Raw genomic sequence first — 144,179 nt, 5'->3', positions numbered from 1 at the left:
TCAGAAAACTGCTTCCTAGTCTGGCCTGTGTTGTTTTCCATCCTTTCGGTACAATAATCATATGATAAACATGGCTTCATATTATTTTTTCATCTGCTAGGATCACTGATTGGCTTGCGATTCGCAATATGGCGGTACCGCGCTGCACGCATTGAATGATCTCGCGTCTTAGCAAATACAACATGTTATTTCTATTAGACCAGGATAAATTTGAAAAAAAAAGATACTGTCCTACCTTAAGACGTGGTAAGTTGGTAATAAATAGTGTTCGAGCGTCCCAGATATAGTCAGTCGACCACCCACTTATCGCTATAATGTCTTGCTTAACTTTTGCGAGCGCTACGTGTGGCTTTGGCGGACAACCATGGTTTATTTTACGCGAAAGGTGGTAGCACTCCACTAAATTTTTCTCCCTACGAGAGCATATAGTGCAGTAAATCTAGCAGATCGCTGCTTTCAGTGATACTCGTCGGCAGTTACAGGTGGCGAACATTTTGTAACCAGGTGCATCGCAGTGGAGAGAAGGCGCGTTTCTGGATCAACTTGCCGTAGCAATCACTTGATGGACGCTGTCTCTTCCTGGCTAGGAAATGGAGCCGCGCTCCACTCCGTGAGCTCAATGAATAGTTACTTTTATTGATCGCTACCGCATTCGCTTCTTCGAATTAACTGCGAAAGCATTCTACGCGCTTCCTTTAAGGCCTGTTCACATCAAAGTAGAGCGTATATATAGTAATTTTCTCAAACGACCGCAGCTAATCCACATACTTTAATCTTTGGCTCCAATGTGCCCAACACAAAGTATCTGTCGTGCTTAAATTTAGACTCGGTGCAGAACTTAGTTTTCTCTGGATAGCTAGGAAGATGTTTATAAAGCTTTTGAACAATTGTAGTGGCAGTGACTGCCTAGCTGTAATGTCATCTACGAGAATGGCTTGCTGGAAAGTAGTCACGTCTACGTCTCACTCTCCGACCGACATAGCTTGAGCACTTGTGGTTGCTTGACAGTCGGCTGCTTGCCACTGACAGCCAAGCTAGCTGCCATGTTACACTGGAGCGGTGTCTGGAAGGCAGAATCAGATTGTCATTGCTGGCTCACCCTGCACTGTCCTTTTGAGAGAGCCTCGCTCAGCGTTCCAGTAGCCGCTCCAGCGTCCTGCGCCCGGGAACGTACTTTGAACCAGAAGCTGAGCTGTCTGAGCCGTTTGCTTGGCAACGGACCTGAGAAAGAAGAAAAAATAAGATGTATATTCACCAAACGATAGACGAGAACAACGGCTCGGAAGACTACACTTAGTGAGATGATTCGGTTACCGAATACACAGCAATTTAGTGTCCTACTGAAGTATCAGCGACACATGCTAGCACGTGATGTCCAGATGATGGCGACAGGCCACATGACTGACTGACCTAGAAGCGTTCTCGCTACGTGGCATGAGCCAACCACATGCACGTGGTATCTTGACAATAATGATCGATCTCCATTGTTACCCCTATGAACGCAATTGTTTTTCTTCAAAACGATTGCAAACCTAAAAAAAATATTGGATGAATGGCTGTACCGCTACTTTGTTTGATTGGTGTATATTGGTTTAGGTAGCCTAACAACAAGGTTTACGAACTTGATTTTGACAGTATTTCGTTCAGGCACAGCAGTAAATTCTCTTATAAACTAAGCCAGCGGCCGATAACGCGAGGACTCTTGGGCGACAAAGAAGGATACGTGGTTGGTACAAACCAGCAACACGTCCGACAAACGACAGTGACAGATCGACCTCCACGAAGGACAAACTTGTCACTCGTCACGTGAAGACAACGTGTATGTCTTTTTAATATAACTCATCGCAAGTAGCCGCAATAGACACTTTGGTGCGCATATGGTGTGCTTTCAAGCACCACCTTTAAGCTGTATGACATATTTAGCAAGGCTGACGAACATTCTGAAAAACACTTAATCTATCGGCAGTATTGTGAACTATAGCTTGAAATGATGCACATAAATAGCAACCTTATCCAGACCACTGATTTCATTCGTACACCACAGAAGGTGCTGGTGTTCCGTTGATTTACGCTTTAAATACTTTGCAGAAGTTACGTTAGGCACGCCCCATACCAATTGGCGACGACAAATGGTGGACTGAAGTGACAATCTAGACTTATGATTGTGTCGGTCACGTGAAGCACGGTGTGTTAGCATGTCGTTACGTGTCGTTAAATTGCAGAAGACTCCCGTAAAACGAACGTGAGTGAGCCAAAAGAATCTGTTCGCGTGATCAAACGTACTGCTTAACAAATTTCGTCCAGAAAACTTAATATCTGCTATTCCTAACATAAGCTGAAAATGCGGGCCCGGTTTTTAACACTGCGTTAATCCTGACGGTTCTATAAAGTCTTTTTCAATTATTCGTTACCTCTTTGTGTTTCTTAATGAGTTTACACATGTTAGGCTGCGACGGAGAGAACGTCGCCACTGACGTCATTCTCGCAATCCACCGCTGTGACGCCATTTCCGCTTGCGATTCTTCAAAATTAGATCTGTCCGTCACGTAAGACAATGAATGGCTCATGCCCCAGGTAAACGCGGCCTCCCCATTACGATGACAGAAGAGAAGTGAAGTGGTACGCTGTAATGATACGCCGCAACGGCGCCAGCTGTGGAAGGAGACGATGACGACGACAACGAACGGGGGGGACGAGTGGCACGAGCGCGTTCGCGCAGTTGCGCCGAGAGGCGGCGCCCGCGAGCGAGTTGTGGAAGAAGATGACGACGCTCGAGCCGTTGCTTATGATGATAGTTTTCGGCGTACAGGTGACAGACGGACGAATCGGCTGGCCACATTCAGCTTCGCTGTAAAAAGCCTGCAAAGTATGCTCCCAACGCTATGAGATAGCAGCGCTGCTGTCCTGCAGGGGAAATGTTCTCGGATCGTTACTTTAGGCGATATCGCTTTCAGTGCGTTGATATTGGCTGGTTTAGCGAAGCCGCCTGAGCTGATTGACTGACTGAGCACTACGTCACGCGTAAGTGACAGCATCACCGAAAGTGATCGTCCGAGTACGTAATCTATACTTATCGAGTGCACATAACTGCGGTGGGACAACTTTTATCTGTGTTTATAGACAAATAAAATATAGTTTTACGCAAACAAAGTGTTAATATGGTCGTTTTTTCTGCGTAGATAACAATATCGCTGTACGCAAGTACCAGTTCTTTTTTTAATAAACAACGTAATTTGTAACAACGTAAAAGAAGGTAACCAATTTGTGATTGCCCCGTGTTGTTGAAAAATATGCATCTTACTAAGGGAGCGTGATATTTCGGCATCCTGTGATAACAGCACCCATCTTTGTGGATGGTAGTTTACGTCTTTACAATAATTATCCCGTTGATGAACTTCATTTGGACCTAAAATACCTTTTTTCCAATGTGTAACTTTTGCGGGTTTCCACGTCTTCGTCGTAGTTGGTGCAGGTGACTATGCCTGCAGAAATATCATTTACTTCCAATACTGCTAATCGAGACGTCTCTTAGAAATGTGCCAATATACGTGCCTCTCGCTTGACCGAATAGCCAACGTCATTGGCGGATGCGGAAGTTAGGCCTAACGTAACTAAGAGTTCGCGATAAACTGACAAACCGAATCTTTACGCCATTGTTCCTCGCACCCTGAAGATTCAGTTGAACCCAGTTCGTCTTAACGAAAGTCAACTTTATACCTTCAAGAAAATTCGCCGCTGTTCCCTCGAGTGCTCATCACAATCTTCAGCAGATCTTCACACATAACAAAGGTGGACGCTGGTGATGATTTCATTTGGTTTGTCTAATCTCGCTGTAATTTGTGTCAGCATCACACCTTCCCTTATTTCCAGCCTGTCACGACTACCTGTGAAAAGTTACAACGAATTTCGAACGCTTTGTTTTAGTCCTGCATTTACACATGAAAGCATAAAATCGCCGCACGCGTGGATATTCTTCCTTACCTGTAAGTTACTTTTGCCAACAGCGTTGCGTAGGCATTCCAGAGGTCGGAGTATCGGCTCATGGTGAGCATATGGGCGCTTGCGTTGCCATCACTGAAGCACCGGGGACGTTGAAGAACCTGTAGGGAGACGAAGGTTGTCAGCACTATAAGCGTATAGGAATAAAAAAGTCGTTTTTCTGGCGCGAAACCACTCATTGGTTTCATAATTTCTGAAACATTCAAGTACGACCCGCTACACTTTAAAAAGGGAAATGCGCGACGAGAAGAAAGGTTTATCAAAATTTTGACCACAGAGCATCTACATCGCTTGTATGCTACGACCATACTCTTGCAGGAAAGATATACGATATTGTCGGGACATGATCCTCGGCAGAACACACGAAATCAAATCTATTGCGGTCAGTACGTAATCGCCCATCAAAAAAATGTCCCAGTTTCGCCCTAAGGGCGAACAAATGAATGCGATAGCAACACAGCAATGTCATACGAAGGTGAGCGGCTTTGGTAGCAATATGAATTGTAGTAAACATGAGCTGATTAAGTAAGCAAGTGTGCTGGGGCGTAAGTAGACCGACATGAAGAGAGACTCGATGACCACGAGAAGGCGCGTGTGAAACGGTGGTGTTGATGAGAAGCGCTTCCCGTGGGCAGCGCGTGCGAAGGGACACACCTGTAGCGCTGCACTGCCGACCCGGGCAGCATTGCATGTGTAGCGTGCGTTGGAAAATGTGGCCCGACTATTACTAACTGATTGAACAAGCGTGGTGTGAGCGCGCACAAACAAACATGAATAGATCACACTGAATGACTGCAGACGACTGTCAAAACGCTGGCAGCAAGCGCATACGCCGCAGCAGCGGGCGAAGGTACGTGCGGTCTATCGCTTCAACGGAAACTGAGCGGCGAATGCACGGCGCATAAAGGTCAGAGCCGTGTGGAGCTAAGCGACGGTGCGCGGTTGTTGGCAGCGTAGAAGTGCGCCCCCCCCCCCCCCCCCCCCCGCTCCCTCCGGCGCTGGCTTCCCGCTTCCTTGCTTGCGTGTGGGAGATTGAGTGCGTTCGCTCTCCGTGATAGCGCGCGTCCCCGCACGCTTCCGCTCGGGCGTACGGCGCGCGGCGAAGATTTTATCCATAGGGAACCTCACGGCGACGACGACGGCGACGGCAGAAATCCGGTTGAAGTGTCCATATAATTGCTATCGCAATAAAAATTGTATGATTATTTGAATGAGCAAAGGCAGTGGCGGAGGTAATTGAACGCAATAATAAATTGAGTCCCATTATTACAGGAAACCGTGCTGACACTTCTAATCTTAACATACAAGTACAAACAGCACGACTAGTGGAGGCGAGTGCAAGCAAAAAAGAATCCCGTACAGCCATTTCGCTATTGAGACTAGCACATCTGGAAATAATTAAAAAAAACATTTGGCGGAGATGAATTACACAGCACTCAATCAAGTCACCCACACGGTCAAAATATAACATGCCCCTTCCCCTGCCGCAGCAAGCTAAGGACGTCGAGGTAGTGGAGGCCGCGATCAAATATTATTGCCCGCGTCGTCTTCCTGTGTTCGTCTTCATCAGATTCGCACTTTTCCAAGTTGCCCTTGGGCGCAAAAAGCGCTTACCGAGTACAAAATTTATTCAACTCTGTCATCGAATTCGGTTGAAGAAAAGAGGCGCTTCTGATTAGGTAGTGCGCCTCACGAATATTGTTGTACGTTTTCGAATGTGCGCGGTCACTATAGAAATTACTTTGGAATGTACTAACTAACCTAAATGCATAGCAGACAGATTCGACTGCTCGGGTTAGAGTCGCCGACCGATGAGTGTGCTCCCCACCGCCATTGTATTGGCCATTTAGGACACAAGTTCGCCAAATAAACAGTTAGGTTTTTCACCTCACACTCTCCGCTGTATTCTTGTTCTTCACAGTCACGGCAATGTGACAATATTTCATTCGAACGACACAAGAATACGTTAAATGTAGTTGAAGGATACGCGTAAATACACTAGTCCGGAATGCTGGCGCTATTTGCCGTGTACCTGGGAAAAGGTGGCGTCCGCGCAAATCACAGACTTGTGCAGACAGAGGTGGCCACGGTTTATGTGGAGTCAATACGATGTACCCGACACATCCGTCATATGTAACGGGGTTGATACACATGATCACAGAAACGAGCCAAGCAGTTCGAAATGTTGAACATTCGGAGTCACGCGCGAGCTCCGATACCGAGGCAAGCCGCAACGCAGAGTATCGCGTCTTCTTTATATTGAGAGCCAGGCGGCAACACGTATGTTCTGGCTCTGTCTCGGTTAACCAGACATGCTAAATAATATAGACATTTCTGAAAACTAGTTATCTCCATTTTGATCAGCGCATTCACGCGCAACCGGCAGTTGACTGTGGCGGCCTTGATGTTATTCGATTATCCGATCGTGGTGAGCGATCGCACTATTCGCGTCCTCACGGTGATTTACAATTATGGGGACTTCGACATTTGTGTTGCATGCATAAACACAAATGTTCACGAAATGTGAATGCCCTTTAGTGGTTTCAACGTTGGCCTCTCTCGAGCGCCACATGCGCAAATAATAGTGAAATATTTAGCGGATGCATTTTCCCTCGAGCTCTCGCAATATTTACGGTTGGTTTTATGACTTCTGATCAAATTACCACTGATTTGCATCAGTAGTGGTTCGCGCTGAGCAGGTTGCAGCCACGATTTTGGCATCGCCCGTGTCGATTATAGCTTATTTATTATTTACGTTGCTTCAGGTAGTAGCCCTCTGGGGGTACACCTTTTTTCTTCGCACCTGCCAGGACTCTGCGAGCCGGGCGTCGGTTATAAATCGTCATTGAGAAATGCCAGGAGCAGGAAGCGTCGGCGCTGCAATCATTCTAGCGTCCAAAGGGAGGTCACGCGAAACCGCTTCGCCGTGGGCAGAGCGCGCACGGCGATTTTCATGCCGCGGTTTAGGAATATCGAGCTTTCGAATGGCCGACACGGTAGTAACACGAAAGTGTTCGCGCCTACTCACTATCGTCCTGCTGAAGTCGACTGCGTGGGGAAAGTCCTTGGTTTCCAGGAGTACGTGAAAATTCCAAGCCCCCACCGGATCTGTCAGGTCGCATTGCTGAACAAAGGAAGGCTCCTTCAGATCCATCTGAAAATACGGCGGCGAAACATACATGGGCGAGAGGATGATACCACGGGTTCTCAGCTACAACGTCGCACAGTATCCCAATGTTTAGAAGAATACAAGTTGGCTTGCGGCACACGCCTTGGAGCGCCGCAGTAGTTTGAGTCTTTCCGTTGCCGACCCCGCATCCGCCCGCCACACTGGAAACAACAATCTTGAAGCATTTTGGAATGATCAGATTGCGAACATTACTGGCCTACGAAACAAGCAGCGCAAGAGATATATCGTATGTATATGTACGATGTAGGACGTACAATACTCTGTCTATAGCAACGAGCATAGGCGGCACGTTAAAGAACCTCATAGGGTTAAAATCAATCTGGAGTCCACAACTACGGTTCCGTTAATATATGATGGTGGTTGTGGCATGAAAAATTTGGGGCTTACATTTTTTGTTTTGTTTTACAAGTGGCCTGTAAAGATGAGATAAATGAAGAGTTCCTCAAAAAAGCGAAATTAAGCTCGAAAAATATTGGGTAAGTGTGCCAAATGAGATTGGCCGCCCTATGAAAAAGTTTATACCCCTAATTTGCTCTTTTACAGCCACTTGAAAGAAAAAAGAGTCAGACGATGAGCACTTGCGTAACATGGTTGACATTCATTTCGTTTGCACCTTGGTGCATTTTTGTTCAATGGTTTCCACCATAAGTAATGATTGGTAGACTGTGTCGCGTCCTATTTCCGTGTTTCTACTACCCTGTTGTGCACCAAGCGACCTGAGAAAACCTGCAGCTGTCGACAGAGGTCAGCGGCCCCGAAGCACAGCCGAGGAAGACCTGACGCGATAGTGGTGATCTTGTTATGCACTGCGCATTGTTGCTTTGGGCGAAAGCACCTGTAGGCACGCACCCACACCGAAAAAAGACAGGTTCGCATTTGTTTTAACTGTCAGGTGCCTCCGAGACTCCCACGTCTACTTCGCCAGCCGCCCGACAGATGGCAACACCTGTCTGGCATTCTCCCCTGCTTTCTCGCCTTTAGCTTGGAGAGCAGAGCTGAGGGAGAGTCTGCCCCGCTGCCATGGAGGACTGTTGTGTTAAGTCGCGCTGGCGCGCGTTAGCCCTTGTATTGTTCTGTATGCCTTGCCAACATTAATAAAGACGTCGACCTGCGTCGACGTTACTGCCTTCATGACCAGCCTCAAGCATCTCGCCTCAGCCCCGCCCTCACATTTGGCGCAGTCGACAAAGAATCTCGCCTCGCCGTTCGCTCACGCCGTGCCGCCGCTCCCGCCAAGTAGCCGCCATTGTCTGCCTCCTTGCTCCCGCCAAGTAAGCGCCATGCCGGGATTGAATTGGGCCGAAGTCGACGCTGCCACCGTCGCATGCTTCAGCACCGAGTTTCTGCAAACCGAGCTCATTCGCCGCGGAATCGACGCTACCGGGTCAAGAGACGATCTGATTCAACGTTTGACAGCGTGCCTGGAGGAAGATCGTGCAGCGATCCCGAAACAAGCACCGAGACCGGCCTCAGCGCCAGTTTCCTCGACCAGCGCGCAGTTCCCTGCCTCGCACCTTACTCCGACGGTTTATCAAGCAATTCCAGATGCAACCTCGCAAGTGTATGCGCCCGCCTCGTACGTCCCACCGCCACCGTTGTCCTACCCCACGCCGCCGCTCGTTTGCGACGCCGCAGCCGTGCCAACGCAAGTTTTTTCGCCGCCACAGGAACCGCAGCCTTTTGTAACTACACCCGGCTTTGTAACGGCTCCGCGGTACCCCCAGCCGCCATTTGGAGTGCCATTTTCGCCAATGTCTCCGCAGTACCAGGCCCCTTCCTTGCCACAGCTGCAAGTGACAACCATGCCGGACTTGTCGGCTACCCTGCCATTGTTCGAGGACTGCCACATGCAAAGTGCGCGTTTGTGGATTCAGGAGATTTAACGAACACAGCAACTCACTTCGTGGTCGCCAGAAACAACGCGCCTCATCGCCGCAAGCAAGTTGAGAGGCACTGCGAAAAACTGGCACCTGACTCTTGGCGCGCAGTTCCCGACTTGGGATACGTGGCGTAAAGCTTTCCTGGACGCATTCGCCGGCGAGCTGACTCTACTGCAATGGCAGCAGCAAATTATGTCCCAAGTACAGTCCAGCTCTCAGTCACTTCGCGACTATGCCTATGCAAAGCTTCGAGTAATCGAGAAATGTCCAGCGCCACTGACGGAGCCTCAGAAGGTGGAATATCTCCTGCACGGCATTCAGTGCGCGGGAACCGCAACAAGCATAGCAGCGCAACGCCCATCGTCAGTATCCAACTTCATTGATATATGCACTCAGCTTGACAGGGCTATGCAACATATGCAGATCGCTAGCAACCCGGCTGATCGTCCTGAGCAGACTCTTCGCAGTCAAAATAACGGGACTACGCCATCCAGACAAGTCTGTTCTGCGTCGTTAATGCCTTCAACGGCACCTCCAACAGTCAGCAGTTTCAAGAAAAGCCGTGTGCCCCCGTCTCGCCTAGCCAGTCCTCCACATAGCCGTCGCATAGCAGATCTACCGCCTGCTGAACAGGAAGCTCAGTACTCGGCTCTGTCACAGCGTTATGGTGTCCCTGCGTTTCGCCCAGGACAGTCATTGAGCGAAGCTGTTTGCTTCAAGTGTCACGAAAAGGGCCACCTAGCATCAAAGTGCCCAACAAAGCAAGACACTGTCACACAGCAGCCAGCCACAGCTTCAACATCACTTTATGCAGCAGCCCCTGCATTGCACACAAGCTCTTTGGACGACGTCCATGGCTCCCATCTGGAGTGTTCCTTCTTTACAGCTGACATTGCACTCTTGGGCTCCTACGATGCCTTCCCAGACACAGGGTCCAAGATAACTATAGTGACCAAGTCTGCAATCAAGAATCTTCCACTGATGCCCTGGACACGTGAGCCCTTAGCGGTTGTTGGTGGATCAAGTGTGCATCCCGAAGGCACGGTCTGCCTGAAAATTACAGTGGGCCCCATAACAGCTCTAGTGGAAGCCGCTGTGATCAGCAATAATGTCTTGCCAGTTATACTGGGTGAAGATTGGTTTCGTGCCAGCAATACAAGACTTGTGTTCGAGCCTCCAAATCCAGCCGAAATCCATCATCTGGCCTCTGGTACAGTCATACAGGCACACCAGAAGCTGTATCCACGTGCCTCATGTGCAGTAAGTCTTCGGCAGTCTTTCCTAGCTCAATGTACTGAAGTGCCATGTTCAGACGATCACCAGGAAGCACCTCTCCCAGGAATGGAGACCCTTTGGAAGCCTTTGTGCAAAAGCCAGCCAGAACAAGCCACTGTTGCACCAGAAGGTACAGTAGCCATAACAATTCATCCTGATCTTCCTCCCGCTTTTGTGGCAAAGGACTTATCAGAGATGCAGCAAGTAGCTCTATCTACGACCCTTTCAGATCATCTCACATTTGCTCGTGATGAGAATGACATGGGCCATTTCAAAGGTGTGGAACATTGCATAGACTTAGTGCCCGATGCCGTGCCGTACAGCCGAAGTCTGTGTCGACTTGCCTGTCTTTTTGCATTGCTAGTGCTGTACTTTTTCTTTTTCTTCTCTAGTTGTGTGAGCAGCAACGGCTCATTATTATCTGTCCTCCGCAAGGCCTCCCCAGAAAATCGGCCATCATGGGTAACTAAGTTAGAGGAAGCAGCATTCGCTGTAAGTACCACACTCAATGCAAGCACTGGCTTCAGTCCATTTGAGCTACTCTACGGGTACATCCCAAGGCTACCAGCGGAACGCTACCGGCCAGTGAGCAACTCCTCGCTCACAGAGCGTCTTCTGGATGTCCAAGCACATCGTACTGAGGCCATGGCTAACTGCGAAGACGCTCAAGATCGCAGGAAGCTCATCTATGACAGAATGCATCGTCCGCATACATTCAGTGTTGGTGATTTTGTGTGGGTCCGTCGCCAACAACGTGTGCTTCAAGGGCTTGAGAAACTGTCCCCTCGCTTCAGAGGCATCTACCGCCTAGCAGAACGTCTTACGCCTGCCACATTTAGGGCCATCCAGGTTTCAAGTCCGTCCACCAGGCACTCTGCTCAGCCAAGAACAGTGCACGTTTCACAACTGAAACGTTATGTGCCACCACTGCCTGTGAAGTGCCTGGAAGACACAGCGTCAACTTTGTCTTCGTCCTCTGAACAAGATTCGCCTTCGTGCCCTCAGCAGTGCGAACCGCCCAGCCTACAGCAATTAACCAGCAGTGTGTCACGTAGCTCAGAAACTGCAGCTGCTTTGCCGCTGAACGCTCAGCGCCCAGTCAGACAGCGCAGACCGCCCACCCATCTTCAGGACTATGAAGTGGACTTTTGAAAGTGCTGTGCTTGTGCCTGTTGCAATTTCTTTAGAGTTTGTCATCGCAATTTTGACTTTAATCCATGTAAAATATTTATTGCCTTGCCTCGTCTGTTGCTATTTGCCTGTCATATGTCTCTGTTTTACTGCCTCACCTATTCATGCCCAGTATTGCCATACATTGCCTGTTGTCCATGTCTCGCGTTTTCTCCCCTTTGCCAAGCCTTACTTCACAATTGTAATCAAAGAGGACTTTGATCATAAAAGTGGAGCCGGATGTGAGGTGCCTCCGAGACTCCCACGTCCACTTCGCCAGCCGCCCGACAGATGGCAACACCTGTCTGGCATTCTCCCCTGCTTTCCCGCCTTTAGCTTGGAGAGCAGAGCTGAGGGAGAGTCTGCCCCGCTGCCATGGAGGACTGTTGTGTTAAGTCGCGCTGGCGCGCGTTAGCCCTTGTATTTGTTCTGTATGCCTTGCCAACATTAATAAAGACGTCGACCTGCGTCGACGTTACTGCCTTCATGCCCAGCCTCAAGCATCTCGCCTCAGCCCCGCCCTCACATAACAACCATACTGCCTCGAAAGCCACACTCGTCTCGACGCTCCTTCAGCTATTCTGCACGCTTCCAGGACTACTGGCCTCCTTATTACTACCAAAAAAAAAAAAAACCACAAACTTCTGATATTCGCTACCATGCATGACATTTGAGGTACAGCATTTCTCAAACGCCTTGCCAACGATGGCCGCCTACTGAACTCCACAGCGGTTACAAAGAGTGCCGCAGATGCTATCGCTGCAGCTGATGTGTGGCAGGCATTACAGCCAAGGTTAAAGCCAATGACTTTCGCTTGTTATTATCGCCATTTGGATTTTCTTCTTGATTGTAACGCGCGCCTCATTTCTTTTGCACCTTCTGGGAAGAAAGTGCCGGGTTAGCATACATTAAAATCACTACACGGAAGACAGGAGTGTTAATGGTATGCCTGCCCATACATGCTGCTCGTTAGGATCACGCGTTCATTAGAAAACTCACTGTAGAAAGGCAGAAGCGGTGCTAGACTGAGTGCGCAGGCATAAGTTGGGTCCTCCGTAAAACACATCAAGTTGCGCCATGCTTTGGAGGTTGCATAGTCAATTCCCTTTATGTGTCGGCGTGAGCACGTGGGACAAAGTGACTAGTGTTTCAGTCTAATCATCACCGAAAAACTGAATACTAAACGCAGGCGCACTTGATCTTCTCACCAGGTCATCCACTCACTGCTTCGACTGCGCAGGTGCAGTAGTTTTCAACGCTCCACGCTGTGTTCAGGCACAAGGATTAGCTATTGAAGGAGGTACACGAACACGAAGCCTTCCGGATAAGGAAAAATAATAGTAGATGTCCCAGCCAGCCATCATTATTGTTTTATGGGAGAAATCTTTTTTTTTATCTTTAGAGAATGGCTAATTATGGACGTGTGCTTGAACGCTGAATTGACCTACTATGTTTTAGCCTATCTGACCGCGTTGTTTCTATTTTTTACCACCAAGTCGGTTTCTGGTGAAGTCTCCGTCAGACTTCCGTTGCGCGGATGCAGCGGTCCCTATTTCATTACTTGACATTGCCGTACTTGACCAGCCCGAGCTTGCACACTTCCGGCTTAATGGGACGCAGCTTCTAAGCCGCTTGCCCCCTTCACCAGACATTGGTGATGTAGATTTTTGATATGCTTCATATGACTTTGGCAGCACATTTCAGGAGGTATCTCGATGGTCTCCTAAATTTTGATTCACTATATGAATGCCCGAAGGCCTCACCTGCGGCCACATAAGCAGCTCGACATGTTATTGGAGGGAAATGGTAGCGAAATGGTAGCCGCAGTTGAAATGTTTCAACTGCGACTAAACACGGCAAAGCCCGTTGCGGAATTGCAGATGGCGCGAGCGTCCCTTTGCCGAGAAATATATGTTCTGTTCACGTCTGCATCCATCGTCGGACGCGTCACACGCGGTTTAAAAATACTTCGTGGCTCTTTAACGCGTGCTACATGCGCGAGCTTCTCGTGGGCGAACTTCATTTTATGCTTCAGTGCCATGCGTGACAACCCTGCATGCCTCCGTCAGAAGGGATGGCTGCATCAACAGCAAAAAATAAATAAATAAATAAATAAATAAATAAATAAATAAATAAATAAATAAATAAATAAATAAATAAATAAATAAATAAATAAATAAAAAAATGGCGATCGTTTAGCTTCTCCTGTAACCTACTTTGGTTCCAAATCGAAATAGTTTTAAATACATTGTGCATACTCATTGGTCTTCCAGATTTAGCACAATTGCACACATGTTCTCTAATTGATTAGTCATTTCTCATGCCACCGCGTCTCATTCTACCTTATCTCTTGTAAGCCGCGCTGAAAGCTCAATTGAAATCCGTACAAAGTAGCTCGATATCATGTACGCTTAACAGCAATGAGAATTTCTTGAATATCATACCATACTGCCGTAGGCGTAAAATTTATCCTACAGGTCCCGTACTCCAACCCGGCGACAGCGCTTCCTTGAGGAAATCGTTGTGTCCAATGAGATAACGAGAAGGCGAGCAGTGGCATGATACATGAAAAATGCGCTAGTGGTGCGCAATAACAATGTTTTATTACCAATCAAAAAAAGAGGTTCCAAATGTCGTATCCTTGAACATAGCTTTGTGCTACACTCAGGTGGTTGGTACTTTTTTTTTCCTCCCTTGAAACTGTCCCCATCATGCTGAAATGAATGCGGTAATCACTGCTGGTGAACAAACCGATCGTCTTTGCGTTGGCATCAGGGGCGCTGTAACGTAAAATGATTCCAAAATGTTTTGATTCCAAACTACTGACGTCAAGTTTACGTAACAACTGACGCAAGCATCGGGCGGTGACCCGCAGCGTTATCTGAAAAACCCAATGAAACACTGTCCTCGTTTATAGGAGGTCACCTTTGTTTCCTTTCAAAACCAATAACATTGTCTACACTCAGCGGTTTTTCGTATCTAATTGGCTGACAAGAGGCGAGGAGCACGCTCTAGTGGAGAGGGTTTCGATGGGGCCGAGCCAGCAAAGTGAAAATAGATAACCGCGTGAAGATGGTGGTGCCGGCTTCTCTGATTGGTCCACTTCGTCTTACTTAGCTTGCGGTGGCTGGTCGAAAATCGCGGCGGCATGAAACGGAAGGATAAGAATGCCGCTAAAACGGATCCTCAGCAAAGAAGAGTTGGCAGAGCGATGTCGTATGCATGCCGAAAGGGCTCGATTACGTTTTACTGCCACGCAAAAAGGTTCATCATGCGCAAATAAACACATGCTCACCGGCAAGTGCGAGTAGCGAGGGCCTAAGCGATCGGCGGGCCGCCATCTTCTATTCCTTTCGGAACGGGGCAGTCTGTGGCTATTCAGAAAAATTCTCAGTTTTGTTCGGCATAATATAGTATTTTTTTTTTCTCGTACACGTCACTTTGACGCAGTGAGGTTTCACGGTTTTGTGAGGTCGCGTGACAGACAGGCGAAGTGGGCGTTGCCAGAAAACATTGGACCAATAGCAGAGGACTAATGGTGTAGAGGCGTCGAATCAGGAATGATTATTTTTCTTTTTTTGCGGTTTAATCATGCATAATCAGTGTGTACCCGTTATATCAGATGGGGAGCTATCGCGGTTTTCGTGACGTCGCGTGATAGACAGGCGTAGTTGGGAGTGGCCCGAAAATGTTTTGACGAATCATAGAGGCTGATTGCTGAAATTAGAATCAAAGCAGTTTGGAATCATTTTACGTTATAGCGCCCCAGGTGACGTCCTTACGTAGGTCCGTTAGTGCCCCGACAGATGTAAAAGGCTCGTGAGGGCATTTCAAGTCTGTCGTGAAAGGCCCTAACGCCTTCCATATACTTAGCCCGCCAAACATTTATGAGGCTTTTTGAAAAGGAAACGTCACACCCACCAAACATTGGAGTCGCTGCGTTCCAGTTTCCCTTGGAAGGAAAGCTGCACTCAAATCTTGAACCTGCAAGGAATAGCACTCCACCATGATGCATTCATGTACAATGGCAGGTTAACATGAGTTTAACATGAATCTCTCTCGAATACAAATCTCAGAGATCGTGTTAGCGGCTAACGTACGTCACAGCAGTACACACAGAAAAATAGAAACGTGAACAAAAGTGAACAAAAGCGAGGTCCTAATGTTCAAAGATGGATGGCAGCAATGCATACAGCTGTGTCATTGTATGAATGATCCTTAAATCGTCTAAATGTTTTAAATTTTCTTTTTTTTAACTTCGGGCACATACTCTAAAAATATGAATGAATGAATATAAATTGATCATTCCAGATTATTCGTAGTCCAATTTAAGCATTCTAAATGGGGCAACCATGTCCTAGTAAATGCAAAGGAAATGATTGCGTTAAATAATTCTACTCTTAATTCCTTGCTCTCTGGGCTATAAATGCATGCCTGGAAGGTATTTTCTATGCTACCACGTTTTTTGTAGTTGCATCATACAATGAATTTTAAAGTTGATTACATTAGAAAATAATTCAGCACCACTAAAGCTAATTACATACTGGAAATCAGTGCAAGAAATACAGAGGGGCGTAATGTTTTATTGTTACAAATAAAATTGAAGACATTGACATCGATGCCATTTAGTTCCCATAAACACTGCTTTGAAACGAATTTGAGCGTGAAAAAAAGCAAAGCAGCCTTGAGCGAAGAACGCGAGCAGCTCATACAAGAAATCAGTTATTGTGACAAGGGCACGATAGAAATGTGGGCCACTGCACGTGTGCGCCGCGATAAGAATTCACTGCGAACTAGTCAGATTCAATAAATAAACACTGTAGACCATGGTGCGGGTTAGAGCACAAAATATTGACAAAGCAAGGACTCTAACGACGAGGTGTTTCTTGATTGCTCGCCTTGACACGTACGCCGCCATGGGTATAATTTTAAAGTTATCGAAGGGCTCAGACCAATGTCTGGGCTTACTTGCCATGCGATCAAATCGAACGATGGCTACGTGATCGCTTTGTAAAAAAAAAAAGATTTTTATTTTCGCTTGCGATTGCTCGTCATTCATACAATACCGCACACGTTTAAGAGGATTACCTTCAAGTACGTGATAAGACTACTGAAACGAGAGTACTTTACCGTTTGCTGTGCATTGTAAATATGTTAAACAAATATTAACTTTGCCGATTGATTTAGCACGATGTTTTCAGACTACACGGGATTTGGTCGAAGTTTTTTAACTCGGGTATTCGTACCATTTACCGCGTATGGCAGAGTGTCATCCCTGCAACTCGTGCACTTAGCAACAGGATTACTGCGTGTTCCACCGGTATCCTTTACACTATACCACTGTCATTTATACCACTGTCGATCGACAAGGTATTCCCCAAAAAGAGCCGCCCTCTTATGTGCATCTGCCTCACTGATAAATGGTAGAACCTTCGTACTTCGGAGGCATGCCCCAATAAAAACAATACGTGATAAGTACGCGCGCTTAGTTGCGCTTGATGCTGGCTTCTAAAATGAGCTCTAATTTCGTGATTGAGTCAAAACTTTCCAGCAGGAGCCCCAGCAAAGCTGCCCAACTTGCTTTTAAGGCTAAATCAGCGAGGTTTCACTGTGGTTGATGAGAGTGAGATGTTATTTTGTGTAACTGTTTGTCTCATAGCATTTTGTTTTTGTTGACCCTTCTTATCTTCAATTCATTGCCGAAGTTTATGCACAACACGAAGCGTGTTTTTAAGAAGGTAAGATTGTTATAAATTGCCTTAGTGTTTCAGGCAACACCATTACACACTGGGAAACATTTCTTGATGATAACTGTTAAGTGCTACATCAATTCGTTTCACAAGAGATTTTCTGAACGCACTGATCAAAACTTGCGCTAAAGGCTTGATTTCTACTAAATGAAGGCCATTAATTATCGGCTTCAATTCCGGAAGTCGTGACACGGATCATAAGGGTAATAATGGTTAAGGTAATATGCGTGGCCTTATTAATTAGTTCAAGCCACACTGCCCATTAATGAATAGTTGTTCTCTGCCTTTTCAAGTAAGTCGAATAGCCGAGAATTACAATATTTACCAATGGTAAGCGTTAAATAGCCGGTTTCGACAAAAAGATGAACTCACCTGCTATTATTCTGGTTCGACACAAGGAGTTTTTTTTTTTTGAGAGCGTACTTCCTCCTCGTTCTTCATGTATGTGTGCTTACGGTTTGGCGCTAAATTTCTTTCCTAATAATTTTCTGGCATCCGCACGTATCCCCCGAAGACGCCCTTTTCGCACCTGAACATTTAGGCTCTCTTCGCTGAGGATGCCTCCGTCGAGAATGTTTACAATAGTGTGGCTGATGCCACGCGTCAGAAGCTGGAAAGACGGTAGCGACGGAAAGCCCACGAGGCGCAGGTAACGCCTGAGCACCGACATTGGGTCGGAGCCCAAGAAGAAGAACACGTCGAGCAGGCCGCCTGTGGTCCGGAAGGTTGCGATCCTCCGTGGACTAAGCTTCAGTTCTGGGAAGCGGGAGCATGATGGGTAGCATATTATATTCAATTGATCAATAGAATCAATTTTATTCTGTAGTTTGCATGCTCGATGGTCATTTTGGGCTAAAAGCTACATACACAGCTTGACGTGCCCCGGAAGACAAGTCAGTAGTACAGCAAATAGTTTACAGCAAATAATTCCAGCGACAGCTGGAATTCCTCATGAACGAAGTAGCTATGAATGCAGAGACTGAAACATTATTTCCATCAAGGGGAGTTACCAGCATTGGAAGACGTTTTACCACAATGAACTTTACACAATACTACTATAGCAATACTAGCTATCCAAGACAATGTAACACCTGTTACACAACGTAATATGGGACTGAATCTGAGAAGATGAACATTTGCTAAGAAAACGAAACAGGCTGTACAGTATATACTCATAACGATACACAAAGGCTGAGTAATAATCACATAAGATTATTATGAGTATGAGCGCAGATCTTTCCTATGAAAATAATAAGTTCATTAGCGAGCTCCTGAAGCTAGACTCACGTAACAGACCAGATTCCGTCGATGAGGATGACGTGGCTCAGGTCCAGCTTAAGAGCTAGGTAGCAAATGCAGCGTAACTGCAATATCTGCCTACTAAATTGTAATGTTGCACTGGAACAATATAAGTACTGTATAGCCGTCTGTATGTACTGTCACTCGCCGTGGTTTGCTTAGTGGATTTGGTGTTGCGCTGCGAAGCACGAGGTCGCGGGATCGAATCCCGGCCACGGCGTTTACATTTCGATGAGGGCGAAATGCGACAAAAAAACGTGTACTTAGATTTAGGTACATGTTAAATAAACACCTAGATGGTCAAAATAAAACCACCACAGCGCACCTCACAATCAGATAGTCACACTGGTACGTAAAACGCCATAATTATTTTTTTTTTGCCTGTACCGTCAACACTGTCTTGGGAAGCCAGCAAAACAAGCAGACTCAACTCCAGTTGACGTCTTGGTAAAGCGAACCATTCTTGGTGTGAATGGCTCATGAACCATGTCTGTGTGTGTGTATAATGGCACGTGTACTTACTTAGTCTTTTTCCAGGGACTGCATTTCACCCGCTAATATCTTAACGTTATCGATCAGCGCAAGACGGGCTAGCATTTTTTGGGGAACTTACTCGAATGTTGTCGTCGATTCTGTCTGTTTTGTATGTTCTCGCCACGCCTTCTTTAATCAGATTGTACGCGTGACAGGAATTATGCAGCAATTTCTTGCACGCACGCGGAACCTTCGATGAGTCAAGTGTAAAAGCCGAAGCGCTTGATCCGCAGATCAGATTTTCGACAATGGCCGACGTCGCTGGCCCCTGTCGTTGTACTCGAGTGTGATTAGTTTTTCGGGGCACAAGTTTGCTCAACAAAGGGTTAAATTTGTAACTCACAGTTTGGCACTGCGTTGATCTTCACCGTCACTACGACGTGACTATATATATGAAGTGTGGTTACAACGTATTACTATTAAAGGGCAACGTGTTGTACGAAGAAACGATTTTATTTGAAGTGAATGGTATATATATTTAGCTTTAGTCCTCGCGGTTAATCATTGGAATCAACAACCAGAAGATATTGGCTCTGTGACAGACCATGACGAATTCACTCGCAAATTAAAGCTTCATCTTGGCGTCTGAATGACTTTGTATAATTGTCTCGGATTACTTATGTGCTTTTATTGTTTTGTTAAAAACACTATATAACATGAACAAATTCGTTCACTTGACTACTCTTTAACGATGTGAATACTAAGCCTTGTTAGCTTATTCCGTTATGCTTTCTTTATTGTAAGATTTGTGTTTACAGTAGTTTACGTTCATCTCTATTTATATAGAGATGAACTCTTTGTACTTGATTGTAGTTGATTTTGTACTTGATTGATGTATTAATTTTAGTTGTGTATACCATTCTCTCCCCCTCTATGTAATCTCATCGGGCCTTCAGGGTACATGAATAAAAAATGATAGAAAGGCTGGATATTTCAATATATATATATATATATATATATATATATATATATATATTATTTGATTAAATTTTCCATGGCCAACCACAGTGTCGTGTCGCAGTCATGGTGTTTCTGATGCGTCGGTTTGTTCTATAGAGTTTCATAACCTCTTCTAGTGCAACTGCGAATCGAAACGCGTTAACCATCTCAACACGCTGGCTTGCCTACGAGGAAGGGTGTTCTATGCTGCTTGTCGACGCATGCATCCGTCGTGTAATATTTTAATTATGCCAGAGGTACCATGTTCGAATTCATTTATTTTAAAATGTTAATTATTTATAACGCTGCACTTCGATGAAAATGAAGAGTTTGCAAAGTCACAAAGCCGTATGAAGCCAAAAGAACGAAGTTTAGGCAAATCCATGTACTATCATTGTCATGCTGGATGAATTTCCCCGGTTGCAGCTCCCGTAGGCATCAGCGCCACAGATCCGTCTAGTAAATATTTCACAAAACTATACGGCTCAAACTACAAACTGCTTCGCTGCGTCGTTCCTAGATGGCGCCACCATCCCGTTAAACGCATTGGGCGTTAGAGGCCAGATACGTAGGAAAAGGTGCCTCAAACTGGGTAGGAAAGCGTCACATAAAAAAAATTGTGCTCCAATCCACGCTGTGGTATCACCTGATCCGAGTGACCAATGTGAACTGCGTGTGAAAAGCCTTGAACTGGGTCCTGCCGAGCCTGAACATGACGTTGTTGTGCCTATACTGACGTTGCTGTAGCTTTCGTCGCTCGTCGTGCATATTCGCGCGGCTTTTCGGGAGCCCTGACTACGCGTGGCATTTCCACAGCGCTATAACAACGGGAATGAAATCAGCTGCTAGGCGGGTTTTTCTTTTACATATGAAGCGACGTCCCTCCGTACGTCGTATGCTACAGTTGCCGCTTCCCGACAACTGCAGCTCATGCGACCGGAATCTTTACCGGGAAGCGCTTGTGGCGTACGCTATGCACGAAGGCGAGCTTTCTGGTTGTTTTTGTCCTTTCCTCACACGGCCTGCGCCGCCGCTACCGCGGATGCATGGAGTCGAGCGCCATCTGGTAGTGCTGCATGGAACCCAGCGACGCACGCGGTGCGCCTTCCGCTGTGAATGGTTGATTTTCTAGCTACGGAAAGGAAATCCAGGGTTCCTAGTCATATACAGTTTCGCTCTAAGAAACGCATAAAAGGAAATATGGCCCTGCACCAACCATGCTATTTATTCATGAAGTCCTTTCATTTGGGAAATATCTGCTTTCAATGGCTCACGATAATAATAACTAATAATAGCTAAGAGAACACTCAACATAGTAAATTTTCAGAATCTTTTCTGAATATTAACTACGGCAACATGTAGAATACTCGGAGATCTGTTGCGTCACACAAATGTAGCGGCACTACCATACGAGCGAGACGTTCATGAGTGCAAGCTTAGTACTTTTTCACCAATTAACATATTTTTTCGCAACTAAATGGCGACCGAACCTGGAAGGTACACTTCCTAAGACGACGCTTAGCGCTGCTTAGTTTTTTGGGGGACAGGTCCTGTTCGATTGTTACTTCTACCACAGTTCTCGATCTAGCGTGATGAAAAGAAGAAGAAGGTAAGATATACGGCCGTAAAGTATTAAAAATAGTATCTTCAGGCAGTTTCCTAGCGTGAAGAAATGTGAACATCACGCATAAAATACGAAATGAAGTAGTTGCGTTATAGCTACAAATGCGGCCGTTTCACACGCAATGCACTTGAAAAGCTCTTCAAAAGGTACCACTTCCAAGCCAGAAGCAGACAGTCTAAGATACATCATCCACGACTACCCATGGTGCATGCGGTACCATACTCTCGGCAAGTCCAGACACTAGCGTGAGATTTCAACCTGGTAGTCGGGATACCAAATTATTAAGTTCTAGCAAGGCCATCGAGATTAGTAAGGCTGTGTGATGCGGATTGAATATGCCGGAGGTTATTGGGGAAGGAGACATGACTTGATATGTCTGTTGTGACCATAGAGCTTCAAACAAAAATCACATTTCTTTCACTATAAGGCGCGTTTTTTTCCCCGAAATTTTATTCGGGGAAAAAAACGATGGTGCGACTCCTATATGCGTAAAACAATGTACGCTTGCACGATCGATATGACCGTCTTTCTCGCGAGCCACCTTGCTGCAAAAGCAGTGCGAGCGACGGGCTTACAACGTCTATCAACTTTTCAGAGACAGAATGACGGGGGCTAAACGACGCGGCTTCAGGGCTGAAGCAGCTGAACTTTTCACTGCGCTCGAGGACGAATCTTTCGATGACTTCGAGTGAAGAGCAATCTATGCTGGTTTTCAGCGCTTAAGAGGAGCGCTGTTTGAATATACCAATGTTTTCGTCCAAAGTAGTGGTGCGACTTATTTAAAGGTGGGACCTATAGTCCGGAAAATACAGCACTTGAAGAAACTGTGTTGCTAGTGTCCATGGGCGCTGGTGTCATGAGGCTTCATTCACACAGCTGTCAAACCTTCCATGACGTCACCATCACGTCAAAAAATGAAAGTATACAGCAGGCGCGACGGAGCAGCGTATAGGAATATGCGACGGCAGTGGTGACGTCGGCAGAAGCACGGTTTTATACAGTGTTGACAAACCGGTCCCATGCTCTCCTAAACCAAGAAAAATATATTCTACATTGTTCAACGAATCTGTTATTTAAAATAATTTTATGTTGGTGTAATGTTTCCATAAACTATGAACAAATTGTTTACAACACTTTCGAAAACCATCCAAACGCGGTGACGGTGATATTGGCACCGCGTATTCCCTAGGTGCTGCTGTTCCCAGCTTCAGCTTTATAAAATGGCGGTGTTTAGCGACGGCTTCCTAATTTCTCATTGGTCCATTTTGTAAGGGCGGCGCTCCGTCACTGTGCTAGCGAGGGAAACGTAGAGCCTGGCTCTGCGTCGCTGGCGACCTCTTTTTGTGGAGAAAACGACACGGAAACGCTCTCCCCTGCCGAAAACCGGTGCCAAGACGCCGACTCGAAGGAACGTTTGACAGCTATGTAAATGAGGCTTGACGGTTCAGCTATACAGCTAGAGAATGACGGTTAGACTCTGGATTTGGCAAACGTTATCTTTTTTGGTTCAAACTGATTTGAAACTTTGCAAATTGATCATGTTGCGCAAAATGTTGCACTGTGAATGCAACAATGCACAAGGATTACGTGTGTGCTCAGTCTAATTGTATTCTGCGCTAAGAAAAAAAAATTGCGGCGGATTCAACATGCCCTGCTGAAATCGATATACATCGAAGCTTTCTGTAAATGCATAAGGATTGCCGAAACGCGTGTATGTTTTTATTCAATTTCAGTGCAAAGGGAAGCCCTTACGATGTATTCATGTTGGCGAACAATAGAGTGCACCTTTGAACGTCACCAGCGTTTTAGGGGCTGTAAGAGGCAAGCTAGCTTTCTGCGCCATTGCTTTTGGCTACCCGACCTCCCCTTGGAGGCGCCGATGCGACCGTCCGCGTGGTTGCGAGGCGGCGCAACACATGCGCAACGTGGGGCCCTCTCCGGCACCCTCTCTCCTGTCTCATCGCGGCTCTCTCGCCCTCTCCACCTGCGGTTAACGACCCGCATGCGCAGTCCGGCTTCCGCCCCGTACTTCCACTGCTGCGGGCGTAGTGTGAGCCATGGCTCCTAGATGGCGCCACCCTGTCGCAGCCGATGTGCATTATTCCGCGAGAACGCATGAGCAGCAGCAGCAGCAGGCAGCCGCGGTAAGCATGAGAGGCGCAGCGAAGTTCGTAAAGAAAGCTTCAGTTTAATGGTATAGCTTAGACCAGTAAAGGCAGATGAAGCGCAGTAAGTAAAGTCACACGAGAGTCGAAAAACCACAAGCCCGACGATACGACAACTACATGTACTAACTAACCATCATTCCCATGAGGGCTGAACGACCGCCGCCCCAGAGTTCCCTCTGATATTTTCAGTAGAATAATCTATGCCCGTGATTCCGTAATTTCACCCCATCTGTCGTTTAGGTTCCATGCCGTCGTGAAAACGTGCAGTCCAAATCAAAATTTGCTTGTCTGGCTCCAACGCGCATTAATTATGCACTAGGTTTTCTCATGGCAAATACGCTTACCTATGTTGTGTCCGGTCAGAACGAAAAGGCCAAGCGTAAACTTTTGGTCTTTAGTCGCAATCAAAAAGAAAGGATGCAGACCTTTGAAGACTCCCGCATTTTCCTGCGTAAAGAAAGAAATGCTATCGCAAATGAAAGCATCACTGGCACCAAACCTAACAAAGGTAGACGAGGAACAAGAGGCCGAAGTGTCAACACGTAACTTTCTACAAGAGGGCTGGTTTGGGCTTGCTGATTGAACCGACTGATTCAATAAAGAGCGCAGATTAAAAGAACTATTTGAAGATGACCACACATGCGCTGACTGTCAGTGGTGGTTTTATTCGAAGGAACGGAAACATATACAGGAAAGCGGCTGGTAGCAACGTAGATAGCCAACGTAAAAAAAAAGACACAACAAAGGTAGCGATTACCGGGCACCAAATGAGGCCAAAGTCGGCCGGCAACCATCACAAACTGCATCACGGCAGTAAACTGAAGGTACTTGTGAACAAAAAAAAAAAAAAAAACTAAAAATAAGAAAGACGTAAGCATAATAGAAAATACTTGTAAACAAATAATAACCAAAAATGACAACAAAACCAAGAGTAAAGGTGACAATGGTTCCGTCAACATACTCTTCGGTAAAAGGAACAACAGGCAGCAGCTTAGTCTTGCATTGCATCATATTTACGCCTACGAGTTTTAGAGGTCACGCAATATTGTTCCGAGTTCCATGACCGGCTACATGAACCAACAACTATTCAGTTATGAATGTTGCTTCGACGCAACAGGAATGAAAAAAAAAAAACTGTTCATTTTGGTCATATTACGAATCCTATCAATTCATTGGAAAACAAATGAAACCTTTCAAAAGCTCACTCACTCACTCACGCAACACACACACACGCACGCACACACACGAACAAAGTGAAGTGGATGTTGGACAACCTGAAAGATGCACCCACGTCCTTTGCACCCACGCCCTTCCTCATCCAGGCCTTATCGAACGCGAACTTAAGAACACAAATGCCTTACGCTGTCTTCGTAGTCATCAGCGTCATCGGACTGGTAGAAGGTGTGCCTCGACCAGCGGCCAGCACGTATGAACGGCGCGCCGTTCGGTCCACGCAGCCCGTAGTAGAACTGCGCGGAGCGTAGGCCGATCGCCAGTTGCTTCACGTTGTCGGCGTAGATCATTGACTCCAAGTGCACCTCGAATCTGTGGCCAGTGGGACAAGGTAGTTAGATTGAATGCCCCACCCATTAGGAGCACAATTTATTAAATAATATAAGTGCCACTGTTGTCATTGGTAGCTAGCTGTATCTCGGCTTGCTTTCTCAAGGAATCTGTAGCGATAGCTCGTTTGTACAGATGCTGAGAGACGCGCCACTTCGCGAAAGCCTAGCGGAGGGCTTGAATCTAGGATTAGAAGGATGTGAACAGTCTGATGTACAGATCCATTTAATCAGACTTGGTTATGCATACACCAAAATAATTTTGTCGTGAGTAATAAACCTGAAACGATTGCCATAGCGATAAGTGAGCGAGCAGTCTCTATGCATTGTAATATGGTACCACATGGTGTAAACACCACGTATGCGTGGTGAAGGGCACGTTTAAGTGCATCTGCCAAAAATGTGCAGCTTTATTTCTCTCGACTGCCCGAGCTACATCTGGCTTGCACACCACGCCTTTTGTTTTCCTGTGCACCCAAATTTGTTCCATGTTGCCATGAATGCTACCTTTTAAGGAAGCAAGCTCATTTCTACCTGCCCGTGGGCCTTCGGCCGCCTAACCAACCGACGTAACGGAGAAAAAAATAGGGTGTCCGCTTGTCCCCTCTCGAAAATTCTGAAGTTATGTCTTCCACAACCAACAACCTATATTCGACGCCTTGTACCGTCATTTCCGTGTTTTCAAAACGAATATCGTTCTTTGGCTTATTCGCCCGTCTTCTTCGCGGTCGAACTTTTAGGTTTGATACGCGTGCAACAGCACCACAGCGCTTGTAGAACTATTTTCACAGCACTTTTATGTAATGTACAACGGCTGGCGCCATGTTATACAAATTCGCGATGGTAGGACTTTTATGGCTGATACAACGCCATCAAAGTGCTTAGACAAGTACTTTCGGAGCGCCTTTGTGAACTCTATCGAGGCGGACAGCATATTCAAACCGTGCGCTACAGTCACGACATACCTGCAACCTTAATTAAGTTCCAGTCAGCCACACGTCCCCATACAGGCGTCTCAGACTGCATTTAACATCGTGACTATCTTAGATCAGACACATCAAAACAATTTTCTCAGAGACATTCCGCACAGTAGGATACTTGCATCACTACTAAATAAATTCGTCATAGAGAACAAAAAAAAAAACTTCCTTATCTACATTTGTTCGAGGAAAAATCCAATATACTTCACATCTGCCTGGCACCCTGCACAAGCAAAGCTCGCCTCCGATCTTCAAACAATCCGAAATCGCGCTACTAGATTTATCACCTCACACTTAAGGCTCAATCTAGCATTACTTATTTGAAAGTCACGCTCGGCTTACCACCACTTGAATGGTGTGGTTTCGTATCAAGCTTACGTCTACTTGACTCTTTGTGTTGTCATCAGCAATTGAAGCACGCACTGTTGAGATTATCCTTAAAAACGCCTGCTCATATTAGTCGCCGTCATACCCTATTCCGCGTTTTCCTTGACGCCTTTTTGCAATAGAGCAATTCCCACTTCCCCCACACAATAACAATATGGCTCTCCCTCCCAGACACTATTGTGTCGTGTACAGAGCGCTGGAAAATATGGTAAATAGTAACGCGACATTTCGCGTAAACAGTCATTACATCCGACAGTGTTCTGCGCACATGTGCCGAATACCGGGTAAATTGTTGTATGTCCTACTTCTGATCTTTAACACGAAAGTGTTTTATGCCGGGGTCCACCATCAATTTCCTGCAACGGATGTGACGTCGGTGCGAACGGGTAAATGTTGTGTATTTTGGCACTAGTACTGAAAAATTATTGCCACAGTGAAGCAAATTTTTCACTAGCAACGCATGACTACTGACAAACTGCATTGTTTCGTTTCTTATTGTTGGGTTTGTTATTCTTTCTATTTTCTTGTTTATTTTCCGAGCTAGTGCAAACGTGTCAATGGCTCCCCTATTATGATGCCTTCGGGGCTTTAAGGCGAATATAAATGACATGAAATTAAATATTAGGAAGAGTAGTATTGCTAATGCATTGATATTACTTCTGCCAAGTGTGATGAGCAACACGAGAGCAAGGTGAGAGCAGGAGGCCAACGTTTCGACACGTGGACTTGTCTTCTTCAAGGAAATCTTGAAGAGGACAAGTCCACTGGTCGAAACGTTGGCTCCGGCTCTCAGTGTGTTCTCGTGTTACTCGTCGTCTTGAATTTCTATCTCCCGCATTCCCCCTGTTTTCTCTGGCAAGTGTCTTATCCCACGAAAAATACGGCCACGCACATAAAAAATTATCACCGCCCCTTGCACTCCGTGAAGGCGGTCGAACAGCGAAGCTGTGTTAGTTACACCGAGTGTTACATGTGTTGCACGTGATGCAATTGCGTAAACACAAGTAAACACATATCTACAACAAGAAGTTATATTGAAACGTTGCAAGACGGAAGAGCTAGCGACTTTCGCTGCTAGTCGAGGAGTGTCCAGGGGCCGTATTCTGCAACGCTTCGGTTTTCGAAGGATTCGATTTGGCGGTGGCGTCACATTGGGGCGGTCCGTTGACGTAATGAAAACAAGTGGAAGGACAGAGGCCAATCAGCGCGAAGGTTATCTTTTGTGGCGGTGAACGTCACAAACCGAGTAAAGATATAGTAATTTACGAGCGCTTCTTGGTAAACAAAAAGAATTTGTTCATGGTATTGATGAGGTTTATATTTTTCATTATGAAACGTGTATGAGTTGTACTGGCGGTGAGTGATTTAACGAATTTTTTAACTTCGGTTGACCCATTTATGCCGCTAGGTGGGACGTCGTACGCTAACTTCGAGTTGCGGCCAAAATACACACTCAAGTTCCTCGCACAGTCAGAGCACTGTCTCTTTTGAGAATCTGAATTGTCGCCTGAATCCCTCGTCTGTCATCTGAAAGGTGTCTTGTCGACGTCGAGGTAGTCGCTGTCTATCACGGAGGCTCGCTAAAAGCACGATAACAGGCGCCACAGGCACCGCACACGCCGTCATTTTGCTCCGAGTGCCGCGATCTCGCCCGTGCACACGGCACGCACAGGCTCTGCACACGGCACACCGCGCTTCGGATCAGACCGAAGCAGCGCGCGCGGCTTCGCTTCGTAGCAGACGACAAATTCGGTTTCCGCGTGATTGACATGTGCCTGACGTCATCAAAAAATGCGTTCGCGCCCTGAGGCGATGGCGTCACCCAGGCGGCGACCACTCGCTACACGCAAACCGAATTCTTCGAAAACCGAAGCGTTACAGAATACAGCCCCAGTTCGGTGGTCGAAACCGGCCGAGCCACCGCCAGAGGCATCGGCTGCAGTCACGGACACCGCGTGCGTCCGGTGCAAATGCAGAGAAACGTGGACGGCGTCGGCAGCAGTTATACGCGTTGCGCGTTCTCCGAAAGGGCGCGCCGCACAAAAACACCTTCTGTTATCGCCTCTCCTCCTGACGCCCAGAGCGGCCTATGATTGGTCGCCTCCTCCCCCAGCACGCCTCTCCTCCTCTGCCGGTCACGTGACCTGCCCTCCTCTGGCGCGGCTCTCATCCTCTCCTGGTGGCATGCCGCACATTTCCAAGGGTGGTGCTTGCGGATACGACAAATTGCAACATCATAAAGCGTCGAGTATACTGTGCAGCATTTGGCCGCATTCTCTCTTTGCCGGGAGGACAATATCATTCTATTCCTCGCATGTATTCAATGAACGACATAAATTCTTTATTTCATGCCCTCTTTTACATAGAACATCTAAAATAAAGTTGCGTCCTAAAACCAAAGCACTGTTAGCGATAGCACTGTATTATACACCTGCACAAAGTGAGGCTCGCTGTTTTATTGGCCGTGTAAATTGCAGGTAACATTCACGTACTAAAAAATGATCAAGCATGGTGTCACGCGTGCACATGCTAACATGAACAGATCTCACTCAACTACCGCGAACGCTCACTGCCACTACGATGGCATGATTAGGAGCGCCCGCACGGGGGATCGAATGCTTCGTGCTGCCTCTCATTTCAACGCCGTCTCCTAAACTTGACATTTCGTGACCTACAACACTAGACCCGCGGGAAGAAAGTGCACATGTTGCCACCACACATCTCGGCCCTCTTTCTCCTTTCGCCCGCCGGAAATTACTTTGAAGGTACGGCGCGCGGGCCGTGTATGCTCTCAGCGAGCGGACAGCCGTGCGCTGCCACGCCCAGGCTAAAGGACGAGACGCACATTACTAGACTAGCTTCAGTTGTAAAGCTCTCCGCCCGTGCGCTTACCGCCGCTGTCGCCCCTCCTTCGGCGGCCGCCAGATGGCGGAGCCGTTCCATCGCGCTCCACTGCAGACGCCTCGCCGCAGCCTTGAGCTCATGCGGATGGGCAGCGTGCGCGTGTTTCACGCTCGCTGGCGTTCTCCCTATAGTCCGAATTAGTGGTAACATGCGAAATCGGTATCCACCTACAGCAATAAGGTATATCGGGCTAGTTGGTTCATACTGAAAGAACGGTAAACTGCGCGATAGGAAGAAACGCATAGGACGAAGCGCAGAAGCGGCGTTTTTAAGTGTCGTGTGTTTCTTCCTGCCGCCTTAACATTTCACGCAGTTTAATTTTCCCATACAGCAGCTTGGCGCGTTTTCTCGCTGCTTTTACTAGCTTAATTAACACTTTGGTCTGGGGCAGTTATACGCCAGCTAGCGAGACCAAATTTATTATCCACAAAAATAACAGCACAACTTTCTAGTAAGCCAATGAATGCTTTATTAAAGAAAACGAAGTAAAAAAAAACAATTGTATGCCCCTATATATAGCTGACTTAAACTGTCACAAGGGACATAATCTAGGCAAATGATTTGGGCCTACGTGGAAACAAACTCCACATACAGCAGCTTGGCACGTTTCCTCGCTGCCTTTACTTCTAGACTGGATCGCCGCCGCTGCTCCAGGAACCTTGCCTAAGAATGCATTTTTATGCAAGGTATGCGCGTAACTAAATAGAAATTAGCGTAGCTTGCACTAGTGGCGCAAAGCTAAAGAAACAGCGGAGCTGATCGGCACCTAGCTGGTCCTGGCCTTGTACGGGTTATGCTTTTCCGGAATTTATTGATTATTGATCGATTACCTATTGATTGGCTATCGCAAGGTATTGGCCACCTATTTGGGCTAGGCTATAATATAAGCACTACCAAGTAATCCCCAGCATTTTCCGAAATTTATTGATTATTGATCGATTATCGATTCGCTATTGATAGACTATCGCAAGGTATTCGCCACGTATTTGGGCTAGGCTAAGCACTACCAAGTAATCTGCAGCATTTCCCTGAATTTATTGATTATTTATCGATTATCGATTAGCTATTGATTGGCTATTGCAAGATGTTTGCCACGTATTTGGGCTAGACTAACCACTACCAAGTCATCCCTAGCATTTTCCGGAATTTATTGTTTATTGATCGATTATTGATTAGCTATTGATTGGCTATCGCAAGGTGATGCGAGGCACAGCTGTACGCAGTGACGTCATCAATAGGCGAGTTTTTGCGAGCACTACGCGGGGAAGCAAAAACCTTAAACAGCTCCGCTGTTAAAAACTTAATGATGCGTGTACTCAGTTCCTGAAAGCGCAAGGGGCACCCAACACGACTCAGCGTATTCTCTGACAGCTCTTCTAAGATGGCCCAGAACAGGTCACCAAACATCTCTCTTCGTTTGCGTTTTTTCCCCGGTTGGTTCGACAGATACGAGGGAAAGTTCGGGAACACTTTCGGCACCGCACCCTCGGCAAGTGTCCACTTGTGTCGTGGCACCTCAACCGTCTGTCCATTGATAATATGCACAAACACTTTAAGATGTCCTGCTCATGAAAGTGTAAATCACGCACCATTGGTTTCGCAGAGAGCTCCCGGTCGGCACGAGGAATCGCTCTGTTCAACGCCGAGCGAAGTGTCGCATTGCTGGGATCACACAAGAAGTGGCACGCCGAACTGTCGACATCGTTCGATAGCCGCTTGTTGCAGTCAGGAACGCAGCACGTCGGCATCGTCTGCTAATATCCTTAACAAACGCGGCGAAGGCTCCAGTTTCGCGGATGACATGCTTCCTGAAATCCGCCGTCAAGAACCAACCACAAAATACACCAACGCTGCACCGCGTGTTTCGTCCGACCAGTTCGCGTAGCGGGCTAGTGGGGAAGTGAAGCTGGGTGCGACGGCAGCGCCATGAAGGCGCGGGCAGGTGGCGGTTCCGCGCAACGCCGCCGAGTTTTACAACTGAAGCTAGTCTAGTAACATTGCGCCCAACTGGGCCCCTCGCACGCTTGATCACATTACCGCGCGCTTAACACCTCTCCTCCCCCCTTCTTGCTCGCGCTTGAACACGTGACCTCCATAATTGAGCGTGCTGGACGGCGATGCAAAACCAACCACCGACATTCTCGGCTCACCCCCGCAAGCTTTTCCTCGCGCCTAGTGTACCTAGAGTGTACTAGACAATGGTCGAGTGCGCCGAACGGCGCTCTGCCGCTGAGGCGCCGCGTGTGGAAAAATAGTGCAAGGGCGCTGCGAGCGAACTGGATTGGGGCGGAGACGCGCTCCGCGGCAAATTCAACGTACTTTCGCTGCGGGCGCCGAGGCCGATTGCGCATAATACGCTCTTAAAATAGCGCTTTATTTCAACTGCAAATTTATGTCTACACCATTTTGCCAAACATATATATTTGAGGCATAGATTATACAACGCGACGTCTTTAATTTTTGCTGTCGTTGTCAAGCGCGTCGTCTGCTAGCGCACGCGCGTTCGCTACGCGGACGCTGTCGGACGCCCAGTTTTTCTCGCAGAACCTCTGTGCAGTTCATTTTTTTAATGTTTTAGTTGCTTCGGTGCGCCCATGACTCTTGACGGCCGGTGCAAAATGTAGTTTTAGCCAGGCGAACTGTTGTTTTCACCACTGTCCTCTAAAACTGGTATATCCGCACCATGAAGGCTACGTAAGAAAATTTTATTATTGATATCGTCTCATTTTACACGCGCTTCTTTTGATGGATATTGATCAGGGACAATGATCGAAGAAAACAATATTAGAGTGAAATAAACCAGGTTTATTAACTGTGTGGCGCGAAGAATGACCAATGTATTTCTAGGTAATTAAATCGAAGTGTACATAGACATATGTGTGTGTGTGTGTGTGTGTGTGTGTGTGTGTGTGCGTGTGTAAGAGAAAAAATAACAAATATTCTAAATGCAATAATTGAAACAGCGAGAACTCCCCACCGGAATAAGCGCACCTGTTTGCAGTAACAAACACGCTTATTAGTGAATACTGGAAATAAAACTCTCATTCGCAGAAATAATATTCATAGCAGGCAAAACCATATGTGTGTGTGTGTGTGTGTGTGTGTGTGTGTGTGTGTGTGTGTGTGTGTGCGTGCGTGCGTGCGTGCGTGTGCGTGTGCGTGTGCGTGTGTGTGTGTGTGTGTGTGTGTGTGTGTGTAAGGGTTATTGATATACTGTACGACGCCGAATAGTCCTTTCCGTTCGAATGTAACGCATAACAGCACTATTGAAATCTCAAAGGTGAGTGTGTGCATGCAAGTGAGGACTGTTATTGCGAATGATTTTGCTGCCGGAGAGTCGTGGCTGTTGCGCAGAGGTGCAGTTCCTGAGAGAATTAACGTTGATAAGTCCTGCTTAACAATTTCCTAGCTCTCATTCAATATAAACGCCCTGTTTTGGGGCAGCCTGTAAATCGGCTAACTTGATTCAGACAAGAATTTTTGACAGTCTCACCATGTTTGCAACCCATTAAAACTGAGTGCCCTATGTGGTACCACATTCAACGAACGCAACAGATCTGCACATATCTCTACGTGTATGTGAGACATGCCGTTCCTTTAATTCTTTCATTATGGTCATTATGATAGTGCACCAGATAACTGAACGCAGCCGTTTATAATATACAAGCTGCTGAGTTGAGCGGTCATACATTTGGGAACGGCATTACATTTATGCATGAAATATAGGATAAGCCTAACATGTTTTTCTCAGAAATCAGACTCGAGAATAATTTATGTTGTTTACACCCCCAGAAATAAGCCGAAGAATGCAGCCACCTGCTTTTTTTTAATATAAGCAAATTCTTCGGTTTTACGTGACAAAACCACGTTATGATTATGAGGCACCCGGTTTAGTTTTTGCCACCTGGGGTTCTTTAACGCGCACCTAAATAGAAGTACACGAGTCTTTTTCCATTTCGTTCCCGTCTAATTTTGCGACCTCCAGTTTAGCAGCGCAACGCCGTATCCATGATATAGGCACTAATTAGGCTACCGCGCAGGCTTTCTTTCTTTTTTGAAGTATCGACTGAAAAAAAATCCCCACGTACGGCTTACGGCCAAAGATTAGCCTATAGAATGGCTAACTAAAACCGTTTTCGGCGATCGAGGTCCGACTGCAATAAATGACCCCGTACCAATTACTCCGCATTCTGTTACGCGAGAATGGCGGAAACTTGAATGGAATGTTGCACTGCAGTTTACTCTTTTTTTTATCTATACCAATGCTTCCCGTAAATCTAAGTACAAGGTGCCGGATGGGGCAGAGATGCTTTACTTGTTTGAAGGGGCAAGCAGGAAGGTTACATATGCTGCTTCGTCTGCGTTTCGCAAGACCTACTGATAGAAAACTATATGCGCATCAATACACACGAGAGATACATGCTGCTTGAGGAACGAGAAAAATATTTTTTCTCCAAAGGGAACCATAAAATAACAGTAGAATGAAAGCCGACACTGCGGCCGCAATGCACGCGCAATCACCGAGCGGCATTAGAAAATAATGAAAAATAAATAAAGAAGAGAAAGGAAAGGGATTTATTCTTAAGGCATAAATACACGTCATATGCAATTATGAACCTCATTTGATCGATCTGAAAGCAAATACCGGCGCGCAATGTAGTACGAATGACCCTGCCGAGCAGTATCGCCAGCAGTTTCCAACGGCGCGACCTTGATGCGGCCCAATCCACCTAAACCGCAGCGCCGCCCCAGTATTTTTCCACGTCGGGCGCCTCACTGCAAAGCATGCGCCGCCCCAGCCGCTCGTCCCACTCGACCATATTCTAGTACACTCTACTCGCGCCCTAGCATACAGCAGGCGCGGCGAGATCTCATAGCACTTGGACTTTATAAGTAACCTCACGTAAACAGCGACTGCAACGCCAAGGGCGGCAGCGACACTGGCGGTGACGACGGCGGTAAAAAAATCGCCTGAAGGGTTCGTATAACTGCTCTCGCAATAAAACAATATCACACATGGCGTAATTAAGAAAGGTAAGCTGTTCTTGAGGTCACAGGTTTCCGATGGTGCATAGGAACTTCGTTCTCGTTTTTATGCAACCTACTGGAATGAGCTTCGTTCGTTTATCTATATTGCTGAGATCTGTAGATATTTACTACACATGATGGATTTTAATTATCAATGCGCTTATGCCACGATTTACTTCTGGTTAGTTATTGATTGTTAGTCCTCTAGTTATTGTTTGCTAGTGCTCGAGCGTGAGCCCAGATGTAATGCCCCACCACGCTAAAGAACGCATGCTTAATTAAGCAGGGTGGACAATACATATGAAATACGGATTTGAATAAACATTATTGTTATTGTTTTATATTACTATTATTGTTAATATTTATTATGAATATCGGGGAGCAGAATACTCATGCTTATGATTTCTCGCAATTGCTTTTTGCATCGACAAAATGCAGTTACAAGCAGTGGTTAAGGCAACTTTTTGAAGAGGAATTGAAGGTTCTGAATTTTGAAGTGTGAGGCTAGTTGGAGACTCCTTGTATATGGGACTCACAATGCCTTCGATCCTCCGGTTGGCGCGATGACCAAGGTGCCACTGCTTTTCAATGCGACCGTGTAGCGCACGATACTGGTCTGCTGTTCGGGAGTGGGTTCAGGCATTGGTGGCTCGAACTCCTTTTTGGATGGGTCGAAGACCTGATGGATGAAAGACGCATATTGAAAGCAAACTACGAGGTAATTCATCATCTATGTTTTATCTTTTGATTTATTTCCTCCTAATTCTTAACCATCACCTGTTGAGGAACTGCTGACGTATAAGTAGCCATTGCTTCATAATCTTGAGGTATGCTTCTATAGAACGGACAATTCGCTTATCGGAGAATATGCCGTTATCTCTTCTAAAAACAATATCGCCGAGCCTGTGAAGGTACTGCCAGTTCTTGTTAATCTTAAAGGACCTCAGTAAACAGTCGATCCGGGTACGCATAATATATGGCAAGCGAATGCCATTGGAATATTTTGTTGAACAGCACAGGAAAATTGGGCATGCATACGCCGATTTCTAGTTTCGAACACTGCTTCTAAGTGTGTCCAAATAATTGTTTTTCAAGTTTAAAATAAAAAAAGAATATTGAAGCGAGATTGTGGGACAGCTATTACCTGAACTCACATTATGTAAGTGCGGCCTGTGATTAGCTATTATTGCAGCGATGCTTCTTTGTCACGTCAATCGCTGTCGATCGCAATTTTGAATTGCAAGTACCCGAGCGTCTGCCAATGTGGGTGCGGTTCCCATTAATAGCGATTTTTTCAAGCGAGCCTTGTATTGGCTCACAAGTTTCGGTGGCGTTGTCGTGGTCACACAAAAAAACTCGGCTGTTCCTACAGTTGAGCAACTATTCCAGCTGCGCCGGCACCTGATCACGTGCCGTGCGCGGTAAATCAGGGTCGTTTGCTATGTCGCGGAGAGGGAAAGAGAAGGAAAGGGGGTTGACGCCAGCTCCGCCGGGCTTCCCTTGCCTCAGATCAGTCTCGGCGGCCGGTTGGGAAGGCATCGCGTGGTGCGTTCCGCCGAGGAGCAGGCTGCGTTTGAGCAATGGCGCCGCGAACTCGCTCAGGAAAGGGCTCATCGCCGACGTGGCGCTGCTAGCGTGAGGGCTGCCGAAGCGCAGGGGAAACGTCAGGGAATAGCCGCGGATCCCGAGTCGCGGGAGTTCGATGTTGAGGCCAAACGTCAACGTCGCCTTGCCCTCTAGGAACCCGACAACGGTGGTGCACACCTCGGAAACGCTAGCGCCAACTTGCCCGGTGCGATGTCCACGTTTCAACGTGAAGTTCGGAGCCAGCTGCAGTGCCTGTTACCGGTTGTGGTTCGAGCACAACGTGGTACTCGTCAGTGCTATTCGTTCCGAGGAACACAGATGAAACACACGACAAGTTTCGCTTGCCCCCCTTTTCCGGTAGGGTAAGGGTTGGCCTTTTTCTTGAAAATACAGACCAAGATCATTTTAAAAGCGCATCCGCATGTTTAGTTCCCAACAAACTGGACTCAGTCAAGCGTCGGGGTTGCATCATGAAAGCATTTTTTAAGGCAATATTCTTTTACTGCGATTCTTACAAAATATTTTGCATTCGTACCACTCAACATTATAAAACAGCAAGTCTCTAGCCGTGCCCTGGCACATGTGCCTTATTGTTTATCTCCATAAGAGCCATGCCACTATAGGTACACTGAAATGTCAAGGTAGCGGTGGATTCTTCGAGAAGGAACGGTAATAACTGCAGAATGAACTTGCGGAAGTTTCAACGTAGCTCTTTATTCTAGTTAACCAAAGAACTGTGGCAGAATTCACAAAGCTTTTATTTCGTAAGTTTTCTTTCCCATTGGTCGATCCACTGGCTTCGGTAATAATATGTGCCGCATCAGAATTGGATGAATTTTTTTCTTACGAACAATTCTTGCGTAAGAACGCTTTGTGAATACGGCCCCAGGGGTAAAATTTATTAACCGAACTTACAAATTTTGATGTAAAGGAAATCTTAGGAAAAAAATTACTCCATCTCCCGCTAAAGGGAACCACGTGTGGATGGAAGCGGCGGGGAGATGGTTAGCTTGAGCGGGAGATGTAATTTTATTGAGAGGACTAATGAGAATACTATATAAGAGCGTTGCTGCGCCGCCTCGGGATCCACCGCTCGACGCTGACGTTTCGATTCGGCTTCCCGAGCCCGGAGTTCAGGGTCCGCTCGCCGCCGTTCACGTTTCCTTTCGGCTTCGCGAGCCGAAAGTTCGGGATCGCCTCGCCGCCGCTCCAGTTTCGCGGCAGCGGCCCGAGCGCTCATCGCGGCGCTGCACAGGAGAGAGAATGAGGCGCGCACGCTCCGTCATTTTCATACCGCGGAACTACCGTGGCGCCCCCAACGGAGTATGCAGCTGTCGCACCACCTGTCGTGCGCGCCGCTCCGTAGAGTAGAGGATCCCTAGAGGATAAAAAAAAGGGGGGGGAGCGTAGGAGAGCAGAGGGGGGGGGGGCGCATGCGCTGTGGTGGTGTGGGACGCCGCGGGACGGAAGCAGAGACGGACAAATGCCCCGCCATAAGCTGTTTCGCATCTAATAAAGCGTATGCAGAAAGGTAAACCCGCTCGCAAGATCAGCAGGCTTGCGATGTCCGCCGCTGCAAAGACAAGCGCTGTAGTCGACAAAGGCGCTAATGCTGCACAGGTGCGAACTAGCCCTGAATAGTAGCGTCAGTTGATTCACAAAACTTGCAAATTTTGTTCACATCGCGCGCTGCACAGGAGAGAGAAGAGCGCGCACGCTCCTCATTTTTCATACCGCGGAATACCGTGGCGCCCCCAACGGAGTATGCACTGTCGCACCACCTGTCGTGCGCGCCGCGCCGTAGAGTGAGGATCCCAGAGGATAGAAAAAGGGGGGGGAGCGTAGGGATGAGAGGGAGGGGGGTCGCATGCGCTGTGTGGTGTGGGACGCCGCGGACGGAAGCAGAGACGGACAATGCCCCGCCATAAGCTGTTTCGCATCTAATAAAGCGTATGCAGAAGGTAACCCGTTCGCAAGATCAGCAGGCTTGCGATGTCCGCCGCTGCAAAGACAAGCGCTGTAGTCGACTAAAGGCGCTAATGCAATGGTAGCACAGGTGCGAACTTCAGCACCTGCGCCAATAGTAAGCGTCAGTTGATTCACAAAACTTGAAAAAGCCGTCACAGCTGCCTACGTAAGCAGGAATTTCTCCGATAAGGGGGTAGCATTCTTTCGAACATAATTGTTCCTACCTGCGTCCCTTTAGCTGAAGGAGGTAAGCGCTGGAACATGATGTTGCGGCCAAATGTCCAGAGGCCACAATTGATAGCCGTGGATGGTGCGTGCTTTAATCTTTGCGGTGCGCTCCGATTTGTCATCTCAATGTACCTTGATCAATTTAAGTGCATAATTTTATTGGGTGTACGCTGCTGTGGAAGGCAGTAGCAATATTCTGGAGGCGAATTTCAGTTTAATGTCTATTAATTAGGCTGTGTTTCTCTATGCGCGCCATTCCCTGACGTTACCTGCTCGTCCTGACATCCTATTGGATCGTAAGTATGGTGTCCGTCCCTGACAATCGTCGATTATCACACAGGCGTTTTGAGCACTTCATTTTTTTTAGGTTCAGCTTTCTCTCGCTCACAGAGCTGTCGTTGATTATTTTGCCAAACGCCTTCTGAGGCTATACTTCTCCATGCGAAATGAAACAAAAAAAAAACTACTACACTTTTCTAGGTAGCGAAATTAATTGGGGTTGGCCAATTCGCTGTCGTCTAGTGGCCCTTGTGGCCTGGTATCGCGAAGGGAATAAGGTGAAGCGTACACGACGCTGAGCGTGGTCACCGAAACGCTTCGTATCAGCTAGGTCAGCGTTTGTGTCGATCGAATTATGCTGTCTTGTGCCTCTGCCGGCGGCGCATTGTTCGATCACCTAATTCAGTGCCTTAGGACGAGGCTACGACACTTGTGTGCATTTCAAGGTGTAAGTGCATATTGTATGAATTGTACTGAAGGACTGAATGAAGTTCACATCAAGGCCGCGGTGTTTGCAGCATGTGCTGACCACTGAAAAACTGTTTTGTTTATGTGGAGCTGCCGTATTTACGTTCTACCACAGCGCCCGTATCCGCAACTCCTCAAACTCGGTTCGAGTCTGCCTTAGTGATAGTTCTGGCTTGACAAGTTTTATTTCGCGCCAAGGAAAATAGAAAAAAATATCTGTCATGAAAGAGGTCAGCCCAGGAGACACAGTATCTCCAAGGCATGCTTAGAAGACTTAGGAGTGACCATCAACAGCAAATATATCAGAAACCTTCAGCGTGCAGATGATATTGTCCTCATCAGTTGCATTTCAAGAACTTATTGAATGACTCAACCGAGGAAGGGCAAAAGTAGGGTTGATTATCAATATGCAGACGACAAATGTAACGTTGTGTAGAGCAACCAAAATAGCCCTTAGAGCAAACACAATTTCAAGATCGGCAGTCAGGCTCTAGAATCTGCGCATGTGTACGTTTATTTAGATGAGTTACTCACACGGCACCCTAATAATGAGAAGGAATACAAAACAGTGAAAATAGGTTGGAGCAGGTATGGCAGGCGTTACGAAATCATGAACGGGAGTTTATGCCGTGGCTCTTAGTGACGCTGGTAAACCGTTTATTTCAAATAAATATTATACACTCATTGAATTCTACCAGTACAAAGATATGAGGCGGAAACTTGAAGGTTAAGAAAAGAAGTTTGGGAATATGTGAAGGACCGCGCAAGGAGTGATATAAAGAAAAGTGCTAGGCGTAACGTAAATTGACAGGAAGAGAGCTGTGCGGATCAAAGAGCAAATGGAGGTAGCCGATATTCTAAATGACATTAGGAGGAATAAGTTGAGCTGCGCAGGCCACGTAATTAGTAGGGCAGGTAATCGGTGGGCCATTAGAGTTAGAGTGGCTGCTAAGGGAAAGGAAGCGCTGTCTAGGATGATGAAAACTTAGGTGGGGTAATGAAACTAGTAAACTTGTAGGCCCAAATTGGAATTAGCTATCGCCGGTCAGGGGTAACTGGAGATCACTGGCAGAGGTCTTCGTCTTGCAGTGAACATAGAAATAGGCTGATGACGTTTTACGACATGCAAAGTTCGTCCGGAATTTTAACGCACTGTTGCCCTTGAGCAGCAGTATTCGTACTGTGATGCCGCATTCACATGTCTATAGAACGGCATCTGCCGCCGCTTGGATACCACCAACCCTCACCGTAGCCTCGTACTGCATATATGCAGAGACGGCATTCACAAGTGCGTCAGTGTAGGAAGATCCAATACTTAAACCAATCTGATACAAAAGCAGCTCGAACGTTGAACAGTTATGTGCCTTGCGCAGGGCGTTACGCAGTATTCTGATGTGCATTCTAACGTTGTTCTTATGAAGCTGTTAATCTTATGAAAACGTTGGCGCTGTTTATTGTCGTGATGGTGAATGATTAGCCTTGACCCCTATGAGGTGCTACTTGGGCTATGACCGACACCGTGGTTAGGGACTGTGATGTATTACTATAACATATGGTATATTTGCGGGCTCCAAAATCGCCGTGCACACTGCTCTGTGCATTTCGCATCTGCCTGAATGCGGCCACCGGATCCTTCAAAAACTAACTTTTGACTTGGCGTGAGGCGTCATCGTGTTTTATCAGCTGAGGAAAAGCCAAGGGGAAGCGATGAACGCTGACGCGACATCAACGTGTGTTAGCCAGCGAAACTTGGTCAGACAGATGTTACGTGGCGAAGTTTCCTGTCACAAATTTGACTGAGTCGATAGCCACGGCTTTTTCTGCATTTGTCTTTCATGGCAACTTTCATAGCTCTCCGTGCCCTGGCCAGGGGTCCTATGAAAAGGGAGCACGCGTTTCGTCATTGGTAGGGGCTCGACGACCTGCGCCTATACGTACGGTACCGGCTTTTGATGGAGGCAGCCTATGAGCGGCGTCCTGCAACCGTGTGCAGTGCGATCGCATATACCATGCTGCTGTCTTCGCCTTGAGACCATATGGACTGTTTATCATGAAGTTTTTTTTTTTTTGCTCTCCCTAATTAGTCAATTTGCGTTATGGTGGTGGTGATTATGTTGGTACTGTTGGGGTTAGCCTGGCAGGCCTTGCGGACAATTTCTCCACCTGAGCGTCTCTTTCTGCGCCAAACGTGTCACTATCATTCTCGTGCCTAGCATAAATGTAAACAGAATGCGTGACCCTGCCACTCCCAATTGTTTTATGGCGGTGTGGGGAACGGGCGGTTGCGCTTGACCGCCCTGTAGCAGACGCGCGGAAAAGGAAGCTGTTGAAAAGAGGTGTGAAGTAATTTGCAGTGATAATATAGGCTCAACTACAGATGCGTGATGTGCGATCATGATAACAGTTGACCGGGCTTCTTTGTTTCCTTGTCGTTTAATAAGAGCTTTGTTTCTGTCTCGCTCTCATACAGCGCCGTAAGTTAAGTGAGTTGCCACTTTGGCTTGCACCCTTGTATTAGCGGAAGAAAGTTTTTGGCTATGTGAATTAGTACGAACAGCGGAGCTTAGTGCACTCCACGTTTGATTTTTATAGTCCAGAGAAGAGCTGAGGCACACGCCAGCATAATGGCTAGGTATGTTCAGGCCAATAACATCGCAGAAACTGAAGTGTGTTGAAAAAAATGTAATTCTATAAGTGCAAAATTATTTCATTCTTCTCTTTTGCCATTGTTCTCGATATTTGTGAGTTCACACTAGAAACGAAACTTCTGCTCCTAGTACAATAAAACACACCGCGAGGCAGTGTATAAGGGATCGACGAAGACCTCGCTGTCTGCCCACTACCTTCAGGAATTTTAGTTATATCGCGAAAGTTTGCGGACTCACGGCGCACACGGCAAACTTTATGGTATGACTATTTCTGATTGATTGATTCTTGTAGCAAGTGTAATGCTAGAAACGAAAATCTGACATGGACAAAAACTAATCTTGAAAACCTGAGTGCCGGCAAGCAGGCAAGCATAAGTATACAATGTATCGACTTAGCTCAAACGATGATGCTTCTTGAAATGAGCAAGTGACCGCGTGTTGCACCGTGCTAGATACAAGGCTGTGCACCGAATATTTAAGTCGTGCCTCTTGAGTCTTGTTAAGGATACCTTGTTGGGTACTGAAGTACTTCTAAGTAACTTGTGGCTATTCCGCACGTAGTTAACATAGCTTACTAAAATCACATCTTCTCTGCAGTCTGGTTAAGTTATGAGAATTCATGAATAAATGGGTCGATACAGAGCGTCAAATTCCACTGAAATATTAGAGTTTCTTTTGAACACCAGAACTACGTCGGCGGGCGTTAACTTTTGATATTCGCGTGTGCTATTGAACGCGAAACTTGCACAACATAAGGTTTGTAGTCAAGAATAGTTGGTCTCGACCACAGTCCAGAAATGTCTTGGCTCCTCGATGAAGTGCAAGAACTTACCCGCAGACGTGCCGCGTCGTAGGCGAACCGCGTTACGTCTAGCGTGAGCCGCTTCGACTCGTTCCGGAGCTCAGACCAAAATTCTCGCAGCTGCAAATGCAACCGGTGTCCGCTACCAGTCGACGTCCGGTTGGTGACGGCATACCGCGCTCTTCGTGATGGCATCACACAGAGTGGCATTACTGCGTAGTTTATAGAAAGCAGTGAATTTTAGGCTTCGATTTGCTGAAAGTTGTCACCAGACAAAAAAAAAAAAATGGCAGTTTCGCCTGAAAGCAAAGCACGCAACGCAATAGCAAATTTTAGCGTGGAGCTAAAGAAGTTTGTTATTGTGTAGCGTGGAGCTAAAGTTTGCTCCTCAAGCGCCAGGTTATAACGATGTATAAGGAAAAAAATTGTGTGTGTTTTACTAACTATCGCTATCTTTTGCTGTACCAAGCTTATTTCCCGTACAATGCTTGCGCTATCTACTGTTTAATTTCTGGTAGAATGTTCACGCCACTGTTGAACTGTGCATGGGTGGTAGGGCCATTATCAGGCAGTCTCTTCTGCCTTTAGCCTTACCTTCCCCTGACCTGTATTGTGTCGCAAACATTATATGAAATAAATTAGAGGCTTCTCAGAACCCTGATTTATGAGGAATGTCGCCAGCGGCGCTGCAGGCATGGCATGCACCTCGATGCTGAACTAGATGAGGCTCACGGAAAACCATCGGCGTTCGCCAGCCTGCCAAGCAAAACTGCGATGTACAGTCTGTTTCACACTTAGGGGAAATCTCGGAGCGCATTGCATCGCGGTGCGGCGAGCGCTGGAGTCGGGTGCCGGAAGCAGCTCGCGCAGGCGCAGACGCTCGAGGCGCGTTATCTTGCGTCGAGCTGTCGACGCGGTTGGCGGCCAGCCGCGTCGAGCAGTCGACGCGGTTCAAGATAACGCGGGTCGAGCGTCTGCGCCTCGCACACCTGGAGAGCGCAGGTGTGCGCTCTCCTCCTCCCCTCTCCCCCTCTCCGCCCCTGGTGTGGCGCAGCAAATTGTTGCATATAACTCTCACTCTCTCTCACTCTATCTCTAAGGGTACGCCAGTAGGCGGCGCAAGTGTCGCGGCGCTGTATAAAGCGCGCGTTCGCTGTATCCGTAATTCTCTCTCTGTGCAACGATTTGCGAAACGCCAAGAACTGCGTCAACGTCGGTGCTAGTTGCAGCGGCAGCGCCACCGCTGCGGAGCAGAGGAAGGCTCGGGAAACCGAACGTAAACGTCAGCGTCGGCAAGCGGACCCCGAACTTCGGGATCGTCTTCAAGATACCCCGCTCACCGACGCTAGGAATCACGTACGATCTCTAAATAAAGACGCAACAACCCCGCACAAACGTCTCCTCTCTTCTCAATACATTCTCTCACTCTAACTTTCATTGGGTTGTGTTGCCAAGTGAAACGAGACGGAAACTCGATGCGCACCCCCCGCGATGCCTTCGCATCCCACCATGGTTGCCCGTAGGGTGAGATGATGTGATTTTTGTTTTTATTTCTCTTTTTCCTTTGTACATTTCTTCTTTATGCCGACCTGCGCCGTCATCTTCATCAGCCGAGACGCACGTGGCTCGCTTGTCACTCATGACAAGCGCAATAAGGAATGAAGGACATTGTTAGGGCCTATGATAGTGGGACTCCGTTCGCTACGCTCCACAACTGCAATGTCGTGCAAGGGGCATAGGAGTAGGAAGCGACTGTGGCCGTTTATATTGCCTAGACCTATTACTTTGTAGGCTGAGTTAGAAGATAAGACACATGTTAAGGAGTCGCAGATGAGACCAAGTTGAAGAGCGAAAAAGGATTTATTTGTTACAAAATTTCAGCTTGCATATGAAGTGGGGATATGCACGGCTTACATATGCGTAATTCATTTCCTGCTCAAAACCAGATATATACTGATTGACACGACTATTGATGAAGATTTGACCATTCTGTATGTATACTTTTCGAACCTAATCATCAGGTCAAAGCACCAACTCGATTGAGAATAAATTTTGCTAGACTTAGTGGCGACGTTCAATATGCAACATCCATAACGCATAGAAGTGGTTTCACTTTTGATTTTATTTCATTGTGTATTAGCATTTACATTCAGCAGTAGACATTGGTGTTACACTCAGAGTTCAACAGCTCGAAAAAGAGCTGCGGTTTCGCTCGGACACACGCTGTCAAAACGCTGGCGTCAGGAAACGGGGCAGTAGCATCAAGCGAAGTGACCTTCGTGCTGTGTATCATCGCTTAAACCCAAAATTAGCGACAAGAACACCGCACGCATAAAGATATGAGCCGCCTCAAGGTGCCTCCTGATTTATTTCAAGACAAGGTGCACGCGACCGCGCGCGGCCGTGAAAAATACGCAGTTGGTGCCGGAGTCAAACCCCGCCCCCTATCTCCCGCGATTCCTCCCTCCCTGCGCGCGCGAGATTGAGCGCGATCGGCGTTTCCCCATTCGCGCGGTCGCGAAATGCGCAGTTGCTGTCGGAGAACAACGCCGCCGCCCTCCCTCCCTCCCTTCCCCCCACGGCGTTTCGCACGACGGAAGACAGCGCGTTTTCTGTCGGGTCCCCTTGCGCGCACCAAATTCGCGAGCTTTCACTTGCACGTACAGCATACGGCGCGCGGCGAAGGTGTTATGGCCCTTGGGCTTTCTGCGGAACATCACGGCAACCCGCCGTGGTTGCTCAGTGGCTATGGTGTTGGGCTGATGAGCGCGAGGTCGCGGGATTGAATCCCGGCCACGGCGGCCGCATTTCGATGGGAGGGAAATGTGAAAACACCCGTGTACTTAGATTTAGGTGCACGTTAAAGAACCCCAGGTGGCCGAAATTATTCCGGAGTCCCCCACTACGGCGTGTCTCATAATCAGATCGTGGTTTTGCCACGTAAAACCCCATTATGTAGGGAACATCACGGCGACGACGGCGGTGACGGCGTTGGCAGAAATGCGCTCGGAGTGTCATCATTGCTATAGCAATAAAACCTTATGCTTGCACAGCTGCGAAGCACAATTTAGAGCCTAGGTTGGGTGCCTTAAGGTTAGTGCAAGCTTCTGCGCACTTTAAGTACATTTTAGGCTAGGTATTTCTGTATACATACTGCAACTCCGTCATACTACGCAACGGTAACTTACCATTTGTTGTCCGAGGAGTCTTCCAGCAGCAACGTCGCCGAGAACAGGACTCGGGAACAGCTTTAGCATCTGGATGACAGTCGATCCAGTTAGCCTGCTGCACTTTGAGGCATCGCAATGGCCCCATTGCACTCTGGCCAATTCTTGCGGCTATAAGGTCTTCGTCGACATCGTTTGATATCTCGTAGTCCTAGTTAAGTGATAGGAAAGGCAGTGGAGCAAAAAAGGTTGCCGTTTCGCCCGAAAGGCGAAGCATCGATTGCGATAGCAAACTTGTGGACAGCTATACAAACTAAGGATGACCGTATAAACTTGTAAACATAGGCACACTAACTAAATGAACAAGCATGGAGTCACGCGCGCGCAAGCAAACATGAACGCACCTTACTCGATGACCACGGAAAGTCGCTGTCAAAACGCTGGAGTGAGCGCAGCACCAGCAGCGAGCGAATTGAGCTTCCTGGTGGCGCTCGCATCAACGAGATCTTAGCCGCGAAAACATGGGCAAGGCGGACTCTGCGCGCCGCACATGGCTTTCGAGATAGAGTCACGCGGGTGGGCGCTCACGGCGCAGAATCCACCCCCCCCCCCTCCCCCTACCCTGCAGAGCAAGGCGAAATCGCCTATCCACAGCAAACTATCAGCAGCATTGATCGCCTTATTCCGCAACAGTCTCGCTGGCTCGCGCTCGTGCCATTACTGCTCCCGCGTTTTTCGTCGTCTGCTTCCACAGCTGGATGGGTTGCCGCTAATCATTCCAGCGCAGAATTTCACTTCTGTCGTCGTTTACGGGGGTATGAGCCATTGCTTAAGGGGGTATGAGCTATTCGTTGTCTCATGTAACGGACAGTTTAATTTTGATGCAATTTATATTCGAAGAATCGCGAGCGGCAATGGCGGGCGAATGCTTCTAACCACGCCGCCGAGCAAACCCGAGACATCGAACGCAAGCGACAACGGAGGACTGCGGGCATACCATCGCAACCGAACGTGTGTGTAACCTCGAAATTAATAAATACTTCGTGAGCCGTCGGGATTAACCCAGTGACAAACACCGGGGCCGCATGTTTCAGCTTCGCTGGCTAACCATCTTCACGGAGTGGAAGGGCCGACGAATTTCTTTCTACACTATTTTATACAATTGCACTCAAATGCATCAGTAGCTGTTAGTATGTGAATTACTCATTCTTGTGAAGGTATTACTATTTCCAAATATACAGGGTGGTTCATTGTAGCTGCACCAAATTTTTAACAATTGCCTGTGGCAGATAGCAGAATTATAATCCTTGACCTAAACTACTCAATGAGGCGGCCATTACTTCCACGAGTAATGGCCGCCTAGTTGAATAATTACCATAATTAGGCTAATTAACCTTTTAATTAAGTATTTTACGGCGCATCTTGCAATCTACGAAATATAGCCACTGAGTTCGCAAGGCGTATCCATTTGGAACGAATTCCCAGTTCGAGGTATTAATTTTCAAAATGTACGACGAAATGCCTGGGCGTTGCAGTTAACTTTTTGAGGAAAACGCTACTTTATGCATTGAAGCACAAAAGTACCTAGAACACCAATGCATTTCGCTGCCTGACAGTAGCGCTTTCAAAGCAGGCTTCAAGCAATTCTATTCCATGGGTAGAGTTGTCAGCCACACACACACACAAATGACAAGGCGATGGTGTGGCTGTTGGCTACTGCAATGACTGAATAGCCGCGTGATGCTGTAGCTACAGCGGGAGGCACCGGCTTCATGTTTATATTTGCGGTACGACTGAAGCTAAGCAACAAAAAGGATTTTAAATTTCTTGTGGCGGCTACAGCTCCGCCTTGCCACTGTTACGTGAGCATCAAGTTGGCCATTGGTTAGTGTTAGTTCTTTCAATGCCCCTTTCAAGAGCGGTACAGTTATCGCAGTTTGCGGAACAACTTTGAAAGGTGGAGAATATATCTATGGAGCATCTAGCGTGCTGGGAACTGTTGAATATAGCATTTCTTTACATGCCATGGAGATAGCAGAGGCTATAGGTGTATCTGCTCGCCATACCAGCACCTAAAGCAAAAGTGAACAAGTTGGGACACTCCTAAGGAAAGCCTATACAGCGCTGGGTCTGCAAAAAAAAAACAAAAAAAACGGCAGCCACAAAGCAAAACAAATACCTATGACGAACACAGGAAGGCGCTGCTTGCCTCTTTCGTGAGCGCGTTCGCTCCGATTATGCACAAGCACAGTCACATTTACTCCATCGTAAAGTAGGAGAAATCTCCGAAATGTATTTGTTAAAAATGGCCCAGCAAGGAATGTCTCATGCTAAAGGGTCAGTTTTGACAATGCCCGATAACGGGTTTATAAAGACGAGCGCCATTTCAGTGAGACAGGGCAGCTTTCTTTGTAGGGCAACACACAAGGCCTTCGAACAAGACATGCATCAACTGGCCTTCAGCTACATTTTATGTCTGGTGCGCATGCTGCGTTGCACGCATGCTAGTCTCATCTTTCTCGTCCTCTCCTTTGCCTGCCGCTCCATGTAGTACACTACGCTATTATAAGCTGACCGTTGCAACAGGAGTATCACAGGCTGAAATGAATTCACCGAGTCCACCCGTCAAACATGGCTTGTTACGCAAAGTCCTCTCACAGTTAAAAGCCGAATTATCGATAAGAATACTTATCGTCTTAAGCCACTGACAATGACAGGTCACTTGTCTATAAGTTGGGTCGAGCCTGTGACATCTGTTGTTTCGGCGCTGTTAAACACTTCGTGAGCCCATTTTTCGGAAAGCGGCTGCGTTGTTGGAAAATGACGTTAGTTATTGGGCCCGTGTTTGCTCCCGCAAAAGTATTAGGCAGCGCTTTCCACCGTCACGTTTAGTATTTACAGCACCGGAAAAATGTCTAGAAATCAACAGGAAAATATCGGGACCTACATTATAGATGCTTACTTTGGAGGCATGCCTATGGTCGTCTTCATGCTTTTCTTTCCGGTCTTCGGTAATGGAGTCAGCCCGAAGCCGGCTGAAGTTGGCAAGCAGTCTTGGAGTTTTCAGCGAATAGCGGCTGTTTGAAAGCAAATGCGAAGGGAAAATCAAATTGGTGGTAGTTACATGAACTGATTAATATATATCAAGTTGTCTGGTATGACCCTTTAGGATGAGTAAAATTGTTTTAGCACTCAGAGGCGCTGACACATGAGGCGGCGAAGGATACATGAATCACTGCTATCAAATCAATTAAAGATTATGCAATAATGTGTCCTTATTTTGTCCTGTATTTAAGAGCATGCTTTTTTCGAAATTGTGTGTGACCCTTCTTGTGAACGTGTTCTAGTGCTATAATACAAATTCAGTATGAATCACCCACTCGGCCACGCTGGCTGTAGCATGATGCTACGCAGAAATATCAATCTCATATTCATTCCGCAGTGCAACGGCGTGCAAAATGTCCTCGTCTTGACGTTCTTGTGCTAAACTCCAGTTCATGAAAGGTGAGGCATTTTGATTAGCGGCTCCGTTGAGAGTATTACAATACACCTCTAAAACAACCATGTTGTTGCAGCGATATTAAGTGGGGGTTATTTTTGGTTACACAGACAACTAACAATATCGCAGTTCAGGAAAGGATGCCCGACAGTACCAGTGTGATACTGGCTGTTGCGATGACCAATGGGGCCCATCGGAACCCATGTTTTCGAGCGTGATTGACACTAGTAACAACTTGATGAGGGCTAGTTGGTTCATAGTTGAGCGAAGGTATGAAGTAACAGCGCGTAATGAACAACGACGAGAAAGGAACGAAGACCACAGGACAAGCGCTGACCACAGGACAAGCGCTGAATTGACACATTCCTTATGACACAGGGTAGCAGTTGCGAAGTCAAACAGGCTTTAAAATTAAAACTTATTTCTGGGGGATTCCGAGCCAAATAATCATCTAATTATGACGAACGATGTAGTGAGAGAGTCCGGCTTCATTTTGACCTCCTGGGATTTTTTTAACACGCACCATAACCGAGCGTTCTCGCATTTAGCCCCATTGAATGGCGGCCACCATGGCCGGGAAATGATCCCGCGACCTCGTGCTTAGCAGCTCAACGCCATAACCACTAAGCAACACTACGGTCGGTCTTGGCAATGGAATGAGCCGGGTATACGTTGAGCTTAAAATATGTTACCTCAATAAATTTCTAAACTACCCCTGCAACGTGTAATAAGAATAGTAAAGCAAGTTTCTGTGTTTCGCTATAATTTTGAGATGCATTGGCGAAGACCTGGGATAGTAGGCACTTTTGGCCAGTTTATTCACGCGGGAGATCTAATTAAATATCATGTCCCACACGACTCTTTAGACTGAAATATTTTTACCACAGTCAAATACCGAACAAGTTCATGTTTTCTGCCACGAAGGCTTAATTCAGCAGCGCAAGATCGTCATCCGTTTTCTAGCTTTGGACGTCGTAGAACGACCACGATTAGTAACATACTACCGCAGGCTCGGTAGCACTCATTGTGCGCCAACTGGTTTTACTCGGAAGCTAACTTTATAGGTTTGCAATATCCCCTTGTCCTGCGGAAGAGTATAAATAAGGCAGACGGGGCGCTGTTTTAATAAAAGGGCCCAATAGCTTAGCTTGGTTGTGTGCAGTAAAACTGGTGGCCACCTTGATATTCATTGTAGGCGTTGTGGGTGCACGCCGATGTTTGAAAGCACAATATTCCTGTCCAGATCAAGGGACAGACTGCAAAGCGAGGTCATAGAAGCTTATTTTATTGCTAAGAATCTTGACAATTGCGTAAGCATGCTTTCTGTGAATTTGCTTGCAAAGGAGCGGCATTTTTAGATGACTTTGCTTAATGGACCCCACAGTGTTCCGTTGTATCACTGCATCATGTTTTTATCAGCCTACGCGATAGATTTGTCTACGTACTGGCGCATAGCAGTAATGCGATTCAGTCGATATGCAAGCTTACTATGTGGTGTGTGTCTCTGATAGGGATAATAAGGACGCGCCTTAAGTCTTCATCAAAGTTTATTGATGTTAACCGGATAGGTACTCATATAGGCTGGCTTTAATGTTCTGAAATATAATTGAAAGTTTCCGCCCGTCCTGTGCACGTACGTTTCTTCATCCTTGTGTTTTCGCGCTGCCCTGTTATGCGTTCAAGATTCCACCAACTAGCCCAAAGAATAGCTTTATTGATAGGAAACACTACCTCTGCACTACAGCACGTATGCTGCGCTTAATACGATAGATGTGAGGATGTAACACAGCTGGCACTTGCTGCCAACATTTGCAATCCGTGAAAGGGGGAAATTGTCATCCGCCCCAACGAAGCACGAGGCAAAAAGGAAACCCCTACGGGGGTTTCCTTCGCAGGTGAGTAAAAATTCGTCCTGGTACCGAAAAATTCGTCCCGTACCAGAAAGAATTTTTCCTCAACTGCGAAGTGTTCTTTCTAAGAAAACAGTATGGGTTTCCTTTTTAGCTTTGTGCTACATTCGAGCGGATGACAATTTCTCCCTGTCATTATACTTCCTCTACCTTGCGCCATTCCGCAGGACTAATTTGCCATTTGCAATCCGCTTGGGATGCGTCGGGTTGTGCTCGTACGTTTTTAGCTGTTTCTCTTGGTTTTGTTCACGATCGGCACATTAACACTTGCACTGGTCCTAGGATTATTTAGGTTACTAACGCTTCGTGTTAGACCTGCTAACGTCCCACTTTTGAGTTTTCAAGACAGAGTGGCGCCGACGACACACATTAAATGCTAGAAAAAAAAAAGGAGCGTGATCGCTACACTGGCGTAAATGTTTTTACGTGACTAGCGCCCTCTTTACAAATGTTGTTACGCTATAACCTTTAAAGAGAGTAGAAGACATCAAATCGTGACGTTGGTCGTGTCGGGAACCGAGGGGTCGCACCGGAGCGCCAGAACAAGAGGACCAGCTCAGCAGGCTTCCAGAACCGACTAGCACGGGTCGTGCTTGGGCAGCTAGCACGCGACGTCCAACTTTATTCTCGTCATCATTCGCAGCCGGCCCCAAGGTGCCGACCGAAAGCGCCGACCTTAGCGTCTCCGCTTAGCAGCGTCGGTGGGTGCTACAGGGCCCCCCGCCTAGATGGAACAGCGAAATGCACTAGTCGACGAGGTAGAGATGAGGCTGTCTTAGTGACATGCAGATTAATTAATTATTTAAATTATGGGGATTTACGTGTCAAAACCACGATATGATTATGAGGCACGCCGTAGTGGGGGACTCCAGAAATTTGGACCACCTGGGGTTCTTTGATGGATGCCCCGGCGACATCCGCGGGAAGCTACTTGGGAGGCGTCTCAAAGCAGGCCGGTTTGAGGCGGTCTAACGAAACGACCTCTTCGCGAGCATTGAGTAGGATGGTGGCGGACTTCGGCGTCGCCTGGAGGACACGGTACTGCCCATCGTAGGATGGTGTAAAAGGTGCCTTTACAGCGTCTCGTCTGAGGAGAACGTGGGTGGAAGACGCAAGGACCGGATGCACAAAGATAATGTGGTCCGATGATCGAGGCGGGACGGGGCGTATTTGCTAAATGCAGTCCTGTAGGCGTTGGGGATACTGCAATGACTGGGGCGAAGGATCCGAAAGACCGAACAAGTCTCCAGGAAGCTGCAGGGGGGCTCAATAGACGAGTTTCGCCTCTGAAATACCAAGGTCGCGACGAAAGACCGAGAAGCACCATAGGAAGGTGGTCGACCCAGTGCTCTCGATCCAGGCACGCAATGATGGCAGCCTTGAGCTGACGACGGAGCCACTCAACCATGCCGTTGGTAGAGCGATGATATGTATACTGGTACGGCAGTGGTCAGTGCCAAGCAAGCGGTTGAGGGAAAGGAAGACGAATGTACAGTCAAAGTGCCGGCCGCTATCAGTTGTCACAATGCTGAGGCAGCCGAAGCGCGAAACCCATGCTGAATTGAAGGCTTTGGTGTCCGTTTGCACAGTGATGTCCGGAATGGGTTCGGCTTCGGGCCATCGGGTGAAGTGGTCAGTCATTGTTAGAATGTACCGGCAGTCGTGAGAGGTAGGAAGTGGTTCAACCAAATAAAGATGAAGTGATTAGAACACCGCAGGACGAAAGGCTGCTGGGATGGAGGGGCGAGGTGGAGCCACTGACATGTCGCACCAGAGTGAGCCTAGTAAAAACGGTTGAGGAACAAGTTGCAGACGGAGGGAAAAGGGATAGTCACGAAGCACTCGCAGCTCAGTCTCTTTCATCTGCAACCGCTAGACGGTCCCAGTCCACAGTTGATGTAGAAGTGCCGAGGGAGGTGATGCGTTAAAGTGCATCAGCTGTCTCGCTGTCGGTGAATTTCATGTATGTATGTATGCTTTATTTCCACAAGAAAGTAAATACAGCCTTGCGGGGGTAAAGTGGGGAAAAAAATGTGGTTGATCCCTCTTATATAGGAATCGGTATAGAACACGAAAGTGAAACGTGTCTTCACAGAAGTAGTGTAATGTTTATTGCACATTGATATATAATGTCTATTGGTGTTTTGTGGCTAAAGCGCCCTTAGGCATTGATGCACCCACGCTGACGCCTGGTGGCACGTCTCCTCCATCACGACTACCAACGTCGATGACCATGAGCAACCGTCGTGCATACGGAAGCTGCACTACGCTGCACACGCTAGCACAACGCGAAAGACGAAGCACGTAACTGACACACTAATACAACGCGCAAGACAAAGCACGTAACTGAATCGTCACCGAGTCAAATCAGCGCGTACAGCGCGTCGTAATTGCAGCCTCCGCGATCAACTTCAGAAACATTTTCAGAGCTAATTGCGGAGGCCACGCTCCGCTGTGCTGAGTACGGTGAACGCCACCTAGGTGGCGTTGGTAGTGCTTCTTGATGCCAGCGTCCCTTCGAATGCTGGAATCGAGGCGTCGTAGTGCTGAGACCACCGAAGCGTTCACTGTCGGTGCGCGTTAGTGTCATAATGCAGTACTTCTCTTTTCTGCTCGTAGGCGGCGGCACCACCCCGAGCAAGAGCGCGGGTACACGGAGGAGTGTTAGATATATAAGGCGCGTCTGTGTAGCTCTCTGCAAATGCGTTTGTGGCGCAATGGGTTAAACGCTCGGCGATCTATCGTCGCGGACCGAGAGGTCGTGGGTTCGATTTCCAAATTTTGCATGTTTGTGGAACTTTTTCTTCTGGTTTCTTTCTTTGTATTATGTTCGTGTACATTGTAAGCTGACGTATTTCCGTGACGGAAATACGTCAGTGAAGTCTTGGTGGACCCCGGCATAAAACACTTTCGTGTTAAAAAGCTGCTCGTAGCAGCTTGACCAGCCCCAAAAACCTGTAAAACAATAAGGAGCAGCAGAGCGGAAATACAGTTTTCTCAAGTACTTACAATTGAAGCACTACAACATATCATGCATACGAGATCGCAAACCGGGCGAGAAAAAACAAAAACAAAAAGAAAACAGAAACAAAAGTAAGAGATTTTGTGCAAAACCTCACAAAATCTCACTGCACTTGATAAGCATATAGGCAATGTACAACTCACATATGAGAGAAAAAGTCAAGAATATTGGGAAGATAACAAGACACAATATCAATTTTGTTAACAATAAGATCATTTAGTAAGCGAGGTAGCCTGGAGCGCAGCATTTGTGATCCATATTTAGTGCGCGATTGTGGTACGTGCCAATACTCTGGCTTTCTTGTACTGTATGGGGTTTCGTGTAGCTTCAAGTTAGCCATAAAAGTAATGTGGTTTATGTTTCTTTTCTGTTAATTTTTATACGCAAGCACTAGACGATACTTTAAAAGGGCCTGTACTTTCGGTGTCTTAAGTTTATGAAATAAATAAGCTGAAGAGAAATCATATGGTTTTTTACAAATAGCGCGAAGAGCCTTCTTTTGCAGTATGTACAACCTGTTGATATTTGTTTCCGAAGTGGTAGCCCAGACAAGACAACAATAATTTAAATGGCTGAGAAAAAGTGAATTATATATCATGCATTTAATAGAGTAGGGAAGATCGTTCAAGGAATAAAAAATTCCAGTGATTTGTGAAAGCTTACTAGCAAGAAAATCTATATGGCTATGCCAGGTCATAGTATGGTCAAAAAATACACCTAGCGATTTCACCGAATTAACAAGTTCAATTGTAGAATTGTTCATTAGCAAATCTTCCTCGAGAGTGATTTGCGTGTTCTTGGCGCGAAATAACACCGCCTTAGTTTTTTGCGAATTTATAGTCAAACCGTTATCAAGTGACCATGCGTACAGTTTATTCAAAACTGCATTAGCTCTTGTAATCAATTCGGCAGCGCGGTTAGATGAAAAGAATAACGTGGCATCATCAGCATAAATTACGTAACGTGTATCAACATCAATGTTTACTAAATCGTTAATAAATATATTAAATAGAAGAGGCCCTAAAATACTGCCCTGGGGTACACCTACCTTGACCGAGCGAACTTCAGATTTAAAGCTATTTACTTGTACAAACTGCTGTCTGTGACCAAGATATGACCTAATCAAGTCAAGTGCAATGCCGCGTATACCATAGTGATTTAACTTACTAAGCAAGAGATCATGATTTATAGAATCGAAGGCCTTTGAAAAGTCGACAAATACTCCCAATGTTAACAAACGTTCCTCAAAATTATTTAGAATTAGTTCTTTCTGTTCAAGCAAAGCTAGCTGCGTTGACATATTTTTCCGGAAAGCATACTGATGCTTAGTTATCAAATTGTGCTTGTCCAGAAAGTCTGATATTCTGCAAAAAATAATTTTTTCTAAACACTTAGAAAATATAGGGAGAATAGACACAGGTCTATAATTAGATAGGGCAGTTTTGTCGCCTTTCTTGAACAGTGCAACTACTTTTGCCATCTGCATTTTATACGGGAATACACCGGTAGAAAGGCAGATATTATAAATATGTGCTTGTACTGGAGCGATTATGTCTATTACAAATTTCACAGGCTTGATTTTAATGTTATCAGCATCGCAGGAGTTGCTATTATTTAGTGCGGAAAACAGTAAATTTACTTCTGAAGTGGTTGTGGGACGCAAAAAAATTGAATGCACACAGTTCGTTCTAATGAAACGGCATGCGTTGTCATTCACATTGCATTCAGGTAAATTAGAAAAATAATCATTAAAACAGTCGGCCAACTTCGCGTCAGGTATTTCCTTTCCATCAGAAATTATACGCAACCCTGCCGCTGAATTGGGCACTCTAATTAGCAAAGAATTAAGCCAGTGCCATGTGCCGGGTATCGCTTGTGGACTCCGATATATAGGACAATTGACGAAGTTCGCGTGGGACGTACTTGGAAGAGTTTGCATGGAAGACATACACCAGAGGCTTATGTTCCCTCAGAACATAGAATGGCTGGCCCGCCAAGAAGTGTCGGAAGTGCTGCATCGTGGAGTAGATGGCGAGCAGCTCGCGACCAAAAACGCCTCAGCGAGTCTCGGCATGTTGGAGCTTCCGAGAGAAGAAGCCAAGTCGGTGCGATTCGGAGTCGGTTTTCTGCTGGAGAACAGCGCCGATGACCACACTGGAAGCATCCACCATAATGCGAGTAGGCACGTTAGTCCTCGGGTAGGTGAGAAGTACCGCACCGGAGACGGCTTGTTTAGCAGCCCTGAAAGCAGCTTCAGCTTAGGAACACCAGGAAATTGCGGATGAGGATCCCTTGGTCATGCGAAGAAGGTCAGTCAGTGGGTGCAGAAGCTCAGCGCAGTGCGGAATAAAGCGCCGGGAGAAATTCACTAGGTCCAGAAACTCACGAAGCTGGCGCAGGGTAGGCGTGTCTGGGAAGTTTTTCACGGTCAGGACTAGAGGGCAACGCACGAATTCCCGGCGACGAGATGTGGTGGCCCCAATACTCGAGCTCGGAAAACCCAAAGACGTATTCTGAGGGTCGACAACGAGGCCAAATTGTTGAAGGCGTTTAAAGAGTTCCCGGAGGTGACGCTCACAATCTTGTGTATTGGCACTCGCGATGACGATGTCGTGGATGTAGGCAAATACAGCCGGGAGGCCGCGCGTTACCTCGGCAGTGAATCTTTGGAACGTTGAGCTGCGTTGCTTAGCGCAAAAGGCATAATCACATACTCAAGCAGGCGGAAGGATGTAGTAATGGCTGTCCTCGGGATATCGGCTGGCTCGACCGGGATTTGGTCATAGGCTTTGACAAGACCAACTTTACTAATAATCTTGCGTCCTTCCATGTGGCCTGTGAAATCTTGAATGTGTGGAATGGGATAACTATTGTGGACCGTGGGATCATTGAGCGGTCGGTAGTCGCCGCACGGGCGCCAGTCACTTGATTCTTTCTTGGGCGCCAGATGGACTGGGGAAGCCCAACTGCTGGACGAAGGGCAAATAATACCCAGCTGGAGCATGTGCTCGAATTCCCGTTGGGGCTAGAATTCCCGTAGGACCGTAGACCATACGTGGCGATGGAGGTAGAGTTTGCCGCACGGAGCCTAGGTCCAGGTTACTTAGAAGCACACTCACGCTTGGAGGACGGCATTACGCTGACCTCGGCACCCATGTCTACAAGGAAGTGCCGGCCGGAAATGTGATCTATGACGATGGAAAGGCGGCCGAGTTGGAGGGCCAGCTGCATGCTACCATCAGTGATCTCACGGTGCGACCACTGGCATGGTGACTTTCACTGGCGATCGCGGTGCTGGAAAGTGCGATGGTACCAGGAAATTGGCGAGCTTCGAGGACTGCGCGAGCGGGGACTGCTCGGGGAAGAAGGGACGGCGGCTGGGACGTGAGGAGGAGCCGTGCTGGTCATGAGAGGACATCCCAAGGGCGTCGATTGAGACCGCGAGCTGGTCGCTCCGGGACTCTAAGTGGACCATGATAGAAGACTCTGGTGTTGAAGAGAAGCCGGGTACTGAAGGAGAAGCCACGTCGTGGACTCGATCAGCGAGCTGGGCGACGTGGTCGAGGGTCAAGTTTCCTGCAGCAGCCAAGTCATGTCGAGTGGACTGGGGCAAGCGCTGCAGGAAGAGATCTCCCTCAACTGCACACCGTTCGCGTGGACATTGCTTGAGCCAAGGAGCCATGACAGCTGAGAAGGGCGAAAATCTCTAAGCTTTTCGGAGGTGAGCTTATGCTGGAGGCGCGCGCTCTCAGACGCCGTGGTCCGGTCTAAAATACTCTGCTTCAGTTTCTGGCACGGGACATCCCCCAAAAGTGCAACAGTGATGTGCGTCACCTCGTGGACAACTTCAGGAGGCAGGTTGCAAAGTAAGTGGCGGTAACGAGAAGTCTCCGAGGTGATGCGGTGCAGATCGAAGGTGGCTTCGACCTGGGAGAACCAAGCCTGTGTGGTCCTTGTGCCAGAACGTGGGCAGGCGGAGCTGTAGAGCTGCGACGACCTGTGAGCGCGAAGTAGCGTCAGGCAGAAGTTTGCCTGAGGGCTGTAGGTTGCGGAGGTTGGTCGTCTCTTAGTCCGCAGTCACTATGGTCGGGAACCGAGGGGTCGCAGCGGAGCACCAGAACAAGACGACCAGCTCAGCAGGCTTTCAAAAACGACTAGCGCGTACGGTGCTTGCGCCGCTTGCAAGCGCCGTCGAACTTTATTCTCGTTGTGATTTGCAGCCGGCGCCGCCGACCTTAGCGTCCCCGTTTAGCAGGGTCGGTGGGCGCTACAGACATATTTGCAAATGAAACCCCGGCATTGGCAATGGCAAATCAAGTTTGTAAATTCGGCCTCAGGTGTGTAAACATGACCGTCTTTTCAAAAGTGGCTTTAATTTTTGCAATATAGCCCACATGGTATACATGTTTATTTTCTTAAACGTTTATTAGTTGACATTTCATATCTCTTGTAAAGTAACCACATTTCTCAGTATTGAATAAAGTTTAACGTTACACGGAGTATTCAACGGGAAGAACTATGCGTCAATAAAGTGTTTATGAAGTTAGGAGTGTAATGTCCACTTTGGTGAAATTTATTACTTTATTTATTATAAATTAAAGGTATTATATAAATAAATTCGTGAGTAAGTAAAGAATAATATAATTATTGCACAAATTATTCAATAAATGCACAGACGCTCGAAACAAAGAGAGGTCTCACTATGCCGGGATGTTCAAACCGAGCTGAATAATATAGTGAAAGTAATGAATAAATTTATTATTTTGCAGTATACTAAATAACCGCTAGTAAACTTATTAGTATGGATTATCATAAAAGCTCTTGGATTTCACTACACGACAATTATTTCTGTGTTTACTATCTGGATACTGGTTGCAGAATGTCATCTCGTAAAGTACCCTTATTTTAAGTTCTAAATTATCCTTTCTGACAATACGATTGATGCGGATTGTAGTCTACAGAGTGCAGTAAATTGAAAAGACTGTTCTTCCTGGGGGTGGCCAGGCAAGCAGTGTCAAGAAGTGTCAAATATATGGCCACCTATGGCAATATATTTTACATGCGCCCCACTTGGATCCACAACATTGCATATCGCCACGTCGAGACGTAACGGTAGTGCTGTCTTTACGTTCAATTCAGAAAAAAAAAAGAATTATTGTCCGCATATGAATGATCTAGGAAAGTTGCATTACAAGGACTGCTCACTTTTTAAAAGATTTTCTTGGAAATAATTGCTGTTTGAATCGCCGAGAGAAACGAAGATCATTTTCAACGTCGTCGTCTTGTTTTTTGTCTGACTCTTTGTTTAGAAATATAGACAAACAAGCCATATGTGACAAAGAGAAAACGAAAGGCTACGTACTTGTACAAGGTCAGCATGGCAAGAAAGGCCAAGGATAAGGCGAGGAGCCTGAGCAGTCGACCAGCCTGGCCCCTGCCAATCAGCATGCGCTGCAGCGAAGCCATCCTGGCAGCAACCCCGTACGCGTAAACCTGCAGTAAGTTTCAAGAGATAGAAAGCGCAGTCCATGAGGGCTGAAAATTAAGTGCAATGAAAAAAAACAGAAATTTGCAGGCGGAAGTAGCAGTGAGCTAGCGCAAGACAGGGGTAATTGGAGATCGCTGAGAGACGCATTATTCCTGCAGTCGATACGAAAATAGGCGGCTACTGCTGGTCATGATGATGACCGCTGAATGGCGGTGGCGGAACATGAAAAGTGCAGCGTAATCGGCCGGCATCGTAGACTCTCGAGCAACGCCAGGCTTGCTTGTACCGCCATGGGTAAGCTCAGACTAAACAAATCTGCATTATATCACAATCGGTAAGTGGATTGAGCCGCAACAGAAGCACCTTAGTTAGCAAAGGTATGCCGGAAACAGTTCAAGGAGATGTTCCTCACTCAACGAAGTCTTTGAGAGTTGATAAGCGCAGGGAAACTCCTCATAAGGCATTAGCACTTAAGCACATCACAGCATTCGCAAGGTATATGTCTTCGTTCGCAAGTGTACTCACCATGTCGTGGCGCAAGGATCCCACCGCGAGCGGCCCTACGGGAACAGAACGGCTACGACGAACACACCGATGATAATGGTGATGATGATAATAAGCCTTCCAGATATGGCCCGTACCTACAGCGAGGATTTGGCCAAGATGATGATGATGGTGTTCCTCTTGGCTGTCGCGTGCGCGCTAGGGGGATAGGCCAAGAATCAGAAGTAGGTTTTGAAGAGCAGAATCGCGTTTCGTTTCATTTCGTTTTCCTTGACGGAGGGCGAATACCCACTGCGGCAGATTGGGCAAGATTCTGGTGCCATTAGGAAAGAAACACGCCATAGTGGCTTAGGGGCTATGGCATTGCGCTGCTAAGCATGATGTCGTGGGATAGAATGCCGGCCGTATGTATCTGCCCCACTTCGATGGGGGCGAAATGCACAAAAGCCCACGTAACGTTCAATGGGTACACGTTACAGAATCCCAGATGGTCTATATAAATCCTGAGTCCACCACTATGGCGTGCCTTATAATGAGATCGTGCTTCTGGCACGTGAAATCGCATAATATACTTTCCTTTTTTCAATAAAAAAGAACGTTAGTTGTTACTAAAATCAACATAACTGTTCTGGATGGATGGATGGATGCAAAACTTGATGAAAGTGCTGAGGTACGCGACTCAGCGCGCTGCGGGCAGCTCCCACGTTGGTACAATCAGGCCATGCTAGACCACCGCATCGTGGGCCCTCTGGACAGCCCATAGTTGCGCCCCGGCATCGGGGCTCTTGATAGTGGAGAGCCACTTGTCCTCGTTGATTTGTTCCGTGCCTCGCAACGAGGGGCAACGCCAGAGCATGTGGTATAGGCTAGCGAAGTCATTGCAGTGCCTGCAAGAACTACTAGCATAAGTGTCGGGATAAAGCTTGTGACATAAAGCCGGGCTGGGATAGAAGCCTGTTTGCAATAATCTGAGGGTCGATCTCCGTGCTCTATTCAACTGCTTGTGGGGAAGGGGAAAGTCTCTCCTGCCGAGGTAAAAGTGCTGCGTAATTTCGTTGCATGTGGTCGGTTGATCTCTGTTCTCCACCACTGCGGGCACAACTTAGTGGTAAACCTGGAGACTTCCTACACATCATATCATGCTCCACCTTCCCTCATCCTGCATCACCGACAGTGACGGAGTCTTATTGGCAGACTCTTTTGACCTGCACTTCCACTCAAGACGAGTGCTGGATCTTCTCCAGTGCTATGAGCAGGATTGCGCTCCAAGGGCTCTCCTTCGCTTTGTTAGGGAGCCTCCTCAAAATAAGGGAGCACCCAAGTGGCATGTAGGGGTCATCGCCCCCACCATTCATATTATTGGCAATAAATTTTCTACCACCCCCAACACAAAGTAGAATGGCACTAAATTTTTGTCCTTTATTTAATTACGCCACGGACAGACGCACCGACAAGCGCTGTAGGACACCCTTATGCATTTTCCGCGGGCAAGCCAGCTGCGTTGAGACGCTATAGGGGCGCTTTCGATTTGGGCATCTATAAAGGCTGAACTGCTGTAATTAGAAGCGATTATGCGTGTTCGCGCAGAGCTTTCTCCATTACAAAAGTATAGATTCCTTTGAAATTTAGGACAGCGAAGGCAAAAAAAAGCGTAATAAAAGTTGAAAAGGCTCCCTGAGCATGTTCTTATCAGATGAGAACGCGAAGGTGCTTCTTTCTGGGAGGTTGTTCTCACGGAGGTGTGCTGCAAAGTGGTGTTGCCGAGTGTTTTGTTGCCGAGAATGACGCAATGTTGGAGTCCAAATTGTGTTTATTTACATGATTTGGTACATCAAACTGGTGTCGACCCCACTTTACATGCCCTATTCCATTTCTTCGTCCAGGCAGTATGCATCCCAGGTCACGATATCGAAGTAGTAAGACCACCACTGCGTTGCGGGTGGTGTCATTTAACAGTATCCGGTGTCGTCATCCTTTTGTAGTCCCGGTGATGGCGTACTTGCATCGGGGTACATAGATATGATGATGGCCTTGCGATTCGAGTGCTTGGTGGGAACATACATCACATCTCGCACCATGTATGGGACGTTGGTGAACGCGAGATCGATGCATGTGCATCTCGACGTGGTGATGGCCTCAATGGGCGTCTTCGATGTCAGACTGAACTCGGCACGAATGACGGTGAGGAATGATGGGCTAGCCGGAGCGTTCTGCTTGAAGTCCTCTACCCCTAAGGCTTTACGCCCACAGGCTGAATGTTCTTTCTGATGAAACCCACCGCTTTCTTCTGCGACTTGCCGGGCGCCACGCACACGCACACCACCACCACACCGGTGTCATCGAACTCACCGTCCATCTCACCATGCGCCCTGAAGCCGTCCCCACCATCAACAGGTTTGAGCTGCACATCGTCCCTGGCGTAAATAGCCTTCTCGTTGCGCAGCACACACGAACTTGTATCCCTCGAATTCGCGCTTGTCATCGCAGCTGCAGGTGGTTGCTGCGGTGGCTCCACGCCACCGCAGCAACCACCGCAGCAACAGCGCCGGTGTCAGTTCCGGTGCAACAAGTGACGTGCTTCCCGGACACAGCTTTTGCGGACGCCTTTTGCGGACGGCAGCTGGGTGCGCGATTTCGCCAACCTAGCCAAGAAACGCTTTCGCGTTAAAACACAGCCACACTAACGTATGAAAACACGAACCCGAAGATGAAAATAATCCATGTAGTAATAACCATTATCCCCGTGGTCGCTGAACGATAGCAACTCCCGAGTTCCCTCTAGTATTTGTAGCAGCAAACTCTATGCCAAAGCCCAAGCTTGTTCAGGACGATCCTCTCATCACGCGACCGGCGCAATCGATATCGGGGGGCGAAACGCAGCCCTTGCGGAGGCGCAGCTAGAACGCAAGCGAACGATTCCGGGGGCAAGGGACGCGCGGAAAACGCAAGCAGCGAAAGAATTCCGTCAGCAGCGACAGAGAGAAGCTTCTGAAGAGGATGAGTCGGAACGCAGGTGAGAGTGTGGGTCGGCCAATTTTGCGAGAAAATATATGCTGAACCCCACGGCGACGCCGAGGGCTACGGCAAAAAAATCGCTTGCGGTGTCCATATAATTGCTGTCGCAATCAAAAGCCCTACAGCCACGGGGACACCTATGCTGGAGGGGAGGTGGTTACAGCGCGCGGCGCTGAAGTGGCTTATCGCCTAAAATACGGCAGCCTTGGTTTAAAGGGTACATATAAGCTCCAATTCCGATTCCAAAGTATGCTGCGCATTATATGGCAAATTCCTAGTGGGGCGTTTCTACCCCAGTTTTCTTTTTATCCAGCAGTCGCGTTTTTTTTTATATACTGAGGCTCTACTTGTGCTGTCCCCACTGACGACGGAAGCACGGTTCGCCTGGGGACGTTTCAATGGTGTTCAGAGCCGCGATATGTATTTGGCTGGAAAAACAACGAAGCAAAGTGGACTGACTCATCGTGAACACTACTACCGATAGCCTCTATAGTGGAGCAAGGGCAGTGTTCTGCTTTCCGCTGCTTCATGAGCAGTGTGCACAGGCCTATTATACAAGCCGACTAGCGTACCTGATGAGCTGCGGTGTTTATGCTCATGTCTGAGCGGTAAATGGCGAGCTAACGTTATCTAATTTCTGTAATATTTCACTCGGCGCTGGTGAACAACAATGAATGACGTCAGCGTTTTAAGACGCCTGCATGGTAGCTGTCATGGCGGTGTTCCTATTTCCCAGCAGGAGTTTCCTTCCGTGCCGCGTTGTTCAAACATTCTGTAGCAACGTAGAGTTAGAACGCTGTCACGAGAGTTCAAGTGCAGTTCTGAGCACTGCCGTCACTGCCAATGCTTCGCCCTTCGTTAAAATCTGACACTTTTTCTGCCTCAACTAGAAAGGGGCCGTGTCCCAGTGAATTATTTGACTTTCCCGGAAAATAAACTTAGGACACTTTTTGTGTCTTTCTTTAACGAAACTACCATGTTAATCTGAATGAAATTTAGGGAATATTTGCGTTAAACATCTGGAATAACCGCAATAGAATGAGCAGCCGGCAGTTTGAAAAACAATGGTAGTTTTCACCCGAAAGCGAATGTGATTGCAATAACAAGGTTTGGGGTTCCGCAGAACGCGGCACAGAAGGGTACGCGATTAAAGAAGCGACACCTGCAGGAGTGCAGGAGTCGCACCTGAATGGTTCCCGAGCTGCGACCATAGTGCCTAGAATATAAGAACTACTGTGCCGACCGCCGGGCGTCTCCAACAGGGGACGGTGGCACCGCCTATGATGCTTGAAAACCGCACGGTTTGCAGGATGATGATGATGATGATGATGATGATGATGATGATGATGATGATGATGATGATGATGATGATGATGATGATTTAATGACCTCCCCTTTGAAACGGAGCGGTGACAAATAGTCATCTAGCCTGCGTGATTTAATCACGTATGCTGTGCATGTTTTTTATCCAGCATTTTTGTATACATTTCATTACTCTTTTTTTTTCCTCCATATCTACCTTGTACCTATACCTATGACTAAGAGATCAAATCAGGTCGTATCAATCTCTTCTCTGCTTTTTTCCCACTAATACTCTAAACGTCTCTTGCTTATCTCGACTGCTGACCAGGTTATGCGTCCGTCCACTTTAAACCCAAGTGCTTTTGTAAGGTGTACGTTACCTAGTATTCTCAATGGGTGAAATCCTTCACATTCCATTAGTATGTGTTGAGTGGTCTCCAGATCTTTGCTGCAGCATACACATACCTCATCTAGTTCCCAATATTTCCTCCGGTATGCTTTGGTCCTTAGCAAACCGACTCGAGCCTCAAATAGCAAGGCACTGCCTTTTGTGTTATCGCACAGATTTTCCCTTCTAATTTCTTTCTTATCATTCTTGTAAATCTCCATGCCCTTTTTGTATTCATTCTTTGCATCCAATTATTTGTCTCTCTTTCTCTCACTTTCTTTCTGATGAATCCCCGTTTTCTATTTACAGTTTGCATTACCAGTACTTGGTTGCCAACTTTCTTGACCTATTACTCCATTCTGTGTCCACGCTTTTCAGATACAGATACTTGTACACTTTATCCACCCATTTATTTTCAATCATGTTCCTGAAACTAATTTTGCTCTGTGCTTCTCTGACTTCAAATACGGGCCAACCCATTTCACCTCGCAATGCCTTATTTGTGGTTTTACCGTGGGCTCCCAAAGCCAACCAGCCTACTGATCTTTGGTTAACTTCCAACCCCGACAAGATATCCGATTTTAAGCATACAACGGCATTTGCGAAAGTTAGCACTGGCACCATTACTCCATTCCAGATTCCACGCACCCTCATACTTATTGTGGCCCCACAGTCCTCTGTGTTTTATTAATGCTGCATTCCGCATCCCCTTTATTTTCAAATTATGTTAGTGGGTGCTTGAGCCTTTTCCTCGTGTATGTATACGCTGAGGAACTTGTATTGCTTCACTATGGGTATGACTTGTTCAATTGACACCAAGTAATTGCGCGTCTTTTCCTTAAAAATTGTAATATTTGATTTCTCTGTGCTAATCTAAGGCCTATATTTGTTGCTGCGTTGCCACAGATATTCACAAGTGTCTGTAAATCTCTTATACTGTCCGCTAGTAGTACTATGTCATCCGCATACATCAGTCCAAATACCTTCTGTTGCACCATTTCTTCCATTACGCATGTAGGATCAATCAAATCCTAATCCAAACACTAAACCCCACGGCTAACGCCGTCTGGAGGCTGCAACGGTACCGTGACATCGAAACCGCGATTGTTCCCTGGTACCAACAAGACGTCGTTTATTAATAAGGCAAAAGCTTTAGATGGCTCACGGGTCGAAATATCCGATGTCCGGCGTTATGGAACCAAAATTCCCCCATAAGTTTGCCCCACACGTTCAGGTTTTTTTCCCCTGAAAACAGTGCCACAAAGACCAATCTGCGCGGAGAAAATAGTTGTTTTCAACATGCAAAAATGCGTGACGTAAGGCAAATAAGCGAACCTAATTGGCTGGCGTATTTTTGCAAATTGTGTTCGAGTTGGACAGTTTACATATAACCTTGTAATTCTTAGGTTGTCACAGGCTATAGGGACTTTATAACCTTCTTTGCGTGGGTCCCCGCAGGCACGTCGATACGGGAAAAACGCGAAGGTGGCATCGAAGGCACGAGCCCAGCTCGATAGTCCGTATAATTGCGTTCGCAATGATAAGAAATGCAAGGAAATAAAAAGAGGTTTTTGGTGACAGTTATACGACGACAAATAAAGAAAACGAAATCATTAGTTTTAATTCCGGGCTCCATCTGCACAAGTCTGGTAGCGCATGTGTAATATACATATTAAAATTCTTTTGACAACTGAAAACTCTACCACGTTTGGTTTTGTGAAAAAAGGTACGTTCCTGGAAATAATCGTACCTAAATATGTGATTATTAAGATCCGTAGTTATAGCATCACACGAATTATGGCGGATGCCATATACATATTTTTGGAATTCCGATCCTGTTTATGACTTCTTTAATTGCGATTCTCACGTACCACTTTTTAATGTTTCACCCCAACTTATGCTTGCGGAATGTGAAGTCACAAACGTCGTTCATGTCAGCTCAGAAGAGAAAAGGATATTTGTAAATGAAATTCAGGAAATTGTGGAAATGCGACTGTTTATATTCATTGAAAAAGTCTACTTCAGTGCACCTTGAGCAAGGCCTCTCTGGGGTTAAAATCCCAAAGAGTATTGTACGTGAGAATTGTTTGCCATTTGCTCGCGGTGCATTCGCCAGTAATATTCTAAACATTTGGCCTGTAGGGTGCCTGTTCTAACCACACTTGCAGCAAAATGCCTTTTCTTTGACAAAAGGCCTTTCTTACAGACTACTGAAAGAGATTCACACGGGGTAAAAAAAAATTTCCCTGCAGAAGAACGAACCACAACAGAAAATCTTCTAGCATGAATGGAAAATTTACAACTTTATTCAACTACACAAGGTACGGAGTGCTAAGCTTTAATGCATGCTGTACCGCTGTATATTTTGGAGAGGTTGTTGGCTATTTGGTTAAAACACTTAGTTGCTGATGCTTGTGAAGAATCGCCACGTTCTAGCTATTCCTTGCTTATTCGTATTGTATACGCTCGAAATATTTCTTTATGGTAATAAACCTCGCGAAAAAACGTAAGAAAAATATTTCAGGAAACCGCTTCTGGAAGCATCCCTTCCCACTAAAGAAACGTTTGAAACATAAATCGCATTCACCCATCGAAGTAATGGTCTAGACACGCGGCAGTTCATTCATTCCATCCTGTACTGACAAGCTATAAATGCGTGCACCATTGTGGGAACTGCTATTAGTATTGGCACGTAAGCAGCCAAACTTGAAAATCCTTTGGCTTAAATGCCAAAGGAGACTTCGCCGAGATATAGCCCGCATATTGCCTATAACTCATCGCAATTTTCGGCAGTGTACAGCACCGTAGGCATGAAAAACTGCCAACATTTATAACGTGCGCGAGCTTCAGTCGTACAGCACGTCCGTTAACTGGCGCCGTCTATAGGTTCCTTCGCACTGCTCTGTTCTAGCGTGGGCTTGAAGTTCCCGGATATTCGTCACTTGCAGGAAGCGCATCTGGAAAGATCCACACCTATATTTATTCTTGTCACTCGAACGGCTAGCGAAAATCGTATTCAAGCGCAAGAACACAGGCTGTGATTAACGGTGAACCCTACGGGCGCCTAGTCAATCTTCTTCCTACAGCTGAATGCAAGTCGTGCGGTAGTGGAGGCGATAGAAGAACCTTTAGAAAGACCACATGAATGCAATTTATTGGAGCATTGGCACCCGGAACAGATGGTTCTGGAATATGTGCAATTGTGCAAGTGGTTGCTTAGGGAACAAAAAGAGTAATTCGCAGAAATCTATACGAAATATTTAGTTAATTTTTAAACATATCAAGATAACGCACATGATGACTTCAACTAAGGTCAATTTTAAACCAATAAGATGAACAGGAGATATCAATTATACTGCAAGCAAATTCGGACGCACAATAAATAGTAATAATAATATTGTTGCAATAAAAACCGTTCGGCAATATCAATTTTAGCGTCCCCTTAAGAGCACTGACGCGTCTGAATGCTGGCGCATGATTACTGTGAATAAACGAATTACAAGATAAAGTGGAAAGGGCAAAATATAAGTAGTGAGAATGACCCCACATTATACGAGTGAACAAACACAATATATATAAATCCAACAAAGAAAAGTATATTAACTGTACACCACAACGCAACAAAATTGTAATGGAATAAAGAGGAGAATATTGCCCTAAACGAAGTGTGAAAGGAGCTACAAAACAACGAGCGCGCTCGGAAAAAAAAAGCTATGACTAACGTAAAATATTGATATAAAATATTGTATGGTATAAAGTCGTTGTATTCGGCGTACTATTGAATGTTCTATGGCAGGCAGGAATACGGAAAAGTCAATGTTCCCTGGTGATCTTACGTGGAGTTCTCAACCCGATATAAATGTGAAACTTGGGGAAGTCAAAATACCATAAAAACGTTTGAATGTAAACAGAATGTCTGCACGATTACGTCAATAACGAAGGCATGGTCATTTAAAGGGCACTAGAGTGCTAGAACAAGACCCATTGGCAATGCTACAAAAGCAGTGATGGCATATGCGTGTAAACGCTTTGTGGACGAGTCCTAATAAATGACTCTAGAAGTGCTCTAACAGTGCTTTAGAATGTAGTGGTGCCGTTCCTGAGCTCCGGTACTCTATTCAAGCTAATGGAAAAAGATTTCAGTGCACAACCCATGGGAAGGTGCTGGAGGATTCGATTATCCTTACAGTCTCCAAACAAAGCCGACAGCGCGCTGACCCTGTGATGCAATGTCTGTGTTGCTAGCAGAATAGGTTTAATTTTGCATAAGAAAATACACACAAATCATTAATCTGATAGACCTTACGAAATGGTAGAAATTGTAGACTATCAGAAAATGGAGTACTTGCTGTTTTACTAGGTAAATTCTAGGTAGGTACTAGGGGAGCGAGCAGAGAGAAATCCATGCTGATTCGGAACAAATGAAATCTTCATTCCCACTGAAAGACAATATGTTGGGAAAAGCAAGGTAGAAAAATTTAAGGTGCGGCAAAGAAAAGAGAAATCGGGTGGTATCTTGAGACATCGGTTTTACAGCGAGGCAATAACGTAGAAAAACACGAGCAGGACTCTACATGCGAGGGAGACTGGAAGTATTCAACCAGGTATTAAATATGGATATAGGTGTGTTGTTTGGTTAACTTCGCGTTTTCCGTGTTTTAGCTTTGCGTTATTAAATTGAAGTACGACACAGACACAGATAATGCTGGTTAATTCTTGGTGTAAACGATGTAAAGTACACTGCCACTACACTACACTACACTGCACTCAGCCCAGCGTCTTCGTCGTCGGACACTCGACAGGTACATAACACTTCGTCCAGCGTGCTCGTTGTCTACTTCCATGGCGAACGGAACGGGCGGGAATCCGAACTCGGGGGAGCGAGCGAAGACAAGCTGGCGGGAAACCACAGCGCACATGGAACCAAAACCCTGATGCGGCGGGTATCAAAACGGTACGGTTGTGTACTTTGGTGTACGGCAATCAGTTATTTTCCTAATTGTTTCTAATTATTTCTTACAGTTATTTGGCATCTTTATTGTACTGAAAATCTGCTCTCATGTCATATCTATCTCCAACCATAAGTAGAACCATCGATATCTACCTGTCTTTATTTTTTATGATTTATTTCATTGCGATAGAAATTATATGGACACGCCAAAGCGGATTTCTGCCGTCGGCGTCGCCGTCGCCCTCGCCGTGAGGTTCCGTATGACTTCAACGGCGATGAAATCGTCGCCGTGCTCCGGACGCTGTATGTAGCGAGTGAAAGGGACGCGATCGGACGCGCGCTTTCATGGGGAGCGAACGCACGTCGGAGAGCAAATGCGCGTTCTGCGCCGTGCTCCTTGAAGGGCTGCAGAATTAAAGGTCTCTTTGCTCCTTTACAATCACCGTATATAGAGAGAGCAAACGCGACTTCTTCCGTCGCGCGAAAGGCCGTGGGGGGACGGGAGAGACGGAGGGGAGGCGACGTTTAGCTGCGGCACCAAATGCGTATTTATATAAAAACGCGACGAGGCGAGAAGGTGGGTAAGATTTCCGACCTGCTCGACGAGTGTCCCATTTTATCTCGTCGAAAACCTCCGAGCCGCCCCCACAGGCACCCGCAGCAGTCACCAACGCCACGCGCGTTCGGCGCGAACGCGGGCAAAACGCCGACGGCGTCGAGAACAGTTTTGCGCGTTGCTGGTGCTGCTGCATGTCCAAGTTTATAAAGCTGATAAAACTACTATCCTTACTCCGTATAGGTCTCCACTAATTTGCTATCGCAATTGATGCTTCGCATGATCTGAAGTGAAGGCGCGAAAACGACGACGGACGAAATGTCTCTTTCGGGTGAACCTGCGACAGAGTTTTTTTTTTTCATTTCTTCCCATCTCTGTGACAAACCGGAAGTCGGTGCCTAACCGGAAGTTGCTGCGCAATAAAAAAGAGTGTCACTCGGTGCTTGTGCCACTAAAAGAAGAAATTACAATGGATAAAAAAATCACGCTTTTTTATCCGAGGACCATGAATGCCTGAGGAAAATATGCCTAAAATAAGCACAATAACCTTGAACTTCGGGCGGTATCTCAAAACCATGAAGCCTATTTTCTTGTATTACCCCATGAAGCGGGCTTCACAGGAAGCCGATTGACCCCACTTACGGATTGTTGAGGCGCTTAAGGGCTTGATCATCGATGGGTATAAGCAAAAATGAATACGACAGATATATCGCTTTAAGTCGCAGGCAGAACGGACGATATTCATATAAATGCTCCACTAGGTGGGCGAAGTTGTTACTTGGCTCAACTTACAAAAGAAAATGTCCTTAAGTCGTTGCGGCCACAACTATAATAGCAATATTATAATTAGTCACAATATTAGTAACAATATCAAGGCCATTTGTATGGACACCCTTTCGACGTCGTCACTGACCAGCACGCTCTTTGTTGGACGTCCACCCTTAAGGACCCACGTGTACTTGCTCACTGGGCCCTTAAGCTACAGGAGTACGACATCGGCGTTCTTTCGATTCCGACCGCAAGCACACGGATGCTGACGCCCTTTCTCGCTCACCGGTGCATGTCAGCTGACAGCGCATGCCTATCTGCCACTGAACCCGCCCTTACATCTCATGCTGTGCGAACATGCAAGGATCCATGGATTAGTGCTCTTACCTCCATCCTTTCTGATCCATCCACATCTTCACCATCTCGAGCTCTGCATTCGCGATGGCCTTCTTCATCATCGTAACTACCTTTCTTACGGTCGCAAGTGGTTTCTTGTGATACCCCGCCATCTGCGTGTCTCTATATGCGACAGTTTCACGCAGACCCACAGTGTGCGCGTGCCTACCTCTTCAAGACCTACGCTCCACTACGCCTCCGATTTTACTGGCGCGGTACTACCTGCCAAAGTTCATTCGCTCCTGTGCTCCGTGCCAACGTCGCAAATTACCTCCTGGACAAGCCTACCCATCACAACCCCTTCCCTGCCCTCGTCGACCGTTTGATCTTGTTGGTATTAACATATACGGACCGTTAACATGCACTCCAGAAGGGAACCGCCGGATTATTGTTGCGGTGGATCACTTGGGTAAAGCTGGTCTTGAAGACAAACCACGTCGGTGGGTCAGCTTCATGGTTCAGAAACCATAGTTTCGCAACGTCCCAGAGATAAAATGCTACGTTTGTCCAACTTGATATCATCATCCGACTTGTTATGGGCTCTCACTCGTTAGTATGAGGAGACCCAATATTAACGTCTCTGTGATCTGGGCGGGAGAAGATAGGGGGATCTCGCTGATGCAACACACCGGCACAAACCAGGGTGGGTTGCGCCGTTGGAGGATTACCGCTTGCGATGCCGGGTATATTGGGGGGTAAAGTGTGACTCCAAAGTTCCAGGGCGGTCGAAACCCAGCACCTCCACAACCTGCTAAGAGGTTTGTTAGCAGCGGATGCTGGCGAACGGGCAGCAGTAACAAGCGTTAGGCCAAGGACAGAAACCACGAGCTCATGCCGGTGGCGATGCTACTGAGGTGCCAGGCCACTCTTGTCCATTACAAATACTTACTATTGCTTTATTTTTGGTTATTAGGTAGCTGTGTAATCAATTTCTTTTCTTTCTTTCTTTATGATAATTTTATCCTATTACGTATGGCTGTTGGAATCCTTTTTTTTTCTCATATTTACCTGTTTTGTTTTTGCTTTTCTGTGTATCAGCACCCAAACCTCAATATGGTTCTGGGTACTTTGCATAAATATTTGATTTATTGATTTATTTATGATTACTATAATGGTGTTTTAATGAAATCTATCTTATTATTGAATAAATATTTAAATTGTATTATTACAATGATCTCTACGAGCTACAGAAAAATAAGTCGAATGAAGTAAATCGCTTGTCCTCGAGCGCATTCAGGGTTCGACATGTTATTCAGCCCCATAATTGACAGTAAAGATATGTCTCCATGCCTGGAGGAAATTTCCAGGGAGTGAGAAGCAACCATACGCTTACAGCCTGAGCCAAGTGCCAGCATGTGGGGGGGGGGGGGGGGGGGATAGTATTCGATTGGCGCGACCCTTTGGTGAACACAGCTGGGTCGGTCCCATGATCATTTTCTGTATTTCAGTGAGTAATTACGATGACCGTTAGCAGCATTGTTGTTTGACAAATAATAAAATCTATGCGCAGTTTTAGTCTTCTGGGCAGATTTTCATTGATTTTTTACGTACAACAACAGCAGCAAATGTAGCGAACCCATAAATTGCGTAAACATTCGAGACATGACCAATTCAGGCATATGAAGTCCGCAACACACACACGACACATCACATAGAGTTCTGGCAGAATATACTGCCATGATTCTGTGTGCCTCTAAATGGCCTGGGTTAGCAGCTTTCCCGTTTTCAAGGTTGCGACTAATGTGCTCGTGCATATGGGATCTGCTTCGCGAATTTTAACGCAATGTGGCATTTAATAAAAAGCTGGTATTTCAGAATCGTAAGGGGACAGTGTTAAATACGTTGCGGTGCGACTATCGATTCCAGAGACGGCAAAGAAGACATCGCAAGTGCAGGGAGCGCTGGAAAAAGAACACGCTAGCAGGCTCCGTCTGAGCGGCCACGGCATCTGCCGCTACTGAGATCCCGCGGCACCATGGGCGGTCGGTTTAAATGAACCGTGCCCACGGCGGCTACGTCTTCGCGCCGCCTCCTACAAATGGTCACCCTGACGAACGTGCCCAGCCATGCGAGCATCAATGCACGGACTCTACCAAGGCGAGAGTGACGTGGCCTCACGCAGTCCAGCGAATTCCCCGCGGTATAGTAGGGTGTCCTGGAGTTCTACACCGAGATGCCGGGCATCTGGTTCACCCAGCTGGACAGCCAGTTTCATGTCTTCAATGTTAATGGCTCCAGCTGCGTTCCTGGCCCCGGCTGTCACCCTCCGGCCCGACGAACGTGCGAGCTGAGGCAAACACGCGTTCACGTTGTTTCGCTGAGGGATGGCAATGCTCAACGCAGAAACGAGCACCTATAAGATGCGCTCTAAAAATTACAAGGGAAAATCTCTACAATAACACTAAGGGTTGTGCCTTTCTACTTGACGCTCGATCTGGACGCCCAAGGAAGTTTCTCGGACAATGTAGCTATATATATATATATATATATATATATATATATATATATATAGCAATATTGTCCGAGAAACTTTACTTCCTGAAAACCAAAGTGCCATTTTTCAGGCTTGATTGCGAAATTAGCCTTGCGGATAGCATTAACAACGCTCTTCCGCCGTGCCAAATGTTCATCAAACGTGCTTGAAAACACAACGACGTCGTCCAAGTAGACCAGGCACGTCTGCCACTTTAGTTCAGCGAGTACAGTGTCCATCATTTGTTGGAATGTGGCGGGAGCGGAAGACAGGCCGAATGGGCGGACTTTGAATTTGCGTAGTGCGTGAGGAGTCACAAATGCAGTTTTCTCGCGGTCGCGCTAGTCGACTTTCATCACGGTCGCGCTAGTCAGGGTCGACTTCGCGGTAGCGCTAGTCGACCCTGACTTAAGATCTAACCAGGTAATGAACTGGGCATGGCGTAGACGATCGAAGGCGTCATCGATCCTTGGCAGGGGGTAAACATCCCGTTTGGTGACTTTGTTAGGCCGGCTGTAGTCGACAAAAAAACGTAGTGTATTGTCCTTCTTTTTTAGCAGAACGGCAGGAGAAGCCCACGGGCTTGTCGAAGGCTAAATCACATCACCATTCAGAATTTATTTAACCTGGGGTTTAATCGCCTCTTTTTACATTAGTGACACGCAGTATGGATGCCGAAGAAATGGCCGCGCCGACTCATCTGTTAAACTACGGTGTTTCGAAACGGAGGGGCGCTGAACTTTAGATTCCGTGGAGAAGCAGCCGGAGAATTAGCTCACGAGGTCTAATACGTATTCGCTGCTTCTGTAGATCCGACAAGCCGGCATTAATGTGAATGCGGCTGCTCAGGGTGGTAGCATTTCTCACGTCCGGTGACGTCACCTCTAATGTATCGATGTCGGAGAAGTCCGCTATTTCGTTGTGAAAGGCAACAGCCGTGCCTTGAGGGACGGGCTGAAACTCGTTGCTGAAGTTCGTCAGAAGAACTAGTGAACGTTTGTTCTGCAACTGAACAATGCCCCGAGCTTATGCAGATATAACGTTCGAGCAGCAGCGGAATGTTTGCCTCGACAATGCACTCAGAGTCGTCCAATGCATCGCAGGTTGCAGGGGCTAATACGCTACAACTTGACGGCAACGTGGCATTGTCTTTAGCGATGCGCAACGCGTTGTCATGACTGTCGTACTTGCTGCTTGCTATGACGTGCGCCGTCGAAAAGGTTACCCGCGACTCTTGCAAATTTATTATGGCTCCATTAGCCAGCAGGAAGTCCATTCCAAGAATCAGGTCTCTCTAACAACTCGGCAGAATAATGAAATCTCCGACGTACTTAAAGCCGCGAATATTCACTCGTGCTGTACACCGCCCTACAGGATTTAATAGGTGACCTCCGGCAGTACAGACCTGCTACCCGGTCCACTGCGAGTAAACTTTTTAACACGAAAGTGTTTTATGCCGGGGTCCACCAAGACTTCACTGACGTATTTCCGTCACGGAAATACGTCATAGAACATAATACAAAGAAAGAAACCAGAAGGAAAAAGTTCCACAAACATGCAAAATTTGGAAATAGAACCCACGACCTCTCGGTCCGCGACGATAGATCGCCGAGCGTTTAACCCATTGCGCCACAAACGCATTTGCAGAGAGCTACCCAGACGCGCCTTATATATCTAACACTCCTCCGTGTACCCGCGCTCTTGCTCGGGGCGGTGCCGCCGCCTACGAGCAGAAAAGAGAAGTACTGCATTATGACACTAACGCGCACCGACAGTGAACGCTTCGGTGGTCTCAGCACTAAGACGCCTCGATGCCAGCATTCGAAGGGACGCTGGCATCAAGAAGCACTACCAACGCCACCTAGGTGGCGTTCACCGTACTCAGCACAGCGGAGCGTGGCCTCCGCAATTAGCTCTGAAAATGTTTCTGAAGTTGATCGCGGAGGCTGCAATTACGACGCGCTGTACGCGCTGATTTGACTCGGTGACGATTCAGTTACGTGCTTTGTCTTGCGCGTTGTATTAGTGTGTCAGTTACGTGCTTCGTCTTTCGCGTTGTGCTAGCGTGTGCAGCGTAGTGCAGCTTCCATATGCACGACGGTTGCTCATGGTCATCGACGTTGGTAGTCGTGATGGAGGAGACGTGCCACCAGGCGTCAGCGTGGGTGCATCAACGCCTAAGGGCGCTTTAGCCACAAAACACCAATAGACATTATATATCAATGTGCAATAAATATTACACTACTTCTGTGAAGACACGTTTCACTTTCGTGTTCTATACCGATTCCTATATAAGAGGGATCAACCACATTTTTTTAACACGAAAGTGTTTTATGCCGGGGTCCACCAAGACTTCACTGACGTATTTCCGTCACGGAAATACGTCATAGAACATAATACAAAGAAAGAAACGAGAAGAAAAAGTTCCACAAACATGCAAAATTTGGAAATAGAACCCACGACCTCTCGGTCCGCGACGATAGATCGCCGAGCGTTTAACCCATTGCGCCACAAACGCATTTGCAGAGAGCTACACAGACGCGCCTTATATATCTAACACTCCTCCGTGTACCCGCGCTCTTGCTCGGGGCGGTGCCGCCGCCTACGAGCAGAAAAGAGAAGTACTGCATTATGACACTAACGCGCACCGACAGTGAACGCTTCGGTGGTCTCAGCACTACGACGCCTCGATGCCAGCATTCGAAGGGACGCTGGCATCAAGAAGCACTACCAACGCTAGGTGGCGTTCACCGTACTCAGCACAGCGGAGCGTGGCCTCCGCAATTAGCTCTGAAAATGTTTCTGAAGTTGATCGCGGAGGCTGCAATTACGACGCGCTGTACGCGCTGATTTGACTCGGTGACGATTCAGTTACGTGCTTTGTCTTGCGCGTTGTATTAGTGTGTCAGTTACGTGCTTCGTCTTTCGCGTTGTGCTAGCGTGTGCAGCGTAGTGCAGCTTCCATATGCACGACGGTTGCTCATGGTCATCGACGTTGGTAGTCGTGATGGAGGAGACGTGCCACCAGGCGTCAGCGTGGGTGCATCAACGCCTAAGGGCGCTTTAGCCACAAAACACCAATAGACATTATATATCAATGTGCAATAAACATTACACTACTTCTGTGAAGACACGTTTCACTTTCGTGTTCTATACCGATTCCTATATAAGAGGGATCAACCACATTTTTTTAACACGAAAGTGTTTTATGCCGGGGTCCACCAAGACTTCACTGACGTATTTCCGTCACGGAAATACGTCATAGAACATAATACAAAGAAAGAAACCAGAATGAAAAGTTCCACAAACATGCAAAATTTGGAAATAGAACCCACGACCTCTCGGTCCGCGACGATAGATCGCCGAGCGTTTAACCCATTGCGCCACAAACGCATTTGCAGAGAGCTACCCAGACGCGCCTTATATATCTAACACTCCTCCGTGTACCCGCGCTCTTGCTCGGGGCGGTGCCGCCGCCTACGAGCAGAAAAGAGAAGTACTGCATTATGACACTAACGCGCACCGACAGTGAACGCTTCGGTGGTCTCAGCACTACGACGCCTCGATGCCAGCATTCGAAGGGACGCTGGCATCAAGAAGCACTACCAACGCCACCTAGGTGGCGTTCACCGTACTCAGCACAGCGGAGCGTGGCCTCCGCAATTAGCTCTGAAAATGTTTCTGAAGTTGATCGCGGAGGCTGCAATTACGACGCGCTGTACGCGCTGATTTGACTCGGTGACGATTCAGTTACGTGCTTTGTCTTGCGCGTTGTATTAGTGTGTCAGTTACGTGCTTCGTCTTTCGCGTTGTGCTAGCGTGTGCAGCGTAGTGCAGCTTCCATATGCACGACGGTTGCTCATGGTCATCGACGTTGGTAGTCGTGATGGAGGAGACGTGCCACCAGGCGTCAGCGTGGGTGCATCAACGCCTAAGGGCGCTTTAGCCACAAAACACCAATAGACATTATATATCAATGTGCAATAAACATTACACTACTTCTGTGAAGACACGTTTCACTTTCGTGTTCTATACCGATTCCTATATAAGAGGGATCAACCACATTTTTTTTCAGCTTAGCGGCTAGTTCTCTGCTCATGACCGAGGTGTTGTTGCCTCGGTGTCCGCGCCAGTGGCGGCTAAAGCTCTGACTTCTTCGTCGTCTATGCTTACTGTTATATCCGATGTTACTGCGTTCCTTGGAACAACTGAATATGCTTGAACGGCGGTCTGGTGTCGTCGCTGTCATCGCTTTCGTCGCAATGGAAGATATTGGGTGCACTCGGCGCAGAGGCCTCACCTCCCGATGTCGCTGAACACAGTTTTCACCATTTGCAGGGCTGGGTGAACGGCGCCTAGGGGTGTCTCGAGGGAAGACAGGACTTGGCGACCGGTACCGTGACGGTGACGAAGCAGGTGATGACGAGCAAGGCTCGTGCCATTGCTGTTCGAAGAAATCGTGACGACTGGTGAGGAAGCTCTCGATCTCCAGCGGGCACTCACCGGGTCGTGCACGAGGCGCATTCGGGGAGAAACTACAGAGACCCACGCTGCGTTAGGGACACGTCCTGTAGATATGGCCGGCTTCGCCGCAATGAAAACAGAGGGCGCTGTGGTCAAGAGCACGCCAGAAATCACTCTTTCTAGGCCTGGACTCGTTGATGAACGCTGGATTCTGGCGCCTGAACCCTACTTCCGTGTCTTCCGCGGTGCTCACGACGTTTGAGGTGTTATGCAGTGATGGACGTCATACAGCTTACGCATTAGTCATCATCACTTACTCCTGCTGCTGTGGTGCCCCGAAGCGTTCAGCAACTTGGATGTCTTGCCTGATCTCGTCTCGCGCCATCTGTGCCACCGAAACTCGTGCGACGAAGGGATCGACCGCCTGGATTTTCTGACGCTCTTCTCTTATGGCAGTTCTTATCAATTATCTCAGATCACTGACGTCGCTTCCCAGTGTCATGTTAAGGATGTTACTCGAAAGTGAGGTCACGTTTCGATTGTACTGGCTGGCGCGCTGTTGTAGTGCCCTCCCATTGCAGTCGCTTCAGCAAGAATTCGGCAAGCGTAGCCGGTGGGTTGCGGATAATGCCGGCAAAGATTTCCTGCTTTACACCTCGCTGTCGGTCATTTTTGTCTGCAGGCGTTAAGGCGTTTACGCGCCTGAAAAGCCAAGCCATGTCTCCAGTGTACATGGTGACGCTCTCAATGTGAGCTTGAATTCTCGCCTGGATCGCCAACTCCGCTCTCTCCTCTCTGTCTGCGCTGGTGTGTGCGGTGATTAACTGTCGACGAAATTCGTCCCACGACGTCAATGCAGTCTCGTGGTTCTCGAACCACGTCCTTGCAGAATCCTCGAGAGCGAAGTACACATTACGCAGCTTGCGCTCTTGAGGCCAACCGTTGAATTCGGCGACCTTATCGAAGTGCTCAAGCCAGTCTTAGACTTCTTCAAGACTACATCTGCGGAACACATTAGGATGTCTTCGGCTGATGCAAAAGTATCTGCGTCAGCGCGGCAATCGTAGGAGTAGAAGGTTGGTGCATCGTCCTGGTAGGTTCAGGTAGCAGACCATGCTGTGGCTGGAGCCCCTGAACACCACGGCTGGTGTGTAAGTGCACAGGGACGAGCTCTGTCGCACTACTCACTGGCGTCGAGGCCGGAGTACGCTGCATCTCAGGCGATCGTATCATTTACCCAGCACCTCCATCAAAAAAATCTCACGAAGATAACAAGCGAGGTCTTGGCAAAAGTAGTGTTCATTTAATAATGCGTGATATAAGCTAAATATAAACAATATATTTAAAGTATCTGTCAACATATATTTGTTTGAAAAACAAAGGAATAGTGCTATAACAGGAGGGAAGGTGAAGCGTGGTAAGGGCTAATTGCAGGTTTATATTCCGAAGCATTTTGAATTATTACGAATTTTTCCATGTGGATTCGCTTACCTACGACAGGGGCTATTCAAGCTTGTATTTTTTAAGCGCGACACCATGTGGGATTACGTAAACAATCTTCAGAGTTCATGTGTTCACTGATGATTGGGTTATCCTATAGAGAAATAAAACAAGGAACCCGAAGATATCAGTGGAGTCCTCTCTGACCTTGACGCCGTACCCAAATGGTGTAACAAATGGCGCGCGGAAATGAGCGCTAACCAATGTGAAATTATACACTGTTCACCGAATACGTGAACTTTATTCATTATTCTTTATTCATGCACGACCCACAGGGACAATAAGGCATTATTGCGGAGGGTGGTAAAACACATCAACATTACTGTGGTTCACCACATCCGCACGTAGTGAATTACAAGCGACGATGGCTCTTGGAAAAAAAAAGAATATTTAGAAAGATTAGTCCTGCAAATGTACAGCCTAACTTTACGTGGATGCTCTTAACGCGAGAAAATACAATGCGGGGACTCTGTTGAGCAGAATTCCGTATAATCAATAAATAAACAGCTGCTTCGTCATTCAAACAAAGAGAACTGATCAAGGCTCTTTTTTTATTGCTGTTACACTTAGAAAGCAGTCGTATCTCCCAAGGACGAACCATGCCGCGACGGATTGAATTTTCTGTAATGCATTATTATGCACACCATAAATTGAATCCCACACAGGGCAAGCATACTCAAAAATTGATAAAACATATCTTCCTTGTGCTGCTTCTCTTACGTCAGTGCCTACGTGTTTTAAACCTCTTTACAAGAAAGCAAGAGCATGCTCTGGACTTCTGTGTATTAAAATGTTCTGACCAACAGCTATCCTTCCACAGCATAACACTTAATGTTTAACTGATGGGCACTTTTTTTATTCCGCGGCAACTTAACGAATGCTTATATTAATTTTTTTTATCTTTGTAGTAAAGCTGGCTTGTTTCGGGACATCCCATTAGTGACACACCATTTTCTATGACCTTCAAGTCGGCCGCCAATGGAAAGTCATCTCTATCGTCAGATACCCTTGCCTACAATACGCAATAAACCACGAACAATCGTATGTGGGTTTCAATACCACCTCAAATAGTATTATACAAAAAAGGTGAGACGGCCCCAACAGGGATTCTTGTGGCACACCAGACCTAAGAGCAACATTTTCCAAGCAACTCCTATTGAAAACAACTCTTCTTCGATGTACTTAACACCACAACGTTCGATCCGGTATATTCATATTGTTTTTTACGCCTTCATATTACCACTAATCTCATATTGTCAAGCTATATCAATAATACTAACAATCCGAATCGAGCTTTGGGTTATCTGCTCCGCCACGGTTATAATGCACCATGAAGTGGCTATTATAGAGCACTCAACGATAAACCAAATAGAGTATGCATCCGCCGTATGAGATTCCATTAACCATAATACCTAAATAGACCGTGTCAAAGTTACTCCAATGGTTTTATAAGTTGAACTTATGCTCGAATCGCTACTATAACCTCAACAAAAACTAAGCATGAGTTTTCCCTTCTTAACTGATACCTCTATCGCAGCATGTATCACTTCGTATTGATCACTACTTTAAAGAACTTTTTAGGCCCTTTCTTGTCTCGCACAAACCTTGAATGGAATCACCTTCATAGAGAAATCCTAAAGAACCCTAATATTCGCAAGTTTCATGAAAAATTTGCTGCCATACGTTGCGTAACCGGAATTTGTTAATTACTGCCTACGTTGCTTTTTATTCTTTGCAGTGTCAGGTAACATTGTATATCTGTAGAGCTGCCTATCTTGTGCGTACTGACGTTCTTTTCACATTTACCATCTGCGATAAATGTATATTTAAAAAGTTACTTTTTACTGATTGAGTAATTTATCTTGCTCAACCGACTCGCTTTTGTGATGCCTTCCAGTCTAGATGGAGTAAATAAATAAAGAATAATTTAAATCAAGTTTAGAAATCATTTCTTAAATGAGGGGCGGTCACCTCCGGCGCTGTACAGAAGATGTGAACGCTTTATAACTACATAGTTAAACAATACATAGGTTATCTCAAAGTTTTCCCATGCAATTTCAAAATTCAGCTTCTTTGATTTGTATAAAAAGGTACATTTCTGAAAAAACGATATACTAAGGGTGTAACTAAGTCTTTATAGATGTTTGGCTTTAGAAACGCACCAGTTATCCCAGATTCCATATAGATTATTCAAAAACCCCAAACACTTTCTTGACCCCTGTGAGTGCAATCATAGGCCGCCACATTTAATGTATCGCATTATGTCACGTGACAGGCGCACGATGAACAGCTCGTGCAAAGCACGTTTTCTGTGTATTCAGGGGCCACCCTTCTTAGGACTACCCAAATAAATTTACATCTGGTAACATTCATTTCTCTGCAAAATAAACGATGACAGTTTTTACAAAATCGCGGTAAGGACGAAAACGAAAGAAGCATATACGACAGAACGGGCGCTGACTGTCCGTCCGCACACTGACTGTCCGAGGCAGTGCCCGTCCTGTCATATGTGTTCCTGTCGTCTTCGTCTTTAGTGCAATTTTACAAAAACAGCCAAGACGATCCAACTCGCTCAAAACTGAAAGCATTGTTGCAATAAAGGATGAATCATAAAGCGCAATGTTATGTTTTTTTTTGAAAAAGAGAAGGTGCATTTCATGGAAGTACACATGGTAAGATGTGCTGCGTTTTCGGGTGTACGATATCTCTGTACATTTTAGACACTTTGTTGGTCGTGTCCTTAAAACATTTTATTGCTGAAGCTTGCAAAAAAGTGAAAACGTTATCACTCTTCGTTTCTTGGTCACATTGCTGGTGCTAGAAATATTTATAGATTTTAATCTGAAAGCTCCTTTTTCCTAAAACAAAAAAAAAGAAACGTATAATAGCGCAAGCCGCTTCTGGAAGCTTCCATTCTGTCTCGTAACAGCGCTCGAAACATAAATCGCATTCATGCAGTGACGAGAATGGTCTAGGCAGCCCGGGCATCACTCTCGTCCTGTAGGGAGCAAAAACTAAATGCACGCACCACTGCGGGAGCTACTGTTAGCGTCGACAAACAAGCAGCAAAAGTCTCGAAGCCGTTCTCGTGAAACGTGACGTCAGCCCGATTAGTTTTGCGTTCTTGCTGTACTAAATTACGATTGTCAGTAGTTCATGGCACCGAAGACATGAGCTAATTGGCCGTTTTTATCACACGTAGCCCGCTTTGTCCATTGAGCACCCCCATACTCTGGTACCTCTTGCGACATGCTGCACTGTTCTAGAAGAGGCCAGCGTCGCTTGGAGTAGGCGGGAAGTGACGTCGCCTGCCGGAAGCAATAACTAGTTCTCGAATCTTCCACGCGTCTATTTATTCACGTTCCTCGAGCGGCTGACCACATTCGCTTTTCAACAGCGACGGCCAAATTTTGTGTAGTGTGCAAGAACGCTCTTCGTCCGATTTTTCACTACTCGCTCGGCCGGGTTTCGTGCAAGGTCCCGCGGCAACTCAAGTTTTTCGTCCGCGGAAAGCGGAGTGCTTTAGTTGACAAACTTGGTAAGCGGAGCTTAGTTCAGGCGGACGATAATGGCTTTTTACACTCAACCGATAATCACGGACACCAAAATACTGGCACTCATATCCGAAGTAAGAAAGGAGAAAGGGGTTCATGCCTATCTAGACGTAAGTATTGTTCTGCCGCCGAATGGCGTCCCGCAATTTTCGATGTGTTTGATCCAGAGCTATGAAGACGTTGAGTCAGCCAGCCTTTATATAGCCCAATATAGTAGTCTATTTATGGAAACAAGTGCGGCGACATCTGCTCGGACAAAGCTTCTCATACCCATATTTCCAATAGCTCGCAGCAGCTCCACCTTGCATCTGCATCAAATGTACCGGTTCTTTTACATGAATGAGTGAAACCTACCACATGTTTTTTTTTAATTTTTGAAGTATGAGACAGAACATCATTTTCATTAAAAAATTATGTCTAATGCTGCGATTTCCTTTCTCAATTGGCTTTATTTTAGCGTGATGTGTCAATCTTGCTTCTTATTCAGCATGAGGCATTATGAAGTGCGGTTTTTATAGGTCGAATTGTCATTCAATGAATAACATTATGAGCAAAGGCATGCGAGTTGATCGAGTCGTGTTCATTTTGAACAAATTCTGGGACCACAGTCATTTTCAAGATATTGGTCCCAAAGAGCGCTGCAATCTTCACTGCCCTTCTATGCAGCTTGTCCCGCATTGTTTAATACCTGCCACGCCGCGGAGCGTAAAATTCGTAGAAATACCACGGACATAAAATGGGGGAGGGAATAGCAAGTATTTCATTAATGTTTGCCCTCAGAAATATCGGGTAACATATTCTCAAGGGGTACATTTACACTTTAATAAGGATAATTACCATTTAGAATGACAAGCCACCTGTTATTGTCATATCAATGGTTTTTTCAGCGACTTCGCTGTTTTTGATTTCACTTGCATGAGGAACTTTGGCATAAACTTACTTGAATCAAGCACTCCTTACAGCGCTGCCACACAAGAGCGAAAATATGCTATCACAACTCCTTTTTTTGTATGTTTTTTTTTGTCACTGCCACCGTTCCTTGAATGGAAACAGGCAGGCAGACCTTAACAAACTCAATGTCATGATCAGGAAACTTGTTAAAATAGCCCTAGGGATACCGAGTACCTCTGTAACTGACAAGCTCATGAGTCTAGGAGTCCACAACACAATAGAAGAAATCGCTGAGGCCCAACAGCTAGCGCAACACGAAATATTGAAAAAAAAAAAAAAACACGAGCTGGCAGAAAGATATTACAGACAATGGGTGTAGAACCTAATAAATCAAGGAGCCCAATAGAGGCTGAAGTGGAATTAAATACTGAAGTTAGGGATAGGATCAGAACCAATCCAGAGAGGGAGATTAGGAAGGAATGTGGTGATTGTAATGGCATCATTGAAATCAAATATATGCCCGCGGGGTGCCCTGCAACTCTTGCCAGCCCCCTGGAAGAATGGACTCGATGGGAAAAAAGAATACAAAGCCCATTGCTTCAAGACCAACTAAGGGCTGTCCAGAGGGCCCATGATGTCGCTGAAGGGCTAGGCCTGATAGTGCCAACGTGGGAGTGGCCCGCCTCGGCTTAAGTGGAGCCTCCGGACCTCTTTAAAAAAAGTTTTCACACACACCGTCCCTTCGACACTTTAAACTTTTTTGCGTACTGAAGCTGTTTTTTTTTTTTTGTAAAATGTGGCGCAACATTAGTAATACTGTAAAACGAGCTAAAACTTGTGATATTCAGGAAAAATATTCGGGAGAACTAGCAGGTACTTTTTCAGGAAGCGATTGGAAAGAAGATGGCACATGGTGTAGTCTGGTTTTCTACAAAGCCTTCGGTGCTCGTTGGAAGCTGAAGTTGCGATGGCCAACACCGGACCCCTTATGTTGCACGGTCTTGTTTCGGAGGCACACAGTAAACCGGAAAACGCGCCAAGAAACCCTTTACCAGCGAAACAACGTTTGGTTTAATTAAGCGGTCTTGCTGCTGGGCGATGGTTTAGGAGGGCTGAGAAGTTTTCAAGATGTTTGCCTGGGTGACACGGCGAAAAAGCGCATCCAACTACAATTAAGTCGGGCAAGGACATTTGCCATTCACATATCCGGCAGCCGATTCTCTCGGCGTTTGGAAACATTGTTCTCATGACACACGAGTGAAATAAAGTCCATTGGAGTAAATACATTTTTCTAGCGCCTAATGACCCATGAGAAAATTAGTTTCATCGCTGACACTCAGCGCGGCGCCGTCTCTCTTGTATGTTTTCATTAAATGAAGCTGAAAGACATCACGCTCTTTATTCAAGCGGGAACAGACAAACCTTATCAAGAAAGTTTTGTATCGAGCGGCTGCTAAGAGACTATTAGCATCATTGCTGAGTATTAAATCGTTTGTGGAAGTAATAAAATTATTTCAATCGCACCACTGCGTTTTATAAAGTTTCCAGTTGTCCAAGGTCTGCGCACGAGGTTACAACTATAGGGGCCTACAGGAAGGAGCCCGCCTTCCTCTTTTTACGTCAGGAACCCTCGACAAAAGGGTCATACTGCTTCGTAGCTCCACCTCGCAAGAACTTTTCGATGTAGGTCGCCTTTTCCAAAGACATTTGGAATGCTCGTGTGTCAGACCTATTATGCATCCAAATTGACCAGTTTCGTCATAAGAAAATTTCGTTGTAGTTTGCCTTTAGATGCATTAGTGAGAAGACCAAACTTTTGAGGATGCTGCAAAGTGTAATGTATAGTTTTCCAGTGGAACCGGAAGGGTGCTCCAAAAATTTAAAAAAAAAACGCGAAAAATAACCTCACTGACACCACATTCGATAGGCAATGGCATGAACAAAGCAGCTCCAATTCAAAGCATCTCTTCGCATGACCTACGAACACGTTGCAGGACCGGAAAAAAGGCCATCGTTACCGCTCGCCTGTAGTGTCGCATGATCCAAATCGTTCCCGATGAGCAAAGCTCCCGGCTTAATCCCCTCGATTCGGTGGTGCTAACAGCTGCCCTTAACGCGCTAGAAAATCTCGATGGTGAGGTGCTGGATGCGCGTCGCACTCACTCACGACCAGGTGCACGCATTTTCTGGCCAGATGCTATACCTAAGCAGCTAGATAAAAAAAACACAACCACTTCGGCGTACTGGTGCACACACCGGTTAAAGGGTGGTTAGTTGGAGGGGGGAGGGGGGGGCGATGAAGAAGTCATAAAAGAACTTGCGTTTTAATATAAAAATAAAGACAGCAATATTTATATAAATTTGAAACACAACGACAATTGTGCAGTCGTACAGAAAAATAGTGGGAATTAGATAAGTTGCGATTTTTTCTTCTTTGTGATTTACGCGACTTCCTTGTGACATATGTTGTGGAATTGGAACTACATTCATGGACACTTTAGAGTCCCCCCTGTCTAAGTAGGCTATGTTTAAAATCAGCTGCATAGTTTGATAGAACCTTTATTTCATAGTTCTGTGGGCAAAATGTTATGTAGTTCGTATTTCGTGGCGGTTCTGCATGTTTTATGGTTGCGTATATGTGATTCGAATAACCTCCGTGCATCATGTTTATATCTGTTAGTTTTGTACACGACAATGACATTTCTTTGTTTCTAACGTTCAGTAGGGCAACATCTGAGCACACACCTCTGCGACGCCACAGACGCGTGGACATTTGAGATGACCTTCAAATTTAAATTCCCATTCAACGATTTTAATGCGAAAGCATTACTTGCCCCATGAAGAGGAAATTCCGGCGAGCGTCTGGCGTTGACATCCAATGGTACAAACACATACGTGAGCAAGTGATGACGTCACGTTCCCGGCGCAGGCCCTGCTGTGGCTCGTACTGTGAAATTCCACGGTGAACAGCCCTGGCGTCGAAGGGACGCTGCAGCCCACACCCAAGTATAATTGGCTTTGCCCAACTCGAAAATTCAGTTTACCCACGTTCAAAACCGACGTGACCAACTGGCGAAATTGGCTTTGCCCACCCTCAAAATTTCGGCGTCCACCCCCGAAATTCACAATGCCCAATTCGAAAATTGAGTCTATTCATGTTCATAACGGAACTGGTCCATTTCCAAAATTTATTTGGCCCACGCCCAAAATTGACATCGCCCAATTCTTAAACTGAGTTGACCAATGCTCAAAACCGACCTGGCCCCAATATTTACTTGGCCCACCCCCACAATTTGGGCGGCTCATCCTAAAACTTACTTTCCCCTATTGAAAAAGTATCAATAGGGGATAGTATCGCGTGGAAGAGTCAGAATGCTTTCGCTTTCAATGTACATAAAGGGACTTAAGTGCCTCTGTAACATTCTTCAGTTGATTTTACAGCGAAGCTGTCTCTGGCTAGGGTCCCATGCATTTTTCGTGTCCGTCAACAGATATGCGCGTGGAAAAACTCAGACACTGATTCATTCTATGCAGAAGCTTTTACGTCTCATCACTTGCATAAGCATTTTCCTGAGATTAGTTATAAATAAGCACCCATTTGAAGATCAGTAGACTCTGAGGTAGATAATGAGGGTTTCTCAATTATATGCCAGTGTGCAGCCCGCGTCAGCCATGCGTACGCTTGCAACGCCCTCTTTTTGTCGTCGTTCCGAGCGCTTGTGGGGCTTGCTTGCTTAGTTTCCTTCCGCTTTCCTGGGATGGGGGTCCCGTCGCGTGTGCCTAGTTTCCTCCGGCTCCCCGAGGTGGCGGTAGTCTTCCACGCGAATGTGTATAAAACCGTTCTTCATTTTGAATTTGACTTCTCTTCTGTTTTCGTAATGCCGATGCCGGGTATACCCCGGTATCTCGAGGAGCAACGCACCTACGAAGATCTATGGCAGGAATAGAGATAAGAATGCAATCGTCACCGGCGGCCTGCAGACCATATGATGGGGAAGCCGCGTACAGTCGCGACTCCCGAAGGGAGGGCAACGCACCTACGAAAAGCAGCGGCGCGAGTGGCAACGAGACTGCCAGCGGCTGCGCCAGGCGGCAAACACCACCAATGAAGATGGTTCGCGAGAATCCGCCCGCAAGCAGCAAGTCCGACATGACGATGTAAGCAACGGGACGGAGATCGCTGCAAAAAGACGAAGGTAGCCCGCTGTTACGTTCTATTTCGTGTGATCAATTGCTTCGCTGGTAATCTATCTTAACAGCAGCTGCATCCCGCATAATTTGTCCTAAATTATTACTTAAACAGCAGGTGAACAGGCACTTGATGTGTTAAACGCTTCATGCTATTAAGGTTAGATGACTCGTTTCAAAAGTCGCGCCTTGGACCTTCAAACACTCTGACACCAAAATTGCTAACAGAAATCACGTCACCAGGGAAGAGAAGCAGTGGCGTTTTTGACGCTCTTTCTGTCTCCTCCTATTAACATTTGAGCTGCTCTAAGTCAACCTTTCGCCGTATGTCTGTCCGGTGGTGTCACGCACCCACCACTAGAGCATCCGCTAGGCCCGCTTTGATGGGAGACCCGGCAGTCCCGCAGCGACCAATCAGAGGCCGCGCGGGCTGAGGAGCGGACCAATCAGAGCGCGCGCCGGGGGAGGAGAGAGCAGGTGTTTTGTCGGCGCGCGCCCTTTCGCACGATGGACTTTGCTCAGCGACAGCGGGAGATCGCCATAGAGCGGCAGCGCCAACGTCACGCAAATCCCGAGCTTCGAAGCGGGAAGCCCAAGCTAAGCATTAGCAGAGAGAAGCCGCTAACCTCGAGGATCGAGAGCGAGAAGCGCAAGCCAACGCCAGTGGAGGCTAGTTAACTCCGAGTTTCAGGAGGAGGCAATCCAAGCCAAGCGCCAGCAGAGGCAAGCTGACCCTGAACTTCGACAGTAGGAGGCCGAGCAGAGACGCCGACGCAGAGAGATCCACCCCCCCCCCCCCCCCCCCCCGACGGTGCCGATGGACGGTTCAAGAGCGAATTCCTCGACCGTGAGTTCGGCCACAGCTGCAACGTGTGTTATAGACTGCGGTTTGATCACAACCTCGTGCAACTAAAGAATGTGCGCAATCCACAGAGAAACACAGGACGACCACAGCTCCAGTGTTCCAGCAGATTTCACTTCGTGGAAGTGGGCGAGGTTATTTTTCTTCCGTTAATTTTAACCTTGCAGCACATCTTCCTTAAAATATTCACCAACAAGCACAACATAGTATCCCACGTCAGAAATTTCATGGATTTCATTTACCCTGTATATCTGCAATAGCACTACTTAGACCACTTGGCGCCCTTGAAAACTGTGAGCCAGCGCCTAAACTACGTGGCGTTGTCGCGGCAGCGTCTATGTTGGCATTGACGTTGTCGGTGCTTTGGATTTTGCTTTCAGCCAACTACCTTATTCTCGGCGCATCTTCTATTGTGCGTATCTCTTTTTGCCCGCTGACGTTGTTTTCACGAGTGTGACAACGAAGAATAGCACATAAAAACACCACCATTTGGTGAAAAACAATTTCAACGCAATGCCCCACAAATTCCCATCCTCGTCAGCCCCAGTATTGCTCGTTCTGATTTCCTAAATACATGCACAGGTGCCCCTCATCTCGGGTTCTGTGAGTGACGCGTAACGTTGCACTAATTGTAAAGATTTGTTGTTGTGCGATATCTGTGTAGTGAGCACGCCCTACTCCCAAATCCACATTTGCTTCATTGGCATGAGTTCTAATCCAAGTGGAGGTGGTTGAGGTGAAGTTATCTTCACGCCGTCGCTGGGGATTACGAGGTGGCCTGACAATGACGAAGGAAAATAATGGCTGTGTGTCGTCAGTGACCACAGTGATTGTCGTAAGCGTCACAGATTGGACGGATGGACAGGGTAAACCCAGTTATCCAGCACTTACCTGCTGTCGCAGTAAACGTGTAATATTAGAACATTCCCAGCCCGTCTATGGTGAAGGGTGTGTTTTTGCTTTGATACAGGTCCTGGCGGCGCACCCCATACTGTTCTCATTTGGTCGCTTCGAAAGCGGGCAACTTCATCCCCCAAGTGGCATTTCGAAGTATTTGGGGACACTGGTGAAATGGTCGGTCTCTGGCACGCGAGATGTACACATTAGGAACATCTCCTGCTGAAGTTCACGGGCTCCCACTTGCCCGGATCTTCGCCCGGCAACGTCGGCATGAATAAAAACATACGGTGCAGGCATACTGGCTGGCTTTGCGTGAGGCCAAGGAAAATGTCAGGCGCGAGTGTAGTTGCTCATACTCTTCTGCGCTCTCTGCTTGACGACACTCGTAAATCACAAGAGTAGCACCTTCCAGTCATTTAAGAGTGCTTTCATAGGTTAATCTCCGTTACAACAGTAGCTCACGATTTCTATCATAAAGGTACGGCCGCACTAAAGGAAAAAAAAAAAGAAACGCTGGCGTGAAACCGGTCGCGGCAAAATGCGCCAGTGCTGGCTCTGTACCAACAATCGGCGTCTGCCCTGCTGCGCCAGTCACGTGACAGTCTCGCTCTTCACTCGAATCATTACTGGGTTTGTGAATGCCATTCCCTGCGGCAAACGTCGGTGATCATACCTGAAGCAGACACGACAAGGCGGCGGGCTCTCGCTCAACTAGTGCGTGTGAAGGAATCTTCCGATTGCTCACCTTGGTCGACGGTGCCCGCACGCCGCAAGAGAGAGCTCCCAGACCGGTGATTTTCGCCGCATGAGAATTCTGCGAAAGCCAGATCTCGCCGGGCTCGTTTTGCCGTCAGCAGGGTGCCGCACGCTTTTTCCCGTGAGTGTGGCCTTTCCTTTGTTGTGTCCAGCTAAAAATTTTAGTCACGTTCAATTTTCGGATGCTGCCTTCATTCTGAAACTTTGAAGCCATTTCATAAAGAATAAATCGGGATTATAGACCATTTCTCGCCTTTTTTAGCGGCCTGCGAGAAGACTAAGTTCGGTAAATATTGTTCATCGATCCATGAGTATATTTATTCTTTCGATCAGTAAACAAGGTATTTGTCAAGTTGTAATGATACATTTATTGTGGCCCGTTAATATCCGTGTTGTGAACTAGAGCAGTAAAGTTGTCAAAATAAAGTTTCCTTGCGACGAATGCGGGGCTCATACCGTACCGATACCCCAACCATGGGGACTTTGCTTCGAACCCAATTAATTAGAGACTTATGTTCCTAATTTATTTCCACTGCCAAGGCGTTACATCGTTATGTTACAGGGCTATCTCAATTCTAAGCTACTGCTTGTACTGCTGGTACTGTGAAGTTAAAGCCCAGGCAAAACATTCTACAGCTTGAGATCATCGATGCAGTCTTTTACAGCAAAGCATTTAGGAGCTAGGTTCCAGGAGATCGCGTCCGTGTACACCAGGAGTAGGCAACAATCGTTTGTGGTGGCTCGTTCACTTGGTATATACCAAAATTGGCATGAAAGGGTACGAATGTATGACTAACACGACTGATAAGTGATGACATCAATAACGTCACATGCTCGTCAGTTACGTCACGATTAACGGCAATAAAATCACGTGCGGCGCATACCCGCATTACATATGCGGGTTTGAGCCAGGGGCAAGAAAGAAACAAAGGAAGGAAGGAACATAAAGAAATAAATAAAAGGAGAAAGAAACAATGAAGGTAAGATAGACATCACGTGTGGCTCATACCTGCGTTGGATATGTGGGTGTGAGCCACCTAGAACAGGAGCGGGAGAGATCTCGTCGGCGTCGCGCCAACGCCTACTTGGCCATCGCGCCAGGCTGAAAACAAGACGCCGATGTTTTTGCTCTTTCACGAACATGCCTGAGACGCTCAATATAGTGAATAATGATAATATATAAATTCACTATAGCAATATTTACTACGGCAGACGCACCATAGTCACAGCTTCGCTGGCTTCCACCTTCACAGTAGTGGGCGGGCTCTGAAATTTTTTTGATAGCCTTGTTGCAGCTTTTTGTCATTCTAGCCAGCTCTGCAGAAGTAGCATGTATCATGTCATGACTGAACTTCGCCTATTCCTCCACCAAGTGCATGCAATTTTTTCCGACGTTGATTGAACAAACGTAAACAAATGAATGAATGGTGTCTGTATCTTACTTTGGCTTATATTCCTCAGGTACCACACAACGAAGGACAGAAAGCCTGGGATATTCAAACTACAATCAGCGACTTGATGAAAGCCGCTTCCAGTACACTGAAATACACCGTGCTGGTTCGGGTACTCGCAGACGACTTCGGGTACGTACAGATAGATAAATGTGATGTCATTATTGATAACTAGTCTCCCATTTGTCTATTGCTACGAAGCTTGTTAATTTTTACGAGAGTAAAGGAGAGCACCGGGGCGCTCAAAATGCGGAGGCGGGTATCATATTCATACGTGCCAACCTGTGAACAATATACGCGTAAATTTGCCAAAATCCAGCATTCATGGCAAAGGAAAGGGAGGTCGGTGGAAAAGGGCAGTACCTATGCTTTAATAAAACTTTGCCCTGCGAACAAAGTTTTTGAGGGACACATGCGCCCCTTTACGCGAAAGAAGCAAAGCAGAAGGAAACTTGGGCAGCAGAGACTGATTGGCAACACCATGTTTTTCGATTACAATGACTTTCCTTAATTGCTGTTGCAGATTTGACCTGCATCAGGAATCTCTCTGAATAAATTTGCTTGAGACGGGTAGCCCTCTTGTTTATGGCGTCGTGCACAGCCACAACAGGTCGGCACAGTTGCAATCACAACTTGTAAGCTGTATGCATTTCTCGCCAAATCGCGCCGTACCACCTTTCGACATCTTTAAAGATTATCGCGAACGGAATTTCAATTTCGGGAAACAAGACGCAAGAGTCGTCGAAGTGTGGAAGGAGCACAACATCGTAAGCTACGAAAAAAAAAATGTGGAAGACTTGAATTGTGCACATTTCAATGCAATGCTTTCTCGGCTTATCTATAGTTCACCGGAGCTCGTACACACCGTCTCGTTCAAGTCAATAGACCGATCCTGGCGATTGATTATTCAGAGACGATTACTTGATTCGTCGATGCTGACACGAGTGCATAATAAGGGCCCTCTCAAAAGGCTTTCTAGTTGTTTGTAGCGCCATCAAGCTCTAGAGGCGATGCATACAAACACCAGGGTGGGCTGATTGAGTGTCTAGCTCATTGAGTGAGATAAGCACCTACTATCTCATTGAGTCGCTCATGTGTAGAACGTAGACTTATAGCTTTCTAGCTACTTTGTCCATGCTTGGCGCCGCTGTCGCACCGTGGAAGCGTAGCGGGAGTTCTTTCAGACAGCGGAGCTAAGGTGAGAGAAAGTGGAAAGAACAGCTTAATATCGTTGGGAAATATCAGCTCAAGCAGGGTAGTCGCATGGGATTGTTTGCACCACGGGATCAAGGACGCGGGCACAGCAGGCACACGAGACTGTTAACGCAGTGCGCAGTGTGCTGTCTCATGTGCCTTCTATGTCTGTGTCATTATGCTCACTAGCGTGTGAACTCGGTCTTCTGGAAAATAAATCTATAGAACTCGTATTACTTCAGCAAAGAAGTACACTACAACGCCGTTTAAAAAAAAAAACTATACCCTTTAGAATGTTAGTAAGGCATTTCTAGTCGTATGTTTTATTTACCGCTCAACTTATAGTAACAAAACATTTCGGCAGGACTCACCTCATGACGAATGTCGACATTAATCATTGAAGCAATGCAGCAACGCACGATATTGCAATATTCCTCACTACTGTGCAGTCGACTTACTGTTGTTGATATTGTTCTTCTTTTGACACCTTTATAAGTGGGCAAATAGCATAAAGGGGAGTTGCCAAATGTTCGCAATGAAAAGATAATAGAATTACCTCCTTCCCGGTAACTTAGTAGTCTCTATAAGGTATAGTTAAATAATGACTATTAAATTACTAAAGAATACTTGAGAAGGGCTCACGCCAGTTTCCTTCAATTTGCTGTTGCCGATATCTTCTTCCCTTCTCTGAAGCTGAACACAACTCGCTTAATCCATAGCACACTGTATTCAGTGCACGGTCTGGTTCTATTCTTTTCACTTCACTTCTTTCACTTCTTTCTCCACACTCGGCTGCGCTTGATGACGACATTTTAACTTCTTTGCAGCTGACCTCTTCAATTTTCTGTTTGCGAATTCTTCCCTTCTTGCTGCTTCCTTTGCTCGTCTGTTTGGGGACCACCTCTTGGCGCATAACCACCCTGAAGGAATGGCCAAGAATGTTCGCACTCCAAGTGGCACATACCCTGTTGTACGTATCCAGTTGTATATATCCATTGGCCATAGTACCCATTTCTTCCACTTCCCCCTCAGTATGGAAGCGGGGAAGACAATGACGACGCAGAGGTTTTCACTTGCCCCTTCGAACTTGTATGGGTCCCGGCCCATTCAGGGAACCCGGGGAACGAGGCTGCCCACCGACATGCTCGAGGATTCGTCCACCGAGCGGCGGGACAGGCCTCCGTCCCGGAAGACTCGAATAGGGAACCTTTGACATCCTACACTGACATCACCACCTACTATAGAATCTCGAGACGATCGAGACCACCACCTCACCCTAAATTGACCAAGCGTCAAGAAATCACCTGGCGTCGCCTACAGACGCATTCGTTTCCTTGCCCCCAGATCCTCTCCTACATATACCCGGAGCTAATCGACCCCCACTGTAAGCTATGTGGAGAGATCGCCACTCTCAACCACATTATCTGTGACTGCCGGAAGGACCCTCCCCCCCACTCTCTCATGGCCACTCCCTCATCCCGGGCATGCAATAATATCCTCGCCGGGACCAGCCTGGAGGATCAGCTCCGGGCCGTGGACAGAGCCGGGGAGGTGGCTGTCAGGCACGACCTGACAGACTACCTCCCCCCTTGAACGACACCTATTGTCGAATGAAGTTGTACCTGCCTACCTACCTTCCACATCACATCCCCTTTTCCTCCCCCCAGAGCAACACTGACTAAATTCGATCTTGATTGCGTTAATTCTCCATGGCAGCGGCATAAAATGGCCGTCATTCGTGAAGGACAGCACTTGTGAAGCTCCTTGTCGCTTGACCACGTAACTTACTGCTGAGGCAGTTTTTGTCCACGCACTTTGCTCTATGTCTACATATTGTGACGGGGTGTCAAATAGATAAAAGCGGGACAGGATTTATAAACAGGGGCTGTTGACAGAGATGGCCAAGATGGCTGAACACGCGCAGCGTCCCCCTGCGATCGTCGTCTTCTTCCTTAATGCAAGGAGGCGGCCCGTAACATCTAACCGCCCCGGCGGGCTGAGCGCCGTCTCGGCGCAGACTAATTACACGAGGAGGCGACGGAAAAGTACAGCTTCAGTCGCGATACGTGCACGGTGCCACGAGATGGCAGGGTATATGTTGAAGAACTGTTCAGTGGGGTGATCTCATAGTTCACGTCACTAAGTTGCCGTAAAGCCTTGTAAGGTCCGATGTAACGCGATAAAAGCGTTTCGGAGAGACCGACGCGACGAAAAGGAGTCCAGAGAAGAAAAGCAGAGGTGCCGGTGGCTGCGGTCATAACGACGGTCCTTTTGGCATAATTGCGAGGCGGATAGTCGCTCATGAGCGATCTGACGTGCCAGATGGGCTCGCGCGGCAGCATCGCGGGCATACTCCGTGGTATGTTCTACAACAGCAGGTAGTAGTGTGTCAAAAGGCAATGCAGGGTGGTACACCATACAGGAGGTAAAATGGCGAAAAACCGGTGGTGTCGTGGCGGGAGGAGTTGTACGCGAAAGTGACCCATGGCAAAGGGCTGTGCCAGTCCCGATAATCGGCAGGCAGGTACATCGACAGCATATCGGTAAAGGTGTGGTTCAGCCTTTCGGTGAGCCCGTTGGTCGGCGGGTAGTACGCAGTGGTGAGCTTGTGCTCCACAGAACAGGAACGAAGGAGGTCATCGACAACTTTCGACAAGAAGTAGCGGCCCCTGTCTGTGAGCAGTTACCGAGGGGCACCATGACGAAGGATGATGTCATGAAGGAGGAAATCAGCGACGTCAGTGGCCCAACTAGTCGGCAAAGCTCGCGTGGTGGCAAAACGCGGAGCGTAGTCGGTCTTAACTGCGATCCACTTGTTTCTGAAGCAGACGTAGGAAATGGACCGAGGAGGTCAAGACCGATGCGGTAGAATGGCTCCTGGGGTCAAATAGGATGTAGAAAGCCTGCAGGCAACCCCGAGGGCCGTTTACGTCGCTGACAAAAGTCACATGTAGCAACGTAGCGTCGAAGAGACCGGTACAGACGAGACCAGAAAAACCGGCGCAGCACGCGATCGTATGTGCGGGATAGGTAGCACGAAGATGCGTGGGGAGAACAAGCAGCAGCTCTGGGCCGTCGCGAGTGGTACTACGACGGTAAAGAATGACAGGATGTAGGGAAACATATCTGAAAACAGCAGCGTGACGCTTCCGAGCACCTAATAGAAGAAATAACAGAACTAGTTATTGGTGCACATGCGTTTAACTCGGCCCACAAATTTGCGCAAGCTTTCCTCCCAATTTTGCTGCGCTTACTTGGTCTAGCTGGCATTCGTAATTAAGCCACGGCAGCTGTAAGAATTTCGCGCTGTTCGTAAAACCTTTTGAAAAAGCTCCGGAGCACATGAACAGGTAATTTATTTCAAAGGCGGTAGTGGACCAACATACGTAAAATTTGTCGTGCACATTAAAAAACACCTGCCCCTTTGTCAAATATAGAAAAACTGGCATGTATACTTCATTGAGGACAAGGAAGACACCAAGTATATTCCTCATATAATAATAATAATAATAATAATAATAATAATAATAATAATAATAATAATAATAATAATAATAATAATAATAATAATAATAATAATAATTTATTTCTGCCTCAAGAAATACAGACAGAGGAGCTGCAGAAACATCTGTCCTAAACAGCTTGACTTGACAACCCCGAAATACAAAGAAGCAGCGACAGGCAATCTCATCACAGACATGACGGCTTCATGTTAAAAAAAATTAAAAATGTAACAATATAGCAAAAACATAAGACCAAACAAAATCTTATCTGCACTTATATGTGCACAAACAAAATTACTTCGTCAGAAGCGTGATTACACATATTTAAGACAATCGTCAAATAACATGCATGAAATAACAGCACGAATGACAATTAAAGAATAATAGACACAATATAAATAGAACAAAGAAAACATCCTATGTTAGGCTTAACTGTATTTAAAGGTTACTCAATGGTGCATTCTTTTACATATGAATTGCATATGGAACGTACATATCGTTGGGTACAGGTAAACAAGTTGATGTTAGCAGATGCGTACGCGTTGAGAAGGGAAGGAAGGGTGTGTTGCAGGCGCTCTTTCCCCGTATTGATGCGTGATGTTGGCACCAACCAGTTTTCGGGGTGTCTGAAAGTGTAACTCTGTTTTCTTGTAAGTTTGCCAGATGCCTAATGTGACCTATATTATTTCTTATTTCTATTTTAAAACGAACGCTGAGCCGATACTGATACAAATCAAAGATTTTGACTATACCAGTTTCAAGAAAAAAGCGTTTGGTGGTTGTTCCACAATTTGCTTGAAGACATTGCGAAGGAACTTTTTTTTTTGCAAAATATAAGTTTTCTGTAGACAGGACGGTGTTGCAGTGCCCCATACCAGCTGGAAATAGTTAATGTGAGAATAAAATAATGAGTTGTAAAGAATAAGTTTAATTGGCTTAGGAAGAATGTATCTGATGCAGCCAATTGCGCCAGTTATTCTAGCTAATTGCTTGACAACTTGGCCCACATGTGCTGTCCATGACATAGTTGAAGAAAATACTACACCGAGAAATTTAACATGATCAACTATTTCTATCTGTTTGGAGTTAAATATGATACTATTGTGCGGGGAAACCGGTTTATTTTTGGGCCTGAAGATTGCCGCTTTTGTTTTTATCTCATTTACACACATATGATTACATTGGGACCATTTTTCTAGCGAGATCATTGTCGTGTTGCACGATTGTATCAGTTCATGAATGTCATTTACGGAGAAAAAAGTGCTTGTGTCATCTGCATATATTACGAATGTGGCATTTGGGTTAATGTTTACAATGTCATTAAGGTAAATGTTGAAAAGTAGTGGCCCTAATATACTGCCTTGTGGGACACCAGAATAAACAGGTTTTATGTCTGAGAACGCATTATGTATGTCAGCCGTTTGTTTCCTTTTAGACAAGTAAGATTTTATTAGTTTTGTAGCCTGTCCTCGGATTCCGTAGTACCATAGTTTCTGTAGAAGTAATTCATGGTTTACAAGATCAAACGCTTTTGTGAAGTCAACGAACATTCCAATCACAAAAGCTCCGTTTCCAAATTGTGACAAAATATACTCGTTTTGTTCTAAAAGCGCCAGTTCAGTAGATTTGTTTTTTCGGAATCCGAATTGAGATGGTGTGAACAAAATGTATTTATCTATAAATTTAGTAAATCTGGAGTGCAAAATTTTCTCTAGTGCTTTGGAGAAGACAGACAGTACGGACACAGGTCTATAATTGCCGAAGTCATTTCTGTCCCCCTTTTTAAATAAAACAGTTACTTTTGCAATCTGCATTTGTTCTGGAAATACCGATGTAGCTAAACAAAGGTTAAAATATGTGTGATAGTTGGCGCTATAATATCTGCAACATATTTTACAGGCTTTATCTGAATGTCGTCAATATCTCGGCATCTGCTATTTTTTAGGCTGAGATAACAGTTAGTATTTCATCCGTTGTCACGGGATCTAGAAATATTGTATTATCATTATGAAAGTTCATGTACTCGTTTATTTCCGACAGCGACCCATTAGTTTTTATTTTTGTAAAAAAAATAATTGAAAGCGTTTGCGAGTTCAGTTCCCGTTAGCTCTTTACCATCAATATTTAAACTGCACACACGGTTGTTTGACTGATTACCATGTAGCAATGAGTTTAGACGGGTCCAAATCACATCTAGGCTGCCCTTCTTCACGTCTAGATATGTGTAATAATATTCTGTTCGAGCTGATCGCCGTTTCTTTGTTAACCTATTTCGAAACTCTTTAAATAAATGCAGATCTTCTGCAGCACGTGCCATTATAAACCTTCTGTATAGCTTATTTTTATACTTAATTTCGTTCCACAACTCAGGGGTGATCCACGGTTTGCGAGCTTTTTGAGATTGTTTACATGTTTTAGAGGGAAAGTAGGAGTGGTATAGCTGTTTAAAGATATCAATAAACTTGTTATAGGCTTCATTAGCATTATTAAGGCAAGTAATGTGCGTCAAATCAACTTGTTTAGCAACGTCCCGAAAATCATCAAGAGTAACATTGGTTATACGTTGGTATGTAATACCCTTTTCGGGGTTTTAGTGTTTGGGTTACCGTCTCCGTGCACAAGGTTACCGTCTCCATGCATATGACGCACTGACACCGCCAAAAAAGCGAGCGTTTGATTATTTCCAATGCTATTATTCAAGTCAGAAATACCAACATTTCGCCAAAGTGTACATTTTATATTCCCCTTTTTTTCACTGAAACTGAGAATGGCGTCGTTTGCCGTTCTTTTATGACCCTGGGAACATCGCGCATAATGGCAGCGTGACATTCTTTTATATATAAATAGACAATGTCTTTATTTCTGTAGCTTTACAGAAACGGGGACAGGAGCAACAGGCATCGAGGCCTGACAGAGGCTCCTGCTCCGTTGAAAAAGTTTGACAACAGCGAGAGTTTTCATGTAGCACAAAAGTAAATACAACAACGTCGTTTTAAGATATTGTAACAAAGAAGACAGCATTGTCAACTAACAGATTACGTGATAAATAAACACTAGAATTGAAATTAATCGCTACTTCGTGACATGTGAGACATTGGTACTACGTAACATACACTCAATATAAACATAAAGATACATCACAAATTGTCAACATGATAACCAGGGCGGAATCAATACAAGTAAGATTGTACGGTGTTAGATCTTTAAACAGCATGAAGAACATATATAAAATATCACAGGTAGCAAGCAACAAAAATTAACATGTAGTAATTACAGCACGCATTAGATATATAATAGGAAGTGAAAATAATCAGTTATATTCTATTTCATTTTCAATTAACAACATCTTGAAAGATTTCTTTCTTATCTTAGATCCCAGACGATTCAGCAAGGCCGAGACTTGATAAGTTACATGTTGTCTGCCATAATTGGTTCTCGTCAGCGTAACTCGAAAAGCTTTCCTACTTAAAAAAGTTACTTATTCAAGTGTAGAACACTTGAATAAGTAACTTTCTGCAAAGTCTGTAGATTAAGAATTTATTGTTTGTTACGCACAACATGCTTCACACTTTAACGAAATGTAAGCATCCTGCCTCGCTTAGTTAAGCGATGAGACCGGGCCAAGACAACTGCAGGCCTTCGTTAAGGGAAAAAAAAGAATTTGGTCAGGATGGGAGTATGGCGCGGGCGGGTCCATATCGTCTCGACGTGAACTTCCACTTCGAGATGATCGCCGCGGCTTGACGACTGTGATTTCCATACTGTGGCCCATGCCCACAGTCGGGTATCGGTAAAAAAGTGGCTGGTACGTTTAAAATAAATAACAAGTGAAAAAGTACAAGCCAGTATAATTGTAAAAAAATTGGGAGCATGGGTGCATGAGAGAACATGCACGCGAACCAGTTTCCCTTACGCCATATTCGCTAAGACACAGAACTGAAATGGGCAAGTTCACAGCATTTCATCAACCACTTCATGAAAGCTTCACTACACATCGATTCCAAAATTTGTGTTGGGTATGCAGACGTTTTTTCTTCTATCTTGACATAAACTGAATATCCTACAGGGTGTTCAACTTTAAGTTTTACGGAAATTTAAGAAATCGCCTGTGGCAGGTAGCATAATTATTATTATTGAGCTGGGTTGTTGAATCAGGCGGACATTATAGCACGAGAAATCGAAACGCGTATTCAACTAATTTTAAAAATTCAATACCTAACTTCTTAGTTAATTACTTTGCGACACATATTGCAATTTACGAATTGTAGACGGTGAGCTTGGCAGGCGTATCCACTCGGAATGAATTTCCTCAATGACACCAGTTTGGAGATATGCGCCATCAAACTCGCCGTTAAAATTAACTGTTCTTCCACTTACTTTTCACCAAAGTGCTGTTTTTTCTATTGAAGCACAAAAGTAACTGGAGCGCCCATGTATTTCGTCCCACAATTTGGGAAATAATATCTCGAAACTGGTGTAGTCCTTGAAATTCATTTCAAGTGGATGCGTCTGGCAAACTCACTGGCTACAATTCGTAAGTTGCATTATGTGTTGTAAAGAATAAATTTCATGAGTCATGAGTCGTATGTGCGAGTGAAAGCGCGCGGCGGACGTGCGCTTTCACGGAGAGCGAACGCACGGCGGAGAGCAAACGTAACTTATTCCGTTGCGCGAAATGCCGTGGGGGTATTGGAGGGAGGGAGGGGGGCGACGCTGTGCTGCGGAACCAAATGCGTATCTTGCACCCGGGCGCAAGGGGAACTGGCGAATCAATCTCCAACGCGAAAGGAGGAAAGCGGGAAGGCAGCGCGGGTGGGAGGGGCGGCGCAGCTTCTACTTTGCCAACACCTGCGCACTTGTACTTCGCGTCGATGCGGGCTGTCGCGCGCGCCGTATCTTGAAAGCGATCTCCACACGGCTCTGACCTTTGTATGCGCTGTGCTTTCGCCGCTCAGTTCCGTTGAAGCGATAGACAGCACCAAACTTCGCTCGCTGCGGTTGCCGCGCTTACACACACCAGCGTTTTGACAGTGCTTGTCTGCGGTCTTCGAGTGTGATCTATCCATGTTTGCTTGTGCGCGCTGACACCACGCTTGTTAATTCAGTTAGTAAGCGAATGTGTCCAAGTTTATGCAGCCGATAAAACTGCTATCCCTACTCCGTATAGCCCTCTACTAATTTGCTATCGCAATTGATGACTCACCTTTTGGGCGAAACTACGACATTTTTTGTTAATTAGTTGAATATTTCTTTCAATTTCTCGTGCTACTAATGTCCACCTCTTCGAATAACCCAGCTCAATCATAAGAATTAAGCTATCTGCAACAGACGATTTTTGAAAAATTTCGGTAAAGCTTAGTTTTGAACACTCGGTATAAAGGGCGGTTATCCAAATCCTTACTCCGTAGGGTCTGTTATGCCTCCACTATTGTATTTTGGCAATCTCAGCAGCTTTGTATTTAAAAGAAATACCAGCGAAAGCAGAAGTTGGCGTGGCCATGAAGATAATTTCCAACCTTTTTCTGGGACCGTAAAAAAACGAGTTTTTGTTGTGAACTTTGAGTGCTTAGTGGAAGACACCGTATCATTCAACAGTTATATGTGCGGGCTCTAGTGAAAGCAATAACCTTTTTGGGCTGTCGAAAGTACAAAGTGTGGTCTTTATATTGAACCTTCAGAGTTTCCGTGTTCCTTGAGATTCTAATGTCTAATGCATGATGGTTCTCAATTCCTCCGTCTTTTATAGATATAAATCACCAGTAGTACTACTCCGTTTCCATTGCGTAAAGTGATCTGTAACAAATGAGTCTTGTCTGCAGATGGCACCCACTCGTTGCGTCAGTCATCTGATTGTGAAGAGCTTCTCAGGTACATTTCTTGTTATGTGTGTCTTTTCACAGGTTCGCACTAGGGTTACACGACGTGAAGAAAAATGTGGCCTTAGAAATTGGCAAATCAGCCAACAGTGCACCCTATGGATCAATATATGAGAATAGTGACTGGAAGCAATTAAATTTTGACAAGAATTTCGACATTAAAGCCGGAAACTTCATGGTGTGCACAATGATACTCAATGCGAGCAACGGCGAAACCTCCGTATGTATTGCAAAGCACTGCTTCAAGATGACCATGAGTCTATTGTAAAACAAACTAAGGTGTCTATATGGCCTGTCCTTGCCTTTCTTCCTTCGCGAAGGGTTATTTTCAGAAAACTTGAAGAGAAAAACAAGAGGACGTGTCGAAAAAGAGCTTCTTAGAGACCAACTGGACCTAATCCAAATAGCAATATGAGAGCAGGAAGTTCGTAGGGTATTAGCAGTAACCGCTAATAACTAACAAATTTGGTATTCTCGATTGGGACCACGTTAGTACATGGCACAAGTATTTGGGCCATAACAAGTGTCGCAGTTTTGCCCGAGAGGTGAAGCATCGATTGCGATAGCAAATTAGTACGAACTAAGGATAATATTTAGTACGATCTAAGGATAACAGTTTTATCGGCCGTATAAGCTTGTAAATATTCGCTTACTAACTAAATTACCAAGCCGGGTGTCACTCACGCACAGGTAAACATGACCACATCTCACTCGATGACCACGGAAACTCGCTGTCAAAACGCTGGAGTGAAGAAGCGCGGTGGCATAGGCGGAAAGTATTCATTTTTCCAGGGGGGGCTTGGACCTGACCTGCTTTCCGAACCCCACCCTTGAATGCACACATATATATATATATATATATATATATATATATATATATATATGTAACGAACCACACAAGGACGGTATCGTGCATTAGTAGTGCAAGATGAAGACGAAGATTAAAGGCAGTGTTCGGGCGACCATGATGTTCTACGTCCGCAACCTCCTGCTCGCGTCACACTAGCCCACAGGATGAAGACCTTGAAGCCACCTCATCAGCCACACATCAACATGCAAGTCTTCCATGCCACACTATGAATCCCGAGCGCACAGCTCCCCCACCAACACCGACCAGCATCATGACCACACCATCGGAAGCCTTGGACGTCCCCAATTACACTGGATCAGCGGACGATGGGCCCGTGGAAGACTGGTTCCGCTTCTACGAGGTCCACGCAACCACTGCATCATGGTCGGAACGGGAGATGGTCGCCAGCTTCGATGAATACCTGACCGGTGAGGCATTTCGCTTCTACCTGACCCACATATTTGAATATAAAGAATCATGGACAGAAATAAAAAAATTAAATGATCAGTCGCTTCAAAAAATATGATAAAGAGCCCTGCATCATTCACCAGCAGCAGGAATTCGAATGCAGTTACGCACAGTCGCAACATTGCACTAATGAACGGGCTAATATGACCAGATCGTCGGCGAGTTTTCCTTGTCGGGATTCTCCCGCGAAGAGAACATGCAATCGCACGCATAGCATTAACTTGACATTCCCAGTAAACGAAAAGCCATTGCGCACTAAGTGGTCCCAACTCTGAACCAGGTTTGACAACCGCACATCATTCAACCATACGTACGCCTTCAGCACGCTGCAGTGCTCATGTGGCCATTGGCGATTCTGACGCATTCCATCACTCAAGTCGAATGCGCGAGCCACTACGCACTTTCAAGTCACACGACTCTTCTCAGCAGCGCTTGCCTTACACGATTGAGCACGATGTCACGACATCTCAGACAGACGACCCTTCTCTGGAAGAACATGGTTAAGCCACATCCGCTGCGACATCCTCCAGCGATCAATCGCCAGGAATTCGAAACTGCATGGACACAAACTTCTGCGTCAACAAAACGAATCGGGAATATACAGCATCAATCAGTTCTTCTGGGGAAATGAAGCCAACTTGCCTACTGCCAAGACGAAATCAGAATACAAGCATCAGCACGAATGCACGTACCTTTCAAGGCGAACACAATTTGGAGTCACTTAAATCTAAAGATCAAGCTGCTTCGCGACTCTCAAGCTTTCTTCAGCATACTACAGCTCAGCAAACCGCTGCCACTTCAGAAGATTCGCACGCACCAAGCAGCATCACGCACTGTCAAATTACAGAAGCGTCGATTCTGAATGAAATCCAAGCAGCCTCAAAAGGGTCTTCTGAGAATCCTGGCAAACTGCCCTTGCCACCAGACAAGCCCCACAAAAAGGAGCAGTGTACCGGCTACCAAGTGATCCCTACTTTGTTTTGCGAAAGAAATCAAAGGCATATTTCCATAGAAGCGCTACCTCAACAAATGTCGCAACAACATCATCGGCATCAACAGCTCCAAGAACAACGGCAGCAACCACGACTTCGAAACAGAAGGCGACGAAGACCGTAACCGAAATTTCCACAGGTGCGACAACAAGAAAGACATCAACGCCAAAGCCTACTCAATCCAAGGCGAACTCAAGGAATACGGGGTTTTGTAAGAAAGGAACGTCGCCAAACGCATGTTCAGCGCCATCTATCAGTATTGCCGTCACTCCAAGGATTCCTCTGACAACGCTGTGCACTACGACGGAAAAGACACGGGCACTTTCTTGACAAACCAGACCAACAGAACCGTCGCCGCAACGACCCAGTCCACACGTTCGAGCAGGGTACACCGTGTGTCTGGAAGTCGCAACGACATCCGAGTTCCCACGGCTGCTTTGTGTCGATACCTTTCTTCATCGGAGCATGGTTATGTCGTCTGGAGTGCAACAGCCAGCCTCGGCCACCTGAGCTCTTCTAGACGTCACCGGACTGCCACAGTGAAATCGTTCATGTGAGGAGATTAAGAGGGTATCATCCGCCCCTGTACCTACGACTCTCTCGGGGGGAGGGGGAAGTGTGTAACGAACCACACAAGGACGGTATCGTGCATTAGTAGTGCAAGCTGAAGACGAAGATTAAAGGCAGCGTTCGGGCGACCATGATGTTCTACGTCCGCAACCTCCTGCTCGCGTCACACACACACACACACACACACACACACACACACACACACACACACACACACACACACACACACACACACACACACACACACACACATATATATATATATATATATATATATATATATTGTCACGAGTCAACGAGAACAAGAGACAACACGTTGAACAAGACAGCGGAACAGCTTAAGAATCACCAGCACAAAGACATCAGAGTCAGTTAATGCACATACTGTCATCGTCGTTGAAACGTCTAGACAGAGTACCCGTCATTTGCTCTCTCTCTCTAAAAGAGCATCGCCCCGATGCTAAACAATAAAGTTCGCTTGGTGAAAATGAAAGTCGCTCGTGACGTAGGGCTTCATACGCACTACGTGCACAAGTTCAGAACGGTGTTGGCGGCGCCTTGTGCCGTAAGGGCTATCTGGAACGACCTCGTATGTGACGTCACTTACCCGACGCAGCACTATATAGGGTCCGAAATATCGCCTCAGCAGCTTCTCGGATAGTCCCCGTTTTGGTATAGGAGTCCAGACCCATAATCTGTCACCGGTTCCGTAAGTTACAGGCCTATGATGGGCATTATAGCGACCTGCATCGTATGCTTGCTGCTGGTGTATTCGCACGCGTGCGAGCTGCCTGGCTTCTTCTGCAAGTTGCGTAAACGCATCGGCATCCGTGTCAATGTCGTCAGGTTCGTGTGGTAGCATGGCGTCGGGCATCGTCCTTACTTCACGTCCGTGTACAAGGCTGAATGGAGTCGTCCGTGTAGTTTCTTGTTTAGCCGTGTTATAAGCGAACGTGATATAAGGCAGAATCTCGTCCCAATCGTTGTGCTCTATATTCACGTACATGGAAAGCATGCCTTCGAGTGTTTTGTTCACGCGCTCTGTTAGTCCGTTTGTTTGTGGGTGGTAGGCTGTTGTCTTTCGGTGACTTGTACCACTGAGCATCAGGACGTTATCTAAAAGCGCGGCTGTGAATTCGGTGCCTCGGTCTGTTATGACGATGGTTGGTGCGCAATGTCTCATCACAACATTCTCTTTGAAAAATCGGGCCACCTCTGCTACTGTGCCTCTCTGGATAGCTTTTGTTTCCGCGTAGCGAGTAAGATAGTCAGTTGCTACAATAACCCAGCGGTTACCACTAGTAGAGGTAGGAAGCGGACCCAAGAGGTCCATTCCGATCTGGTAAAATGGCGTTTGCGGTACTTTAACGGGTTGTAGCAAACCGGCTGGTTTCGTTGGAGGTGACTTGCGCCGCTGACAATCTAGGCAGGTTGGAACGTGATGTTTCACGGCAACGGGCAGTCCTGGCCAATAATATCTTTGTCGCACTCTGTTCAGTGTCCGCGTATATTCTAGATGCCCAGAAGTGACCTCGTTGTGGCATGCTTCCAGTACTTCACTACGAAGACAGTAGGAACGACGAGCAAATAGCTTGATCCGCTCGATGAGAAGTTCATTTTGTATAGGGCTTTGTTCCAAAAGCAAAACGATGATAATCCTCTTGCGAAAGCTATTAGGTGCTGTCCGAGTTCGTCCGTCCAAGGAATTAATCAGGTCAACAACCACTCAGGGTCGTCACGTTGTTGTTGTGCAATGGTAGACGTGTCGAGAAGACCAAGGAATGCTGTTTCGTCTTCATCGGTCGAAGGAGCTGACTCAATGGGTGACCGAGACGGGCAGTCAGCGTCGGTATGCCGTTTCCCCGACCTGTGCAGGACCGTCATATCAAACTCTTGCAGTCTACCTGGGACGGACTGTGAGTAGAGCTGTCTTATGGAACTCGTGGAAACTGTGGCGGGCTGGTGGTCGCCATTGACAGAAGTAGACAGGGCTCGGACGAGCGTTCTTGCAGGGTGTTGAGCTCGGGAGCAAGGCCTAGCAACCGCCGACTGAAGCGATGCAGAGGAGTTATTGGAAATGGGCTAGATGAACGGCTTTCGGGAGGACTCCGGATCATCAGGCGGGGTTGTGTATCCAGCACCTCCACCAGTGTCACGAGTCAACGCGAACAAAAGACAACACGTTGAAAAAGACGGCGGAGCAGCTTAAGAATCACCAGCACAAAGACATCTTCTTCGTCTTCGAATTACCCTGTCCTACTACTCAGAGTCAGTTAATGCACAAACTGTCACCGTCGTTGAAACGACTAGACAAAGTACGCGTCAATATATATATATATATATATATATATATATATATATATATATATATATATATATAAAAGAGCGCGTAATCAAAGCGCGCGCCGCGGGTCACGCAAGCCAGCGAAAGAAGCACGCCCGCACCACGAGTTTCAACAGAGGGGGAGAGCGCATAAGCCTCAAACAGCCCAGGCCACCAACGGCGTCTAGACGTGTAGCAGAGCATCGACGAAGCGACGTTAACCGGAGAGAGAGAGAGAGAGCACACGCGGGCACCAAGACACCTTCTCACCCGGAGAGTCGAGAGAGATTGGTACAGCATGAGCGTGCGCCAACGGGATGAGTCATCATCCCCCCTCGACGACGCTCCGACGGCGGTGGTCGAAGGTGCGAGAAAAGAGGAGAAGATTCCCAGGCTTTGGCCATGCTACGAGGTCACGACTCCGATAGGAAAGTCCGAGAACGCCTGTGGAAGCTATATAACCGCCGTGCGAGAATGATCAGTTCAGTTAAGACCGCTCCGGTAAAGAGATGCAACGTGAAAACTGACCGTCTGCGGAAGAAGGGGATTCCCCGGCAAGCTGGTCGACGAGTTCATCGAGCGTCTGCATTTCCGGAAGAAGTTCCTTCTTCGAGATTTGCCCCGAGCTACGCCGAGATCGTCTGAAAAGACCAACACGGGTGAATACGATTGGACACTTAGTGTTCCTATACATTTTGTAATTTACGTGTTGGACTCTTAGTGCTTGTCGTGAATTATTTTTCTTCTGTTTGGTAATACCCATCTGAATTGTGTTGTGTCTAGCCTAAGTGTGCACGTGTGTCTAACTGCCTTGTGTGTAGAATATATTTTGTTGTGTTTTGACAAGTCTGGGCTTTGGACAGCAATCGGCGTTCGCTGGCGCACCAGAAAGCCCATTCTTAATTGTCCTTGCTTTCGTGGGATTATTTTCGGAAGCTGATAAGTCGGCTTTGGAATTTGGTCCGGCGTCTGCGCCTCGTCCACGGGGTCTGTGACATATATATTACCTTTAGTAACAGTTACACTAGAAACTTCGTGTGACCTCGAAAATTGTGCACTGAAGTGACGAGCTTATTTGAGTATTTGCAAGACTGCAGAGTAGGAGACAATTCAGTTTTACAGCCTGAGTACCCTCACACCGCCAAGAGACTAGCGTCACTTGGTTGAGCCATGCGACAAGCGGATTCAGTTAAACACGTTAGGGAGTTTATTTGTTTTGTGCGCATTACATCGCACAAATACACATCTATGTAACGCCTTGCATAAGATTTAATACAAAAGACACAATCAAGAAATATTTTCTTGACGAGAGGACAGTTATTGAGAAGACAAAACATATATAAACATTAAACGATATATAACCATTTCTGAACACAACTTAAGACTAGAATTATTAGCATAAGTATAATGTGATTCCGTTACACCATAGTTTCATTACATGTCAAAGCATGCCTTATGCCACTGGTTTCGTTTATTTTTCGGAGGCAGAACAAAGGATTTTAGAGTAAAAATTATTAGGTGCCCAAATAAATAAACATATTAACAAATAAATAAATAAGACAGCGATAGCTCAAAAGCCCGAAAGGACTCGATGGCAAATATAGGAACAACGTGGATTGTGTTATTGAGAGGCAAATGCACCATACGACGAATAAAAATTAATGAGGAAAATGCACAGATAGACTAGGGAGTTTTACAAATAGCGCACTGACCCAAATGCCCCCATTCTGCTTGCGCTGCTATGGACACCATTTTCGTTCCTTTGTATAACTTTTTGCGTTGTTTTCTAAGCCAGGTTATTTGCTTTGACTTGTAAGTTGGTGCCTTTCTCTCTCCTATTAAAGACATCAGTTCGTGCTCTGATGCGATGATTTCACCATCATTTGAAAAAGTGTTCGTTCGGGAACTTGATCTTGAAATGAAGTCGTCGGCAATCTTAATCAAATTGATTTTGCGGGAGAGTTCATTGTGGGCGTGAAAAAAATTGCCAGATGGTTCAAACGGGCTTGTCCAGTCGTCGACAGCAAGTACATTTTCAGTCGCCGAAGGCAGGAAAAGAACCTCTCGGATGTGGTCGACGAGACCGGTATGGCCAACGCAATTTTTTTAGCTTGGCCATTTCTGGGAAAAGGTTTCGCAGGTGTTCGCCCTTGCCCCCCGTAAACATGTGCACGACGTCCCCAAATGTGTGCAATGATGCCTATCTTTGCTGGCTTAAATTGTCAATCAGCATATCTCTGTGCAAAATCAGGCGTCCTGGTTTAAGGCCGTCACCGTATAACTACATTATATACGCTTCGTCTTCCTTCCCTATGGCTAGCTGCTCAATGTGGGACTTATGCTGCCACATATCAGGTGGATACCTGTTGTTTAACGAAGACAGCACTGTGTCAAGTACTTGATAGAACCTCTGGCTGTACATGTCACTCGCTGATAGAAACACGTGACCTCAGGAACCTTCTTGATAGCGGCGTGGAGTCTTCTTCCGCCTAGCGGCTAGAACACACGGGTCCTCAACTTGTCTTTTCCTGCCTCTGTCATACATATGTAGATCACGCGCTTCATTTTGGAGTTAATCTGCGCCCAGTCCAAGCTTTGGCCATCCGAGATGGCTGGTCCCTTCGCGTGCGCTGTCTCTCCGCGCGCCTAGTGTTATGTTTCCGCTAGTGCTTATACGGTGGAAAAAACGCTTCCTTTTCAGCGTCAGACGGGCTCTGGCGAAGTACCGATAAGCGAGGTGGCCACTATTGGTTTTGTCGTTGGTGCTCATGCTGTGTTTGTAGCCGGCGCCCATTGCGACGTCCGCAGCCGCTGTAGAAGCGAGCTCGACACCTGGGGTGCTATGCAGGATGCGCCGAGTTTCTCGTTCGCACGAGTTTTACCCGAGTTTGCTTGATGGCAGTCAGTGAACGGAGATAGCAAGGAACGTGCAATAACAGCAGGCAAAAAGAAATGTCGAGATAAAGCCGCGTATGTCGATAAAGCCTTGTCACCGCTTGCCCAGTGAAGGCGCCTCCGTGCGCATGTACGCAGAATTTGATTGTGTTGTTCACTCCAATGTGCTTGCGGATTGCCTCTGCTGCTGAGCTAACAGCGATCGCAGATGGATATGATAACGACAGCGCAGCAATCGCATTTTGGCGCGTGAGAAGAGCCTTCTGTGCAGTTAGGAAATTAGACTTCGAACGTAGCAAGGTGTTGCAATTGTTTAGTGTGCCGTGCTAGTGATGAAGAAATGCCATCGCACTGGGTGTGTTTGCGCTGACCGCTGACCGTGTTTGCGACACTGCGGCTCCGATACATCACTGATGACAGAGCAGACATTTCAAATGACAGCTGCGATACGTTGTCATTGGAAAACACTACGCACTGCTCAGGATCGTCATCCACCGCGGCGCATCGACGCCTTGCAAGCAGCTACAGTGACCTGGCGATAATTATTTGCTGTGCACTACGTCGCCACAATGCAAGCAATGAACCGTGTTGTGGGGACATCACACGCCCAAGAAGATATATGCCTAAACCAGCGAAAGTCGCGGCTTTTTTTTTTTTTTATAGTGGTGCTCAGTACATCACCGATGACAGTGAGTTGTGCGTATTTTATTTGGCCGGTCAAGACTGCTAATGCCTCTCAGTTCCGCACCATGTCGCTGTTGCCCAAAAATAAGTTGGGCGTGACCCAACCATGGTGGGCGCGCACAAGAGTTACATGCCTCGCACGGGCCTTGACCTCTATGGTTTTGATTGACAGGCGAACTCGTGCCAAACTCGTACATCGCGAAACCCCCCTCGAGTTGAACTTGTTAACGTGGCGGCGGCATCATCAGCCTGTGTCATCGCATCCAGCGGCAGTAAGCGTCAATATGACCGTCTGGACCCGTTCACCTACATGACCGACACAGAGTTTCGCGTCATTTTTGCCTTTCCAAAACGTCAGTGCACTGGCTGTGTGACGAGTTAGGCGAAGGCCGTCGTCTGCGGAGACAGCGTGGCGGCCAAATTATGCTTTCCGAGCACACAGCGGTGTGACTAGGCTGCGGAGGAAAATTTCGTGCGATCGCTTCGGCTCTCTCCTGTTTCAAGCACTGCTCGTCCACCGCGCCCCAGCCCCAGGCCATGCCCGGCGTCGTCATCACCTGGGTCACCTGCGAGCACCTGGGGTTCAACCCGGACCAACCAACCTGCGCAGGCGAAGTAGTCACATTATATTGAAAGACTCAGAATGGACGCCGAGCTGCCTTCCGGTGCAACAGCTGCCGAAATCAGTTTTCGCAGTTACACGGTACCGCTGCACTGCACGGGCAGAGAGGCGAAGGAAGTTACTTCGCCAACAGAGACCGCCTCGGCCGTCCGAACGACCACCACTCCAGGCGGCAAATGATTTGGCTCACGTACTGCGTGAGCAAAAGCGTAGACATATGGCTGTTGAAGGAGATGACCGGCGACTTGTTTCCTCTATCGGAGCACGCCATTGCCGACTGGAGGAACTACCCCGTAAGGTCGCGAAGGCGAACTGCTGGCGCCACCTCCACTCGGTGGCCCCGGGTAGAAAGCGCAAATTGACGAGTGCCTTCTTCGCGGCGAGCAAAAGCACAATGGAGGCCGCCTTATGTCGGGTGACAACTTTCCGCCGAGCCGCCAAAATTACGGCGGTGTTAAAGATGGTGGCCCATGGGTCTTCGGCATCTTCTGCGCGACCAGAGGGGTACTGCGACTTTCAAGGTGAACCGACGAAAGGCGGCGACGCTAGGCGCCATTATTGCAGCCCATGTTCAACCGGGGACCGTTAGTTTTAGTGACGAAGTGGACGCATACAAATATATCCAAAATTTAGTATATGCTAATGCGGATATGCCTCAATATGCATTGGGAGATAGTCAACTACAGCGTGAAATTTGTGGACCCCATCGCGGGCGTTCACAGGCAAAAAAAATAAATAAAGTTATTGTCAAAAAGTGAAGCGCCACCTCGTCAGTGATGGGTACAGAGTAACTTCACCAATATTGCAGTCTCACCTGGGATGGATGTGTTGGCACCCAACGGCCACGTGCGCTGCAAAGACCCTCTCTTGCGTTTGTTAGAAACCATGGATCGCTCGGGCTATCCAGTATAAAGAGTCTTTCCTACGGTTGTTCGAAGCCATCGCTCAACGCTTGCCAGTATGAAGGTGCATTGCAAAGTAAAAGAAAATAAAGCGTAGTTTTCTGACCCTTGTATGAGTGCTTTCCGGCATTCCTGAGTGATTACACGGTAATCGCGTGGCAAACCACTTCTGCGCTAGCCTACGCTCACTAGTCTCGCAGCTAAGGTAGCTGGGATGCAGCGAGGCACCCTGCTTGCGGCCTTTCCTTAGCGCGAGCAACGAGCGATCTGTTAAAAGCCCAGTGTGAAAACCAGGCGCACACCAATCTGTGCTCGGAAATAGGAGCGCAAGCACGTAGCGAGCCGCACCAATCCAATCCAGAGGAAAAAGAAAGAGCAACGAGCGATCTGTTGAAACCCCAGTGAGAAATCCAAGCGCACACCAATCGGTGCTCGGAAATGCTAGCGCAAGTACGTAGCGAGCCGCGCCAATCGAATCCAGAGAAAAAAGGAGGATCACGAGCGTCCCCACGTGGTATAACACGAAACGTATTAAACTACAAATTAGTCTAATACACGTTCAGTGTGCATCTTACAAACTTTAAAATGCTTATAACCCACATTAATGTGAGTGACAATACTGTACTGAATGCATTTATTTTATAACTTGCTTGTGCCTGTAATACACTCGGTGGAATGACAAACAAGTGAAAGAAGGCACGACCATGCACCGACCGTATGATCACGTGAGCCCAAGTGTGTCGACTGCCCAATAATGTTTCCATATGGCAACGCCGAAAGGATGATAGCCACCCAGAGTGAATCTAGATAAACCAATAAAACTGCAGGCGTGCCAACGGACAAACTTTGTCTAGTTACCATTTGTTCTTTTATCTTGGGGCGTCGCCAGAGCTCATGAAGATCCCGAATTTCTCCAAACTCGGCGCATCCAGCATAGCACCCCTGGCCTATATATTGGAGTTCACAACGGATATCCGGCACATCAAAGGCACCGACAACGAGGCAGCTGACGCACTTTCACGCATCACCTCCCTCGGCCCTTCTACATCGACTGTGGATTGGGAAGGTCTAGCTCGTGCGCAGATGGAAGACCCCTAGCTGCAAGCGCTCCGTGACTATCCCCGTTCCCTCCGTCTACAACTCGTTCCTCACCCATCTGTGCCTGGCTCCCTCTGTTGCGACATGTCAGCGGCTGCACCTCGCCCCTTCATTCCGGCTGCCTTCCGTCGTGCGGTGTTCCAATCAATTCATGACATCTGATATCCCAGCATCCGAGCCACGCAGCACCTCGTTACACAGCGGTATGTCTGGCCAAGCTTTAACACCGATGTTCGCCAGTGGGCCCGCTCGTGCCTCGGATGCCAGACCACCAAAGTGACCCGCCACACGAAGACTCCCACGCAGTCGTTCTTGCCACCTAGCTGCCGTTTGGACCACGTCCATCTTGATTTGGTTGGACCACTTCCTCACTCTCACGACTGTCGCTACATTCTCACAATGATCCACCGCTTCACCCGTTGGCCCGAAGCCGTGCCTATTCCGGACATCACTGCGGAAACAGTCGCCAAAACCTTCGTTTCAGCATGGGTTTCCCGCTTCGGCTGCCCCATCATTGTGACAACTGATCGCGGCCGGCAATTTGACTGCACACTCTTCACTTCGCTCAACCGCCTGCTTGGCACTAAGCACTCCCGTACCACTGCATGTCATCCCTGTGCCAACGGCATAGTTGTGCGGCTCCATCGCCAGCTCAAGGCTGCACTCACTGCGCGCCTGGATCGAGAGCACTGGGTCGACCACCTTTCTATGGTGCTTCTCGGCCTACGTGCCGTCCTTCGTCGCGACCTTGGCTGTTCAGCGGCCGAACTCGTCTGCGGCCAATCCCTGCGGCTTCCTGGAGACTTGTTCGTTCCTTCGGCTCCCTCGCCCCAGCCGCTACAGTACCTCCAACGCCTACAGGACTGCATTCAGCAACTACGCCCCGTACCGCCTCGATCATCGGACCACAACATCTTTGTGCACCCAGACCTTGAGTCCTCATCCGACGTGTTCCTTCGACGAGACGCTATAAAGGCGCGTCTTACACCATCCTACGACGGGCCGCACCGTGTCCTCCACAAGACGCAGAAGTCCGCCACCATCCTATTGAATGGCCGCGAAGAAGTCGTTTCGCTGGACCGCCTCAAACCGGCCTACGTAGAGACGCCTCCCAAGGCCGGAGCCTTGGGGCCGGCTGCGACTGATGAGAAAAATAAAGTTGGGCGGCGCGTGCCAGCGGCGCAAGCACGGGACGCGCTAGTCCGTTGTGAGAGCCTTCTGAGCTGGACCTCTTGTTCGGGCGCTCCGCTGCGACCCCTTGGTTCCCGACATAGTTAAAGTTGATGAGAGGGATTGTGACCCGCTTGTCTGCAAAAGTGAGTAAGGCGTGCGGAAGGGCGAAGTTCTTTTCAAGCATTACGTGAGCACTCGGACGCGCCACGTAGAGGCCATAAGGAACAGGCTGAAATGAGGTCACAATGACGTACTTCGTGGCTTGCGGTGACAGGCGGATGTCATTGAGGGCACATAAGCGCGGTTGTGTCACTAGTGTCTCTTATACCATCAGAATCATTCAAGAACCATCATCTCATTATCGTCAAGACGGTGTCACAATACTGTCACTAAGAAAGTATACCACGAGCCCCTTTTTCTTCAATTGACTGATAGGTCTTCCTCGATGCGGAGGAGCTGGGCAGAGAGTGGTCGATGTCCGAGACGTGGAAATACGCAAACGAGCGGCGCGCACGACTGGAGCATTTGCGCCGGAATGACCGCGACGGAGACTCGGGCATGTGCTCTTGCCCGGCCGACGCATTCAAACCTTACAGTAACCTTCTGTACGTGTCACGGAGTTGTTTCACGCTCGGCAGTACTGTCTTCAGGAGGGAGCAACTCATTAGTCATCGTGAGTTTTGTCATGGGCGTGGTGTTTTCGCCACCATTTCTGGTCGCGTAAACTGTGGCCCCTATTGGATCATGTCGGCTTGCCTGATTAATCTGAGTAGGCCATTGGGGGAGAAGCCTACGTCTCTCGCGGGTCTGCGGGCCCCTTGCATGCTGTAGAAACCAATTTAAGGTAAGAGTTTGAGTCATTTCGGGATGAGCAAGGAGACAGAAGCCCACGGCGCCACTTCACCACGGCAGACGCGGCCGGTCAGGCAGGACGTCGACGATCGGTATGACATCGTTTTGTGTATATGCGTGTGTGCAGTGTAAAATTAAAGTAGTGCCAAATTCATGAATATGGCATTTCGAATGTTACCTTCTGTCGTCGTACTACCTGCCCATCTGCACTTGTCTTGCCGGAGCTCATCACCCTTCATCGTCGTCTCCCTGGAGAGCTGATGCGTCTGAACACTAACAGCTGCGTCACTTCGCCACAATACCATCTTTATCGTTCCACTGACGTCACTTTTTCTTCGCCATTCCATATTTGCCCCTGCTTAGGCGTCATACAGTCATCGTGATACCTCCATGCTCACGGCCGACCTTGGCAAGGGGCGCCATAGCAAAGTGGTGCGATACTGTAGTATATACAGAAGCAAAAGAACTCTGAGAATGAATAGTACAGATGTTAAAACTACGTGATCTCAGAAATAGTGTTCCCTTGGTTGCTCGAATGCTTATCGTATCACGATCGCCAGTCCTCGTGAAATGAGTTCTCCCGCAATTTTTTTAGAGAGGCTTGATTCCCCGCGTGCAAGTGCAAATCAGATTCCGCGACATCTAATATAACACCATAGAGGAATCCCGTTTCTAAAACCGAGGGGAATCGCGCTTCTAAACTGGAGAAATCCTGCCTCTAAACTAACTACATTTTCACATGCGTTTAATTTAAACTTTTGAACGTGTGATATGTCATTACCACTTTGTTATCGCTTTTCTGTATGTCACGAACTGACAAGCTAGGAGATAACGCCTGTGGCTTGAAGGCTCTCGCCCCTTTCAAGAATAGATGAACCCGTCATAATGATTTGCATGCATACTCCGTGACGATTGTAGCACTCTCGATAATATTAATTTTGTCGACGGATGTATAAAAAGTCGTAGTTTCGCTCGAAAGGCAAAGCATAGATTGCGATAGCAAATTAGTGGACAGCTATATGAAGTAGGGATAGTAGTTTTGTCAGCCGTATTAGCTTGTAAGCATAGGCATACTAACGAAATAACAAGCATGCTGTCACGCGCGCACAAGCAAACATGAACGCATCCCACTCGATGACCGCGGAAACTCGCTGTCAAAACGCTGGAGTGAGTTAGCGCAGCCGCAGGAGCGAGCGAATAGACCTTCGTGCTGCCGCTTGCATCAGCGCCAACTAAGCCACGAAAACACAGAGCAGAGAGGAAGGATACTGCTCACGCAGCCGATGGCTTTCAAGACACAGCGGGCCAGGCAGGCGGCGCGCAGCGGCCCATGTGGAACATCATTGCGACCGATGGCTCAACGTAGCAGGTGAACTTTACCACCAGGCAGCAATGTGTGGCTTTTGCTCTCACCGGCTAACAGTTATTTTTTAAGTCCACTATATTTTAAATTCAACCTAGAATTTATGCACAATGGGCGTGTCATAAAAAAATGTAATGTGATTATCGTCACAATTCAAAAGAGTCACCAGGCAAGCAGCGCATTTAATGATCAGCAGGGTATCCTGCTGCCACCACCTCAGCTGCTAAGGATTGAGTGCTGCATAACACCCTGTCCTTATACCATCCCGATGCCAAGGGTCTTAAAAATAGCAGGCGGTTAATGCTGCAGTCAGCTGCTCTACCTAGGCGCTCGGCGATCGTAGGTCTCAGATGGAAGCTGACACTGGGCTGCCGCCGCTTGGTAGTAAACATGCTGTTTGGATTCACGATGAATACAGCTTAGGCGAGAAAAATTGCCAATATGCCGTCGTGCGGCTGCTACCCCTGCTTTAAAATTGTGTAACAGTGGCGGCTTGCGTAGCTGTAGTAGATATCAGCCGCTTCTATAAAAACTGTAACAATAGGGCATCGTATGCTGAAAATTACTGAATACTTTTTCTTTCAGTATGAATTCAACGGAGAAGCGGCCCAAGCGAAAAGAACGTTCAGCGACAAGTCCTTGCTGAAGTATGCAGTGGAATCAATTTACTACCATCCCAACATTTTTAAAAATGTGGCTGTTATGGAGCACCACTTCTTGTACAAAGAAATTACTGCCGCTTTACCACGTGTTGAGGTAAGTTGATCTGAATTTGCGCGAATGATGTGGTTGACCCGCATTAAAAAAAGCGAAGGAAATTCCTATCACAATTATAGCGGTACAGCTTCATTCACAGTTTTACATCTGAACCAATTCGTAACAACATTGCGACCAAGATATTTATTCACTTAGCTAATGCGAAAAAAAATATCTGCTGTTGTTTTCATTATTGGAGAAAAGGAGAAGGACGGTGCGAACGATGTACCACCTTTTTCCCACTCTTCAAATGGATAATGATTCAAATAAAGTCCGCCGGTTTGTGGTTGATTGCGACGTCATGAAACTATGGCACGAGACGCTATAGACCGCCTGCATAATGCGGATAACCCTGCGCGTACATTGTGTTTCCGCCACCATCGTGAATGGTGCTTAGGAAGTTTGTACGCTGCGCACGCTGTCCTACAACGGTGTCGACTATTCGCTCGTATTTCACGCTAACTGTAACTAACAAGTACAGCCTAAAGGAATCTGTACAGCGCACATGTGGCTAGATATCCATTTTACTGCATTAGAAAAATTAGGGTACTTCACGCAGTTTTTGTGGGCCATCTGTCTCTGTTTCTATGTATGTTTGTATCAAAGCACTTCCCCGCTTAAGTGGCTCACTGGGTTGTCCATGGTCATATATGTAGCGCATCGGGATGCTGTGCGGAAGTAACAAGGTTTGAAACCAACAAAAGAAACCAGTTAGGTGAAATGAGTATGTGACAATGTGTACATGTGTACCGCTCTTTCAACGACCATCATTCACGCCAACATGCGTCACTGTAGATACGGGACTCGATAGACACCGATGTTCGAAGAAAGTTTTTGGTGCCGACTTGGAGCAGTGGGTATGTGCCCCACGGTCTGTACTGGTCTTCAATGAACTTTTTACAGCAAATCTGTTAAGGGCTCAGTCTTCGATGGTCGCGTCCGGATGTAGAAAAAAATGTCGCAGTTTCACCCGAAAGGCGAAGTATCAATTGCGATAGCAAATTAGTAGAGAGCTATTCGGAGACGGGATAGTAGTTTTATCAGCTGCATAAACTTGGACACATTCACTTACTAGCTGAATTAACAAGCGTGCTGTCAGCGCGCACAAGCACACATGAATAGGTCACACTCGATGACCGCAGACAACCACTGTCAAAACGCTGGCAGCAAGCGCAGCCACCGCTGCGAGCGAAGGTTCGTGCGGTCTATCGCTTCAACGGAAACTAAGCGGCCGAATGCACAGCGCATACAAAGGTCAGAACCGTGTGGAGATGGCCAGCAACTGCTTCCAGGAATTCAGATGGTGACACAAAACAAGATCGTTTGCAAGACACGGCGCGTGCGACAACACCGGCAGCCCGTACCGGCGCAAACATATAATAAAGAACCAAGCGCTAAGCGCAAAGTACATGAACGGATTTGTTGGCAGAGTAGAAGTCGCCCCCCCCCCTCTCTCTCTCTCCCGCGCTGCCTTCCCGCTTTGCTCCTTTCGCGTGGGAGATTGCGTTGCCAGTTCTCCTTGCGCCCGGTTGCAAGATACGCATTTGGTGCCGCAGCAGAGCGTCGCCCCCCCTCCCTCCCTCCCTCCCTCCCATGCCTCCACGGCGTTTTGCGTCCCGGAAGTCGCGTTTGCTTTCCGCCGTGCGTTCGCTCTCCGTGATAGCGCGCGTCCCACGCGCGCTTTCACTCGCCCATACGGCGCGCGGCGACGATTTTATCGCCCTTGGACTTTATACGGAACCTCACGGCGACGACGACAGCGACGACGAAATCTGCTTGAAGTGTCCATATGAATGCTATCGCAATAAAAAAACTCTCATTGGCCGTATCCAGTATGTGCGTGTGAGAAGGCGCGAGGGACGCGTGCTTTCACGGGGAGCGAACGCACGGTGGAGAGCAAAGGTGACTTCTTCCGGGAGGGGACGGGATGGAGGGAGGCGAGGCAACGTTTAGCTGCAGCACCAAATGCGTATCTTGCAACCGGGTGCAAGGGGAACTGGCTACTCAATCTCCCACGCGAAAGGAGGACAGCGGGAAGGCAACGCGGGAGGGAGGAGTTGCGGCTTCTGCTCTGCGAGCAACTTGCACTTTGCGCGGCGCCGGGCGGTAGCGCGCACCGTATCTTGAAAGCGACCTGCAACAGGGCCCCTACCTTTGTATGCGCTGTGCTTTCGCCGCTCAGTTTCCGTTGAAGCGATAGACCACATGAACCTTCGCTCACTGCTGCTGGCGCGCTTGCTCACGCCAGCGTTTTGACAGCGGTTGTGTGTGGTCACACAAAGAACGCGCAGAACTGTTGTTCACGGCGGCGTCGTTTTGCCCGCGTTCGCACCGAACGCGCGCAGTGTTAGTGACGCGTTTATGAATAACGTGCCAACCCTTGCCGTACATCCTGGGGCGGTGTACTGTAGCGACCATAAGGCCAAGGTCCCTGTGGTCACTAAATAAATAAAAACCATCGGATCATATACATTTCTCATTCTTTAATAGCTCAAATAACCAATTACACCATCACATATAATTAGTCATAATTGGAAATACATAATTCCTACCATAGTACAGCTTTGCTGGTCTTCCAACTCCACCCCAGTGGAAGGGCTGACAGTTTTTCATGCTAACTTTGGTCACTGGGTATGGGAAGTAGATGTGTTCCGCTCTTAAATGAGCATATTTGACGCTAACTTGGATAATCAGTTATGAGTTCCACAGGGAATGAGCCCCTACAGAATGACGGCAAAGATCGCTTACATTTCTAGGATGGTGAGCGCAATCGAACCCACTTCACAGGCTCCCTCATGGACAGCAGCCTGACACATTATGAGGTTCAGCCGAAGATACACTGGGTATGTGCCGCTTTGAATGAACTCCTTTCACGCCAAAGCTTTAGCGAGGTGCGCCATGAATGCCCTGGATAAGGGTTACTCTTCAATGAGCCCCAAGCCAACTTGGGTTACTGGGTTTGTACCACAGAGTGTGCAGCAACGAGGAAACAATAATCTACGTTAGGAGCCACTAGCGCGCCACACTGCTCGTCCCGGAGGCAACGCACGGCCTTCTCAGCACTACCACTAGATGGCGCTGCGTGTCCCGAAAGAAGTTCGTGAAGTGGACAATGGCGCCGTCGTGGTGCAAGCTAGAGAACATGCCAAACTATATCTTAACCCTACAGAGGCAGAAATGAGATTTCGGTCGCAGGGACCTTGTTAAATATCAGCGTGTGGACGAGTGAGCGCAGACGAGGAGAGCGAAGTGGCGCAACCAAGGACTCTGAGCTCGTGACCACGCAGCCTGCCTTGCAGCATTCTAAAATGCAATAAAAGGCACTTTACAATACTGGCGACGAGGGAACGCGACCCCGCGAAGCAAGCTTTCCTGGAAGACGATGCCTATAAAGGCAAGATACCAGAACTTGTGCGCGGCACCGACTGGTCATCTTGGGTAGAGCGGCTGGAGTTCTACTATGAAGCCAACGACATCGTCGAATCTCCCAAGAAGCGAGAGGTTCACCCCAGCAGACCTACGAGACGCTGAGAGCCCTGGTTGCACCACGGAAACCTTCTGAGGTGGTTTGGTGGACATCATCAAGTTACTGAGCCAGCACTTCGACCCCCGGCCTTCCGAGTTATTGGGACGATATCGCTTCCAGAAGCGAGACCAGCTCGCTAATGAATCGGTCAAAGACTATGCGACAGTTCTGCGAACTTTGGCCAAGGACTGCAACTTTGGCAACGTAGACTCCATGACGGCGGACCCTGATACGTCGGGCGGAAGCACGGAATTCTAGTCTCAACCAGAGAGTACCAGGCTTCCTTTGGAAGTTATGCTATGAGATAGATTGGTATGTGGGATCCATGATTCTCATCTTTAACAACGGTTGCTAGCTGAGGATAAGCTAACGTTTGAGAAAGCGTACGAGCTTGTGTTGACTGCTGAATTAGGAAGAGATCAGTAGAGACAGATTCAAAGCACTCAGCAACTGGCCGAAAATTTCGATGTACATCGTCAGAATGTTCGTGAGTGCTCTACAAGCAAGGCGCCTCAGTGTTTCCGATGTTTAGCAGATCATAGGACCGAGAAGTGTTACTTCAAGAATGCTACATGTAACTTCTGCAGCAAAAAGGCTCACATCGCGAAACTTGCCTGTCGAAAAAGGCTAAACCACCGAAGTACCATGGAAGCCATCGTTTAGAGGAGGAGGAAGTTTTAGAGGAACAGGAAGGCGGCCTCCTTACTGTTTTTCACACGGGACTAAAGATGACAACAACAGCTAGAATCGGCGTGACAGTACGACTGTCTGATCGGCCACTCAAGATGGACGTAGACTCGGGAGCAGCGTTTTCTATAATAGGTGTTGCGACGTTCGATCGCCTCCACCCTGACGGTGCCCCGGTGTTAGGAGAACGCAAGCTCGCTTTAGGGACATGGTCGGCAGAATGTTTGGACATCGTAGGCTCCGTGCTTATCAATGTATCTTTCAACAACAACAAAGCACAGCTACCTTTGCTCGTGGCTGGAGGAGTTAGAGCCAGTTTGTTAGGAAGAAATTGGTTCGAAAAACTGGGAATTACGCTGCATGGACTGAACAATCTCACGGGAACCACAATTGACGCTACATTAGCCAAGTTCTCTGCGGTGTTCGATGAAGCTCTCACTGACATTCAGGGCCACCTGTGTGCATTGACCTTGCTGAAAACGCGACGCCTAAGTTTCTGAAGTGCCGGCAAGTGCCATTTGCATTGCGAGATGCTGTATGTAGAGAACTCGACAAACTCCACTATCAATGCATATTGAGCCAATCTCCGCCTGTGACTGGGCGACGCCAGTGGTTATTGTGAGGAAGAAGAATGGATCTTTACGATTGTGCGGAGATTACAGGAGCACAGTAAGCGCAAGCATCAAACCAACGGCGCATCCTCTGCCAAATGCAGCTGAGTTGCTTGCAACTCTTCGGGGAGGACAAATTTTTTCAAAGATTGACTTGACACAGGTATATCAACAGCTGCACATCGATAAGGCCACTTCGGAGATTCTGAATGTCAACACAATTAAAGGCTTGTACGCGGTGAAGCAACTTCCATTCGGCGTTTCGGCCTCACCATCTATATTCCAACGTTTCATGGATACTCTGATCGCTGGACTGCCCGGTGTTTGCGCCTATTTGGACGATATTCTCATCATGGGAGCGTCAAATGAAGAGCATCTAGATCGACGAGAAGCAGGTTTGCAGAGTTTGCAACAAGCAGGTCTCAAAGCGAACAAGAAAAAATGCATACTTGCGGTACGCTAAGCGCCGTTCTTGGGCTATAAAGTGAGCGCTAAGGCAATTGAGCCGACGTCTGAAAGTTGAAGCAATAGCGAGTGCGCCAGAACCAACAAACAAGTCCGAGCTACAATCATTGTTAAGAATGATAAGTTTTTACAGCCAGTTCCTCCGAGACAACGCGTCCATCGCCGAACCTCTTCATCGTCTATTGGATAAAGAAGCTAATTGGAAATGGGAAGCCCACCACAAAGCCTCTTTCAACACACTTAAGGACGCACCACGTGAGTGTAAGGTTCTTGCGTATTACGATGACTCTCGTCCACTGATGCTCAGCTGTGACGCTTCGCCTTGTGGTTTAGCAGCAGTTCTTGCGCAGTTAGACGGAAACCGACACCAAATACCAGTAGCGTTTGTGTCAAGAACACTCGGCAAATGTGAGAGAAACTACTCCCGACTCGACAGAGGAGGGCTTGTGATTGTATTTGCAGTAACGCATTTCCATCAGTATATTGCAGGTCAACATGTACTCATAGTGACTGACCATAAGCAGCTTCTTGGAATAATGTGACCTAGGAACAAATTCAGCCAGTGTTATCACCCCGGATGCTTCGTTGGTGCGTAATTTTTAGTGCCCATGACTATGAGTTGTTGTACCGAGAAGGGAAGAAAAAACATCAGAATGCTGATGCGCTCAATCGACTTTCTCTTGCTTCCGATGTCGATGAGCTAGCGACACCAGGTGACGTGTTGATGATTGAAGGTTTGAGCAAACCTCCATTGACTGCCTAGGAGATAGCAAGGCTGACAGTGGAAGACTCCACACTTTCTCAAGTTTACAAAGGGTTGCAAACAGGATCAACAGCGCCATGGAAAGGTATACACTTCCAACCCTACAAGAGTCGGGTACAAAAACTTTCTACGCACTGTGGTTACGTATTATGGGGCACACGGGTTGTGATTCCTGCAGAGGCTGGAGATGAATGTTTGACTCTCCTTCACTCTAACCACCCAGGAATGACTACGATGAAACGCTTTGCTCGCAGTCACCTGTGGTGGCCTGGATTGGACGCCTACATCAAGACCTAGGTGCAGTCATGTGAGACATGTCAGATGCACAGCCATCTTCCTCCAGCAGTTGTAATTCCGGAATGGCCCCGTCCAAGTGAACCATGGGAGGTCGTTCATGTTGATTTTGCAGAGCTTTTTCATCGTAGTGGGTGCCTTCTCCAAGTGGCTAAAATTAAGACAAGTGCCGCCACAGTCTAGGTCCGCAGCCATGGATGTGCTACGATCACTGTTCGTCACTTTTGGCATACCGCAAGTGATACTTTCTGATAATGGCACAGCGTTCGCGTCGTCGGAAATGCAACATTTCTTCAAATTGAACATGATCAAACACGTAACGTCAGCTCCATACCACCCGGCTACAAATGGACAAGCGGAGTGCATGGTTGCAGAAACGAAGATGGCGCTCAAGAAACTCACGGATGGAAGCCTCTCCTGCCGGCTGTCACGGTTTTTATTTAATCAGCATACGACACCGCACACCACAACGCAGAAAACGCCTGCAGAATTAATGTTTGGCAGGCAACTTCTGTCTCATCTTGATGCGCTACACCCCCGAAAAGAAACAGAAAAGGGGAGGATGGAAGACATGAGAAAAGATTATGTGCCAGGTGAGAAGGTGTGGATAAAGAATTTTCTGAACAATAACCCCACCTGGTTACCCGCTGTAGTAGTTGAAAAATGTGGCAAGAGGTCCTTTGCAACGATGACTCAGAATGGCATGCGGTACAGGCGTCACGTGGATCATATGAAAAGAAGATATACGTTGATTGAGAATGCAGTTCAAGAATCATCCTATTATTCTTGTCCAGGAAATGACTCAATCAAAGGCAGCCGTTTCACTACAACAAGACCGTTACTCAGTTCCGGGGCCGAACGTTCGACAGAAGATGCACCCACGGCTTTTGACTCGTCTCCTAATGCGTCCCTGGATTTGCCCGCTGAAGCAGGGACGCGCGAAAGAACGCAGCGATCCGAACAGTCGCAAGCCGCTCCCGATCGCATACCACGCAGGCGCTATGGTCGTGTTCTGAAGGCGCCAGAGCGACTAAGCATTTCAACATCTCAACATAAAATTGACTAAGACATGGTAAGGGTTTACTAGAGGGGGGAAGTGTTATGTATCAGCATTTGTACGAGCGAGCGAAGACGAGGAGAGCGAAGTGGCGCGACCAAGGACTCTGAGCTCGTGACCATACAGCCCGCCTTGCAGCATTCTAAAATACAATAAAAGGCACGTTACAATACATCAAGAATGTAACGAATCGTCTATGTATATGTGAGAACGCCATAGCAATCTGAATAAGACCAATAGCAGAGCCCGCGTGAACCACAGACTTCCTATGCGGGTCCTACGCTATCCCGTACGTCTCCACTTCATAATGTTGGCTGGAACCCATGGAGGAAGGAAAGAACTGAGGAGAGGCCCTACCCCCTCCGCGCGCTAGGTGAAAAGTGCGGAGGAAGTCACGTCGTATTTTTTCTCTGTAGCGGCCATGTTGTCGGGCCACAATGGCAGCTTTGCTACAGTGCACTAGAATTGTAGTACGCTGTAGCTTTGCTATGGTGTACGCTCATACGTGTTGCTCCGTAGGTTTCGTGCGGTGGCAAAGGAGTCGTGTCTGCAGTAATGCGATGGATGAATGGATGGATGGATGGATTGATGGATGGATGGATGGATGGATGGATGGATGGATGGATGGATGGATGGATGGAAAAACTTTATTTAGGTCCATTTGGTCGTTCTAGTTACCCAGCCGGAAGTGGGCGGCTCCCAGTTGGGACCGAAAGGCCTAGCCTATCGACCGCTTAGCGAGACCGTTCAGCGCCTCCTCTATTTTCTCAATGTAGGCCAGATGCGGCCGATCCAACGGTTCATCGGACTATTGGACTCCTCCGATAGTCCTTTCCTACTCTCCCCCGTCGGCTAGCGTTCGCGCCTGCTCTACGGTCGTGGGGGAGAGTAGCCTCTTGGTGGCGCCTGACGGCGAAGTCGGTGGAAGTAATCCTGAAAAACGCGGCAAGCATCTACCGCATCCCCTCCGGAAAGGCAGCTGCGCGCGCTCAGTGGCTCAGACGCACGCGTGACGCAAGCAGTCGTATCGCCAGGGTAGCGTCACATCGCGGCAACTCACTGAACTAAGGCGCACCAACGGCTCCCATTGCAGAGCCAGCGATTGCACTGACAATGAAAAAATATAGGAGGCCCATAGCTGTTCCTTTAATGTGATACTGCGTACACCTGCGTCCCACCGCTCTTCAGTGTTGTCCTTGTCGCTGCGTAATAGGGAACAATGCCAGACATATGACTAAGATCTATGGTGTCATTACATTTATCGCATGTTGTAGCAGTAGGGAACTCCGTATAGATCTTGTTGATTAATAACGGTTTCGGATAGGTTCTTGTTTGTAAGAGCCTTCGCGTAATGGCCTTACCTCTATTTAGTTTACTGTGCGGAGGGGGAAGCACCTGCGTCTTAGGTAGAAGTGCGTGGTTGGCTCGTTCTAGGTGAGGAGGTGGTCCCTGCAATCTAGAACCTCAGCTGCTTCTTGCCTTGTGGCTGCACGGTTGGAAAGTCCTCGTGCAGCATTGTGGGCTGATTTGTTGAGGTTCGCGGGAGCACCATTGATTTCTCCCATATGAGCAGCAAACCAGATGGTCGTGCGGGTTTGACGATATTTCCGTCAAAAATTGCCGGGGCCTATCTCGAGATGACTCCTTTGGCAAATGCTCGAACGGCTGCCCTAGAATCGCTGTGTATCCGGGATCTCTTTTGGGTCTAAAAGTGCTAATACGATGGCTACTTGTTCAGAAGTTTCTGGTTGCGTAGTGTATGTGGAAGCCGAGTGGACGACTTCACCTTTGCCGTTGAGAAGGACCACTGCGAAGGCTCGTCTATTGGACATGAAAGCCGCGTTGACGAACGAGCATTCTTAAGCCTGGTTTTTAGCTTTCTCTAGTAGGGCTTTGGCTCTGGCTTGTCTTCTGCCCACATTATCAATGGGGTGAATATTCCTTGGAACCGGCATGTCTGTGATAATATTCCGCAGGTCTTTGGGAATTTTTCTATGGTTATTATATATTGCTGTAATTGATATACCAATCTGTTTGACGACGTGTCTTCCTGATCGAGTGGTAGAGAGTATAATGAATTGGGCTCTTTCTGGTGCCTCGGCTATTTCCTCCAGTGTATTGTGCGTCCCTTGATTACCTTCCTTAACAATGCATTGAGTTTGTCGCTTTCGGATTTCTGCCACTCGTGAATGGATTCTACGTAGGCGAGGTGACATAGCACAAAGGCGTGAACCAGTCTGACGACGTTGCCTTCTCCAAGCCCATGTCAGCGGTTAGTTACTTATTTGATCAGCCTGATTGCGTTGTCCACTTTCATAGCAATACGTCGAATCGTTTGATTATTGGACCCGCTGGCTTCTGTCATCAAGCCCAGGTCCGGATGGAGTCCACCCTTGGGATGAGCCTTCCGCTCTTGGTATAGAGCGTTAAGTCGTTCACCACAGGAGGAATCCATCAACCGGGTTTGCGGCCTCTTCTCTTAGGTCCCCATGCTTTATTCCGCTGTGTTATTTACAACGTGCTCTCCCAGCTTTTGATGTGGCCAGGTGGGACTGGAAGACGCAAAAAAGTCGCAGTTTGCCCGAAAGGCGTAGCATCGATTGCTGTAGCAAATTAGTGAACAGCTATATGAAGTACGAATAGTAGTTTTCTCGCCAGTATATACTTGCAAACATTGTCATTCGAACTAAATTAACAAGCATGGTGTCATGCGCGCACAAGCAAACAAGAACGCATGTCACTCGATGACCGTTGAAACTGGCTGTCAAAAGGCTGTAGTGAGTGGGCGTGGCAGCAGCAGCGAGCGAATCGACCTTCCTCCCACCATTTGCATCAACGCGAACTAGGCCGCGAAAACACAGCGCAAGGAGGAAGGACTCTGCCGTTGCCGCAGATGCATTTCAAGATACAGCCACCCGGGCGGGAGCGCACGGCGTATTACGCGGCCTCCCGCCTCTGTACACTCCTCCCGGAGCCTTGCGGCCCTGCGGGCGCACGCGGTCGCTTGAGCGGCGCGTAGTAAAACTGCCCCACCCCCTACATCTACCCTATCTCCGGAGGCTCGCGCGCGACTGGAAGATGGCGCGCTTCCTTCCCGCTTCCCGCTCTTGCGTGTGCGAGATTGAGCCGCGATCGCCGGCTCACCCTCGCACGCATTGACACATACAGCATACGGCGCGCGGAGACGATTTTATCGCCGGTGGACTTTATACAGAACCTGTAGGCGACGACTACCCCATAAATGCGCCTGGAGTGTCCATATAATTGTTGTCGCAATAAAACCGTGAAATGAGCACGCATGCAACACCGTTCGCGAAGCATCACGGCACGGACGAAGGACGACCGGGGAACGTATTTCCCCTCTTCGGTGGATTCATGTGAACGGGTCACCACAGATTGAAACCGCTGTGCTTGAGAATATGTACGAGAAACTCCTTGCACGTCAGCGACAGCTGGGCAGTATTGCTGTTTTTGACAGCGTGCGATGCAATTGTGGCACGTAAAACAGCCATGTGGGTAGATGTGAATGAAGCGGCTGCTTTGAGTAATAAAGGGGCGAACCGTCCTTCTGCAGTAATCTTATCTGTGTGCTCCAGGGGCTCAAGGAAGTGAAGGTTGGCGGATGCGGTGCAAGATTCAGCAAGGCTCGGCAGAAGAACGTACGCCTGCGCCCACATCAAACGGTTGATTGTCGCACGTAGGCCCGGTCAACCCACTAACCGCACGCATTCGCGCCTACTGTTCCGCACCGCAGAGCTTCGTTCCTGTCAAGCTTCACCTGCCGTGAGAGCAATTTACCTCAGGCCGCAATCGGGGTATTTAAACATTTAACAACGTTTTCCTCTGCCGGACTGCTCGTCGGCGCGCTGTGGTTCATCACATCTATGCGATGCCTGGCCGTGCGAAACGAGTTCAATAAAGCCAAACGATTCCCATAAAACCACGACCAGCATACGTGTTTGTTCTCATAAACTGCAGACGGGCTTGCGGTAGGTCTCGATGAATGACAGCGCCGTTGGATCAGTTGGCAGGATGACAACGGCGCGCGAACGTACGGGCTGCACGGCGTAGTTGCGCGCCGAGGGCGAGAAATGTAAACAATAGAGCAGAATCGGGCACGACAAGATGGCAGAGAAACGACAACTACTGACGTCACTGAGCTTCACAAAGAGCGACGTCCGCACCTCTCCTCAATATTTCCTTCCTCCATGCTGGAACCCAATGTGTTCACAGGGTTGTCGGCATTATGCAAGACGTTTACTACTTCCGTTCCCGACGTTCCCGACGTTCGCGTGCTTTGGCGTGAGCGGCTTATACCTGTGCCACACGGGCGCAAAAGTTACTATTTGTTCTTTTGTGCCTTAAGTTCTGTAATTACATTTTTTTTCGGCGGAGCTGCACATTGAACGCGGTCACGTCGATGTTCTGAATTAAGACATTTTAAGGTACTCAAAAATCCACGCAATAGTTACTAGTCACCTTTTCCTGAAAATTGCTTTTCACTCTAATTTTATATATGCCCTATTGTTCCCCAATTTATTTTCCCTGTTTAAAATCGCTTGTGAAAAATATTTAGGAAAAGATGTACAAAAGGCACAAGACGCCCTTATGTTCTGACAGCTTCATTCTCATGTTCGTTCTGCTTCATTTACGTGATAATGCAGTTTTAGCTTTGCGTTATTCTGTTAATGTGTTGGTTGCCAATGCACACAAAAAAGGTGCTCTTTCTTTTTACAGAACAGAATTACAATCTATGTAGACAACAAAGCTCAGGTAGCCTCAATGAGCGCGGGAGGCTGGGCTGTAATAATCGGATCGTATTTAGAGGTCGATGCACAACACAACGGGTAAGTAAAGGCAGCGCTGCTAAACAGGAATTATGTAACAACTCTTGGGTGCGAAGCCATGCCGAAATACACCAAATCTCAGGTGGCGCACAGCTAAACATAAGAAAACGAAGATTTGTAAATTTGTATGACAATGTGATGGACTAAAAAGAGCTCGGAACGAGGTCAGTTCCCGCCAACTATCGTTGTTAGTTTGATTTCTTGGCTCGTGTATATCCCAGTTTCGCACTGCATCGTAAACCATGAAGTGCTCGAATTGATTCAATTTCTTGTGGGAGCCGCAGAAGAAGATTACAAATCTTTTTGCTGATAAGAGTATCTCTGCCTGCTTATTCATTTTGAATCATCATTATTCATTTAGCATACATTTCGCCAGTTCCATACAACTGCTTCTTTTGGTGTTCTTGCTGAGTTACCCATTAAACATTGTGTCTGAATATTTTTGTTTGTTCGGATTCGGTATTTAGGCAAATTTTCCGCTAATTGTAGCGGAATACGCGGTCCGTCAGGAAGGTCGGGCAGCGACGGCGCATAATAATGGTGGTGGAGCGTGAGAGGGAAGACAGGAGCTGGACTCTAAATGATCCTGTCGGTGTTGTAACTGAGAACAAGATCGTGTACGTGTATGGATCGCCATTACATTTAGTGGCTGTAGTGAGCTATGTGCGCCCGATGCAAGGCCGCCGAGACACGGGCGATCACGGACGACCTTCAGATTTAGCACAAGACGGACATCGTACCGCTGTCTGTCCAGGTGACTGCAGTCGCTGCCACGGCGGAAAATTAGACCGAACTGCTGGTGGCATCAGCGTCGCCAATGCCCACAACACCACACCACACCGTCCACAAGCTTCGCTGTTCAATGCCGATGGCTCAGCTGCTCAGTCTCACGAGTCAACCGCTGGTGAGCCCCGCCAATGAAAATGTGTGTTTGCATAGCAAGAGCTGCGGCTGGCCGAAGAGCTTTATGCATGATTTTCAGATTGGCGTTCACCCCGACTGCTTTCTCTTGAGACCACTTTTACCCAGCGTATGACTACGACTGATGACATCATCGCAGACCTTGTCGCACAACCCCAATCTGACGCGGCTGAATGTCTCGAGTATGTCGCGGAATCCACCCGTTCTGACTATGAGGCTTTGGTGTCTTCGCTCGCAATCCGTTTTGGCAACAGCCCTCAGCTCTTCCTCATCCGGCTGAGGCATGTGCGACTAGATCACCATGATCTTCAAGTGCTTGCTGGCTATAGGGAAGTATGTCGAGAAAGGCACTTGCAGCTGTAGTAGCATCACCATGGACCTTAAGGCCACTAATGCCTTTATCGATGCCGCCGATGAAAGCAACGTCGAACACTTTCTCCGGCTGGCTCACCCGGCAAACGTACCAGCCGCTCGTGTCGTCGCTTTTAAGCCGGAGGCTGTCGTGCCCATGGCAATGGCTCAACGCACAGTCAAAACACCAAGAGTGGCGGTGCAACTTCGGGATCCGGCAGAACATGTTGAAGCACTTTTGAACATGGGGTGGCCTTCAGGTTCCTCATGTCAAATTTTATTTCACACAACGTTTCGCTGGAGCCTACTGAAGTCTACCGCCCACACCGACTCCAGGGCGATGGAACCACGCTGCTGAGCCTCGGCGAAGTCTGGCTGAATGCGTCCGCTCTCGAGAAGATAGCTAAGCAGCCGTTCGTTGATGTGCGAAATTTATGATAGCCAGTGATACTAGGTCATTGCTCTACGTATTGGCTTCATCTGGAGCTTTGTAACACTATTTGCACCATGAATTAGGTCCCTCCCACTTCGGCGTCGTTTCCAGGCACATCTGAAGCCTCCAATAAAGCTGGCTCATGGCCATCTTACGTCCGAGTGCCTCAAGTTGTTCACAGAGCAGTGAAGAAGGCGCTTTCTGTGCTTGATAATCGCCGTAATCGCCCTCGCAAGTCGGCACTCTAAAAACGAGACTATGTGCGTCATGTTTATCGGCCGTGTGTGCGAAAAACGTCACCGCTGGAGGAACTGAAGATCATGAATTTCACCACTTCCACATCACGTGGTCACAGCGGCCCCCACTTAGGTAGCTGTGTCATCTGCTACCTGTGTGCATGCGCGTTGCGGCGCCGAGGTGCTTTTCAACGCCGACATTCTCGTAGAATACACGGTTCTCTCCAAGCCAGGAAGGAAACTTGCAATGTCCCGTGCCAAGTTGCGTTCTTCGGGGAATACATTCGCTATACCAGACTTCGATCTTTCTGACAACGACCTGCACTTGCCGTCAGGCACCGTACTTGGTACCGGTACCTTGATGGAGACATCGGCTTTTCTTGCAGCAGTGCAAACAGCAACACCTCCGCACACCCGCTGTTTCATCATTAGATTGGACTGACTTCATTTTCGGCGCAACTTAATACCTTCACAGAATTCTGGCGTTCAAGCGTTGCTGCTCAAGGTCAGCGATTGAGTAGCCATCTCACCAACAGATCCTGGTCGCTTTACGGTCTTACGGCATAAAACCGATACCGGCTACCATGTTTCTGTTCTGCATCATCCTTATTGAGTGTCAATCTCCGAATGCGCTTAAATCGCTACTCAAGTGGATGACATGCTTAAGCAGCCCTGCACCACCTCTCGAACTTGGTGAAAAAACAGTCCTGACTCCTGACTGCTCCTGACTAGATGCCTTGACATACTTTGCTTCGTACTAGCATGTTACTACAATGTGTTGGTCAAGCTGCTGCGGGACAAAGCTGGTCCCCACCACATAGCACGTTTATACCGGAGCATATGAGTGGGAGCGCGCCCTCCAGCACTGCGGTGCACATAGTCACTACAGTTGCATGTAGCTGCTGCTGCTACGTAGCGTAGATGCCGCGGGGTCCCACGAAGAGCGCGCTGGCTGACCTCCTGGGTGTCGCTCACGACAACAACGTGCTATGATTTATATCTGAGGGTGACGTGACTCACGGCCCGAGCGCCAGTGCCTGATGGAAATGTAGGCTGCTTTCGTCAGTTGCACACTCTCAAGGTGCGTCCCCATCATGGGCGAAGTTCGATACGTTACGAATCCTTTCAACGCTAGTCCGCAGTGATGCATCTACCACATAGCGAATGCACACGCTGCCGACGTACTCGCCCGAACGAATATGATGATAACATTTTTTCGATCATCAGAAATTGTGTATTTGTCGTAGAGATAAGTGTGAAAGGAAATGTGCTACTACCCAATCGATGCGCGAAAACAAAGCCAATCAGAGAAGGCACACTCCGCTGCACACGACATAATTGACGATTACGTCAATTGGTCGGCACACTCCGCAGGTGGCAGCCCAAGCTGCCACCTGGCGCCAGCTACGGACTGACACTTGTCCGAACCCGCTAGCGTATCATAGATTCTACCCTGAGATCCCTTACGACAGCACCTGCAAGGCCTGCGGTATAGAACCTGCTAAACTAAAACACATACTCTGGCAATGGGAGGCAAAGACTAAAAGCATTATTCCCGATGTTCTCTCGGCGATGTAGGCCAATTCCCTGCACAGCTCCAAGCTCGCCGACCAAATCTTGGCCGTCCAGTAGGCCCGCGAAGTGACGACAAGACAAGGCCTTGATGTCCTGACGTGGGAGACTTGAGCTCTGGTAATCAATCTGCAGGACACTCAATAAAGGTTTTTACCAACCAATACCTACCTAGCACGCTGTGCCACATCAAAGGTATGTGACAAGGTGAACTCAACCGTAAGCTGAGAGATAGCCGAAATCGGATGCACTGGTATTAATGTAAACATCCAAACATAAATTTGATTCGTGCGCCACAATGGGCCTCTTCGATTATCAGTCCCTGACTGTCCCGGACTGCTTGGAACTGCTGTGCCGCATTCGATTTTGCTCGGACAGCTTCCGAAGCTCCGCCCACTAGTCCGAGTTTTGTCAGAAGCGCATTCGTTTTTTCACGGAGCGGAAGTTCCGGACTGCCCACGGACTGTTGGAACTGTCAGCAGATGTTTGCTCGGACAAGCGGAAGTAGCTAGCAGACGACGGCTGTCTTAAAAAGATGCGCGCGGTGTTTGACGCCATGTTGTGAAAGATTCCGTGTTCTTCTGCGTACGTTTCGCGCTCCAGATGGCAACTACTGTGCATTGAGTTATCGCTTCTGTTACATCGGTGCTTTGTGTGCCATCATGTAAGTTTTTTACGAGCCGTCTAATTGCTGTAGCTTTAGTCTTCGTGTTTTTTCAAGAAAGAAGCACAGCGATCAGGCGCACATGCTTGATTTTCTTAATGTGTTTCATGAAATCTGTCGTGCTCATTGCTATATACGTACGCAGTAAGCAGGTAAATTTTGCTTTTCAGGTAAGTGAAACTAGCGTACGTGCAAAAAATCATATATTGCATGCGGCTATTTCACGCCGGTAGCTGGGGTGGTATACAATAGGAGCTTCGCGGATTGCTGTTGACATATATGTTGATCCCTTCTGCTACCAAGTTCGAGCGTTTGATTTCTGACGTGCAGGATTAGTAGACGGTGTACACGCGCTATCTCACGCGTCGGACCTTTAATTAGCAGACGGTCTCGCGAGCTTTGAGGAAGGCGGGTGTTCTCTGCATGAACAGCGACGTGGCACGACCATAATTTCGGAGTCTCTCCACAGACATTTTAGGGCCCATATTATTATATTTCACCACCACCACGATTTTGCTTACGTCCGTGTGGGAATTCCACTTAAATTTATCAATCCATGATCTGGCTAGCGCGACGTAATAAACGGCGCTCTGCGACAACGTTTTACGCGCTCAGGCTACGATTACACTGTGCTAGCTTCATGGTTGTGTCGGCGACGTACGCCTCTGAGACTGTACCATTTCGGAGGCCACGCTGATAAAAACGCTGGGTAGGGGGCTATCTGCGAGTAGCAAAGAGCAGACGATGGCAGCCAGGAGAGTGACTTCCGGTCGCGGTGCTCCAACCGAAATCTCGGACAGTCCCCGACAGCTGCATCACGTGACTGTGACGCGCTCTTCTGTCAGGGCTAGTCAGACCAGAAGCCGAGGACGGTTTGCGGACAGTCCGGGATTGCATAATCGAAGAGGCCCAATGATGTTTGGTAGGCGGAGCGTTGTAAGGACCTTCAGCGTCCAGTGTAGCCTTAACACTGCAAGGTACTCAAGCATGCGTTAGCATGCCCACGGCTGCTGGCATGCCTTACACGGTGGGTAGCAGGCACCCGTCGCTTCTCGAGTGGAAGTGCCCAAGGGTTTAGAACAGAAGGCCTATTGCGGCTGCTCCCCTCAAAAGCTCCAAGCTCCCTCGTTTATTTGTGCGCCACTTCGACTGCTATCGCAATCCTCTAGGCCACTCTACGTCGTTGACGCAGCGAAGCTAGCGAATTGAGCAGCCCCCAAGTGAGCAGCCGAACAGCTCCGTGGTCGGGGTGTCTTCTGCGTGCCGTGTGCCGCTCAATCACGACGGATTTCATCCGCTTCACTGCGTGCTAGGTGTTCTTATCGACCGCATCGGCGTCAGGCTGTTTTCAAGGCAACCTGAACAAGTTTAGTATAAATCGGAAGCAAAGGATTATGACACTGGCACAGAAGACCAAAGTGTGTCTTGTGAGGGGCTGACGTCAGTTTAGCACACGCTTATGATACATTTGCTAATATTTCAATTAAACGTCGTCATTTACCTGGCTGCGTTGGGATTTCGGATGCCGGAAAACTGATTTTTTTATACGTGTTTAAAGTTGTGCACATCATTGGGCATATATTGCGGGAAAGGGTGATAATGGATAAACAAAGTAATGTTTGTTCCCGCTTCAACTTTGTTATAAGGAGTTCGATTAATATTAGGTGGAAACTCTGTGGCCGCGTACCTATGGCAGTTTCTGTAGATGGTATATCCGTCATGCTGACTGTCCTGGTCAATTGTGCCTTGAATGCCATCCAGGCTGGAAGGAATTGCTTTTTACTAAATCGACAAAGTTAACGGCGAATACCGCTATCAGAGAGATAGGGAAATTTTGTTCTCTTTCTACGAGTGTAAATTGGCGTTTGTGTCATTCGAAGAAACCAACGCCAATTTACTATCACTCTCGGCCCAATGTACACCATGACAACACGCTTTAGACCAACTCAATATCCTTTTAATAGCTTCGGACAAATGCGCAGCTTGGACCGCAGTACTGCTACACTAAGCAGAAAAGAAACACAAACCGAAATAACGTATTTACCTACAAGTAGAACAATGCTTTTCTTTACTCAAGGTAACGACATAGTCACAGTGTAAGATATATACTCTTTAGGTGACGACACTTCCCGGCTTGCTTGCGAGGCACGATCGATCAGATAAAGGAGCAACGGCGTGCGTCTATCGGCCCAGTGACGGCAGCGGATACCTATCGTCAGAACGATGCAACTTCAGTTAGAGCGCAGGCGAGAGTTTGCGCGGACATGGAACGCGCGCATGGCCTCTCCCCCGAGCTGTCCTCCCACGACGGTGACCTACTTTCGCACGTCACTCAACAATTTCGCATTTCCCGAGAAGCGCCGGTTGCTATACAAACTGGAGATAAAACCTTTTCTGCGTTGAAGCTGCGTCGTCCCGCCGATACGTATCAGCTGCCGCCACCGGGCCGATTGAAGCGGGCCGCTGCTACTCGCGTCACGCGAGTGTACTCACCTAAAGAGTATCTATCTTACACTGTGCTCAAGGTCCTAAGTTGGAATCCTTGTCCAGGCTAGTACGATTTCTGGCTTTCAATGGCACCTAAAACCGGTCAAAGCAACCTGCCCAGCCCCAAAGGGGCTACAAAACTGCATGTGCAACCGTATTAGGCAGTCCCCAAGCTTGAGCAAGACATTACCTCACCACAACGGGAATTTACCTCCCAGGTGCGGTACCTGGACAACGCCGCCTTCACAACTTTCTCAATTAACGCCTGGTCATCAATCCCCAGTGGATGAGGGTTACCTGACCCAGACAGTAGTGAGTTATGCGACGCAGCGTAGCGTGCTGAGAATTTCTGCATCCGGACGGGCCGCCACTGTAATTTGAACCTGGGAACCTTGCGGGAACGCAGCATACTGGAGTCATGGGTGACTTTAATGCAAATGTGGGGGAAAAGCACCCCGGGGAACAGGAAATTCTCAGCTACAGCATCGACACTAAGAATACTATAGCAGAGATGTTCGTAGAATTCGGAAAGGAATCGACCTCTAATGATGAACACCTTCTTCCGGAAGGGCAATAACAGGAAGTAGAGCAGGGAAGCCCCAAGTGCAAAACGAAAATAAAATAAATTTCATACTATGTGCCAACTGTAGCATAGTGCACGATACAGAACTGTTAGGCAGGCTAAAGTGCAGTGATTATAGTTTAGTGATGTTTAAGATTGCGCTCAAACTGAACGCTGGCAGAGAAAAACTAGTCAAAATGACACTGGTAAATTTTATACGCATTCCCGATAACAGCTCACAGAGTTCAGACTGGTCCTGTCTCAGAAATATGCAAATTTAAAATAGGGCGATGAAGGCAGCATAGACGTGAAGAATGAAGCCGTAGCTCAACTTATTTCTGAAATAAGAATTCCAGTGAAAGCCAAGGTACCCTAATAACAAGTAGTTGAGCTCTCCCAAGCTTGCAACAAAGAATCTAATAAAGAATACTACAGGTTGGAATGCGCAATATTTTAGACGAGACACAGAGAGGAACACTCACGACAGAGCCCTACTTGCAACAATCGATTTATTCCCTTGTTAGCGGAATAAATACTGGAAGATACTCAAAGGGGTAGAGCGACCAAAATGCTTTACAAATAGGGCCATGCACCAATACCAAGCCGGCTTTGTCAAGTGATGAAATTTTTTCTGCACTCGACATCGCAAAAAAGGAACACGGATACAAAATTGCAGATTAGCGCGTAGGGAAATCTATTTCTTTTGCACTAAGAGAGACGGATGGCATGCGTATCGTATTCGTGTTCCTTTTTTGCGATGCCGAGTGCAGAAAAAAATTTGATCATGTGACAAAGCCGGCTTGGTATTGGTGGATGGCCCAGCTTGTAAATGTTTTTTTGTCGCTCTTCCCCCTTTGAGTATATTCCAGTATTTATTCCGCTAACAAGGGAATAAATCGATTGTTGCAAGTAGTGCTCAGTCGTGTGTGTTCCTCATCTGTGTGTCCAGTCTAAAATGTTGCGCAGTCCAACCTCTAGTATGCTTTACCAACACACCCAGTCTTCAACCTTGGCTAATAAAGAAGCGACAGAGCATGAAACTATCTATATCAAGAAATAATAAAGACTCGTTGTGTGGCGAAAGCTGATAAAACAGGAAAAAGTAAGTGATACCCGAAATTTTAATGATGAAAGAATTGAGGAAGCAGTAAAAAATGTAGCCAGCGTACAATCAGGGAGAAAGAACGTTGTCATAAAAGAGAGCAAGATGTTTTTGTTATTTATTTATTTCGGAATACTGCAGAGTCGCTTGACTTGAATCAGGAGTGGGCGCAAAGACAAAAAAATGTGGCAGTTTCACTCGACAGACGAAGCATCACTTGCGATACAATTAGTAGAGAGCTATACGGATTAAGAATATTAGTTTTATCAGCTCTATAAACTTGGACATGTAGCAGCACCAGCAACGCGAAAGAACTGTTGTGGTCACCGTCGGCGTTTTGCCCGCTTTCGCACCGAACGCGCGCGGCGTTGGTGACTGTTGCCGGTGCCTCTGGTGGCGGCTCGGAGGTTGTCGACGAGATCAGAAGGGCAAACTCGTCGAGCAGCGTCTGAAGTCTTTACCACCTTCTCGTCTCGCAACGTTTTTATATAAATACGTATTTGGTGCCGCAGCTAAACGTCGCTTCCCTTCCCTTCCTCCCTCCCCCCACGGCCTCTCGCGCGACGGAAGAAGTCGCGTTTGCTCTCCGCCGTGCGTTTGCTCCCCGTGAAAGTGCGCGTCCCTCGCGCGCTTTCACTCGCACATACAGAATACGGCACGCGGCGACGTTTTCATCGCCGTTGGACTTCATACAGAACCTCACGGCGACGGTGATGACGACGTAAACGGCAGAAATCTGCTTGGAGTGTCCATATAATTGCTATCGCAATGAAAGTACATCAAACGAACACATCAAAAACAGCAAAAAGGACACAATACAGGAAATCAAGGCATGAAACAATGCAATTTAAACAATACAAGAAGAGCTTCACGTATACATTTTATTCAATTTTGTAATAAACACATCAACACTGGGACTAACGACAATATGTTTGGTCAATTTGTTCCAAGCGCTTATCGTTCTCGGAAAATTGTGTATTAAAATATCCCAGGGCTGCGCGGCACACGCTGCACAGTCATAGCGTAAGCTAGACGAGCGTTTCGACAATACTACCTAGTAATTTGAGTGAATGCGTCAGGAACGCGCTTCGTACGCCGTCGCGCGTGCAAGCCGACGCGTTTCATCGCCGATAGCTAGCGCCGTTCGGCCCAGCAAAGCAGCCGACAATGCAACTACGGCTGTCACATTGCTCCCATTGCAACGCGCCCAATCTAGCGCAATCAACGTGATCCCGAGCGTCCGTCGGTATGTTAGCGCCATCTAGTTAAGGCGGCAGCAAAATTAACAGTGTCTGAAAGGTTGCGTTTGCCGGCGCCTTAAATAGATGGAGCCACCCTACCGACGGAGGCTTGGGACTGCATTGTTTGCGTTCCGCGTCTGAATCGCATCTCGTAGTCTGCGGCAGCGTGCCTGCATAGGGCGCGTTTATAGGCACGTTTCCCGCTCTCGGATAGCAAGCGCTTGCGTTGCTCAGTGGTAGAGTATCCACCTCCCACGCAGTGGGCCTGGGCTCTATCCCGGCGGAGAGCGGGTTCTTTCGCATGCGATAGCGGCTACGAGGCGGCGGCGGTGGCATGATCGCGACCCGAAACGGCTATTTGAAGGAGCCTATAACAGCTTACGCTGTAAAACTATCGTTTTGAGCGCTCTATTCCTTCGTCATTTTCCGATTATCAAGAAGCAAGCTTCTGCACATAGTGTGGCGGGTAATGAAATTGTGATTGATAATGTGTATGAAGTGTTTCTATGTTAAGTACAAGTATTCTGCGGAGTGAGATTTAATCTGCATTCGGCACCTCTCGCTTTAGGTATATCAAAAACAAGATAATCTGTAATTTATGTCACACTACCAGTACGTTTATATTTGTTGCAAATGAATCTAGCGGCGGATCTGCGGCTTTTTTTCTAACTTGACAACGTTTTTCTGTCTATATAGGTCCCATAGGCACGAAGCATACTCCAGGCCTGGTCGTACCAACGCTTTATATGCTGCTAGTTTCACTCTCATAGGGCCTTTTGAAAGCTTGCATCGAATGAACCGGAAATATTTAAAAGATTTGGTGCAGATTGCATAGATATGAAAATCCCAACTCAGATTGTAATAGTAACTCCGAGATATTCACCATGCAGCCGGTGTTTCCTTAAGTACAATGCCATCTTTAGAATAAGAATTTAGCAAAACGATTCTGTTCCTATATACATACGGAAGACTAAGCACATGCCAACGTTTAAGAACATATTTCATTTTGGGCACCTATTGTGTGCATTGAAAGATAAGCTGAGTAATGTCATTAGCAGTTTTGGTGATATAGACAAGGTTGTAGATGAGCTCCATTCAGGTCTTTACATTACCGGGAGCAGCCAACAAACTTGATTGTTAAGTGATGAACCGGATACAGAGGCACTGCGTGTAACAAGCAATGAGGTTAGAATGGCTTAGTAAGATAGGACGAGGAGAAGTTCTAATAACAATCGATTTAATCAATGGCTAGGGAGAGGAGCACATTTTACACGAAAATTTCGCAAACCTTTTATGCGCAATGACTCATACCTCAGAATTGCAAAAACGTTAAGATTATTCGAATACATAGGCAGAGAGACGTTAAAGGTTTATGAAATTATAGATCCATTAGGTTGATTTCATTATTGTATAAAATAATCACAGAAGTAATTTACACAAAAATCTGGGCAACACGACTTCAGTCAACGAAGAGAATAGGATGGCTGTAGGAAGGGGTGATTTCACAGTGCATAATATCCACCCCACCAATCAAGTAATTGAAAAATCTGCAGAGTACAACGAACCTTTCTCTGCATGGCTTTCATAGATTACGAAAGTGCATTTGTGTGAGTAGAGATACCAGCTATAACGAAGGCATTTGCACGTAATCACGAAGTACTGTAAGCATATGTGAGTACTTGAGCAATCACTATAAAGGCCCTCCAGCTTCCTTCATCCTCCACAAGAGGAAGGATACAGACCAAGAAAGGGGTCGTGCAGGGAGGGACAATCTCTCCAATGCCATTCACGCCATGCTTAGCAAAATATTTAACCTATAAGACCTGGAATGATTAGAAGTTAGGGTCAACGCTGAATGTCTCAGCAATCTAGGGTTTGCAGATTGGCATTGTCCTGTTGAGCAACACTAAGGACCAATTGCAACAGGTTATTCATAGTTTTGGCAGAGAAAGTGTAAGGGTAGGATTTACGAATAATATACAGAAGATAAAGGTGATGTTGCACAGCTGGCAAGAGAACAAGAATTCATGACCGGCAGTCAGTCTCTAGAGTCTGTGCAATAGTGCACTTATTTAGGTCAATTACTCACAAGGCACCCTCGCCAGGAGAAGCCAATTACAGAAGACTAAAAACGGGTTGGAGCGTATAACGTCGGGCTTACTAGATTATGACCGGCAGCTTACCACTCCCTTTGTAACGAAAAGTGTGCAATCATTACATATTTGTAGTCCTTAGGTATGGGTCAGAAACTTGGAGTTTACCGAAGAAGCTCGAGAAAAAGTTAGGTGTAACGGTCGATAAAACAAAAGTTGTTAGATGCAACGTCAACTGACAAGAAGACAGCAGTGTGAACAAGAGAGCAAACGCAAACGGGGGTAGTCTTTTTCTAATTGACAATAAGATGCAAAAATGGAGCTGGGCAGGCCATATTGTGCGCAGAACAGGTAGCCAGTGGTCTATTATAGTTCGAGAATGGGTGCCAAGCGAAGAAAAGCGCAGTCGAGGGGGGTAGAAAATTAGATAGTGTGATGAAATAAGGAAATTTGCAGAAATTACTTGGGATCAGCTATCGAAACACAGGCGCAATTCATAATTGCTGACAGAGGCCTTTGTTCTTTAGTATACATAAAAATAGGCTGATTATAATAATAATGGAAATGATTGAATTCTTATTGCTTTAATTAGAAGGGGAATGTTGTGGAACTTTCCCTCTTGAATATCAGTATTCACCGCTGGGTGTTCTACCCTTTAAAATCTCCGCCGAATTATAAGTTCTACATGCGCAATTGTGTTGACCGAGCATTTCGTTTGAACGAGAGTGCAGATGTATGAAAAGCGGAACAAGCCATGAGGGAAACTTGGAAGGCGATCACTTGTAGGAAGCAATAAACCCTTAACCATGCACACATGGTTAAGTGTTTATTGCTTCCTACAAGTGATCGCCTTGGCAGTGTCTGCACATGCACACATGTGCAGACACTGCCAACTTGGACAACTTTTCCCCGGTAGTGGTGGTAGACAGAGCCATGAAAAGCGAACTTAGAAATAATTTAAAAATAGGCATGTGGGCTCGAGTAGCCAACATTAGGTACGGAAGCCTTCATCGAAATTACTGTCCGATGTTACTGCAGTAGACTCTTAGAAAAAAGTCACAGGCCTGCGCGGCACACACACCACAGTCACAGCGTAGGCTGGTGGAGCGGCTCAAGAGTAGCTCCAATTTTGGACACCATGCACAACAGAGTCTTCGCGGCAGTCAGTTCGCCTCGTTTTGACGAGAACTATCTGAACTGTCCGCCTGGCGTCGACTGCGAGCTGCGGCTTGTAATGCTCTCTGCACGGCAGTCTGCTGAGCCCGATCAAGCCTTACAACTGCAACTTACATGTCGGGCACGCCGCGTTTGCAGGCACACTAACTAGATGACGCCACCATACTGGCGGAGACTTGGGTCGTCTGCCCCTGCGCGCTTAACGTATAGGGCATTTCCACTGGCCGATAGCAAGCGCTTGAGTGGCTCAGTGGTAGAGTATCTGGCTCCCACGCAGCGGGCGCAGGTTCAATCCC

At 47.2% G+C, this 144,179-nt stretch overlaps 1 protein-coding gene across 1 annotated transcript; it reads left to right on the top strand.

The window, feature by feature from the left end:
* The first annotated feature begins 83,475 nt into the window (after positions 1–83,475).
* LOC125945683 (uncharacterized) lies at positions 83,476–122,579 on the top strand. Its single transcript, XM_049667917.1, has 5 exons — positions 83,476–83,736; positions 92,685–92,806; positions 103,272–103,467; positions 118,625–118,795; positions 122,442–122,579. Exons 1-5 carry the CDS (start codon positions 83,641–83,643, stop codon positions 122,577–122,579), a joined length of 723 nt encoding a protein of 240 aa, XP_049523874.1. The 5' UTR covers positions 83,476–83,640.
* Positions 122,580–144,179: the final 21,600 nt, after the last annotated feature.

Source organism: Dermacentor silvarum, chromosome 5 (genome assembly GCF_013339745.2).
Source record: "Dermacentor silvarum isolate Dsil-2018 chromosome 5, BIME_Dsil_1.4, whole genome shotgun sequence".
Classification (NCBI taxonomy): domain Eukaryota; kingdom Metazoa; phylum Arthropoda; class Arachnida; order Ixodida; family Ixodidae; genus Dermacentor; species Dermacentor silvarum.
This window is presented reverse-complemented; position numbering and strand designations above follow the sequence as displayed.

What these genes read in the sequence shown, in the direction of transcription:
- LOC125945683 (XM_049667917.1), top strand. Translation starts at nt 83,641, where the DNA reads ATGGCTTTTTACACTCAACCGATAATCACGGACACCAAAATACTGGCA. An exon ending in GTACTCGCAGACGACTTCGG is followed by an intron (nt 92,807 to 103,271) that starts GTACGTACAGAT and finishes GTCTTTTCACAG; the next exon opens with GTTCGCACTAGGGTTACACG. An exon ending in CGAGCAACGGCGAAACCTCC is followed by an intron (nt 103,468 to 118,624) that starts GTATGTATTGCA and finishes TTTTTCTTTCAG; the next exon opens with TATGAATTCAACGGAGAAGC.